This window comes from Panulirus ornatus, chromosome 1, assembly GCF_036320965.1.
Source record: "Panulirus ornatus isolate Po-2019 chromosome 1, ASM3632096v1, whole genome shotgun sequence".
Taxonomy (NCBI): Eukaryota; Metazoa; Arthropoda; class Malacostraca; order Decapoda; family Palinuridae; genus Panulirus; species Panulirus ornatus.
The window spans coordinates 28,544,564-28,676,848 of record NC_092224.1 but is presented as its reverse complement, the minus strand read 5'-3'; the positions used below and the strand labels follow the sequence as shown (position 1 = coordinate 28,676,848).

Sequence of the window (132,285 nt, the reverse complement as noted above, 5' to 3'; positions counted from 1 at the left end):
TTAATATGTCTTTTATTAAAGACTTAGTACACAAGAAGAGTGTATTTTACTGTATATTTTTTTTTTTTTTTTTGCTGTATTTGATAAGATTTAATGTCTGTCTGTCATGATTTAAAAAGTGCCATTTCATGTTACTCAACTGTAGTTTTCAATCTCTTTATAGTAAAGTGATCCGCTTGGGAGACTGGGACCTGTCGACGGAGGAAGACTGTGAGGAGACGCCGCAAGGTTTTAAGATCTGTGCTCCTCCCATCCAGGACTTCACCCACGAAGAGATCATACGCCACCCTCAATATAATACTCGAGCGCAGATCTCTGATGACATCGCTCTCATTAGGCTCAGCCGTCCCATCGTCTACACAGGAAGTAAGTGAATTGAACTAGCTTTTTATTTTCTTAAAATTCAAGAAATGACTATTTAATGTATAAAAGAATTACTGTATTCATCCCTCTGTCAGTAAAGAGTGACTTATTTAATGCAGATAATTCATCTTTCACAAGACTTTAAGCTTCGTAGAATTTCTAATGCTAATGCACCTAGCATAACCAGCCACTTTCCTCGACAAATACTGTACTATGCTCCATCTCCTTCAACATCTCTACCACGCCTTTACTTGTTACCATTCACATCTCTTTCTCTCGTCTCCAACTGAGTTCTTTTCATTCATTGATTTATTTATGGATATTCTGGAGATGAGTTCCATTTATATATTTTCGTTCTACAAAACAAGAACACGCAACTCGCGTATTTGAAACTTTTCTACACTTGTGTGCTTACTGCCTCATGAAACATGTTGCGTGTGCTTATAATAAAGACGAAGTATTGCATAACGTACAAATTGTTTAACTTTTTAAACTGTCAAATTCTCGGGTTGCATATGCGTGTAGCCTCATTAACGGCTGGAGTGGAATAAATCGTGTTTTCCTCGGCTTTCAAGCAGTACCATCTTGATTCTTTGAGAATGAGGTATAACTATGGCGCCTCCATGTATCTTAGTCCTTATCGAGCTTGCCATTCCGGGTGTTAGCGAGATGGTAGGCTGTGAACATCCCAATGCCTTTTACGTGACACAAAATTATTTTTCCTTTTTCTATGTTTAAGACAAAAGTCCACATCAAGGCCGGGCCTTAATTGATATATATATATATATATATATATATATATATATATATATATATATATATATATATATATATATATATATATATAAGAAAAGACAAGGGAAAGTATTAACGAACTTCTGATGCTACTTTTGAACCCGATAGAATGCTGTTTTGAACCATTGTCTTTGCAAATGACTCATTTATTCCTTTTCATCTCGGTCCAGTTCGTACTGTTCTCTATTTTGATATACTTAGTAAACTAATTTAATTTTTTTCACTCCTGTCTTTAATTATAAGTTTATAATCTATCAAATACTGAAAATCACCCTGATCATTCCAACTGCCACCTTGACTCGGAAGAGAGTCGAATGCTTCTATATAAAGAATGAACAAAATATGGATTTTCCTTTACCTTATCTTAGAGTTTCAAGACTTCGGCTTGCCCTTTTATTTCCATAAAGTTTGTCAAGCTTTCGTATATCCCTTCCTGTGACCAATTTACGTCACTTGACAATCAACAACGCACAGCAAATATTGACACAACCGCTGGAGTTTTAAGCTTAGTTCTACAGTGCTCTCGTCTTATTTGCAGGTTGGATCCAGCCGATATGTCTCCCACCTCAAGGTCTGGACGTAAAGAAAGTATCAGGCCAGCGGGAACCTCTGGTGTCTGGCTGGGGGTTCACGGAGAACGGGACGTACAGCAATAGGAAGCTCGATGTTTCCCTGCCTTTTGTTGACACACAGATATGTAACGCCACCTATAGAGGAGAGGTGGTTCCTGAACAGGTAAATTGCCTAGACATTGTATAATTGTTATTTCAAAAGAGACTTTTCAGAGCAATTTTATATATACAAAAGAAGGAACAGAGAAGGGGGCCAGGTGAGGATATTCCCTCAAAGGCCCAGTCCTCTGTTCTTAACGCTACTTCGCTAACGCGGGAAATAGCGAATAGTATGAAATATATATATATATATATATATATATATATATATATATATATATATATATATATATATATATATATATATATATATTTTCATTAAGTACAATTTTATTTTAATTTAGTACGTTTCATTATTGTTTTTATTGGTTCACATTTTTTGCTGTCACATCACATCTTTACGAAATGAATATTAGTAACTCGTAAAAAAAAAAAAGGAAAAAAATGGAATGCTTTAATCATCAGGACATTTTAAAGAGTCTGCGTTTGATGTGTTTTTGCGGACTAACCTCTCATTCACAACATCGTATGCAGTGTTGTTAAAGCGTTCTAACCTCGAACACCCTTTATTTTTTTATGTGTGTGTAAGCGAACCTCGTAATATTTCATATAGGCATTAACCTTATCCTTACCCTCAGCGCTGCTTGGCTGGTCTCTTACTTTACTCTCTTTGTTTCCAGATCTGTTTGGGAGGCCGTGCCGGCCAGGACTCCTGTAGAGGTGACTCCGGCGGTCCCCTGGTGGTGGCAGGTCCCTTGGGCCCTCCCTACCTTCTCATTGGTGTGGTCTCCTATGGTCCTGTAAACTGTGGCCAGCAGGATTATCCTGGCATTTACACCTCCGTTAGTCACTACAAGGACTGGATCTTAAGTAATATAAGACCATAATAACAGCAGATAGGCTGTTCATGAATGTATGGTAATTAGAGAATCAGGAAATTGTGAGTGTGTCGACTTGAGGATGATTATTAATGTCCCAGATTTGATCATACTTTACAGTACAAAAAGGTTGTCCTGACGAATCGATCATTACCATAATAAAAAAAATAAAGTTTTTACCAGTCGCGGGCATAGATGACCAGTATTGATAAAAATACAGTGAAACTTCCTTTGTATACATTCCAGGTTTCTTTTAAGATTGTTTTTGCTTTTTTTTGGTTTGTTTTGGAAGACAATTATATCAGTTAAACTTTCCAATAGGCTGAGCGAATGGTGTTGCAACTATATCTGACATTTCATTTTTACCTGACCGCACTTGTCAGCGTTATTTCAGTTGCTTCTCCTCTACGACGGCTGCAAGGTTTGAGTCCGGTATTTTATAGACCTGATTCCCAGGATAAAAACCTGCAATGTATGTTGCACACGGTGAAGTTTCAAGGTGTGACTGTACCTAGTGTTTATGTGCAAAGATGCATCTTAAAAGTCTGAAACTTTTCGTCACTGGAGTTGCTATTTCGTGTCGCATTTTGCTCACAGACTTGCTTGGAATCGTCTTGTTCAGAATGATTCCGCGGCGGGGCGTTCACGTTGCTACGATATAGTTCGGAGTTTGCCATACACAACAGTTCCCATTTTTGTGACCAATCTCCCATCGCACGTGACGTGTATTATATACCTAATGCCGTACAGTTGGATAGCATGGGTGCTGTTGCAAGTGATTGAACCAAGGTCTCACAGGGTATTAGCCTAGTTGGTATAAGCTAACGGGGACGCAGAGCACTTTTATTTATAAACTGATATGGTTTGATTTTTTTTTTCGGCCGACTATCAGTTTAGGTCAGTATTATATATAATGGACCATAATGCAAACTAGATCTTCATTGTCTTGATAGTACCTGCGTTCTTTGCAAACAGTTGGTCGTAAGTAGTCTTGTTCTATGATTTGCAGGTGTATGAAGTTCAACCTTATAGATTAACTATAATTTGTCTCGTTCAGAAATGAAGATCGTTTCACACAGTATAGAATCGCTAACATAAGAGATTGAAAAGCGTGTTTAAACAAACACGATTGGTTGTTGCTGTAGATATATATATATATATATATATATATATATATATATATATATATATATATATATATATATATATATATATATATATCAGCGAATAGAAGGCATATGTCGTGCATTAGGACTGGCATAAGGGTTATGCGACTATTGTCCTACAAGTATTTATATTCTTGGCAGAAAAGTCATGAAGGAACTGTCAGTATTTGTCCACATAATATACATTTTAGAATTACTTCACGGTGACCCTGATATCCGTCTTTTGCCATTTGTGTACGTAAAGTATATCAACATATTTCAAAATGATTTAAACAAAATTTAACGAGTATATAATTTTGCTACGACATCGATTAACAGCATCAGATAGCAGAATTCTTCTCCAAAATTAAGATATAAATATAAAAATCATATCTTTGTATAAGATCTTAGGGAGTTTTGTAAAGAGTTTGAAATGTCACTCAGTAATGAGAATTTAGTATATATTTTCGTACAAAGATTCCCTCGAGTAATTACCAGCTTAGAATATTTTGATTAGTGTTCATTAAATGTGTTCATATAACAGATAGTTGAATTTGATTAAGACAAATATATACTATGTTGATGTAAACAGACCTAACAGCATTCATTTTCCTGCAGCTCATTCCACTGTGACCTGAAATATGTATCTTTTGTATTTATTAAATCCTGATAGAATGTTCTAGGGTTCTTTATAATAAAAATAAGTTTTACTTGAATTTTTTTGTTTCATAATCCTTGATGACACTATAGTGAGTAATGATTAAAAGAATTGTTGACAAATTTTCGGCGGTAAACTAGGTACTGCCAATTACGGTGGACGCTAGAGAGAAAAGTGACCCAAGTAGGAATATATAGTTGGGAGGAGACACCACACGAGGCACAGGATATCAACACCAACATACATTCCACTGAAACGTGCCTCGATCGTATAACTTCCTACGGTATGTGTTTACCAACAAAATAAGTAATGATAATAAGCGTGCCAGCGAACGAGATTTAGGACAAAAAGATAAAGGACACCAGATACTTTTTCTAATGAGAGAGAAGTGATTAGATCGGCTACTGTGAAAATAAAGCACTATGTAGAACATTGGCTTCAAGTAGTGGTATTATCAATAGTTCGAATCTTAGGAATTCTACATTAAACTCATTGCCCGGCCGAACAATCAATACTGCAGCTAAGAGGTAGTGAATGTGGTCTTGGAATTATCAACTCCAGCAAAAAAGAAATGAAAATATATCAGTTGGTGTTTGTTCTTTGACGTTGACAGCTTTTATGACCCTGACGGGTGATAAGCCTTAAACCCAACCAATTAACCAATGAAGTTATACCCTTAATTTGCAGAATAAACTCTGAATGAAGAAGAAAAAGAAGAAAAAGTGATCGGTCTTGGAGAGAAGATAGATTAAACAATGAAGTGTTTGTAGTAATTTTGTTGTGGCGGTAGAATGTTTTATGATCATATTGAATAACATGGTTAGGTCGGTCCAGTTAATGTTATGGTTACGGTCAGCCCATTGACTTTTTTCTTTTAAGGTGAAGGCTCCAGTCACGGACAAAAATCCACATCAAGGCTGGGGCCTAACTGAAACACAGAAATGTCAGAGGGTAAAAAAGAAGACAGAGGAAAATATTTCAGAATTTTGCGAGAACTGAAAAACCTGTCATTTAAAAAGTGCCAGGTCACGGTTATTGGGAAAGACATGAGAGGTGTAGAAAGTTTCAAAGCCTCGAAGTGTAGGGAAAGAAGCAGTTAACAAAACGGCCCACCCTTGAGTTGCCGACGGCCACACAGTAATCATGTGGCGCAGCAGCTTACCGTGTATTGTGTGGTCTGGCTAGCGGTGGAGGCATACAAGCAGCCAGTTTTTGGGAACAAAAACCAAAGTAATACCTATAGAAGAGGGAAATTTGGTTATGAAATCAGCGAGAGAGTAGAGTGTGAGGTACAAGGTCTCTATGGATATAGGAGTTGAGGAAGGATTCAAAAACTGGAAATGGTAGATGACAAAGGAACAAGTCGATAGTTACAGTAAGAAGGGTCACCCGTCTTAGGGATGAGATGAACCAACGCATCCTTCCAAGAAAAAGGGAAAGTTTTAAGTTTTAAACAGAAACTGAATGGACGAAGAAGCACAAGAGCAGGTTTAGAGGCACACACTCAGGACGTGGGGATGGTAAGTATACCCAGTATCATGGTTGGAGTAGGCCACGTATCATAGTTGGGGTCGATCCAATACCTGGTTGGAACCAGCCCATTAACCTGGTAAAAGTCGATCCAGTATCGTGGATGGGGTCGACCTGGTATGAAGACTGGGGTTAGCCCCATGCTATGGTGGGGAGATCTGTCCAATATCATGCATGGTTGGGGTTGGACTAACATCAAAGTTATATGGTCGATCCTATGTCACGGTTGAGGCCGGCGTAATAGATGTACAAGAAGACTGTTTCGTTATTTCCAGTGGAAAATAAAAGTGTCCAATAGACCTGTAAGTATGGGAAATTCTGTTCAGATAGAAAAATTAAACTGAGATTCTATTGTAAAGGAAAAACTAGACAGATGGGGAATGAGACACTAGACACTTAAAGTCCTGCCAAGGTCCCTGGTTTATTGAAGGTCAGACTCATAGTTACTAAGCCAGGGTTTGCTGGTCTAGACTAGCACTTGCTCCAGCCCACTCATGACTACCCATGTCAGTATTTACCATATCCCCTCCTATGCCTGCCCATGCCAATGCTTGCCCCCACCCTACCCATGCTTGCCCATGCCAGCACATACCCCTCATCCCATCAATACTTGCCCATGTTACAGATTATTCCCACGCAATCTCCCTTACCAAAGCCCAGTCTTCCTTCCCTTACTCCCTGTGACATACCATCATCCCTCCTGTCCCTTTCAGGTTACTTGCCGTTCTATCCAGCCCGTGATGTCCCGTCCCTCCATAACCACCCCCCCCCCCCAAAGAAAAAAAAATCTTGTCCCACCCATCAGCTTTGCCGCAGCCGCAGGTGACGTTGACAGTGTTCTGCGCGTCACAGCGTCTGGTGCCGGCGTCTCTGACGCACGTGATCACTCCTGCTAGTTGAGACTGGTCCCTGTCTCTTATCGTATGGTTCACCCCCGCCACCTCCCCACTTCCCACACACATACACACACTCCGGAAAGAAAGAAAAAGCGCTCGATGAGCGTCTGTATCCACGTCACATCCGCCCGGTGATTACGTCACAGCGTCAACTGTTTACCCTCACCCAATGATTTACGTAGTCAAACGTCAAACCTTCAGTATTTCCTGCAGTCAAGCGTTTCACTACTAAGGGTGACCTTCTCTGAGCAGATGTGGACTGTCTCACATATGAACGATCCGCGGGAACTTTGCGATGGAGGGTTTCTTGCTATAGAATTTTGTATCCTCATTTTTTTGTTCTACTTTCGTTAACGATGACTACCCATTGATGATTATAATGATTATAGTTATGATCAATATCAAAAGAACACGGATTTAGTCAAGCAACAGTTCTTACGAAGACCTCCAGATCTAAATACATCTTTATGATTTATTTTTCTCGAGCATAATCTACGCTTGTTCATATAGGCTGGAGGCAAGACACTTTACCACCAATAAAGTCTTTTAAACACACTGCATTGTCGATTCTTAAAAACTTGGTGAAGAGCAGTTGACATGCACAATCATCATGGACCCTCATTACACCACCAAAAGGCCTTCATCTCACTGAACCTGTCCACCCTCTCCGACCTACACTGGTATCTCATAATGCAGCAGCAGTTTAGCAGTGACATGCTGAAACAGCCCCACTACAGACACCTCCTCCTTCTCGACGCCCCTCCAACACGGACTGCCGTTCGACACCGCAGACGACATGTTCCAATTAGGGCTCGTGCAGATATATATAAGAACAGTCCTTTACCTACCATCGTGAACGTCAGAAACAGTGCGCAGCCATGCAAATGAACTGCTCAGTTGATTGTTAATTAGGCTATGTGTCATGTCAACTACTGTATCACTGTAGCTACTCACCACTAAATGTTCATCCATGTGCATAATGTATAAATCATATTATTTACTCTGTAGATATCCCCGTAAGCCTACCACCCCATCTATCTAAATGTACCTCACCTGTGCTGTTATTTTTTAACGAGTGGAAATTTCCTGCTCACCCTAAAATTCTAAGCTCTTGTATGATTAAGTTAACTAATAACTATCATGACCTTCCACTTCTGTAATATCTGTAATACCTCAACTGTGTGTTTTCAGCCGAATCCAATAGACCGTTATCAATTCATTGAAATTGCATCTTCCCTTTACCTTCAAGAACAGCATCATCATGCAACCTCGACACCACTGTTCTTTGATGTGAACCTTAAGGATAAGGTCAAAGGCCATTTTCTTTGCGGATTCATGAAATAATTTAGAATATAGATCATAAGCATCAGCCTTAACACAATGCTTTTGATGTGTATCTTTGTGACCACTATCAGCAGCCTAGCCCTGGTTTAGTAAAAATGTGTTTGCACGTAACCAACGTATGGCCTCGGGAACACAGTGAGGCTAGGCTACTGATTGCTAGAGAAAAAAATATACATATTTTCTGCTATGGAAGGAGTTATAACAAGTGGTTCAGCACCTGTGAGAGAAATGTACCTGAGTTTTTCATGTTTGTCCCTCAAAATCAGGCCATTGAGTGTGATGTATATACTCTACATACCCTGATTCATACCATAAATAACGTAACATTTGAGTAGACGTAGACACTAAAGCAATCCAACCTCTTCTACTCTAAATCAGTGTTAATGTTAGTTTAGGATACCTATGGATGTTAGCTAGAGTTAGTTTAGGAACTTAGTTCGGTTATTGATCAAAAAAAATTCTAAAGGTTTAGTTGCAAAAGAAATTAGGAAGAGGATCAGATTTGGTCTGTTAGGTTCGATTTAACTAGATCTAAGCCAATCATGCCTATTGTCTCTACAGTAATTATATCGGTTCTAACCTCACTTATTCACACCAACTATATAGCTCTCCCCACTTTGTCACTGGGATTGCGATCGGTGACATATCTTTTTACGAGTATTTTTGTTTTTGAGATAATTGAATAACCATAATATCCATAAAGGGTACTGTAATTATCATATTGGCGGCTTGTATCCTCTTAGACCACTATAGGTTGATAGTGTAGTTTAATTATAGAATACAGGTATTGGGTTAATGATATGGCGGAGGTGAAAGAAGCGTGAATACCAAAATCAAAAGAGCGAAAGAGGTGACTAATTTCAACACTAACATAACTGTTCATACTGTATCCTCTTCACTGTCGGGACTTACGAATAGAAACATTTCTTTTTTGTTTTTCATTTTCTCTATAGTGTATTAGTTGGAACAAATTGAGTTAATGAAGGTATGAGCAAGTAAGTGTTAGTGATTTGGTATCAGATATCCAATACTCTCGCTGTTCTCTGAGTGAGCAACACTTTACATTGCATTGGTTACGAGGTAATGAAACAAAATCAAACCATACCCAATTAGGATTCCCACTTTTATTTTTTTTCTTTTACGTAAAACATCGTTGATGTATGCGAATGAAAAGAGCCCCATATTGGAGTTGTAAGTAGCGAATTATGAGCAAGATTATTTAGCGGAAGGTATTTCAGTAAGATGGAAAGAGGTTGGGTTTAACCTTGCTTTCTCGCACAGGTGTTATCTGGGTAACTGTACTGGGAATGACTTATTTTATACAGGCCAGTGACTGCACTATCATCATAATGATGCAGAGTTCACACACCTTAGTATGGGTCGCACCAAGCTAAACAACACTGCTTCATTCACTGAATCACCAGTTCCGAATTAAACTTAACCAATCCTCACAGTCTGTTATACATGCGGAACCACCAGACGTAATTACTACATCGTCTGGCTACCCCTGATGCCAGCAGATCCAGAAGTAAAACCATTTATATGATCTATTTCGGAACCAGCTTCTGCAGAGCCTTTATAAGTGTGCATCGATAGATGTATCGAATCCAGATCCACCAGCTTTTACACCCTGCTTCATTATGAGCTTCAGTTTTCATTATACCTGAGGCTTCATGAACTTGATCCGTCTGGTACGAGCACTGGCGTAAGAGTCTCTCAGCCCCATTATCTTCACCCTGAGTTTTAGAACCGTGTATGGCTCCTGCTCATACTATAGATAAATGTGAAGTAGCGTTTACAGGAGACAGATTATGACGTACTCGTTTTATTTGATGATGAGGATACTTGGCTATGGGAGAGTGTTCGTTTTGACAACGATAACCCTCGAAGCAACTTAGCAACAGAACAAACAAATTAAAGAAGCAAAAGTAATGTGAAATTATGTTCACTATATCATCCATTCCAATCCTCATCCCAGGGTCATGACGGATGGCAACTGACAAAGCAAGCACTAGAACCTGCATAGGAAAAAGTAGACGATGCTCTTCCCAGCGTCGTCGTTGAAAGGAAGAATACCGGCAGCTAAACCTATGTGGGCTTAGACCGACAGATATGGCATCACACACATGGTACGGAACCGAGAGAAAAGCGTGATAAACAGGGAGCCATCCCTACCACCAGATACCATACATCATCATACCCGCCACCCACCCACGATACCACACATAACAATCAACATAACGAGCCTACGCCCATACCCCTCGTGGTTGGACGTATACCCTAAACCAGCAATGCTATAAGACCTCCAGCTGACCCTAATGTGAAATACATGAAGAGAGAGAGAGAGAGAGAGAGAGAGAGAGAGAGAGAGAGAGAGAGAGATCAACGCTCTGGAGCAAAAACATATTGATCCAAACATCACTCTGGCAAGGAACACCATCTATCGGTAGGTAATTGAAGTTGAGCTCATGTAATTTCGCTCTATGGAACCAGAGGGCAGACTGGATCGAGCTGCTCGAACACGCTCGTTCCGGCAGTACCGAACCCAGGCGTGTCAAGGCCCAGTAAGGCAACTACTCTTGGCGACTGTGCATCATCTGTTTTGAATCGCAGCCCACCTTTGTCTCTCTGGATGTCATATTACATTTTCAGAATCCTCTGAGAGTCTACTTCAGCCGCGTAAAGCAGGTGTGTATCTAGTTTGCATCATTAGTAACTGAAGAGTATGTGTTGATTGGCTCGACCGTTGAGTTGTTTACATACCAGTCTCCCCATCGACCTTCGTGTGGCCTGTGCTCCTCACAAGAGACTTCATCACCTTATCATCGCATTTACAACTTCTAAGAGTACATGAACGCGACAAAATAAAGGTCTGGGGAAGACACATGAGTGTATGAAAACGTCAAAAGTTAATTTCTTTATTTTCAAACTCATGGAAACCAAAGCTACATTGCCAGCTCGGTTGTAACCAGTAAATTTGTCCCTTATATTTTTCCTCGGTGATATATATATATATATATATATATATATATATATATATATATATATATATATATATATGTGTGTGTGTGTGTGTGTGTGTGTGTGTGTTACGGTCCATCATCTATTATCATCATTTCATTTTCAATTTATTGGGGAGAATAAATACATGCATGCCCCCCATATATTACAAAGCATATCTTCATGCCTTATATGATAAGATATTCTAGATGTATTTAGATAAAAGTCTTGTGCTTTGGTATCGCAGAAATCTTCATTTCCACTCATAACACGGAATACCCCATGCCACCCAATTATACCCTCAACTGTAACATTACGCACAGTCTCTTACAATAGAATTACTGACATATTCACTCAGCTGCTCCCAAAACCTGTCTCTCATGTTCTTTCTTCTCATAGCCAGGTGCATAAGCACTAATAATCACCTATCTCTCGCCACCCACTTTCATTTTCACCCATATCATTATAGAACTTACTTGTTTACATTCTTTCACACACTTCCATAACTCCTGCCTCAGGAGCAGTGCTACTCCTTCCTTAGCTGTTGTCCTCTCACCAACCCCTGACTTTACTTCTTAGACGTTTTCAGACCATTCTTTCCCTTAACGTTGAGCTTTGTTTCACTCAGAGCCAGAACATTAAGGTTTCTTTCTTCGAACATACTACATATCTCTCTTCTCGTTTTGGTTACATCCTCACACATACAGACACCCCCAGCCTGAGCTTTCGAGGAGGATGCTCACTCCCCGCCTAGCTCCTTCTGTTCCTTCTTTTTGAAAGTGAAATATAAGAAGGGGGAAGGGGTTGCGGTCTCCCCGCCCCCTTTGATCGCCCTCTACGACACGTCCGGGAATATTTGGGTAGAATTCTTCTCCACCCCCCACCCAGGTATATATATATATATATATATATATATATATATATATATATATTATATATATATATATATATATATATATATATATATATATATATATATATAAGTTCTCCAAGGGTAACTTCAAAACTTGATCCGCTTGTTATACACCGCAGTGTTGGTTCACTTTCCCTCTTCTATAGGTATTACTTTGGATTTTGCTCCCGAGAGCTGGCTGCTTGTGTGCCCCCACCATTAGCTAGACCACGCACTACTCCGCAACTTGCTGTGTCATATGATTACTGTGTGGCCGTTGGTAACTCGAAGAATGGGTTTTTTTGATGACTTTTCGTACACCTCGAAGCTTTGAAACTCTCTATCTTCTCATGTCTTTCCCAATAACTATGACCTGGCATATCTTAAAAGACAGGTTTTCCACTTCCTTCAAAATTCGTAAATACTTTCCCTTGTCTTATCCTTTTTCATTAACCTCTTTATTTTTCAATTATGGCCCGGCCTTGACATGGACATTTGTCCGTGACTGGAGCCTCTAACGTGAAATATTGATAATCAGATTAGGTACAATTGAAACCGAGTGGAATTAGTGACAATTTTGAGTAATTGCAAACGAAATCTGTTAGTAAATATTACCACAATAACATCATAAAACGATCAAAAACGCCTTCATAAACACTTGACTCAGGTTGGTTTAAGTCCAGTATACTCGTAGGCAAAGCGTGAAACAGGATCTCTGAACATGGATAAAGTTTGAAGTAATTATAGGTAATCAGTTACATTTATATCAGTCTATGTCATCGTAATATCACATGGTTGTCACCAGGTAACTGAAATTATACTTGTAATTAAAACTTCGGAAGTGTAATTGTAAATGAAATTGTAAATTGGGAATAACTCGAAAGGATTATAAACCACGCGTCTCCCGCAGGTCGTGGAGGACAAATACGACGGGCGGGAGCCCACAAGCCTGGAGATCCTGCCACTCTTCTGTGAACTTTCAAAATCGGAAACGGATGAAGGAATCGGGTAATATTTCTGTTCGAAGATGGAGTCATCTGGTCCTGTCGCTACCTCGCGAATGCAAGTACAGGTAAGCATGCGGGGGGGAGGGGGTTGTCATTTCATGTGTGGTGGGGTGGCGACGAGAATGAATGAAGGCAGCAAGTATGAATTATGTACATGTGTATATATTTATATGTCTGTGTATGTATATATATGTATACGTTGAAATGTATAGGTATGTATATGTGCATGTGGGGACGCGTATGTATGTACATGTGTACATATGTGGGTGGGTTGGGCCATTCTTTCGTCTGTTTCCTTGCGCTACCTCGCTAACGCGGGAGACATCGACAAAGTATAATGAAATAAAAAAAATGAAATATATATGTATATATATAAATATATATATATATATATATATATATATATATATATATATATATATATATATATATATATATATATGATGTAAACTATTTACGGCTATACCCTGAGAATCGATCCCCGACCATCCGTGTGGCAGCCAGGTAGCCTTACCCCAGGCCACAATGAGCTTAAGATATATGAAATATGACGAAACACTAAAGTCTTCGTTTCATAAAACTTTAAGTTTCCATTCAGATGTCACCCTAGAGACGCAACCCCCCCGACACACACACACACACACACACCGTCTGCTCTAATAGCCTAGGAAGTACTGTGGTCCGCTCAGCCTCCCAGACCGCTAATCTAGCTTCCTTGGCTCGAACGAACCCGTGTCTGAAATGCAAAATGGGAAGCCTGTGGGGCCCCCAACAGATGAATACGATCCTAGCGTCATCTCTGCACCCAGGGCTTGGGAGAACGTCGCAAGTAGTTGATGTCAACTCTCTTCCCCGTAGGACCATAGAGAGGCCAGGTGGGGTAAACTTGTACACAGAAAACACGGACTAGCCCGCTGGCCAGCATGAGAAAGGTCCGCCCACAAACTGTAGTTAGGAAGTCTCACTCGGGATACTCCATAACGCCTGGCCGTCGAGCATAGCGTGTTGGATCAGCCCTTCTCCTCGCCGACTCTGTGTTTACTCTGCATACCAATGTATCTGCGGCCGAGAAGCGGCTGACGACTGTGGCCGTCATGTACCAAGTTAACAGGGCGTTCTGCTGTGCGGTGTCGGGAGGCCGGTCAGAGAGAGAGAGAGAGAGAGAGAGAGAGAGAGAGAGAGAGAGAGAGATTTCATGGTCTTGTTCTTGGCAATTGTTCTGAGGAAATAGTACCCTAGTTCTTCATGCCCGATAGAGGTGGCAGGCGGCCTAACGGTGTATCATCACATGCCTATTAACCGTGTAATTGCTTCTGGGAGAAGAATAAATGAGATCAATAATAAAAAAAAAAAAAAAGACAAGAGGCACTAGTTAAAGCTGTTGCTTGGGAAGTGTAAATATAGCATTCCGGGAGACTGAATCATACAAGTGCACTCAAAGCTGACATCACCCCTCGCCTGGGACATCTACCAGTAATAGAGTAAAGGTGGCATCTTCTGAACTGAGTGGTTATGAAGGTAGGAAGACCGGGGTTGGACATGGCACAGTCGAAAAAAAATAGATGACTGCCGAGACCACAGGTGTACGTCTGGTGTAGGTTTGACTCGAGTGTTTGGCTGATTCAGAGGATACATGATTTTCGGTGCCCTATTTACATACTCCCGGCAGACTTGGGGTGTGTATGTGCTATTACTGTTGCTTGTTGGTTTGGGATACGAAGTTAGCTAGGCAAAGCAAAGAATTGTTCTGTACACAATATCCTTCGAAAGACAGCTGGAGCTTTCCTTCCATAGTGCTTTGAGGATCCGTGGAAAGCGAATGTGTTCCATACCAGCGCCTCGGTAGAGGTTTTGGATATGTTTATAATTTGTGTCTCAGTAAACTTCTAACCAACCTTGACAACCTCCACTTGACCTATGAACTCCCCATAACTTCCCCACCACCTCCTCTTATTCACACATAAATCGTTCTTCCTCGTCAGCTCTTGAACAAAACTTTTACCCCCCCCCCCCCTTCGGATGGTGTGTGTGTGTGTGTGTGTGTGTGTGTGTGTGTGCGCGTGTGTGTGTGTGTGTGGGGCGGGGGAGGGGGGGTGGCAGTGTGCCACGTAAGGTGGGAACCACCGCTCAAGACCCTTCCCTGGACCCGTTAAACTCTCATCTTTACTCCTTGAAGCTCGTGATCTACCTGCGAGAGGAGGCTTCAGATCCTCTTTTAAAACGTAACAGCAGCGCCTCACTTTCATGACCTACCGCCAAGACAAGGCTTCCAATACCTTTCTGAAACCCCAACAGCAGTGCTCCACTCTCGTCATCTAACCTCCGATACGAAGCTTCAGATCCTGTAATCGTAAACTTCCAATACCTATCTTCTGACGTTACCATCACCCGACCCTCTCTGCTGGCTCCTGATCTGCCTCACGTACCACCAGGAAAACTTAGGGTCGTCCACCAGGCAGGCTGAGCCCTCGGGAAACCTACCCCAAGTCCTGGGGAAGGTGGTGTTTGTTAGCGTGAGAAATGTATATACGAACGTTTAGTTCTACGCCCGGGACGTCCCCGAGGAAGACCGTTTCCACATATCTTACATAACCTGTCGCAACACCAAGGATGGAAATGAGTACAAACGCATTTAAAAGCTTAACATATATATCAGTAAGCACCAGTGCGCCACGTTTAAGTAATCACACAACTTATTCAGGTTTCTCGCGCATCATCATCGATGTTTTGGGTACATTAACGTCATTTATGTCAATGAAATGAGCGTTACACTACTGATGTATGGTTGTGTTCGTGCCATCCTGTAACCATTAAGTTGGGTTCTCACTGTCAGCTGCCCGAGTCATGCTGCGTCCTCATCCGTTCAGATACCGCTTGAGCTCCGCCATATGTTTCATTTTCCTCAACACTTGACGTCACCGGACGAGTTGTCGCCGCCTGTTTTCTTAGGAATCCTTCCCAACCACACCGTCACATACGTCTGTACATGTATAATCTAGACACGTATTGTAAACCTCAGCTTAAATGCCTCAGGTGGTGGCACTGTGTACTGTGGATCCGTTTTCATCCTCGCCTGGAAGCCGTACCCGGTTACAAATGTTAAACTCTGCCGTGGTTTATCATCCTGCCTCAATATGTTAATGTGCATATTTTCTTTTTTCTTTTCGGTCGTAGATTTTGAGTCGTCTGATAATACTTATGTTTATTTGGGCTCATCAACGCCGTCACCTTCGTTATATCCACCAACCGTATACCCTTTAACAACATAAACGCTTTCTGTCAAAAGGGTAGTCATATCTGATCGGTAACATTAGGTTGTGCTGACTTTGGATGGTACAACTGGCGAACATAAAGCTGTAACTACTACTGTAATATTTCTTTTGTGCCACGGAAGGATATGCTTGTCTTGCCGATAGCCAGACATCCATGGCATTTAGGTCAGATGTATCTAATCGTGGGGTGACATTTGCTGATCTCTGTTCATGCGTGGTCTGTATAGGCCCACGAACACCAGTTGAATGGAAGGGTTATTTGGTGCGATATGTGCTTCTCATCTGTGTAAAGTCTTGCCCGAGAAAATGTACAATGTTGGCAGAGTTCATTGTTTTGTTGAAAGTTTTGGTGCGTCTGAATAGCACACGCATGTCTTCGCTGAGTTAGGTTACATACATTTCATGTGACGTCACTAGTAACACGAAATAAAACGTCTTGCAACTCAACCCGTTTAAAACTTCCTAGATTTTTTTCTATCATCAATTTCTTTCTGTTTCATTGAACGACCTATATCTGAACGAGATGACTAAAGTGATATCTTGCTAATGACACTAACAGTTACACAACTACCAAAAAGACTTACCAGTCTCAAATGTTATTTACCGACAGCGAAAGATAAAAGTCTGTTCCCGTGGCAGTTGGCAAGCCTTGCTGCAATGGTTCGAATAATCATGTGGCTGATGCCAAACAATTGTATCAAATATTTTTTCATATCAAAGAAGAAAATATAACTGTTCAGATCTAGTTAAGGATTGTAGGCAACTATACAGAAATAGGAAATTTCAGATATTCTTTTTCATCTCGGGAAATTCAGTGACATTTGTGTGGAAGCATTGCCCAGATACCAACAGTTCGTATTACGGCGTATTTATGCGAGGAAGCGTGTACCGGAATGCTGGCCTCTCACGAAATCTTTCCATCAGTTGCTAGGAATACTTTCGTCTTTCATTGTAGCCATCATTCAAGTTGTGAGGGAAAGCGCTCGCGGCGTAAAGGATTTGTTACATGTCTGTTCTAAAAATTCCTTCGACGTTACTGGCATGTGTTTTCCATAGGCTTGTAATAGTTCCAGTTACATGAACTTTAAATATGTTGTTGGTACAAATATGAACAACAACTTCAAGGAAGATTTTTTGCTGAGAAACTCTTTCGACTTCGTTCTGGGTCTCTTCGTTCCTTCTTCATCACTAAATGCATCGCTTGCTCCTGTCGTAAATGACAAACGAGAAACGCCTGATTGTTATTCTAGTGTTACTACGTAGAGCCATCCTGGTAGTGTTCTCTTTGTTCGTACTTGCCTAGTACAAGCCGACTGTGTTCTTAGCTTGATCCCTGCTAGAATCATGTTGTCTTCCAGTAACAATTTTCCAGTCTCATTCATTCTAGGAATAATTTCCCTCCCCACACAGTGTTCATTATTAGTCTCACAGGTTCTGATGCTTGGACAGGGGAATCACCACATCCTGCATGTTATCCTCCTGACATAAAACAATTATTCGTCTCAAAACCGTTTTTTTTTTTCTTTTTATCGTGTCTGCATCTACTTCTGCTGTGCTCCTCTTACTGCTGCATGGCATAACGAAATTAGAATTACCACTACGACTGCCACGGTGTTATACATACTGACTTCATCCAAAGGTGTAGTGATTGAATAGATATCGAGGGAGATTAAAGAGAAGGAAGAGAAGTGATCAGACAAAAAAAAAAAGAAAAAGAAAAAAGAGAAATGAGAGATGTAGATAAACTGTGGGAGAGTAGGACAGAAAGAGACTTATCACGGTTGTTTGATGATTTCGGAGGGAGTGGCAAACAGGCCGCTTAGTAGTACGTCAGGCGGACGTACAACATGTTCCTCTAGGAAGATGGAACAGGTTTTGTAACCCTGAATTGTACCAAATACCGCATTGTTAGTTTTCGTTCGAAGCACGTAAATGTATTGCAACACTAAACTCTGGCGTGATTAGTCAACTGTATGCATTTGGTAGCGCTTTAATGGCACGAACAATAGTAAAATGTCCTTTTAGGATTGTGTAATGTAAACTGTTTCAAGCAAGAAAATCATATTCAGGGGCAATTCATTGTAAGCAGAATGAGCAAAAACGAGACAAAAGGTGATGAATCGAGTGACCATCTTGATATTCATAGAGCTGCTCTACTAGAGCACTTGGAATGGCCACCAGTGTATTTCCCGTCGACTGAATTCCTCATCAACCCAAAAGCGTTGTAGGTTTGATTTATTCATATGAGCCCCGCAACAGTGGCCAACCTCCCTATGTTGTGAGGCTGAGGTTACAAGTGAATTGGGCCTGCATATAGTTTCTCTCTCTCTCTCTCTCTCTCTCTCTCTCTCTCTCTCTCTCTCTACATATATATATATATATATATATATATATATATATATATATATATATATATATATATACGAATATAGTGCATATGAGCACGCACTTCCATATAATACAAACCTCCGACAGCCAGGACCGAACTCGTGGCATATCCTAGCTGTGTGGCACTTCCACCTGCCACTCAGGCAGGCGTTAATGAGAAGGCCTTGATTAGGGCCTCAGCTGCCCGTGCCGTTTCAACTAACGTGAAAAAAAAAGAAAATATAAGGAACGATTCGCTAATTAGAGTGATTGACAGCATGCTGCAGATGCGTTTAAGAACAGGTTTGATAGATATTTCGCTGCATGCAAGATTACGACTTCACATTATTTGCGGCCTCTTAGTCACAATTTGAATTAACTGTATGCCTTCTAACGTTTACAACACTAATCTGCAAGTTTCTGAAATCTTCCACTACCACAAACAGCCTCGAAATGACCCAACGGTATATGTTGCTGTTCGAATTCCTTTGAATTCTTTGTACTGTTTACAAAGTGCATGACAATAGGTAAAGTTCGAGAGACTTGACCCCACGAGTGTTAACCTCCCTCCCTATTCAGTACATGCAGGTAATTATAACGAATACGGTGTCTTTGGTAATGTTACGTTGATATTGTGGTGGTAACGCTGTGCTGTTGTGGTGACAACGTTGTGCTGCTGTTGTGGTGGTAACGTTTTACTATTGCTGTGGTGGTAATGAAGTAACATTGAGTTTGCGTTGAGGTCGCAGTATTGTGGATATGTTGTAGCGATAATTTTATGGTACTCTTGCGGCAGTAATGTAATGTAGTGGTTATGTTGTAGCAAAGCTGTAGTAATGCTATGTTGATGTTTAACTTAGAAAAGCGAAGGCTGACGGGATCTGATGCAATTATTCAAAATGATCAAAGGCTTTGATAATCTTGATCTATCAAGTTTCTTTACATTGGAGGCTTCAGTCACGGACAAAAGTCCACATTAAGGCCTTGAGTCCCAACGGCCACACAATAATCATGTGACGCAGCAGCTTGCTGAGTATTGTGTGGTCTAGCTAGTGGTGGGGGCACACAAGCAGCCAGCTGTCGGAAGCAAAAACCAAAGTAATGCCTATAGAAGAAGGAAAGTAAACCACCATTGCGGTGTAGGGCAAGAGGGTCAAGTTTTTAAGTTAGCCTGGGAGAATTCTGACCACTTTCGACTCATCTGTGTTAAGTAACGATGCACAAGTAGAATCACTCCAGATGTGAAAGCTGTACTCCATACAAGAACGGATCAATCCTTTGTATAAACGGATCAACTATTTGGAAGAAATTTCAGCATCGAAACAGGACACCCAGTTTCTCAAAGGCAGACTTAGGTATTTCGTCTGCCTTGATTCATTTGATTTTACTCGCAGTAATGGATATAAACTCGAGGGCAAACGTTATAACTCGAATGAGGCAAAATACTTTATTCTCAACAGGATTGTAAACATATGAAACGATTTGCCAGTTAAGAGTGGATGAAAGCAGAACTATAGATACTTTTAAGAATAGGCTTGATAACAATTTCGCCTCAAGTCCACGACTTGCATTACTTGCACCTCCCTTGTTTGAGAATATGCAGGATATTCTCCTCGAATTATCTGTAAACCTTCTAACTTTACCACGTTAATCTGTGAGTTTCTGATATTTTCTACTGCCACAAACGACGTCGAAAGGACCTGTTGCTGTTTGAATTCCTTTATGGCGACAGCGCGGTGTTAGTTTCATGTTGTAGTTATGCTGTGCTAATATTGTAGTTATGTAAAAATGTGTTAATGTTATGGTAATGTAATATGTTGTGAAATGTTGCAGTAATGTTGTGGTGGCCATGTTGTGCTACAGTTGTGGTAACGTAACGATACTGTGGTAATGTTTTAATGTGATAATGTAAAGATCGAGCTGTGGTAAAATGTTAGATATCATTGTGGTATTCTAAGCATGCTGTGGTGGTGCTGAAGTAATATCGTGTTAAGTGGGGCACAGTGGCCATATGATCACGGGAGGGAAGTCATGCTGACTTTGTAATCAGGATATGTTGCTGCTGCGGTAAGCTGGGATGCGGTCTGTGACCGTGGTGTCCCTCAAGGTTCTGACCTGTCTCCTGCACATTTTCTCATTTCTATCAACGATTTCCTTTCTTCTACAAATCACCATATGCACTCACACTCTGACGACTCAACACTGCATTCCTCCACATCCTTCAATTCCGCTCCTTCTTTCACTCGCTCTGCATCTCGTCTCGACATAATTTCCTCAATAAACTCAAGACGTGGACAGGATATCTCAAAGGGGTATACGATATTTTGGTTAAGTTTGATGCCTCCAGGACCCATTTCTGCTCATTTTCTTTATCGTAAATTCCTCACAAACTTCCTCTCTCCTTCGACGGTTCTGTAATCCACCTCTTGACTCAATGAATATATTTGGTATGCATATTTGGAAACACCACGTTACGGATATAGCTAAGTCCTTGTGTGGAGTATTGCTCTCACATCTGGGGTGGTTCTAGCTCTGCATCCTAACTTGATAGAGTTGAGTCGAAAGCTGTTCTACTTATAAACTGTCCCAGGCTAACTTGACCCTCTTCTTAGGTATTACTTTGGTTTTTTGCTAACGAGAGCTAGCTGCTTGTGTGTCCCCACCAGTAACTAAACCACACGATACTTGGCAAGCTGCTACATCATTTGATTACTGTGGGGCCATCAGCAAATCAAATGTGGGCCGTTTTGATAAGTATTTCTTTCCCAACACTTCGAAGGTCTGGAACTCTCTACCTTCTCATGTCTTTCCCAATAACTATGACCTGGCACATTTCAAAAGACAGGTTTTTCACTATCCTCAAAATTCGTTGATACTTTTCCTTGTCTCTTCTTTTTTATCTTTCATTAACCCCCTCTTCATTTCAATTACGGCCCAGCCTTGCTGTGGACTTTTGTCCTTGATTGGAGCCTCCATCGTAAAAAAAAAGCACGGGGGCACATGAGTAGGCAGCACCGTTGCGGCATTGCTCTTCTGTCTCCGGCTGGGAAGGAACCTTCGCCTCCCGCTCCCCTGCCTTTCTGCAGTGGGTGACCAATTCGCTGCCGCCTGAGAGTTCCGCGTCGTCGCTTCTCGCCATCGGTATACTACCTGGGAAAACTCTCTTTAAGCAGGATCATCTGCTGGAGAATCAGCTCTTTGTCCGTAATGCCAAGGCAAGAGCTTCGTTATCTCGTGGGTACCAAGGCTCGTGGTAGCGTCACGAAGTAGTACATTGGAGGACGTGGGAAAGCTAGAAAACAGGGTGCCCGTTGGTCTATTTCAGGGTTGTATGTTTTGAACTTAGTCCTTATATACATACTTGAATGAGGTAAAGCTAGAAGATTTCATGGAATTCAACTTGATTAATAACAAGGAGAGTGACCATTAGTTCGTTACACAGGGAGACACCCACTCCACGTGACAATTTTCTTGAGGATGTTGATCAAGGACAGATGCTTATACCAGTCCTTGGGAGAGGTAAGAGACCGTAGCGCTAATGGTGTTCAAAGCATATACCGTGGTATTTGCAAAACCGTTATGGTCACTTCTGCTTGACGTCCCCCGAAGTATGCTAAATCAGGAAGTGGAAATTTTAACCAGTAGATAAAGCTTTTAGCGTATGCACTTGTTGAAAGATGCTAAACAGACCTTCAAATACTGCTCTAGATATTCATATCAATTATATATGTGTGGTGTATGTGGTTGAATCATGGACTCAGCATGGTTGCCTTCAAACGAAACAGCCTTTACTTCCTCAATCTCTTGCTGGGTGGTACTGGAAGCGTCCATTCGCCACCAGAGCTCAGCCTTTACTGCCAGAGTCTTGTATTCATAAACCAAGGCAATAAGCACTAGCATCTTGACTTTTCTAAATATATGACCCTTGCTTGTAAACATGTGTTAATCCCAGATACATTGGATGAATCCACGGCACCGTTACGATGAAGAAGGCGCCGAATAACAATATGTGTCGGAAGCTGCATTTGACAAAAACAGTTCTTGCATTGGTTAAGCAGCAGTCTTTGTAGGGGCTGTATGGTATACAAGTCCCGTGCTCTTATTATACGTACAGTATTTCCATCCCTGTATCATCCTACTTTTATGAACATGTTTATCCGTTACTTGTTATGACAGTGTGGTGATGATGGCGTGTTTACAGTGGCGTGACAGTGACGCCAAATAAGTCCGCACACCAGTTAAGTGTCAAGTGACTCCCTGACAGAAAAAAGAAAAAAAAAAGAATCATGATGCTGGAGGAGGGATTGTCTCACTAGAGAGAGAGAGAGAGAGAGAGAGAGAGAGAGAGAGAACGTTGTGAGGTGCTGAAGATTCCGTTATGAACCATGCACTACAACAGTCTTTTTTGTGTCTTAGTTACCAGTTGTCGTCTATATAGTCCACAACATCTTGCGTGACACACGTGACATTACTGCGGTGCTGTTCAGGCACATATTCGCTGCCCAACAGCTCGCGTCTTCGGTAATAATAATAATTCAGAGCATTCGCAAATGCATCAATATTTCAGCTATGTTCATGGCTCCACTTCGGGCGTGAAGTCCATACCGTATAAGCTATGACATGTTGCTGTGCCTCTTTGATAATGTCGTACTCTTAGTCTGTGCTTCACTGTGTTATTTTTCCCCTCATCTTCAGCCCATGGTGTCCATTTCATTCTTTTTTCTCTCCTATTCCTCGTACCGTCAATAGTTTTAGCGCACCCTGAAATTTATCAGTTTTACCTCTTTTTTTTTTTTTTCTTCTTTTTTTACCTTAATGTGATTATGAACGTGAGGGTCTCTACACCTTCAGCCCATCTTCAGTCTTTAGATGGATGCTTTTCATTTCAAATCTGTCGAAATGAGTCCTTAAATAAATAATCTAGAAAATGGGGTTAGGCTGCCCGCGTTATGTCAGTGTGTTTGATACCACGATCTGACTTGGGTCATGGAGAGCAGTATATAATTTCACGAAGGTCACATTAGTTACCTACTGTAGGTGGAATTTACATAGGCTGAAGAGCGACACGAGTGGTATGAAATATTTCGTGTGTGTGTGTGTGTGTGTGTAGTCCCAGCGAGACACGTCGCTACGTCACGAACGAAACTGTACAGCGTCATGTCCTCATGACTTTCCCTCCAAACAAAGACTTACGTCATATTTCGCACCCAACCCCCTCACCCCAGCCTCACTCGTATTTCAAACCCATCCAGACAGGCCGGATGGGCTGAACTTGTCCCCATTATCATGACGCTGGCCCGGGGCGCTACTGTCTCAACCCTATCATTATCGAACTGAGTTTTCCTGATTATATAGTGTATTTTTCTTTAATATGGTAACTGTGACAGTACGGCCGAATGAATGCCCTTCTCATGGCAAATTCATATATGGTACTGACCTACAGGTACAAAAAAATTTTATTGACACCCCCCCCCCCCCCGCCCTTTCAGGTGAGGATGAACAACAGGGTTGACTGTGGGCCAACCGCCGCGGCCAGGGTTTGAAACCGGACTGGCCCGTGCGTTAATTCATAACTAGCAGTGATAACATTACAGTATAGAAACCAGATTGTTGTTAACCTTCCATTGTAGCGGGATAATTGAGAATCGTTGGAGCAGGACAACTGAGATGCATTGTAGTAGGGCATAGGGCAACTGAGATGCGTTTTAACAGGACAACATGAGAGTCGAGAAATTGTTGTATTTGTTTTTAGCAGAACAGTTGAGGAGGAAAATATTGAGTAATCCTTGACACATGTCAACGATACTTAGAATATATAATCATAGATATTTCGAGATATACAAATACTAGAAATTATCAACGATATTTCCAGGAATCATATTTGCTCCTCGGACGATCCTAACCTAAATTGCAATAATTTTGCGTGTTTTTGTCTTTACTAGCTTCAGTATATGTATATGCAATCTATTCACATGAATACAAAATCTACGTATTTCCCAAAATCGTTAGTTACCCCCTCAAAAAATTAAAGTTGTGGTTTAAAGGATGAAACAAACTGGAAAGTTGTAAAAGATCCCAAGCGTAAGAAGTATTTGCTTCCTGACGAAACGTTGCGTCAAATAGCTCATCTTGTCACACAGTAGCCTTGTCATGTAAGGAGTCATGTCTCGCACGCAATCATAACACATAGGTATGCATGTCACACAATAATCTAAATACAAAGGTAATTATGCCACACAGTAACCTCACCATCCGGATAATTGTGTCACGCAGTAACCTTGTAACACATGTAACTGTCACAAAAGAAATTACGTCACACACGTCAGCAAAAACAATTTAATTCAACTATACAAAATTAAGCAGCCACAATATTTAGAAGAGCGTGGTAAGCATGGAAACATCCATCAACATATTCTGTATATACATATAATACATGTACATTTTCAGTAATACTTTTTGTGAATAACTAAACCTGGAGCCAGCAGTTGAACATTGTAACTAGTATTCCAGTAACGTTGGCAAAGAACTTGACGAAAGGTAATGGCAAGCTGAATGATAATCTTAGAGCTTTTCCTTCAACACAAAGAGATAAATGGGTTATTTGTTTCTCGTCAGTGGTGTGAGACTCGGTAATACCAGGCGTGGTATAGGGGCGTGAGACTCAGAAGTACCAGGCGTGTTATAAAGGCGTGAGGCTCAGTAGTACCAGGCGTATTATAGAGGCGTGATACTCAGTAGTACCCGGTGTGGTATAGGGGCGTGAGACTTGGTAGTAGCAGGCGTGGTATAGAGGCGTGAGACTCAGTAGTACCAGGCATGGTATAAGGCGTGAGAGACAGTAGTACCAGGCGTGGTATAGTGGCAAGATTCAGTAGTACCAGGCGGGGTATACCGGTTTACTTATGAACAAAATCGTTATTGATCATGATACATGATACGGGTTTAGAGAGAAGGAAGGGTGATAGAATCGGCTATAATTTCTTGTCATTGATGTTTTCAGCGTGTGTGAGAGTAGTCGGTACACCAGGGGCACATTTTTACATCTCTCTCTAAAGCGTTTGACGCAGAGGATCGAAAACACTCACTATCTTGGCTAACCTTGAGTCACTGTAACGTCAGACACAGGCCATAAATAATGGTTCACATTTTATCTGGACAGCAGGAAGCACTATGTTCAGAACGCTGACGATACGTGAAATCTCCAGCTTGTTTCCTTCGGTGTTCCTGAAGAATTTTTAAGGCTCATGTTCCCTTTGTATACTGAAATCGATCAATCTGTTAAGGTTTCTAACCTTGGTTGGCATGATAGTAGAAATGTGAAGAGGTTAATATCAACGGAATGTTAATGAGACAAACAATTTTGTTGACTTTTTTTTGTCAAGTATTGTTCCTCCTGAATGGAAAGTCATAGGCAACCTTTTTCAATGTATAAAGGAAAATGGACGCCAATACATTAAACGAAATCATAAACCCCAGATTAACTCGAATTGAAAAGCAATTTTTTTTTTTTTTTAGCAGCAAGGAATTGTGAATTTCTGTTTGGATCGAAATAAGCAGAATTTCCTCTTTCACTACATAAAGGTACAATACCTGTGGTACTTAAATTCTAGTCATGATCAAATCATCTCTAACGAATGATTGCTATATACAATAAGTTACAGTCTCTTTTTTATCACTTTTGTCGCGTTCAGCATCATTCAAATTCACACTTCGGTTCCAGAAGCTAGGGTCCAATTCTTCAATTCTACAAAGTTCTGGTGAACCAGGGTTAGCATACATCTGCCGACATTACAGTAATACTCAAACCTCGTTATAACTAATGAAAATGACCTAAGAGAATGTAAGTTCTCGATCATGATCTTTCACGATATAACTGGTTTCTTTTCATGCATCAACTAAATTCAAAAATACATGTATCAACTGTAAATACCGAGCTTCTGGTGTAGAATGCACAACGTCGGGCTAGGATACTGGTCATCTTATGGCTATATAACTCAGAAAAGCCTCTCAGTTAGGTCATAGAAACACTCGGGTTATCATGGTTGCGGTGGTAGTGTCAGCGTACGACAGGATGTATGGGATATGGAGAAAGTCTTGAGCCTTATGCTCGTCCTGTCAGATAAAACGAAATAGAATTATCAAGTGTTCAAGTGTAGATTGGGATCTATGACTTTGTCTTTAGTGGATGACCGTGGACGAATTTGGACGTCATCCCAGGCACATTAATGATGCATAATTAAAGCGTTGTTCACGCCAAAATGTATTAGCGAAAGTGTGTGTGATATATATATATATATATATATATATATATATATATATATATATATATATATATATATATATGCGTATGAAATTATATCATAGAGCCAAAACGTGATATTTTGCAGAACTAGGTTCACAGTATCACAAGGGCAGTGGAAGATGCTTAAGCACGGTCATATTGTGTCGTCGCTGACACACATGATGATGAGTCTTCTAGGACACTCGAACGCTACAGACGCTCAAGATCAAAAGCCTTCCCGTCTCGTATGGTCCAATGGGACTGCCTTTTAGAGACGTAATTATGAAAAAAAAAAAAAAGCAAAACATACTGTCGAGGAACAATGTAAGTACAGTCATGAAGAAACTTATCGTAGCATTGTCAGAGAAGTGTGGACTTCAGGTATAACGTAAAGTGCAAAGAACATCCAAGCTGTCGCTGATAATGATGATACATTTGTCTTGCTGGTGCACTGCAGTGGCACGCATCTCCCTGAAAAAAGAATAAATCCAAGGGCACTGTTCTACATCCCTGCTCCTGCAAAGGAGCTTGGCGACAATGGCAAAGATCCGAGTGCGTCTCACGCCTTCGCTGGTTGTTGACTCACCCACCAACCGCTGCTTCTTCGGAGAAGACAGTGTCTGCTCTCAAGATCATGACTATAAACAATCAAGATTGCGCTGGAAAACAGAGGTGCAGACAAAGAAAGAGTCACCGCTGCCGGCCATCGGTCGTTCAGCGTGATATACGGAGTCCACAAAACAGTGACATGAATAAACTACGGCATCTAATTTTTCAGCAAGGAGGAAGACAGCCCGAAGATCTGGCTGTTGCCACCGACCGAACTAGTTTCTTTTCCGTGACCGTTATGACACAGCCAAAGCATACCTTATTCATCGTCATATTGGTTGAAAAGAAAATAGTTTATGAGATGAAGAATAGATTGATCAATGAGAAAGCCACTTAAGTGTATGTAAAACTGACGCTTAAAGGTGGACAAATTGTAAGAATATGGAAAAATGACGGAAACACTCTTTGAGGAAAGAAGGTACACAAACTTTGGAAAGCAGCGGCCGAACACGTGACGCAAATCCAAGCCCAGCAGGCGGAACACACATACACAGATTACGAGAGCAGGAAACACACGGAAAAGGGCACATCGTTCATCGAGAAATAATGAGACGGAGGGCTTTTGATTCCACTCTGGCTAATAGAAAGATGGAGAAAGAGTCACCCGAAAATCGTTAAAGCAACTGTATAAAATCTCCTGCACTTGGGAAGCAGATTTTGTGGTTAACATTATAGTGGAGGATATGGTTATGTCTAAGTTTATATTTTTGCAGGAATAAATTACGGTGTTATGAAACTGACCAGAGGGTATGCAGTGACGTGTAGGAAGAGATGTTGGCGGTTTTACATTATTGAATTTAACCAGGTTTTACTGCTTCCTTAGCTCAAGATATCGCACAGAGAATAAAAACAAGAAAAAAAAAGCATGTTCGGTATGAGAAACATTAATAGAGTGAGGAGAGAGAAGTCAGTTAAAGTGTTTAAAGCAGAATCGTCAACGCGTGACAGACTAGCTTTGCAAGTTGGAGAGAGAATATCATTCACGGAGAGAAGAAAGAGAATAGGTGATAGGACAGAACCCTGGGGGACACCAATGTTGTTGGTATAAGAGGATGAAGTCGCTCCATCAGCGACTACTGCGGTAAACCGATTAGTGGAAGCCATGCATCAGCGAGCAGGGAGAAGCAGGGAGCCAAAGGAAGGAAGCTTGACAAGTAAAAGACATTATGACACACCCTGTGAAATGTTTTATAGCCACGCCAAAGCTGTTCATCAACATCCCTGAGGAAGGATGACCAGAGATCACCAATTGAACTTGCACCACGAAAGCCTTACTGGTGTTTAGAAAGAAGGGAATAGAATTCGAATCGTTTGAGAAGGTGAGAGCTAAAGAGGGGTTCAAAGATTGCGGAGGTAACAGAAGTGAGATTGATGGGGCAGTGAAATACTTGTAGAAGTACAACTGCATTCACATTAGTCCCCAAATCTGGTGTCATATTAGGGTGTAGAACTAAGGTGTGGAACCAAAGGGTGATGTTGAACGAACTTGCAGGTCTCATCAGAAACACCATGAAAGCAGCTCTAACTTTCTGTTACCAAACACCTTTGTTAAATGAACATAAGCACGTTTCTACGATAGTTTCAGAATGTATAAATATTACCTGGTTTTCAGTATCACTTTGAACTGCTACTGAACGTTATCTAGTTGAGATTTTTTTTTCTTTAAGATGTTATGAAATATTTTCTAGGTTCAGGCCCATTTAGATACTTTTTATATATTCCAGAGAATATTTTCTGTAAGTTGAATTCCGAAAAAGGTTAGACCTTTTGTTGGAGAGAGAGAGAGAGAGAGAGAGAGAGAGAGAGAGAGAGAGAGAGAGAGAGAGAGAGAGAGAGAGAGAGAGAGAGAGATTCTTGCTTAATAAAACATTTAAATCTCACTTTCAACCAATGGTAGTGGTCGTGACATGAGATGTTTGTTATGGGAGTTTAAATCGTCACGATTCACGGGTCAGGTAGAACACACACACTGACGGTCACGGTGCTAGCTAGGATGTGTTGTGTGTTGTTGATGGCGCTGTGTGGAAACGCAAATGTTATTATAGTTGGCGAGGTGAGGAACTAGGAATTTTTGTGTTGACTGCGGTGGTGGTGGTGGGGATCGGGTGTAAGCTGTTGTTGGTGTCGGGTTGATGGTGATGCGAGTTGGTGAGGCTGTTGTGGGTGGTCTTGCTGTGAGGGGGGTTGGGGTTGTGTTTTTGACGATGGTCTTGTAATTTTTGGTGCATTCACTTATTCCATTCATACATTTAACTTTGTTGGTGGGCTTTCTGTAAACGTCGGTGACGAAAGATCCTGATGTGGCACTCACCATTACATCCTAGAAAGCAGTCTTACCATTATTATTCAGTTCTACTGTAAATCTTAAGCCTGAAGTTTCTTGGAGTCACTTACGGAGGTTTTGGGGAATCATATGTAGTTGCCCTTGATATACCCTGAGTTTTTGACCGAAAGTGGCATCGGGGTCTCATCTCTAAGCTCCCCTCTTTCGGCGTTCCTCCCTAATGTCTAGCTTTCTCTCCGGCCTATTCATCTCTGTGGTTGTTGGTAGATCAGCTTTTCCCACTTTCTCTTACAACAGCCATGCCCCTCAAGGTTCTGTCTGTCCTGTATCCTACACTTTTTCTCTTCCAACGATTTTTCTTCTACAAATAACCAGATGCACTCATACACTGACGACCCACCTCTGCATTCCTCCATAGCCTTCATTTCTGCTCCTCTCACGCGATCATCATGTCTCAACACAACTGCATATAAACTGAAGACTTGGATAGGATATCTCAGTAGGGTAGGCGAAATCTGGTTTAGTTAAATGTCTTCAAGACCCAGTTTTTACCCATCTCTCTATCGAAAAATTTTCAAGACTTTCCTCTTCTTAGGCGGTTCTTCAATTTCATCTCTGAACCTAATGAGCAGACTTGGTATTACAATAACATTTACTCTTGTCTTGAAAACCCCACATTACGGAAGTAGTTAAGTCTGCCAGTGAGAAACTGGAAGTCCTGTTTAGATGTCGATTTTTTTTCTGCTCTGAACATTTGCTCCTAGTGCAGTTCTGCTCTCACATCTCGGGTGGGTCTAGAGATGTGTGTGAGTGGGTCTAGCTCTGCATCCTTAATCGACAAAGTTTGGTTGAAAGACTGTCTGACATAACAGCTCTCCCAGGCTAACTTCAATACTTCATCCACTTGCCCTACGCCACAATGTTGGTTCACTTAACCTTTTCTCAGGTATTACTTTGATTTTTGTTCCCGTAAGCATGCCAGACTACGCAATACTCGGCAAGCTCCTGCGTCATATTTTTGTATGGCCGTTGGCATCTCCAGGGTGAGTCGCTTCGATACACATTTCTTTCCCTACTCCTCGAAGCTTTGGAACCCTTTACCCCTCTTATATTTTTCCCAGTATCTATGAACTGGCACATTTTATATGGCCGGGTTTTCACTTCCTCCATAATTCGCAAATACTTTCACTTGTCTTCATTTCCCCTTCATTGACCTCTGTGCTTTAAACATAAGGTCCTGTATTAATGTAGACTTTTGTAAACAAAGCCTCTCCACACCAGCACTACCACCAGCCTCCCCAAACCAGCACCACCCCAGCTTCTGCATGTAGAAAACCAGGGCCAGGGCCATCACCAGCCTCCCCAGAGCAACACCAACAGCCACCCGACCAACCTCACCTCATCTGCACCACCACGATCCTCTCTCTCCTCACCGGCCCCAGCTTCCACAAAACAGCACCACCACCTACTTTCTTGAAACAGCACAATCACCAAACTCCCCTAAACAGCACCATAACCAGCCTCCTAACACCAGCAACGCCATCAACCTCCCAAAACCAGCACCACCAGTTTCAATATGGTCCCAAGCATTCGATTTGCTGACTGATAAGGAACTGATGATTTATGCTGATAATCGTCCTGATGCTCCCAGAAAAAAAAAAAAAATCCAAATTTTCACCGTACGACCGTAGTTTTTGGTATCGTCACTTCCCCTTTCATTCCACGCAAAAGTTGTTTGTTGTGAAACACCAATTTACATGATTATAGTTGTGCGTTTTGCACACTCTGACAACAAGCTGTTCATGTAATGTGTCATACATCAGATCTCAATCCAAAAGAAATTGTTTGAAAGTTGTTCTATTTATGAGTTTACCCAAAAGTTCTCATGTCAGATGGAGACCTGATCTTTCAGTGGGAGTTCAAAATGATCACACACACCTTAGAGTTGCTCCATACAGCTGACACTATTCACAGTGAACTTGCTATCCATCTGGTGTTTCAGATGTGGCCTATTTAAGAGATCTATTGTTCTAATTCAGCAGCAAACTCTGCTAGTTTCCTTTTACACACACACACACACACACACACACACACAGAGAGAACAAGGTGTTCATAACTAAATGGATATGGTTCATACATTAGTACATCATCAAATCACCCACTGCAAGTTGTAATTTATGGTTTAACAATGCCAAATTTTAATCACCGATGATTATTGCTCCATAATTCTATTAGCTACATTTGATTTGGTGCTCCACCATTAACAAACGCTACAAGATTCTGTATTGGGTGGGAATCATCAGAATGATGTTTCATGAGACATTTAAGAACTTACAAAGTGACTGTTATCCGATTTCTGCAATCAGATCTAAAGACTTGAATCATGGATCATCATTTACTTACACATATCAGGTAGATTACCAGAGCAGTTTTCCCTCCTTTTCATTATTCTGAATATGCTTGCATGTTTTCAGGTAGATTTTTCAATTCGTCTATTTTGAACAAAGTGAGGGAATAGTTCAAATTTACTGTACAAGTTGATATAGGCAGAATTAGGCCTGAGGTCTTAAAACAACTTTTGTCATTCACTAAACACAGCAAGATATGTAAAGCTGGTTCTCTTTACCTTTGTTCCCCATTATATGTCACAGGGATCACAAACAACACTGCTGCTAAATGGGGAAGATTGCGATCTGCATTCACCACAGTCTCAGTTAATCAGTTCCATTCATCCACCAGTCTCACATTGTAAAAGTATTTCTACATCCTTATTTACAAGTTTCTCATTCAATTTCATTTTATTTCCTGTTCCATCCCTGCATCCACAGAACTGTCCACTTTGTCTGATCTCTTTAAAATATTTAAAAATTGTAATCTTGTCAACCTTTATTCCTTTCTCTTCCATGGTGGGTGAATCTAATGCCTCCAGCCTTTTCCTGCAGCTTAGGTTCTCAGGATCTTCCCTATGAGCTCTTAGTTCTTCTATAGGTGCAGTAAGAGAGTTTTAGGACATCGACGACTATAATGCCTCAGAAATACAATTGGGTGATAATACCTTACCCACATACTTTGACCAATGTTAGCTGAGACGCCAGACCCTGTATGCAGATAGCATAAGACTGAGAATATGAAAAGGCCAGAACCTCCCACATTTAGATTATGTTTGGTACATGTGGAAAACTTGATATCATGTTATACTTAGGATATTAGGCATACTTTCATCAAACTTAGATGTGAATAATTCATAGTACACATAAAACTGTACCTAGTATTGTCATTACTATAATTTGCACTGAAACAGCAGTTACAATCTGAAAACCATGGCAAAACCGGCAAAATAATAATTATATTTTTTTACCTGAAATTTGTAATTTTTCAATGAATATCCTTCTTCTTATATAGGTAACTATATTATGCACTGCAATACATAATGAATATCCCTCACTTCTTACATAGGTAACTATGTTATGTACTGCAATGTAATATTCAAATCTAAGAAATTTGATGTTATTTTTTTTTTGACTTGGGTCAATTTGTAGATCAGTTATTCATATTGTTTTTGGATTTTTTTGTGAATAATTTCTTTTTTAACCAGAATGAATTTAATGGAATTTCGGAGCCACATCTAGAATTCATATCTCCTTTTGACAATGAAAAAAAAAGGAAAAGGTTACATTGTTTTTTTGGGGGGAAGGGGGATGATTGACATGTAGTAACCATGATTTTTTTTATTGGTGGGGGGATGATTGACATTGGTAACCAACATGAAATTTAATCAACCATCAATCAACCTAAAATTGAGAATTTTTGTAGATTATAGTTTACAGTGATTAAACAAAAGGATGATTGACACTTGTTGGTAACCATTTTTTTTTTTTTTGGGTGGGGTGGATGGTTGACATTGGTAACCAACATGAAATTTAATCAACCATCAGTCAATCTAGAATTGAGAATTTTTGTAGAATATAGTTTACAGTGATTAAACAAAAGGATGTAATTGAGCTTTGCCTGCAAGAAGTTACATCTAAAGTAAAAAGCTATCTTTGGGAAGGTTGTATCATTGGAAGTACAGTCTCGTCAAATGTAGACAACAAAGGAGTCTACATTTCCTTGCTACTGTAAGTAGTGCAGCTTGGGCTACAGGAACCTTTAGAAAGGTTTTAGGTAATGCCAGGACTCTTTCGCAGATATTGGTTCTCAGGTAATTATAAGTAAAACAAATTCAACAAAAATATGAAAGATTTTTACCAAATTAGTGTTGGAGAAAGTGAGATTTATTGCCCCTACATTAGTCTGTTATTTCATTATATAATAGTGGCTAAATGTATTTTGCCTGTAGGGCAGTTTCATCGTTAGTTAAGATGTATAAGAAAGGTGTCTGTACATTGTCTTTTAAAAATTAACATGAATATACTCAATGTAAGCAATGTCTGTTTGTATCCTTGTGCATTGGTCTGCCTGTCTCATGTATATTTTTACCTTTTTGTGTGGTATGGGTTGGATGTGTATATGTGGATGGTCCCACTCTCTTGGAATCTGCTGAGTATCCTGTCATAATTTGCAAACTTTTGCATGCTGTTGGCATTTGCGGTTTCATTGCCTAACTTATTCTGTTTAATACTATAAAGTTTCTCTGACGTCTAAAAAGTTTTATGTTTTGCTTTTGCTGTGCTTGCAGATATTTCAAGCAGCTACAAAGACCTTCATATATGGACAGAGATCAACAACAAAGTTACAGTTGCTTAGTTTTCCAAAATGCTGGGACAAATCTTTCCTCCTGTCTGGTCTCCTTGCATAATAGAAAGAACACGTAAAGTTTTTATTGTGGAATCATGCCTTCAAAAAAAATTATGGTATACTGGCCACCAGTCTGCTTTAATTTTTTTTGGGGGGAAGGGTTTTTTGACTTTTGGATAATACATATACTGTTCAATGCTTTACCAAGTTGGAAGTAAATGGAAATCAAGCGCTACCTTAACACCCGTGGGAATGAGTGGAATTCCGAGTTGTCTAGTGCAGAGTTAGAAGACCATACTTAAATTTCAACTATCCATTTTTCTCTTGCATTCTTTTATACAAAAATTGTTTCTCATTTTTCATTATTATTCAGTGTAAGTTCTATGTATTTTTGGTGGTTTATTACAGACATTAAGCATTATAAGCCTCTGGTCTCTAACAAGCTAATCAACTCAACACTTGGGTAATTCAGCTAATTTTGGTCACTTCATCACTTTAACCAAGAAAAATATGCAAATATGTGATATTCATTCGAGCTATGAAAGGGAGACTTTTTTTAACGTTGAGGCTTCTGTCATGGACTAAACTTCGGATCAAAGGTTAACCTTAACTGAAAGAGACGGAGGTTAATGAAAGGGAAAAAGAAGAGACAAGGGAAAGTATTTACAAATTTTTTGAAAGGTGAAAAACCTGTTTTCAAAATTCTGCCAGGTCACAGTTATTGGGAAAGGTATGAAACGGTAGAGAGTTCTAAATATTTGAGGTGGAGGGAAAGAGACAAGTTATCAAAGTGGTCCAACCTTGGGTTGCCCACAGCCACGCAGCAATCACGTGACATAGCAGCTTACTGAGTATTGCATGGTCAAACTAGAGGTAGGGGCACACAACCAGTCAGCTCTTAGGCACAAAAACCAAGGTAATACCTAGAGAAGAGGTATAATGAACCAATGTTGTGATGTGGGGCAAGTTTTGAAGTTAGCTTGGGAGAGGTTAGAAGTCAGACTGTTTTTGACTCGACTGCATCAGGTAATGATGCAGAGCTAAACCACCTCATGTTTGAGAGCAGTAACCCATACAAAGATGCATCATTCTTTGTGTTAAACAAAACCACTCAGAAGAAATTTCACCATCTAAACAGGCTTCCCAATTCCTTAAAGGAAGCCTTAGCTATTTCCATAATGTGTGGTTTCCAAGATAAAGTGGATGTTACAAATATCAGGTATTGCATGGTTTAATCATCCTACTCTTAGGCACAAAAACCAAAAAGTAATGCCTAGAGAAGAGGTAAAGTGAACCGATGTTGTAGTATAGGGCAAGTTTTGAAGTTAGCTTGGGAGTTTATAAGTCAGACTGTTTTCGACAACTCCGTCAAGTAAGGATACAGAGCTAAACCACCTCAGGTTTGAGAGCAGTACCCCATACAAAGATGCATCATCCTTTGTATAAACAAAACCACTCAGAAGAAATTTCACCTTCTAAACAGGCTTCCCAATTCCTTGAAGGAAGACTTAGCTATTTCCACAATGCGGGGTTTCCAAGATAAAGTGGATGTTACGATAATATCAGGTATGTTCACTGAGTCAAGAGGTGAAATTACGGAACTGTTCACGGAGAGTATTGTTGTGAGGAATTTTCAATAGAGATATGGAGAAACTGGGTCTTGGAGCCATTACACTTAACCAGATTTGTTAATACCATTAAAATATCCTGTCGAAGTCTGAGTTTGTTAAGGAAGTCGTCAAGACGAGATGCAGATTGAGTAAGAGAAGAAAGTGCACAATTGAGGGATGTGAAGAAATGCAATATTGAGTCAACAGTGTTTAAGTACATTTGGCTTTTTGTGGGAAAGGAAATGTCTGATAAAAAGGAGAAAAAGTGTAGAGACAGAACAGAAACCTTGAGGGACACTGCTGTTGATGGAGAAAGGAAATAGATTGACTGAGAAAGCTAGATATGATGGAGCAAAGCCAAGAGAGGGGAGCTTAGAGATAAGATCCTGATGCCAACCCTGTCAAAAACTTTGGATATATCAAGAACAGCAACATAGGATTCCCCCAAATTTCTCAGGGATGATGATCCAACATAAGTAAGATAGGTTAGAATATCGTCAGTGGATCTTGCTTTATGGAAGGAAGCCATTACTGGTAATCAGAAAGAAAAGTGTGAAATTCAAGAATTCTGGGGATATGGGAGTTGAGGTGGGATTCAAAGACTTTGGAAATGGTAGATTTCAAAGCATAAGGATGATATAGGGTTTGAAATGGTCACCCTTCTTGGGATAGGATCTACCAATGCATGCTTTCAAGAAGATGGGGAAGTTCTGGATTTTAAATAAATGGGACATGAGCAAACACAGGTGCAACATCAGAGGCACACTCTTCCAATGCACGCTTTCAAGAAGATGGGGAAGTTCTGGATTTTAAATAAATGGGACATGAGCAAACACAGGTGCAACATCAGAGGCACACTCTTCCAATAAACAGGGATGGAAACCATCAAGACCATAAGCCTTGCTTGTGCTAGGGAGAAAAGCCCTTTTTAGGCAGGTTAAAAAGGGGCACAGGATTAGTAAGAGGAGCATCAGGAGGTGAAGGAATATTAATCATCCAAAGTAAAGTTTGAGGAGAAAAGGAAAGAAAACTATAGTACCATCAAAATGGAAAAGTGAAGGGAAGGTAGGGCAGCAGTTGTTAGTGATGCCCTTAGCTAAAGACCAGAAAAATATATCAGTGGATGACAAGGAGAGCTTCTAGCACTTCCTTTAAATAAAAGAATGCTTTGCCTCATGGATAACATACTTGAAACTTTTATGATTACATGGCAGAATCAAGCATGAGCTGAGAAATTTAATAAGGGCAAGAACCATTACTACATATTTTCATTTGATGATGATGGCTGCAAACCTTTGCATCAAATCTTTGATGATTTTGTCAAGTTAAAGGTTACCAGTGATATTTATTGTTCTCTGGGTCTGTAAAAAAAAAAACTATATAGTATTGGGTCCTGGATAGGCTCCCTTTGAAATATGTTGAACAGTTTACCTTAAACGTCATATGGCAAAGAATATCAGGAATAATAAAGATAATTTTATTATACAAAAAATTTTCTTGATCATATCAACATATTTAATAAAAACTAAATTTCTTCATTGGTGACACCAAGATCTCCTTTCTATACAGATTCTATGACTATTAAAAAAGTTTTTCTGGGAGGGTACAGAATGTAAAAAAAATAACTAATTTTCATTCAGCCAAAATAAGTTATTAAGGCTTAAACATAAAACCAATGTAACCATGTGTTTCAATGGTTTCTTAAAGATTAATGCTTTTGCCATGGTCCAGTTACCTGTAGAATTGATAAAGGGTGTGAAATCAGCGTTTGATTTTCTATTAAGAAAGCACTTTTTCCATACCAATTATCCTACAGAGTACTGGACAAGAATATATCAAATACCAATTAATGATTTTATGTGGTAAACATGCAACAATTTCAATACCACTTTACTACTTATGAAATACCTTATTCAGATATATTACATTTTCATACGGTGTGCCACAAGCATCCAAGAACCTCTGCTTTAAAAATTTAGCTTTAATATCCATGCAACATGTAATTCTTGCTTTGCAAGACTGGCATGATATTTACAAAGCTGATAAACTCTGCTATATTTGTCCCATATATTCATATTTGAATATTATACAGGTGAAATGCAATGAAATTATAGCCTATAAATTTATATACACAAGATGAGTTATGACAAATGTCTGACTTGTAAATGACAAGTTCATGATGTTTTACATATATATATATATATATATATATATATATATATATATATATATATATATATATATATATATATATATATATAAAGTGATATGCCTCTGAAACAACACTGAGAGAAAAGAAAAAGACAAAAATCACAGCACAGTTCATTACCCCTCTCATTATTCCAACACTTAATTTATACATTACTACTGTCGATACAAATATTGTGACTTAAAAACAAAAATTGTAAGCAGTGGAGGCAATGAGTGAGTAGCCTAGACACTGGTGAAGATTTGGATCCAAACCCTATTACACATGACTTTCTAGTACAGGATAAAGAGGATTCAATGCTGATTCCTGTACACTGAGGCGACGGTGTAGGTTTTCTTTATCATCTACATCACAAGGAAGTACCAAATGCTGAGGTCTAGAAAGGTCTGGTGAAGATGTTCGAATACGCTCATGGACTAACCATGCTTCTAATGATCTATCAGTATTTAAATGTTCATCTGCCACTAAAGGCTGTAGTCTTTCCCAAGCGGAGAGATGTGTAGAGCGTGGAGTGTTCCTGGATACCTCACCACTTTGCAGCCATGCCCACTTGGCAAGGTCCTTGGTGCCACCCACAGTGTGCCGTCTCTTAATAGGTCCACGGTACCCTGTTCGCCGCATACTAGATTTGTTTGCCTTGCTGCTATTGCTATTTACATTAGTGCTATAATGGTTATTGGAAGGTTTCATGGGACTAGTACTGGACTGACTGCCTGTATTTTGCTCAAACTTCTCCTTCAGTTCTTTGACATTATGCCGTCTGCTTCTAACATCAGAGGTGCGTCTAGTAGATCCCACAGAGTTATCCTTCACTTCCGACTTCCTTGATGGATCTCGTGACCTTTCTGTTCCATCCTGTGTGTCTGATCTCTTCATTTCCTTTGGTTTTTTCTCAGTGAGACTTTCCTGAGTGTCAGTGCGTTTTAGTTCACGAGCCCTTTTTTCAGTTTTTTCTTTTAGATTGTTCTCAGTTTTCTCAGATTTTGTTAGAGAATCTGACCTTTTAACCTTTGTTTCTCTTGTTCCATCTTCATTCAAAATTTTATCCTCTAAGAATGTCATGGCTTGACTGGCAGCCTCTTCCTGTAAATATAAGATATGTGTTGTGTCAGTATCTTGTCAAAGATAAAATTACTGTAAACAATTTGCACCATGAATTTGCAAAATTTCTGTAAAAAATGCTATGGTAAGCTTAAGGTAAAATGGCACCTGAGACATGGTAGTGGTGAGAGCAGTGCTGGCTGCAGTGGAGGTTGTGCTAGTATTGGCAGAAGAGTTGCGGGGATTAGTGCGGCGGCGATGCAGGGAAGGATCACGGTACAGACGGCACTCTGAATTCCCTCTGGTGGTACAGTCATGTAGCTGACCTGCCTTAGGGGAGGGGTCAAGGTTGGTGAGGGAGTCATCAGCCACTGCAGTCACCAGACCCAGAGGAGACTCCTGGAGGCTCCGCATCTTCTCCTCAAATGTGGCAGTGATGGCACTCAGCAAATCACTGCCTGTAATTCACAAATTTCCCATACAGTATTTGTTATCTAATAAAGTATAATGTTTTATTGAAATTCATTACACTAAATCATCAGTCTGTTTTACATTTCATGGAAGGGTGAATGACTCCACTCTTATGTATCACGATGTCAGTACACACTCAAAATTAATCAGTATGTTTTCAGCATTCATTACTTTGTGGTTAAGACACTAGCTTCACAAAACAAAGATAAAAGTAAAACACCCATTAACTATACTCTACAAGGCTAGATATCACAAATATTCAGACAAAACAAAATATCAGTAATAATTCAATATCAAGGTTACACACAAATGCCAAATATGACTAAAACATTACTGCTACCACAGCACATTTAAACAGCAAGAGTGAAGCGGCTCTACTTCTACTCTCACCTTCCTTGACTAAACTTTAGCATACTGAATATTAGTGAAGAGGCCCTTGGCTGCCCCCATGATCGAGGACTTCGCAACATGTGGTGGCTTTTCAACCACTACTGTTGAAAGTTCACATGGGGCTGTAAAGGCGATTTGAACAAAAAAGGATCTGAGTTTCTTATACCTACAATAATCACCAGATTTTTAACTGGTCCAAATTTCCTTTGAGCTATAAAAAGGACAGATGAAAAAAAAGTTCTCTAAACATAGAGGAAAAATGGCTCAGTTAAATGTACCTAATTTTCTACATGGGAGCATGAGCAATAAGGCAATAAATACTTTAAATTCACACCAAAATGGATATAGCAGTTAAGATTGCTACAACTTAAAAGCGAACTATGGTTTGAAAGCATCAAATGCAGTACTTTAATATTAATATAAATTCAGACCTCTTGTGCTTCTTTCATTTCCTGAACAAATTTTCAACAGAAAGATGGAGGCACTTAAGAAAGATAGGAACATGAAGCAGACCTGAATGGCAGCAGTTGGCGAAAAGAGAGAGAGAAAGAAAACATTACCTAATTAATATTTCATATATGATATTTTTCTACAAAATATTTCATGAACATGTAATATTTTTTCCTACAGCAAAATAAACTCACATTATAAATTTCAAAATACAAAACCAATATAATACCATAATAAACTGGGAACTCAAATCAAAAAGGAAAAATGAGGTTCATTAGCACTGAGAGAAATTTTTCTGAGACTTAACAGAGCAAGCAATGAAAAATTAGTTTACATCCACTGTTCAGCACACTATTACAATAAAATACCGAATGGAAAATTTCTTATAAAATCAAGAATAGAGGCCCCCATCATTAAAGATCAAATTATTGGCAGTTTAAGTAACGAATTGTTAGCCCAATTCAAGCCCTTACTCTCCAGTAAGTGACAGGAAAATTTTTTCCAGTGATGGGTGGGATCACTGAGATGGCATGCATGTCCACAACTTGCATTATCTTGATTCTGCAGACTCTCAAAAATACTAATATAATGAATCTCCTGGATTAGTGATACAACATAAATCATGGATAATATGACATTCCTAACAGGACATAGTATACTTGCAACTTGTGTTCTCTTTTTTATGCTGTGTAAGATATATCAAGTTTGCGCAAGGCAAAGTTTAAAGGTGGGAAATTTGCAAATTGAAATAGATGCTTATGAAAGAGGTGTGGGAATATTAATGAAGGATGAGTGGTTCAATAACTTAGATTAATTAAAATGTGATTTTTTTTTCTTTTTTAAAGGCACTAGTTAGACACCTGTCTTTTAGTTAACTATAGTGTTATCACTATCGCCACCTGATAGAAACTGGTGAGAAACCTGTTATGCAGATTTTGTGAAAATATTCATGTTATCCTATCACCTACCCTTTACTTCTCTATAGATTCACTCTTATCCTGACTCTTTCTTATCATAACTCACTCTCCCTCCCCTCCTCACAGTGATACTTGTTCTTGCATTGAGCACATTTCCTCTCTTTATCTGGACCTGTGAAGCATCACAGAATGGTAACCTGTTTACGTATAAGTGTAAAAGAACGCATTTTCTAAGTACGCTCTATCTTTAACTCTCACTTATTTCCAACTATTTGATTCTGAAATGCCATAATTCAACCCTGAATAACATAAGTAAGGTAGCACCTTTAACAGACAAGAAGAAATGGTCTCATTCATTCACATATGTTTTCAAGCTGCATATTCATGCACTGAAACCACAGACCCCTGACCACTACCAGGCCAAACACATCAATCAAACAAATAAACAAACAAACATCATAGAATCACTCAACATCATTTGATATCAGAGAACAAATCCTAACTTTAAATAACACAATGCCCAACATAATATCTAAAAGGCAAATTACAAATCTGCATTCCTTCAAGAAAATGAACCACATGACAGAAACCAATTCTGGGTTATGTTATGGAAGAGCCACACTTACCATACTAATCCAGACCCAACTCATGAAGCATTTCTGACCCCTTCCAAAGACATTTCTTCTCCCAAAGAACACACAAACATACTTATGAGACACTACTCAAAAGGAGCCAATAACAAACCACACATGCAAACAAGATAGTCATTAAAACCTACACAAATTTCAAACACACTTACTGACCCAAAGAAAGCAATTAAAGCCTTACAGGACTTTCCTTCAACTGGCCTTGACAACATATCAAATTTTCACATAAAACACTCTGACGCAATTATAATCTAAGCACTTATTTACACCTTCAGATACTCCTTGCTAACATTATACCAGCCATAAGGCCCTCCTTAACATCCAATTCCTGCTCCTCCTACTGCCTTACATCACTTTTTCTTCAGTGCCCAATCTCTGTGTAAAACTGTCTCATTCTTTCAAGCGCATATCCAGGATTTGGTTGCGGAGGGTTATGAACTCTCAAGGGGTAGAGCTTGAAGTATGAACTGCTAAGACTATGATGAAAAGCTTAAAACATGAGTGATATGTACAAAAACTCAGATCTTTGAGAGCAGAGCAGTTTTGAGTTATTCAGATGTTGAATTCAATTACTAACATTATCAAATTCTCAAAAATTAATACACCTATTGCACAAAAATAAGTTTATTATCAGACAGGTGACAGTTTGAGTGGAAATAGTTATGGTTTGTGATAACATAAAATAACTGACAGCAATTATCAAGTAAGTTTTGCTTGATAAGACAAATTAATATGGTTTTGCAGACAGTGTTTCCTTATAATAAATCCATGTCATTGTTTTGGGAAGTTTGCGTAACTGACAAGGATAATTCACAAGTTATTAGTGCAAATTGCTGAAACTGACAGCTTGGTAACTACAAATGCTCAACACTTACAGAGTGAAACAAAAATCCAACTTGGCACTAAAATCTTTGCAACAGCATTAAATCCCTCCCTCCCAAATCACATGATAACTAACCACCAACTCCCAAGTAGAAATAAAAAGCTTATTCCTGCCTTACACTTCAATAACTTGTACTCACAGAATCCTCCAACCTAAGCAAACATAACTGATAAAACAGACACTGAAATGACCCAACATGCACTAAACAACTGCCCTCCCAACAAAAGGTTAAGCACCACCTAATTAGACACATCCATCTGAAACCACACTTCCCAGAAAAACATGAGTTACACTTTCCCATTTATGTTCTAGATATTGTCCATCCCTTCACTTCTACAAACACTGACTCAACACAACCCAGGACCATTCATGCCCCCAGTGCAACAACCACAATGATGCTGAGCACTTATTGCTCAGTTTCCCTAAACTCTTACCACACACACATCACAACACTTTATGACCTATAGTCCCACCAGATGAATGTAGCTAGTTTCCTGAGAGTTATGGGAGTCCTTATGTACTGGCCATTTCCCATGTCAGTGAGGTGCATCAAGAACAGATGACTGAGCCTCAGAGGGAAAAACCCTTACTTGGTTCCTTGCTCTGTTCTTTCTTTTGGAAAATTATACAGGAAGGGCAGATTTTCAGCCACCTGCTGCCGCCCCTCTTTGACATGCAGGGAAGGGAGTGGGGTGCTGGAAATCGTCCTCTCCTGTTTTTAATTTTCCAAAAGAGGAAACAAAGAAGGGCCAAGTGAGGATGTTTCCTCTGAGACTCATTCATTTGCTCTTAGAGCTACCTCGCTGATGCAGGAGGTGGCGAATATGCATGAATTTTTTTATCTATGATTATTCTATTATACGAAGGGTATTTGATTACCAGTAATTGAAGTCATTTCCTTACTAGGGGCAATCATAGCTGAGTGGTTAGCATTCCTACTACTATGCAAAAGGTCCGGAATCAAATCCTTGCTGTTGGAGGGCATTATGAGTTCTATGAAAAGTGTGCGTTCATATGCGCTATACATGTATTTGTGTTCATATACCTCCATGTATGACACTAAATTCTGTAAAATGCTAACTACTGGTAATGTGAGCCTGATGGGATTTGACCAGTCTAGACTCCATTGCTCATGGATGCAAGACAAAGGGTATTCAATTACTATTAATCAAATAGTCATTCCCTATTAGGGGCAGTCATATCCATGCAGTCAGCCTTCCCAGCTACCATGCAAAAGTTTCGAGTTTGAATCCTTGCTGTTGGAGGGCAGTATGTGTTCTATGAAAAGTGTACATTCATATGTGCTATATTTGTCTTTCTGTACCACCACATATGATGGTATGTTCTATGAAATTGCTGACTACTGGTAATGTGATCCAGATGTGATTTGACTGGTTTAGACCCCGTTGCTCATGGATGTGAGACAAAGGGTATTTGATTACTGGTAATCAAATATTCATTTCCCTATCATTGTCAAGTGGTCAGTTAGCATTCTCAGATACCATGCAAAAGGTGCTATCCTTTGCACACCTTTAACTGTCCTGGATGTTCAGGCCCGGATCACTTAAATTATTTGTCACTCCATCCTTCCACCTTCAATTTGGTCTCACACTTTTTCATGTTCCCTCCATTTCTGACAGGTATATCATCATTGTCAACCTTTCCTTACTCATTCTCTCCATATGTCCAAACCATTTCAACATACCCTCTTCTGCTCTCTTACACACATACTTCTTATTACCACACATCTCTCTTACCCTTTCATTATGTATTCAATCAAACCACCTCACACCACATATTGTCCTCAAACATTTCATTCCCAACACATCCACCCTCCTCAACACAACCCTGTCTATAGCCCATGCCTTGCAACTGTATAATGTTGTTGGAATTACTATTCTTCAAACATATCCATTTTTTGCTCTTCAAGATGATGTTCTCTCTTTCCACACATTCTTCATTGCTCCCAAAACCTTCACCTTCCTCCCCCACCCTATGACTTACTTCCACTTCCATAGTTCCATTCACTGCTAAGTCCACTCCCAGATATCTAAAACACTTCACTTCCTCCAATTTTTGTCTGTTCAAACTTACATCCTAGCTAAAATTTGTCCCTCAACCCTGCTGAACCTACTAATCTTGCTTCTGAATGCAGAATAAGTGAAGAGGAATGGGGTTACAGGAAAGGTAGGGGATTTGTGGATCAGATTTTTGTAGTAAAGATGACCGTGAAAAAGTGTTCAGAAAAGGTAAGAAGTTTTATGCAGATTTTATGGATCTGGAGACATTATGTGACAGAGTCAGATGGAATGCTTTGTGGGATGTGTTAAGGATATATGGTATGAGGGAAAACTGTTGGATGGTGTAAAAGCCTTCTATAGATGAGCAAATGCATGTATAAGAGTGGATGGAGAGCTGAGCAAAAGTTTTGGGATACATATAGGTGTGGCTAATGGCAAGCCTGTTTGCAGATGATACTCTGTTGTTTGCAGAGAATGAAGAGGAGTTTCAGAAGGTTGTAAATGTGTTTTATGATGTATGTAAGAAGAAGAGATTGAAGGTAAATGCATGTAAAATTAAGGTAATGGTGTTTGAAAGGAAACGGAGAAAAAGACGAGAACAAATGGGAACATCGGTGAAGGGGGCAAGTGGTAAGGTAATGCACGTGGTGATGAATGTGTATGATGACAAAGTGGCAGATATAGAGTGTTTTGGTAGAGTTGGTGTGCGAAGTGAGAGGGTCAGGGAGAATGGTTTGGTTAAGAGAGAGGAGATAGTGAAAGCTTTGCGGGAGATATAATCCAGCAAGGCTGCGAGTTTATACAGTATTGCAGTGAAATTTATTAATAAAAAAGGGGGTGACTGTGTTGTTGATTGGCTGGTGAGGATATTCATTGTATGTATGGATCATGGTGAAGTGCCTGGGGATTGGCAGAATGCATGAATAGTGCCTTTGTACAAAGGCAAAGGGGATAAAGGTGAGTGTTCAAACTACAGAGGCATAAGTTTGTTGAGTATTCCTGGGAAATTATATGGGAGGGTAATGATTGAGAGGATGAAGGCATGTACAGAGCATCAGACTGGGCAAGAGCAGTGTGGTTTCAGAAGTGGTAGAGGATGTGTGGATCAGGTGTTTGCTTTGAAGAATGTATGTGAGAAATACTTAGAAAAACAGATGGATTTGTATGCAGCATTTATGGATCTGGAGAATGCATATGATAGAGTTGATAGAGATGCTCTGTGGAAGGTATTAACAGTATATGGTGTGGGAGGTAAGTTGCTAGAAGCAGTGAAAAGTTTTTATTGAGGATGTAAGGCATGTGTATGAGTAGGAAGAGTGTTTAGTGATTGGTTCCCAGTGAATGTCGGTTTGTGGCAGGGGTGCATCATTTCTCCATGGTTGTTTAATTCATTTATGGATGGGATTGTTAGGGAGGTAAATGCATGAGTTTTGGAGAGAGGGGCAAGTATGCAGTCTGTTGTGGATGAGAGGGCTTGGGAAGTGAGTCAGTTGTTGTTCGCTGATGATACAGTGCTGTTGGCTGATTAGGGCGAAAAACTGCAGAAGTTGGTGACTGAGTTTGGTAGAGTGTGAAAGAAGAGAGCTGAGAGTGAATGTGAATAAGAGAAAGGTTATTAGATTCAGCAGGGTTGAGGGACAAGTAAATTGGGAGGTAAATTTGAATGGAGAAAAACTGGAGGTAGTGAAGTGTTTTAGATATCTGGGAGTGGATTTAGAAGCAGATGGAACCATGGAAGTGGAAGTGAGTCACAGGGTGGGGGAGGGGGCGAAGGTCTTAAGAGCGTTGAAGAATGTGTGGAAGGCGAGAATGTTATCTCGGAGAGCAAAAATGAATATGTTTGAAGGAATAGTGGTTCCAACAATGTTGTGTGGTTGCAAGGCGTGGGCTATAGATAGGGTTGTGCGGAGGAGGGTGTTTGTGCTGGAAATGAGATGTTTCAGGACAATATGTGGTGTGAGGTGGTTTGATCAAGTAAGTAATGAAAGGGTAAGAGAGATATGTGGTAATAAAAAGAGTGTGGTTGAGAGAGCACAAGAGCGTGTATTGAAATGGTTTGGTCACAATGAGAGAATGAGTGAGGAAAGATTGACAAAGAGGATATATGAGTCAGAGGTGGAGGGAACGAGGAGAAGTGGGAGATCAAATTGGAGGTGGAAGGATGGGGTAAAAAAGATTTTAAGCGATTGGGGTCTGAACATACAGGAGGGTGAAAGGCGTGCAAGGAATAGAGTGAATTGGAACGATGTGGTATACCGGGGTTGACATGCTGTCAGTGGATTGAAGCAGGGCATGTGAGCGTCTAAGGTAAACCACGGAAAGTATTGTAGGGCCTGGATGTGGAAAGGGAGCTGTGGTTTCGGTGCATTACACATGACAACTAGACTGAGTGTGAACGAGTGTGGCCTTTTGTCTTTTCCTACTGCTGCCTCATGGGGGAGGGGGGGATGCTATTTCATGTGTGGCGGGGTGGCGACGGGAATGGATAAAGGCAGCAAGTATGAATATTTACATGTGTATATATGTATGTGTATGTATATATATGTATACGTTGAAATGTATAGGTATGTATATGTGTGTGTGTAGGCGTGTATGTCTATACATGTGTATGTGGGTGGGTAGGGCCATTCTTTTGTCTGTTTCCTTGCGCTTCCTCACTAATGCAGGAGACAGCGACAAGGTGTGTGAACTGGGCCCTGCCAGCATAACGTTACACTGCAAATGAACTGACACTTTTGTGAGGCTGTATCATTGAAATTTCAGTCTCGTCAAAGAGCATCTCACTCCAAAGGAATCTTCATTTCCTGACTGCTGGAAAAATGCAACCTTGAGCTGAGGGAACCTTTAGAAGGGGGTTCTGAGTAATGCCAGAACTCTCTCATGAAAACTGATCCTGGGGTAATTACTAATTGATAAAAAATTCCAATCTTGTAGAGATTATAGGAAAAGATTAAGAATGCCAAGCCTGGTCATGGATAGGGAGCTGCTGTTTTGGTGCTTTACACATGAAAGCTACAGGATGTATATGAACAAATGCATTCTTTCTACATCTGTCCCTAATAAATTTAAGAGCAATACCATCCACTCTGGCTGACTTGCCACATTTCTTACATAAGGCTTTCACCACTTCTCTTCACCAAACCACTCTCCATGACTCTCACTTCACACCAAAACTACTAAACACGTATTCTGCCAGTGTTTAGGCACTTCAACATGATCCATTATAGATTGAAAATCATAACTAACCATTCAACAAGTCATCACCCCCTCCAAGAGAGTGACCTGCAATACCATCCACTTCATCTGCCCTGGCTTAATTCATCCTATGTATGGTTTTCACCATCTTTTCTTTTCACCAAACCACTTGCCATGACTACCCACTTCACATACCACCCCGACCCAAACATCCTACATGTGCCACCATCAAACACATGCAGCAATCTTTTAAAGTACCTAGTACATCTCTTCATTTCATCACTGCTTGTTACCATTTCTTCATTTGCTCCCTTTGCTGTTTTTATTTCTTCTCTTGTTTTTCTTCCTATAAACCTCCTTGCAAAACCTCACATTCTCCCTGAAGTTTGCTGACACTCACTCATGTCCATTGGTCAGGTCCAAAGTTCACAAAATATTGTGATGCTGTATGCACAACTATGTGCAGAAGGTGCGAGTGCTACCTTGCTAACATGGGAAACGGCAAACTAAGTGTGAAAAAATAAATGTATGAATAGAGGTGTTAAAGGACTCTGCAAACTTGGGCTTCAAGAGTCTTTAGAAAGAGGTCCTGTGTAACACCATGAGTCTTTTACAGAAACTGGTCCTCAGGAAATCACAAATAAAATAAAAAATGAAATTAATAAAGGTCCATGTATTTACCTTACCTTAACTTCCAGCCTCAACAGTACCTTCTATCCTTAAGAGTACTTTTACAGCATTCAGGAAGCTGGCCACATCTAAAGGTCATAAAGTGTTGTGATACTATGTGTGTGCCTCAGTACAAAAACTGTAAGACACTTTTGAAGTAAATGCTCAGTGCCTTCTCTATACAAGTTGGATCATGGGCATGAAGGGTTTTGAGATATGCTGAAAGGTGTTGTAGTGACGGGTGATGTCCAGAGAATAGATGGCAAAGTGTGACTCGTGTTTATCTTGGGTGTCTGCCTCTGATGGGTGCATGTCTGATGGAGTTGAGTTTGAGTTGTGTGTGTGTGTTTAACTGATAATTTCAGCGTGTATGTATATGGGAGTTATAATTTTCAGGATGGGGATCTATGATTGGAGGTAGCTGAATCGTGAGAACTGTGGTAACTTTTGTATTTCTATTTGAGGGTTGGTGGTTAGTTTTGGAGTCGTTTAGGTGGGAGGATTTTTGTGCTATTGTACATTCTTCAACGCCCCCAGAACCTTCACCCCCTCCCCCACCCTGTGACTCACTTCCATTTCCATGGTTCCATCTGCTGCTAAATCCAATCCAAGATATCTGGAACACTTCACTTCCTCCAGTTTTTCTCCATTCAAACTTACCTCTCAATTTACTTGTCCTTCAACCCCACTGAAACTGATAACCTTGCTCTTATTCACATTTACTCTCAGCTCTCTTCTTTCACACACTTTACCAAACTCAGTCACCAGCTTCTGCAGTGTCTCACCTGAATCAGCTGTATCATCAGAGAACAACAACTGACTCACTTCCTAAGCCCTCTCATCCACAACAGATTGCATACTTGCCCCTCTCTCCAAAACTCTTGCATCTACCTCCCTAACAACCCCATCCATAAACAAATTAAACAACCATGGAGAAATCACGCACCCCTGCAGTAAACCAACATTCACTGGGGACCAGTCACTTTCCTCTCTTCCTACTTGTACACATGCATTACATCCTTGATAAAAACTTTTCACTGCTTCTAGCAACTTACCTCCCACCCCATATACTCTTAATACCTTCCACAGAACATCTCTATCAACTCTATCATATGTATTCTCCAGATCTATAAATGCTACATACAAATCCATCTGTTTTTCTGAGTATTTCTCACATACATTCTTCAAAGCATACAGCTGATCCACACATCCTCCACCACTTCTGAAACCACACTGCTCTTCCCCCAATCTGATGCTCTGTACATGCCTTCACCCTCTCAATCAATACCCTCCCATATAATTTCCCAGGAATACTCAACAAACTTATTACCTTTGTAATTTGAGCACTCATCTTTATCCCCTTTGCCCTTATACAATGGCACTATGCATGCATTCTACCAATCCTCAGGCGCTTCACCATGAGTCATACATACATTGAAAATTCTCACCAACCAGTCAACAACACAATCACCCCCTTTTTTTGATAAATTCCACTGCAATACCATCCAAACCCGCCGCCTTGCCGACTTTCATCTTCCGCAAAGCTTTCACTACTTCTCTGTTCACCAAACCATTCTCCCTGACCCTCTCACTTCACACACCACCTCGACCAAAACACCCTATATCTGCCACTCTTATCATCAAACGCATTCAACAAACCTTCAAAATATTCACTTCATCTCCTCACTTCACCACTACTTGTTATTACCTCCCAATTAGCCCACTTCACTGATGTTCCTATTTGTTCTAAATAATTTCTGTAACACTCCTAAGATCTTTTTCTAAAAACAAAGAGTTCTGGAATTATCCAGGACCTCTTCTCAAAGGCTCCTCCAGCCAAGGATGCACTACTGCCAGGTGAGGGAAATGTGGATTCTTCTGTAGCAAGAAGTTCTTTGACAAGACTGTACTCCCAAAGACACAGCCTTGCCAAAGGTGACTTTTCACTCATGGTGTAACATCGTGCAGGCAGAGTCCAATAACACCTATATACATATGATTCCTAGGAAAAAGGCCAAAGACAAAACCCTTCCAACAAAATAAGGTTTATGTGAGAATATACTGTCGTGATACTTTATATTTGAAATGTCTTACCCATAAAAACAGATCTGTTGAATGTTATGAAACACTCACCATCATCATGTGTTACATGAGGGGCATCTCGAAGAGAATCTAATGAACCACATCGCGGCATTCCAACCTCTGGACCATTAGAAATCTGTAGAGAATTGCATTTGTATCAAACTGATAAACATAAGTGGTCTAGTCTAGTTTATGAAGGACCTGAGTACTTATTACAATGGTTATCAGTGAAACAGCCTAATATTTTCTGGAGTACTTGAAAATCTATAAAAAGAAAACAGAAACTGGCCACCAGTGACAAAACTTCACTGCAACTCATCAGTGCCTTTAATATCGCTGACATTGTATTTGATAATGTATCAGTTTTGGCAAAGACAGTAAATAGAGCCACATGTATACAAATAAACAAAAGCATTGATACCTCTCATAATGTAATAAACATGCATTTCCAGCAACACATTTTGTAATACCTCATATATCTTTTTTTCATACTTGATCAGCATTTCCTGCAGAAGAAAGGTCATGTCCGCTCACATCCATTCTCTAGCTGTCATGTGTAATGCACTGAAACCTTTCCATGGTTTACTCTGGACACTTCACATGCCTTGGTTCAGTCCACTGCCAGCACATCGACCCCAGTATACCACGTCATTCCATTTCTCCCTATCCCATGCATACCTTTATATATTCATCAGTTATTTTCATCAACTCCATTCCTAGTAACTTGATATTCTCAACTTGAGGCATATGTGCCAAAAGGAATATTGGTTCCCATACTAATAATGATTCAATCACATCCTGATACAAATGATTCCTCTAGTATAATCTAAGTACCTCTAACACTAAATAGCTTACCCACTGCAATGCATACATTCTGCAATCTACCTTTCTGGTATCTACCACTGGATAACAGTTTATTTTCTTCCAAACTATCATCTACCATGTATCATCAATAACCATACAATATTATCAGACTCGTCCATACTTCTTTCATGTGATTTATTCACACCACACATGCCTTCTTGTAATCATGATTTACTAAAGTCCAATCTCCTCATTCCAGTTGTATTACAAAATTATCCTTTTCTACAGCTCTTATTTCAAAGATTTTTTTACCTCTACCTTCTTGCCCCAGAATGTTCCCTAGGGGTTTCACAGAGCTCAGGAAGCTGGCTACATCCAATGGTCTGGATTACAGGTCTCAAGAGATGAGGTACTGTGTGTATGTCTTTGTGAGGTGACCATAGGGACATGAGAAAAAGTATTCAGCATCTTTAATGTGGAAGGTGCATCTTGGACCTGTGGGGTCATGTGATGTGTTATAAATGCTGTTTGAAATGATAAACAGATGAGTAGTGTCCAGAGTGCAGATGAGAAAGTGTAACTCATACCAAAGGGCCCAGTTCAGCATCAGGATTACATTCCTAGAGAACTGTCACTCTATTGATTCATTATATGAGCGATCTAAACAATTTACATTCCTTACCAAAAGGTTTTCTTGCCTAACTCTTGTGTATGTAATTACCAAAAAAAACTTAAATTACCATCAATATACCACATTCTTTATCACATCATGTCTTAAATTTCTGTATGCTGTCTGCATTAACAATTAGTCACTGTATTCCATTCATCCACCATTCTTATACTATAAAAGTACTTCTGTATATCTTTTTTAACAAGTTTCTCACTTAATTTCAAGGTATGTATACTGGTTACTCTATCCCAACATCTCTCAAGGAACTGTTCACTGTCTATGCTATCATCAATCTGTTTTAAAACCTTAAAGGTTGTGATCAGGTCATCCCTCTCTCTTCTCTGCCATGGTAGGAGAATTTAAGGCTTCTAGCCATTCCCTATAACTAACCTCTCTTAATTCGGGTATCATATTTGTTGCCCAGATAAGCATCTTCTGCGTTAGTTCTTTGTGCTTCTTTAAGTGCACAGAACTAACCTGAGAAGCATATTCTAGTTTTGGCCGAATATAGGATGTGAAAAGCTTGCTTAATATTTCTTCATCCATATATTTGATTGCTATCTTATTATTTGCCTGGAGACATTCCGTCTATTTTAACTGTTCTCCTGAAGTAGAACTCTAACAACAGGGTAGGGATGATTAGGTAGGACTCCATACCTTTGGCAGATCAACACATAGATCAAGATGAGTAACGGTTCAAGAACAGATCCCTGCAGCATTCCACTGATAACCTCCATCCATTTCGAGAAGGCTCTTCCAATATGCATCCTTTGCTCTCTCTCAGTACTATAATCTGTCAATCATAGGTGTCTTCCCCTTATTCCAGTACAGTGATCTAGTTTCTTAATCCTCCTCCAATGTAGTACAGTGTCAAATGCTTTCTAGGAGTCTTCATACAAACAATTCACCCATCCTTCCCTTTTGTCTAATAAGAGCTCAATCTCTAATAAAACTCTAAGTGGTTTTTTATTGATGACCTTTTCCTAAATTCATGCTGTCTATCAATTTAAGGAATGTCTCCTCTGTAGAAAGTCTAGCATTTTCTTTCTGGTTATCTTTTCTACTGTCTTATATTTGTCAGGGAGTATAGTGTGTAGTTCAGCACCCCTTCCTGGACTCCTTTTCCAGTCCCTTGGGATTTTGCCTTTCTCTAAGAGGTACCCATGTTCCTACTCCTCAACTGTAAATCCCACAGAATGATTCACCACAATATGTTGGTTTCTGGCAATTGAACTCCATTTCCAATTTCTTACAACAGAAACTACTGAGTTTTGTGCAGTTACCACAATTATATTTCCTCTTTGTCTAGCCTCATCCGCTCTTTTAGCATCCTTATTTAGCTCATAATTACTTAAGCATTACATGATAACTTTTCCAGTTGGTAATCTTTTTTATATATATAACTGTCAGTCATTTCCTGGGTTTGTGCCAGAAATAGATGAAGAAAGGTTGCATTCACTCACATCTATTCTCAAGTTTCATGTGCAATGCATCAAAACCACAGCTTCATATCATTGATCAGGTCGCAAAGACCTATCATGGTTTCCCCTTGCCACTTCATATGTCCTGGTTCAGTCCATTGACAACACATCACCCCTCGTATGACACATTGTTGCAATTCACTCTATCCCATGCACACCTTTCATCTTCTGCATGTTCTGGCCATGACTGCTCAAGACATTTTTCACTCCATCCTTTAACTCATATTTGCCATCAGTGCTATGTCATCAGCAGACAACAACTGTTCACTTTTGAGATTGAAGTCAGGTACCATCTTTGCTGCTTTCCTCTGGACCTTCTCTACTAGCTGTTGTGCTTCCCTTAGAAGCACTGACAAAAATTTTTTTGAGGCATTTTCTAATTTAGGCCTTATGTAAGATATAGAAAGCTTGCTACATATATCTTAATCCATATTGTTGAAAGCTGTATATTTGTCTTCTCAACTATTCTCCTAATGTGGAAATGTGGCATCTCCAATTTTTTGTCTTTTAACTGTATTCTTTGCTTTTCTCCATCTCTTCCTTTGATTCATATGATGAATACCCCCAATGAATTCCACCTTGTGTTTAATTTTCTTAGCTTGCTTAAGTACCTTCCAGCAAGAAGAATCCAAGTTAAACATAACCGTAGCTGATCACCCATACATGTTTTGATTATATCTACCAACTCTTCTCATTCCTATATTTCCAAAATTGCATCTGGGAATTCTATAGCCAACAGTAATCTTTAATAGTCATTTCCTTTGTCTTTATCCTCTTTTCTTTTTCTGGTGTATGATCTTCCAAACCAAAAATGATCTGATTTACATGTTAACCTCCTACTTTACCAGACTTTCCGATTTTGTTGCAATCCACTTGTCAAAAAATTCTTCAGTTATGTGTCAACCTCTGTCTGGCTTTCTCTAAAATCTCTCATTCAGCGAACAAGAATTGCTCCTGTATGCTTTGTACATTTCTAAAATTTTCCTCAACCATACCACAAACATTGTATATTATTCTCTATACAGCTTACCTTCATATCATGTTTACCTGTTTGTATGAACCTAGATCTATGTACCTCTACATCAATCTTTGTGCTCTGTATCTTTTGACAATGTGCCAAAAATGCTCCTTCTGCACCTCTTTGCCCACTACTGTCAACAAATTCTGTATGTGTTTTAGTCCTTTCCTTAAACTGAACAGCTGCACCTCGATGACCACATGTGACAATAAATTTTAAATGTATTTTAGTCCTTTTCTCTAACTGAGCAGCCTCTACAACATCTAAATGTGTGTGTGTGTGTGTGTGTGTGTGTGTGTGTGTGTGTGTGTGTGTGTGTGTGTGTGCACTTTACATTCGTTTTTTTTAAGGATAGTGTTGCTTTGTAGCTAATGGCAAAAAATTAATAAATAATCTGATATAAAAATTACTGCTTGTGATTTTTCTTGATAAAACAATATTACAAAATGATCAAAATCATTTCAGAAGTATCATATGCTATTAAATAACTTGGTAAATGCAACAAAAAGCAAAGGGCATGATGTATATAACATATATGATCTAAAAGGATAATGGCTGCAATTCACTGGCAAAGAAATCCTTAAAGCATTACAGTTGCTCTTACAAGTTGAAAATTATCAAAATATATGAATGCCCTAAACATGGGAGTGCAAAACAGCACCTCTACCTGATCCCTGCTGGTTCTGGCTCTCTTCAAAGTGCCATTATTCACGACCTTCTGAGTATCAAAGGTGGAAGGGGAGACAGAGGTGATGAGCTGTTGAGTCACATTTTCGGCAGAGGATCCTCGGCGAAGGGGGCGAGGGGAGTGGTACAGACGACTTGGTAGGATATGGTGAAGAAGAGAATCTTTATGGCGCCCCAGGTGAGGTGTACTAGGGTGGGAGGTTACTGTGGTGCTTGGAACAGTTAACTGAGATTGTGAGGAGGGGTGAGCACTGTGAGGTGGGGGACGGGGGCTCTCAGGGTAAATGGTTGTTTGGCCAATCTTGCGAGTAGGGGTTAGTTCAGTGGCAGCCCCAGTCAAAGAAGGGAAAAGGGAGGGAGATGAGGAAGAAGAGGTCAAACCAAACAGGAAGCCAGGGCCTTTACTTGGCTTTTTCTTTTTTGTGTTAGAAGGTGATGACTGTTGAGATGCAGTGCAATGTTTTGTGGCACCTTTAGTGGATTCAACTGGGCAAATTTCTTCTACTGGCCTTACGGCTGCATCTTCAGTATCACCTGGATTATTTGTGTGAGATGAGCGAGTTAAACTGCCATAACCTGAGCTGCCAGAGGATGAAGTTGAGCCTAAAGTGCTGTGAGGTGAAATGGCATTATAATCAAGCCAAGGGAGTGAGTTCTGCTGCATCATGCCATGCTTAGCTTCATTAGTAGCATCACATGCCATCCTAATGGAAGGATCATTGACTACCTTAATAACAGGAGGTTGTGGGTTGTTGTTAGGTACCTGGGTAGTGGCATTAGTGGTGGGTGTAAGTGAGGTGTTAGAGAGAGGATGGTGAGAGAGGGCTGCAGAGATGAGAGCAGCCTGGGAGCTAGTGCTGGAGCCTTGGGAAGCCAAAGATCCTCGCTCCCCACCCATACTCTCACTTAAACCTTGCAGACGCCACGAGTAGTCTGAAATTTTGCGAACAACCTCTGAAACAAATGGAGCAAGAAGTATAAAGACTGTGCACAATTCCTTTACAAATAATATATCAATCTAATTTAACAGTGTACTCACAACTTAAAATTTGAAAGTTTATAATACTAAATCTACCTCTACTGTTGCAAGAAACATCCCACAAACATTTTCAAACATTAACTTGTTTGGTCACTTCAGTGGCATGATTTATTTATTATTTGTTCTTTGTTGGAATGTTAAGTGGCATCATAAATGCACACTGAATACATGTTACCCTGTCAGTGAGTAGATTATGTAACAATGTCATGAAACATCAAGAATTATTGATCAACAAAACAAACAAAGTCCCCCCAAATTAGTCTTCTCTCAGAGAAATTGCTACTAATGGAATTTGCACCTTTTTATTCACCTATAGCAAGGTAAACTCCATATCATCCCCTCTATGCATTCTTATTATAAAACTGACATTTTACACCTTCTCCATAAATATATCCCGCTCATCCGCACTCTCACTTTTTCTATCCTTTCATGCCCTCTTAGTCTCTTTTTCCCTTTCACCTTATTCATATATTCTTTCAGTTTCTTCCTCATATTCATTCTTTTCTGTTAAGCAAAACAAAGCTTAACACTTCATCCTTCACCTACACAATTGTCCATTCCTCTCTTTCATACCTAATCTCTCATTCTAGCCCCTCCTCCCATTCAGCATCCCATTCCTATATACTGTAACTTCATTATTTTTTCATTATAATCTATTTCATGTGTAGTGCCAGGAACAACAAAAGAGTGTCCTTATTATTTGGTTTATCCTGACCACTTCATATTCTCTGGTTCAGCCCTTGTATTCCACAGTGCACTGGTGTCCTCTATCCCATCCATACCTTTCACCTTCCTGCATGTTCATATCCTGTTAACTTTTAAGCCTCTTTAATTCCATCCATCAATCTCCTCCTGCTCCTTGCTCTGTCTAGTTCTGACACATATATCTTGGTCAGTCTCTCTCAACTCATTGTCTCCATATGTCCAAACCATTTCAGCATACCCTCTTCAGCTCTCTTAATCATATTCAGCTTACTACCACACCACTCTTGTAATGTCATTCCTTACATGATTGACCCTCCTCTTAGCAAATATTGACCTAAACCATTTCATTTCAAATGAATCCACCCTTTTCTATTCTTTTATATTTAAGGCCTAAGACTTGCCCTGTATACAGTCAGGTCAATCATATCACATAAGAAGTACCCACATTAGTCTTCATGCCCTCCTCAATGCACCTACGATGTTTGCTCCCTCACCAACCTATTCGTTCAGTTCATCTCCCACTGTTGTGTCTACTACTATATTCACTCCAAAGTATCTAAAACACTCAAACTTCCTTAACTTACTTCTATTTAAATTCAATCAAATCAACCTGTCTTTCTCCCCTGCTAAATCTCATAATCTTACTTTTATTTACAGTAACTCCTTCTACACACTTTTCCAATATCAGATACCAGCTTCTGTAAATTCTCACTCATGTCTACCACCAGAGCTGCATCATTTGCAAAGTGCAACTGACTCACCTCCCACTCAAACACTTTGTTGACATGCCCCTCTCCCCCAGGTCCATGCATTTACCTTCCTTACTGTTCCATCCATAAACAAATTAACAACCATGGTGACATTGCATAACCTTGACAAAGACCTACCGGCACCTGGGGCCCCTTACCTTCCTTTCTTAAGTCACACACACCCACCTTACTCTTTCAATAAAAAACTCCTCACTGCTTCTAGCAGCTTTCCTCTCACACCATATATTTGCAGCACATTCCACATACCATGGCTATCACCCATACAAAATATATGCATTTTCCAGATCCATAAATGCCACAAACAAATCACTCTCTCTCTCTTTCAAAGTACTCGCACAAATTCTTTAAGTCAAAGCACATAAGCCACACATCCTTTCTCACTGCTAAAGCCACATTGCTCATCCGCAATCTGGTGCTTTGTGTATGCCACCACCCTCACAATCACCACTGTCCCTTACAACTTACCAGGTAGACTCAACAAATTTATACCTCATTAATTCGATCATTCACTTTTGTTCCCTTTGTCTTCAGATAATGGCACTAAACAGGCACTCTACCATTCTCAGGCTCTTTATCTTCAGCCATGTATAATATGAAAATCCTAATTTTAACTAATCAACAATAGTGTTACCCACTTTCTTGAAAAATTCAACTGTAATCCCATCCCATCCACTCCAACTGCTTAGACATACTTCATCTTGTACAAGACTTTCATAACTTCCCTTTTCACCAAACAATCCACAACTGCAATTCTTTTAGCTAATGCTTTCAACATACCATCTCCTCTTTACCTCTTCTTTGCTTGTTACTACTTCCCCATTTGCTTCAATTTATAGCATAATGTCTTAACACAGCATGCCCATGTTTCACTCTACATCAAGGCAAGTAATGTTATACTTTTCAACAAACATTACCACACCTGGAATTTCACATCTTTATTTTTTACAACCTTGAAGATGCCAGTGATTTGCCTACTTTCCAAAGCCCTCTTTGATCTCAGCATCCACTCCTGAGAACACTCCCTATTTGTCTAAATTACAAGGCCTGTTTCAATCTCTTGCCATTTATGCAAATTTCTTACGATCCCTCTGGATACTGTCATCACCTAGCCTTTTCAGTATTCTCTTCTACTTTCTAATCAAACTCATATCTACCGAATTCCATCAAAAAGTCCTGAATGTTCTCTACTATCTTGATTACAAACACAGTAAAAAGTGAATGCAACAGCACCACTTTATTCTCCTTTCTGTTGCTTCCTGATAAGTTTACTCATAAAATCTAACATGCAGAATCACTACACAGTAACTGGGACAGAAAAGCTCTATCATATGAGTGTTAACCCCAAACACTCATGATGTCCTTCCTTCATCCTATAAGATTTCATAGCCTTTATCTAGAAACATACAATAACTGGGACAGAACAGATTTATCACACTAATGTAAGCCCTAACTACTCATGAATTCCTTCCTTCAATCCTTAATATATCTTGGCCATCTCTGTTTCTAGAAACCCATCACTATCTCCAATAGCTTCCCATACTGCATTGCTATTTAACAAAACCCACAATTTCCATGAAATTTATCAAAAATATTATTCAAATACATTCACATTTACAGGGTAATCACTGATATGGTAAACAATCAACTAATGGGGTCATGAACTCTTCATAAATTCACATCATTTGATTATTCAGACCTTATAAGCAAATTCATTTTACATGTAATTCTTTTAATCACATCTGTAATAAACACTTTGCACTCTGCCTATAAAAAAAGGTCGATATCTCCTGAAGTATCATTCTTTGCCTTTAAACAAAGTCACAATCGCTACATTCACCTAGCTCTTTGACATAGTAAGCAAGGTCCCTTTGATACATTGCAGAAAAATAATTTTGAGCAAAGCAATTTCCCTCCCTCATTACTGTCCCAGTTGTCTGATCCTGCAAAGAAAAATGATCTTCAGAGGAAAACTAAAGCAAGTGATTCCATGAGCACAATGAAAATTTTGTTTTGCCTTCAGTGCATGGTGTTCAAAGTGGTCACTATACCTCATCCATGGTATATTTATATTTACAATAAGTTTAAGTACTAGAATAACTAATTCTCAAACACATTTGTAGAGTACAAAATCATGCTATGTTACAAGGATATCATTTGTTCTATTACACTCCCATGGTGTAGTGGTTAGCATTTGAATCCCGGTTATGGCAGGCAGTCCACAGTCAACCCAGCTGTTCATCCAGCCCTAGGGTTGGTCGATAAGATGGGTACCTGGCTCAGGCTTGGGTATATATATATATTATCCCTGGGGATAGGGGAGAAAGAATACTTCCCACGTATTCCCTGCATGTCGTAGAAGGCAATTAAAAGGGGAGGGAGTGGGGGGCTAGAAATCCTCCCCTCTCGTTTTTAATTTTCCAAAAGAAGGAACAGAGAAGGGGGCCAAGTGAGGATTTCTCTCAAAGGCTCAGTCCTCTGTTCTTGACACTACTTTGCTGATGCGGGAAGTAGCGAATAGCATGAAAAATATATATATATATCCCTGGGGATAGGAGAGAAAGAATACTTCCCACGTATTCCCTGCGTGTCGTAGAAGGCGACTAAAAGGGAAGGGAGCGGGGGGCTGGAAATCCTCCCCTCTCATTTCTTTTTAATTTTCCAAAAGAAGGAACAGCGAAGGGGGCCAGGTGAGGATATTCCCTCAAAGGCCCAGTCCTCTGTTCTTAACGCTACCTCGCTAATGCGGGAAATGGCGAATAGTATGAAAGAAAGAAAAAGATTATATATATATATATATATATATATATATATACTTTTTTCTTTCAAACTATTCGCCATTTCTCGCGTTAGCAAGGTAGCGTTAAGAACAGAGGACTGGGCCTCTGAGGGAATATATATATGGAGAAAAACTGGAGGAAGTAAAGTGTTTTAGATATCTGGGAGTGGATCTGGCAGTGGATGGAACCATGGAAGCGGAAGTGGATCATAGGGTGGGGGAGGGGGCGAAAATTCTGGGAGCCTTGAAGAATGTGTGGAAGTCGAGAACATTATCTCGGAAAGCAAAAATGGGTATGTTTGAAGGAATAGTGGTTCCAACAATGTTGTATGATTGCGAGGCGTGGGCTATGGATAGAGTTGTGCGCAGGAGGATGGATGTGCTGGAAATGAGATGTTTGAGGACAATGTGTGGTGTGAGGTGGATTGATCGAGTAAGTAACGTAAGGGTAAGAGAGATGTGTGGAAATAAAAAGAGTGTGGTTGAGAGAGCAGAAGAGGGTGTTTTGAAATGGTTTGGGCACATGGAGAGAATGAGTGAGGAAAGATTGACCAAGAGGATATATGTGTCGGAGGTGGAGGGAACGAGGAGAAGTGGGAGACCAAATTGGTGGTGTAAAGATGGAGTGAAAAAGATTTTGTGTGATCAGGGCCAGAACATGCAGGAGGGTGAAAGGAGGGCAAGGAATAGAGTGAATTGGATCGATGTGGTATACCGGGGTTGACGTGCTGTCAGTGGATTGAATCAGGGCATGTGAAGCGTCTGGGGTAAACCATGGAAAGCTGTGTAGATATGTATATTTGCGTGTGTGGACATATGTATATACATGTGTATGGGGGTGGGTTGGGCCATTTCTTTCGTCTGTTTCCTTGCGCTACCTCACAAACGTGGGAGACAGCGACAAAGCGAAAAAAAAAAAAAAAAAAAAAAAAAAAAAGATACAGTTGATAGAGATGCTCTGTGGAAGGTATTAAGAATATATGGTGTGGGAGGCAAGTTGTTAGAAGCAGTGAAAAGTTTTTATCGAGGATGTAAGGCATGTGTACGTGTAGGAAGAGAGGAAAGTAATTGGTTCTCAGTGAATGTAGGTTTGCGGCAGGGGTGTGTGATGTCTCCATGGCTGTTTAATTTGTTTATGGATGGGGTTGTTAGGGAGGTGAATGCAAGAGTTTTGGAAAGAGGGGCAAGTATGAAGTCTGTTGTGGATGAGAGAGCTTGGGAAGTGAGTCAGTTGTTGTTCGCTGATGATACAGAGCTGGTGGCTGATTCATGTGAGAAACTGCAGAAGCTGGTGACTGAGTTTGGTAAAGTGTGTGAAAGAAGAAAGTTAAGAGTAAATGTGAATAAGAGCAAGGTTATTAGGTACAGTAGGGTTGAGGGTCAAGTCAATTGGGAGGTAAGTTTGAATGGAGCAAAACTGGAGGAAGTAAAGTAATTTAGATATCTGGGAGTGGATCTGGCAGTGGATGGAACCATGGAAGCAGAAGTGGATCATAGGGTGGGGGAGGGGGCGAAAATCCTGGGAGCCTTGAAGAATGTGTGGAAGTTGAGAACATTATCTCGGAGAGCAAAAATAGGTATGTTTGAAGGAATAGTGGTTCCAACAATGTTGTATGGTTGCGAGGTGTGGGCTATGGATAGAGTTGAGCGCAGGAGGATGGATGTGCTGGAAATGAGATGTTTGAGGACAATGTGTGGTGTGAGGTGGTTTGATCGAATAAGTAACGTAAGGGTAAGAGAGATGTGTGGAAACAAAAAGAGCGTGGTTGAGAGAGCAGAAGAGGGTGTTTTGAAATGGTTTGGGCACATGGAGAGAATGAGTGAGGAAAGATTGACCAAGAGGATATATGTGTCGGAGGTGGAGGGAACGAGAAGTGGGAGACCAAATTGGAGGTGGAAAGATGGAGTGAAAAAGATTTTGTGTGATCGGGGCCTGAACATGCAGGAGGGTGAAAGGAGGGCAAGGAATAGAGTGAACTGGATCGATGTGGTATACCGGGGTTGACGTGCTGTCAGTGGATTGAATCAGGGCATGTGAAGCGTCTGGGGTAAACCATGGAAAGCTGTGTAGGTATGTATATTTGCGTGTGTGGACGTATGTATATACATTTGTACGGGGGTGGGTTGGGCCATTTCTTTCGTCTGTTTCCTTGCGCTACCTCGCAAACGCGGGAGAGTGGCAAAAAAAAAAAAAAAAATATATATATATATATATATATATATATATATATATATATATATATATATATATATATATATATATATATATATATATATTTATATATACTGTGCCAGGGACAGATGAAAAAAGGCCACATATTCTCACTCCCATTATCTAGCTCTCATGCACAATACACTGAAAGCACAACTTCCTACTCACAACCAGGCCCTACAGATCTTTTCGTGGTTTCCCTAGATGCTTTATACGCACTGCTTCAGTCCACTGACAGCACTTCACCTCCTGTATACAACATCACTCTAATTCATTCTATCCAGCACACACCTTTGCTATTTGGTCTCCGTCTTCTCCTTGTCCCCTCCACTACTCCTTTGTCAGCCTCATCTCACCTTTTCTCTCCATAAGTCCAAACCATTTTAGTATAACCTCTTCAGCTTTCTCAACCATACTCTTTTTATAACATATCTCTCTCTTGCCTTATTATTAATGATAATAATAAGTTGCTTAATCAACCCTCCTTACTCTGCATATTATCTTTAAACACTTGATTAACAACACTGCCATCATCCTCTGTACATTCTCATCGATGGCTCCTGCCTCAAATCCATGCAAAATCGTTGCATACCCATTTTTGCCCTCTCCTTCTATACATTTCTTAATGCTCTCAGAGACTTCATCCCTCGCCCATCCCATGACTCATCTCTTACTTCAATGGTTCCATTTGCTGCCATGTCCACTCCTAAATATCTAAACTGCTTCACTTCCTCCAAATTATCTCCAATCATACTCACATCCAACTAATATGTCTCTCCACACTGCTCAACCTAGTGACCTTGCTTTTATTTACATTTAATTTCAACTTTTCCATTTCACACACACTCCCAAACTCATATATTAAACTTTGTAGTTTCTCACTCGGGTCTGACAACAGTATTGTGTCCTCAGCAAACAACAACTGACTCGCTTCTGTCTCCCTCATCTCCTACAGACTGCATACCTGTTCCCCCCCTACCTCTCCTAGACCTTTGCATTTACACACACATTAAAAGAAATCCCATCTTGTAAACAAAAAAATTATTTTCCTTTGTAAACTGAGAGACTGACATGCAAAAATACAAACACACACGCAAAAAGTAATATAACTACCTTTGCATTGGCCCAGTGGAGTGTAGAGTATGCAGAAGGAGGGGGTGTGACTGACATGCTGGGCACCTCGAGATAAGACAGGAGGACATGGAGGTTTTATCTATTTCTTTCTCTTGAACTCGATACCACACTCTACTGTTATTTCTTACACAGTCACAATAATGGTAGTGCCTAGCATAAATATAAATTTCACTTTTTCATTCTAGTATGCTGCTTTCATGCCAGCACTATAGTGCTAGGAAGAGACAAAGAAAAGGCCCCATTCTCTCATGCTATGCATACTAAAAATAAGCGGGAAGAGAGGGTGTGGGTAGAATTTTTAAGCAATTCTTCCTCACCTTGAGAGAAGAGAGATAGATGTGGAGGTTCTGTTTACATATATTACACAATTTTTATTTTTCATAGAAGCACAGTATTGGTGATAAATAATATAAAAATATACTACATACACTAAATGATACACTACAAGCTACTCTATAAAAGTAATACTTTAGTCAAAATGAATAATATTCTAGCTCTTTATCATAATTCATTAAGTACTAAAGTTCTCTAGTACCCCTGGACTGCATCCCTGAAAACAGGACCAGCTGTTATGTACTCTGTTCCATATAACTAGACAGGTCGAATGCAAGGATGGTAGGAACGCAGGTTTGGTCCCATGTTGGCCTCCCTCCTTACTCCCCTTAAAATTGCTTTTCATTTGTTTCTTTACATTTCACCTGTTATTCTTCTTCACCTTCCTTATCAGATGATATATATGATGGTAAGTATTCTTCCTCATCACTAAGATCAGCCAAAAATATATGTATTTTACAAGGGGATATGCACTTCCAATGGTGACAGTAAGGGTTCAGAGGATAGCAAAATGTTTCCCAATGTCTTCCTGGCAACAGAAGAAATAAGTCAGCTAGGCATTTAAACAGAAGTAGAAAAAGTTAAAGCAGCATATGATACTGGCTACCAGACTTTAAGGAAATATGTGAAACTCAAGACACACACACAGTGCTCACCATGTTCTATGGGCTTGCAGGTGATGGTGTGGAGACTATAAGAGGTAGGTTTTAAGCTATCTATCTATATCTCTAATGTCTGTTCCCTCCTGGAACTCACCCAAGGGGTCATGGGAAACAAGTCTCCATAACAAGTGAACTCTGGTGTCACTTCTTAGCCTTTAATGCCTAACCTATCAGGCCACTGGCAGAGGGCAACTCTAGTGCAGTGTTTCCAGGGGCTTCTAACTTTATTCCTAAAGCCCTCTTTTACTTAATGTGTCTACCCAATATTCGTGCCTAATGTTCAAACCTACTACTACCTAATGCTCCCACCTAATGTTCCTATCAACTACTTGTACCTAATGCTCCTCCCTAAATGTTCCTACATACTATATCTATTGATCCTACCATTTTCCCAAAAGGAAGGGCTAGCACACAGTGCTCCCTGCAGGAAAATCTACTGTTACAAAGAATAAGTTGTGTGAGTTGAGCATTGTCAAGTGTTATGTGTGACAAAGAGAGATCGTATGCTTGTAGACAGAATGCCAGCAGTCCACATGTGGGTGAGGAAGAAAGAAAAGACAGTTACCTGTGTCAGAGGAGTGCAACTTGACAACCACTGAAGTGCTGGCTCACTACACAGCTGTCTACCCCTATAAATACTCAGGTGGGGAGTACCAGTAATATACCTCCCTTGTTGGTGGCTGCCTACAAACTACTACCTACCTAGGTTTCATGCTATTCTTAAAATGATGAATCAGGTTCTGCTCAAAGAGATGGGGTTATCATCAGCTTATTTGGATGGACAGTGTTGATGGTTAGATGATGATGAACTTCAGGGTGAAAAGTAGAGTTATGCTCTTCTACTGTTCCTTATCCCTCATCTGCACAGCTTTGCATGACACAATATGAGTTAAGGTTGAGGCCTAAACAACTTTTTTGCCTTAATCTGAGTAGCTTCATATGATAGAAAGATGAAGTTGATACCTGTATAGCCTGTTGTATGTAACAATGTCTACATGATGAAAACAGACATCTCTTGTTTTACTGGGTACTACACACTAGTTTCTTCTGCTATATCTTAGCAGCAGCACTACAAGCTTTACTAACATTTTTCATCACATGGAGAAGATGCACTGATAATTAAGAGATGTGATTAAACAGGAAAACTTTTGAACAATATCTACACCCTAACAATAGGAGAGGGAATGTGAGCAACCAGTAGGTTCTAGCCTTTATTAGACTAAGGGAGGTTTGAATAAGTGCTTGTCAACTTAAGAAGCTATCCATTTAAGTAAAGAGAAAACTGGATATTTCAAAATCTCACTGATTTACATATGCAAACTTGTATATGCACATCAAAGATTCGAGGTTACAGTTTTCATGATAGTTGCAGTGCAACTATATGTGCAGTTTGTAAATGGTCCAATCCAAAGGAATTTCTGTTGTCGATCATCTCTAAAAATTTCAAATTCCAAAAGTGATCACGGCTGCATGTAGCGCACGTAATATTGTAAGGTTTTAGCAATCCATAAATATCTTTAACTCCGTGTGTCTTCCACTTTATATCCTGGTGGGATAATCAATACCTCTTCCATACCAAAATCTGTGCATTTCTCAACATTCTTCCAAAGTTAGGCTGGCACCTTGTACTCTTGCATCTTGATACTCTCATCTACAAGGGGGAAATGTTGCACCCAATGAATCCAGTCATAATTCTGACCAGACTTGGCACACATGCGCAGTACGATTCAAAACAAACAGACATGCAGAATGGGGTCTTAGAAGATGTTAATAGGCATATGTCATGATTTAACACGAGCACCATGAAAACTAAAGAAATTAGATATGTCTGTAGGCAAGAAATGTGAGTTGCACGTAGATCTGGGCACCAGTTCAGGGCACTGGTGACATTTGGCAACCCCAGTCAGCCAATCAAAGGACTGCATTCATTAGATGACACCAACTGTCTATCTAAAGTGTGATGGGACCAGTTTGTTCCAAATTTAGAGTGCAAACATTCCTGCATAGCAATATAATCAGGTGGACTGACAAAATACTAAGAAATAAACAAGTGCCTTTAGTTTATTTAGATACCTCTCAAAGAAAACTCATTTTCATAAATAGCAAGACATAATGGCAGTGTGTGTGATGAAAGTATCTTGATAAATGGTTTTTGCCACCAAAAATCAAAGTAACTACTAAATTAGCTGTGCTTTTGTTTTTTCATCATTCCTCTAATATTATGTGTGGACAGGAAAACGTGTTTAAGTACTCTACCGGCATTTTATAGCTTTTGTTTTTTTCAGCTGACTGTTCACAAAAAGTTTGGCATAAACAAATATCATGCATGAATTTGTGTAAAATAAAATTAAGCTAATGACAAACATGCAGTGTAAATCATGCAAGTCATTTATAATTACTAATTTGTTAATCCAATGGATAAAATACCTCAGAGAAGCAGATATTTTCCAAATGTTCAATGTAGTCAGTTCACTAGGAAGGCTCTGTCACAGAATATATCATATGTACTTTGTTAGTATAAGTTAGTTCACTACTATATCAATCAGCTAGAAAGCTAATAAAAAACAAAACCAAAATCCTTCATACTTAAATGAAATATTCTTTACTGCAACAAATGTTACAAAAGGTTTTGCTGATGGTATGCATTGTTTTCTCACTTTATAATAAAACACAAATGACAATGGTGAAACCAAAACTGCAAATAAAAGCCATGTATAAACAATTAGTTCAGAGAGCAAACTATTTTACACAAATAAACATGAAAATAATAAAATAACATGCATAACCAATCAACAAATAATCACAGTTTCATAGTCCAGATGCATTAAAAGATCTAGCTTTTGAACATTACGCATATCAATTATTCATTAATAAGGTGCCCCTTACACAGAAGAAAGTTAATGCCAATACAAACAAAACAGTTAGCTATTATTACAACTACATTTGAGAAGATCTTCTCATGAGAACTTTTATCTTGTGAATTCCAAAGTGCCATGCATAATGGTAAAACTATGAATGCTCTTTGTCTTGACTTTAATTTTCCCTAGTCTCACAATGTTTACATTCCTTAAGACTGATTTGCAATGAGGATTAAAGAGGAAGTATCTATCTATCTATTCATTTATTTATTTATTTTGCTTTGTCGTTGTCTCCTGCATTAGTGAGGTAGCGCAAGGAAACAGACGAAAGAATGGCCCATCCCACCCACATACACATGTATATACATACACATCCACACACGCAAATATACATACCTATACATCTCAACGTATACATATATATACATACACACACAGACATATACATATATACACATGTACATAATTCATACTGTCTGCCTTTATTCATTCCCATCGCCACCTCGCATACAACAAAGGCCCCATTCATTCACACTCAGTCTCTAGCTGTCATGTAATAATGCACCGAAACCACAGCTCCCTTTCCACACCCAGGCCCCACAGAACTTTCAATGGTTTACCCCAGACGCTTCACATGCCCTGGTTCAATCTATTGACAGCACGTCGACCCTGGTATACCACATTGTTCCAATTCACTCTATTCTTTGCACGCCTTTCACCCTCCTGCATGTTCAGGCCCCGATCACTCAAAATCTTTTTCACTCCATCTTTCCACCTCCAATTTGGTCTCCCACTTCTCCTCGTTCCCTCCACCTCTGACACATACATCCTCTTGGTCAATCTTTCTGCACTCATTCTCTCCATGTGGCCAAACCATTTCAAAACACCCTCTTCTGCTCTCTCAACCACACTCTTTTTATTACCACATATCTCTCTTACCCTATTATTACTTGCTCGACCAAACCACCTCACACCACATATTGTCCTCAAACATCTCATTTCCAGCACATCCACCCTCCTCCGCACAACTCTATCCACAGCCCATGCCTCGCAACCATACAACATTGTTGGAACCACTATTCCTTCAAACATACCCATTTTTGCTTTCCGAGATAATGTTCTCGACTTCCACACATTCTTCAAGGCTCCCAGAATTTTTGCCCCCTCCCCCACCCTATGATTCACTTCCGCTTCCATGGTTCCATCCGCTGCCAAATCCACTCCCAGATATCTAAAACACTTCACTTCCTCCAGTTTTTCTCCATTCAAACTTACCTCCCAATTGACTTGACCCTCAACCTTACTGTACCTAATAACCTTGCTCTTATTCACATTTACTCTCAACTTTCTTCTTTCACACACTTTACCAAACTCAGTCACCAGCTTCTGCAGTTTCTCACATGAATCAGCCACCAGCGCTGTATCATCAGCAAACAACAACTGACTCACATCCCAGGCTCTCTCATCCACAACAGACTTCATACTTGCCCCTCTTTCCAAAACTCTTGCATTCACCTCCCTAACAACCCCATCCATAAACAAATTTAACAACCATGGAGACATCACACACCCCTGCCGCAAACCTACATTCACTGAGAACCAATCACTTTCCTCTCTTCCTACACGTACACATGCCTTACATCCTCGATAAAAACTTTTCACTGCTTCTAACAACTTGCCTCCAACACCATATATTCTTAATACCTTCCACAGAGCATCTCTATCAACTCTATCATATGCCTTCTCCAGATCCATAAATGCTACATACAAATCCATTTGCTTTTCTAAGTATTTCTCACATACATTCCTCAAAGCAAACACCTGATCCACACATCCTCTACCACTTCTGAAACCACACTGCTCTTTCCCAATCTGATGCTCTGTACATGCCTTCACCCTCTCAATCAATACCCTCCCATATAATTTACCAGGAATACTCAACAAACTTATACCTCTGTAATTTGAGCACTCGCCTTTGTCCCCTTTGCCTCTGTACAAAGGCACTATGCAAGCATTCTGCCAATCCTCAGGCACCTCATCATGAATCATACATACATTAAATAACCTTACCAACCAGTCAACAACACAGTCAACCCCTTTTTTTTTATAAATTCCACTGCAATACCATCCAAACCTGCTGCCTTGCCGGCTATCATCTTCCGCAAAGCTTTTACTACCTCTTCTCTGTTTACCAAATCATTTTCCCTAACCCTCTCATTTTGCACACCACCTCGACCAAAACACCCTATATCTGCCACTCTATCATCAAACACATTCAACAAAACTTCAAAATACTCACTCCACCTCCTTCTCACATCACCACTACTTGTTATCACCTCCCCATTATCCCCCTTCACTGAAGTTCCCATTTGTTCCCTTGTCTTACGCACTTTATTTACCTCCTTCCAAAACATCTTTTTATTCTCCCTAAAATTTAATGATACTCTCTCATCCCAGCTCTCATTAGCCCTCTTTTTCACCTCTTGCACCTTTCTCTTGACCTCCTGCCTCTTTCTTTTATACGTCTCCCACTCATTTGCATTATTTTCCTGCAAAAATCATCCAAATGCCTCTCTCTTCTCTTTCACTAGTAATCTTACTTCTTCATCCCACCACTCACTACCTTTTCTAATCTGCCCACCTCCCACGCTTCTCATGCCACAAGCATCTTTTGCGCAAGCCATCGATGTATTCATTCTGTTTCTTCATGAATCGTGACCAAACCTGAGCTTCTTCTAATTATGAGCTAATATAAGTAGCAAACAGTTTACAGAACACCTTTTTACTCATGTTTTTACATTCAACGATAATGTTTACGTCCATAACCAGTATACTGAACATTCTCCTCTTGTGATGTTCTGGCAGTAGGTTGGTTATGTGTTGACCCACAAGACCCTATCACACAGATTCTTGTTTCTAATCAATTAGTCCTTTTTTACTATTCTTAATGTTAGCTAGTGTAATCCTGGCCCCCCTTATTTCTCTCACGACTTTAGCATTATTTACCGATATATTCAAGTTTGAACTAGTCCTTTTGGTAAATCATTTACATTGCTCAAAAATAGTTGAGACCTAAGACTTAATCTTGCAACATGTTACTAGTTACCCCAATCCCTTGAAATAATTCATCTGTTCCCTTCAACTTAAATATTCATGATTCACAAAAAAAAAAACACTGCTTAAGCTTCCCTGATCATCCAGCTTCTTTATCAATATCTTCAAATGCCTTCCAAGAAAACACAGTCCATTCAACCAGTTTTTTTTGTCTAAAACAGAGCTCAGTGCCTGCAAAGTCTGAAATATTTGTAATCCAAAATCTCTTTAGTCAGAACACATGTTGCCTTTCAGTTGAACAGATTCTGATCTATAAATAATCAATATATTTTCTAATCGTTTTTCCCAGCATTTTACTGACCACACTTATCAGAGATACTATTCAGTAGTTCATTTAAGTTGCTTTATCACCTGTCTTAAAAAATCAGGCAGGATATTTGACCTTCACTTCATCAATACAATGCCTTCCTCCAATGATTTCTTTAATAGCATTCTAATAGATCTGTGAACTTCTGCATACTCCTTGGGCACATATTTAGATGTTTAACTAAATTCTTTATATTTATAGGGATCCAAGTCCTTCAGTAACCTTGTATCTTTTTTAGCAACATCAATACTTTATAGGTCCTCTTCCCCATCCCATCTCATTAGTGTTGGGGCTACAATGTCCTCTCACATGAATACACTTTCTGTTCACTTTCTTACATTTCATCTTTTCAAAACTCTTAGAATCCTTCTTCCTGATTTGCTGTTCTTTAAGTGAAAGTTTATTTCTAACAAATCTATATTAAGTTTGAATATGGTAATGCCTTATTCACAACTTTCTTTTTCATGTCTCTGCTCCTTCCTTATTCTACTTATTATTCACTCTCTTATACCTTCAAATGATGGCTGGCTGTTGTCCTGCCTATACCTCTTCCACAATACCTCCCTATGTTCTTTCTTTTTGTCATCTTTCATTAAACCATGTCATTCATTTTCTAACTTCTACTCAATGCTAATAGTATCCATGTATCAATCCCTTCATATATTTCACATAACCTTACATAACTATATTGTATATTCTAGCTGTGATATTCCATTTTTTTTTCAATTAATGTACCAAAAGGAAATAATCTCCTCTACACAGTTACCATAACTGTCTCCTCTAGGTCTAGCTTCTTCAGATCCTCTTTTAAAGCTCTCACCAACCATGAAGTCACATTTCAGCACAAAACAGTCACCTCTCTGTGCAGGGTATCATGTCTGATATTTTCTATTTCCATACTATTATACACGTTATCATACAGATATGATCTGATATTGATGGCATATCAGCCACTTTGGCTTCTGTGTGCTCAGTGATGTTCATACAAGAAATTTTCCAATTCACATTCAATGAATATGTATCCAAGAGAATCAAAGTATTTCCTATCAATTTCTTGGTTTTCAAAATCTCCCATAATTGATACTTTTCCTTTTTTTGAGAAGTGTAAGTCATGCTGCCTCGTACTTCATCTTGACTGTGCCTTCATTTTCTACAAACGAGTTATCTGGTTCACAGTACTCTTTGGAGGACTGTAAATTATAAACACTATTATGCAAGACTGTATTGTTGTGTACTGTTTATTGGAACCAACCATGATTATATTTTGAAACTTGAAGTTATCCCTTAAATCCCCTTTATGCAAGACTGTATCATTATGTCCTGTTTATTGGGACCAACCATGACTATATATTGAAACATGAAGTTATCCCTTAAATCCCCTATCTTCTTTGTCTTCTATTTCCTTTCATACCATCAAGTATCCCTAGGGAAAGATTTCATCTAATTTCATCTAAGTTTTATGTCAAATCCCAAACCAATTTTTTTTTCAAGTGCTCTACCTCCAGCTCTATTTCAAATATGGTGCTCCAAATTCATCAGCATTCATGTAACAATTTTCATATCTGCTCTTACCTTAGCAGAGTAAGAATAGACACCCCACTGAATTCTTCAAATGGTCAGCATGTTTCTTAGCCTGGGTTATGATCTCTATACTTAATGTAAACTTACTTTTTTCTTTTAGTTACATTTTCCCATTCCTTCTATTTCTTTTTTCAATATAATTGTATTTGCTATATCTTTAGCTTCAAGTGATTCCCATTTCTGAATTTCTTCCTTCATTATCCTTTCTTTTACTGGAATGAAATCTTCATCCAAAAATCATAAACAGTCTGCATCTATCTAGCTCAACTGTCACCTAGGTCATATTGCAGAAGTAATTTAACCACTTCCACATATCTGGTCCTTTCTAAAATCAGTAGTTTCAACTTCATGCATCAGTTCTGAATATCCTGCACCTTAGTAAGCCTGTCATCACACATTCCATACATTTCTCACTTAATTTTTACACTATGAGAGTATATGGTAATCTCTATAACTTGTTAAGTTTCTGTGACCCTCAGTTTCATCATAATAACCCCAGGTCACGGTCTGTTGAGGCTGGTCCTGAGTTCCCCTGACCTTGAAAGTGTGTGTAAACACCCATCTTTAATCATCTACTTGTACAGTACCTATTTACACTCATGAGGCTCCATCTCTTGAACCTTTCTCTACAATTGTAAAAGCTCTTAAACTTCTGTATACAGTCCAAATTCACCACAGTCTTGTTCAATTCATTCCATTTATCCAACAATCATATATTTTTTAACTGGTTTCTTACTTAATTTTATGACTGTTCTAACCCTGCATCTTTTGAAATGCTGTTCAGTGTCTACATCAGCAAATTGGTTTTAAAACTTAAAGGTCATGGTCAGGTCACCCTTCTATTCTCTATTCTATGGCAGGAAAATTTAAGGCCTCAAGCCTCTCCTTTTAACTTAACTCTCTTAATTCTGCAACCATCTTTGTTTCCCTCCTCTTGAACTTTTCTACATCTTTGTGCTTCTTTAAGTGCAGTGGCCAAGCTTGTGAAGCATATTCTACTTTTGGCCTTGTACAGGAAATAAGAAGCTAGCTAAATACTTCCATATCCTTAAACCTGAAAGCCATTCTAATATTGCCAGCAAACTGTGTGTCTCCTTCACTGTTCTAATGTGGGACTCTGATGACAGGTTAGATGAGATGTCAACTCTCAAGTCCCTGTCACAAAATCCTGTAAAAACCACCCATTTGCAATGTATGGCGTGTGTGTGCGTGTGTGTGTGCGCGTATGTGTACTTATACGACCCCATGTCTTGAACTTTCTTCACTATCATGCATTTTGTACATTTTTGTCTGGTGTCTACATTTATCATGTCTTCATTTACTTTGTTCCATACATCCACCACTATTATTCTATAAAAGTACTTGTTTACATAATCTTTAACAAGACTAGCTCAATTTCATGTTATGTCCTCAGAATGTTCTTTCACACCATCTCTCAAAATGCTGTTCAATTTCTATTCAATGTGTTTTAACCCCTTGGATGAGACACTCCACTCTAGCTTCATAACAATGTCAACTTCATGTAGTCTACTGCCATCTAAATGTGTATTCTGGTACTCCAGCCATTTCTCATTTTGTGAGTCATGCAATGAACACCAGAATGACAAACAATCTGCAGTCAGCAGTAACCCATGCAGTCATGGCACAGGTAGACTTCAAAGTTTACGTATCTTTCCTCTGCATTTTCACTACAAATTAGGTAAAAGAAAATAAGAAGTGGCATGCCTTTAACACTGACAGATGTCTCTATAATTCTTAAAATTCTATCTGAAAAGTTTTCTCCCATTCTTTCCCAGTCACCGTGAGTTGGAAGAGGAAGAGAGTGCTGAAAAATGAGGTGACTTGAGCAGGATGTGATGTTGATGGCCTTGGATTCACAGATGATGCTTCATATTATCACTATGGAGCACTCTAGTTATTATCTTAATTGTAGTTTTTACTTTTGTAAGTTGGATTAAAATGTATTGAAAGGATGTTTTATTCATACAAGTGGAGAGAGCATATGAGCCTGGGGTGGTAAAGTGCATCATTTCCATGATAAAGAAAAATATTTTTCATAGTCTATCATGCTTTCCAAGATAATTAATTGCCAGATTTAGAAACCTCATTATTTTTGTTAAAAGATTAAGAAATTCATGACAGTACTTTTATATTTTGATGTCAAAATTGCATTAATATGTAATGCCCAATGGTATCATGTGCATCCACGAAGTTAAAACTTAAAGGTTATGATAACGTCACCCCACTCTCTTCTTTCAATGAGGCAAAATTAAGTCTCTAGCCTTTCTCCTTAATTCAGCTCTTTTAATTCTGTTGCCCTCCTCTACCAGCTCTCTGCTTTTCTTTATGTGTGGTGTGATTACCATTTGCATTTTACAGAGAGGGAGTTTTACCCTCATATTGCTCCATCTTTACCTTCTGTAATGTACTATGTATATACGCACACACACCCTAGCCTATGCCAGGTACCTATTCTATCAACCAGCCCCTAAGACTTAAATTTATGTATGCTATCTGCTTAATCATGTCCTCAGTCATTCATCTACCACTCTTATACTATAAAAGTACACTATACACATCTTTTCAACAAGTTTCTTGCTTAATTTCAAGTTATATCCTCTCATTTTTCTATCCCTACATCTCTGAAAGAACACATCATTGATCTATTTTAAAAAATCAAAGCTTGTGATCAGGTCACACCTCACTCTTCTCTTCCAAAGTTGCCAAATCTAAAGCCTTTAGCCTTTCCCTGTAACTCAGTTCTCCTAATTTTGGTATCATCTTTGTCAACATCCTCTGAACCTTCCCTATTAGCTGTTTGCGTGTGTGTAACTATCTATTTGCACTATATATATAGGGAGTGAGTTTTAAACTTGTGAGGCCTAATCTCTTACATATTCTCTATCATAAAACCTTTTAGATTTCTGCATGCATTTGCTCATTTACTTTTTTCCATTCACCAACACTCTTACCTAATAAATTTCCTCATCTTTCTCAACTTTTTTGCGTATTTCATGTACTCTGGTTTTTCTCACTTTACATCTCGCAAAAAAATGTTAATTCTACATCATCAATTTGTTTTAAAAACTCTAATATTACGATTGTGTCACCCCTCACTCTTTTCTCTTTCAAGGTGGGCAAATCTACGGCCTGTAGCCTTTCCATGTAACATAGCTTTCTTAATTCTAGTACCATCTTTGTTGCTCTTCTGTGGACCTTCTCTATGACCTTTTTATGCTTTAGGTGATATGACCAAACTTTGGCCTTTTATGTGTGAGTTAAATACTAGGATATGCATCAGTCATCAGTTTGCTCACATGAAAATTAAGTGTATAAAAGAAAAATCAAATTAATATATAGAGAGGCAGTATGCACATGATACATCCCATGGAATTTCAAAGCTAATGACAACAAAAATAAAAACGTCAAGCAACATTCATCACCACATACTGAAACAACTAAAGGATTTGTCAAGGTAATGTTCGTTGGAATGTCGATTGAAAACAGCTAGCATGGGGATAAATAAATTCCAGAGGGGTTTTTTCATGTCTTTCAAAAACATGTTATACATAAGTACATAAGCATGATAAATGCAGAGTCCTTTGGTATTTTTTGAGCAGTTCTTTAAGATACATTCACATATGAGAAGCAAATAGATATCTATGTAAAAGAGTTTTAACCAAGCAGCAAACATACACAGATTTACATACTAAGTGCCATAGGTTCCTATCTCACCTGTAGGATTGTCAGCCATTTGGTCCAAAATATCTTCAGATTCCATGTCTTGTTTGGCTCGCTGCCATAGTTCTTCTAGTCGTTGCCTCTCTGCATCCCTCCTTTCTGTCTCCCGCCGATGTCTGGTCAGGTCCCGATGGAGCATGGCACGTGTCTCCATCTCAAACCGTCGAATTCTTTCTTGAGTGCTAGCACTTAAGCCAGCATATGAACGAATAGCTACTTCATCTCCAAAGAGTGAGGATGTTTCTGGGGTTAACTGACTAGATTGTTGGCTGGTGGTAGGAGTAGTGATGGTTTCTGTATTGGTGGATAATGTTAATGATGCAGTACAAGTGGTGATTTCATCCTTCTTAACACTAAATGAATGGTCATCATCTCCAGGCATGCCCAATTTTGTTTGTTCACTAACACTAGTCCTTTCACAATTAGGGCTTTGTGACATGTTAGATACACCAGAAAGATGACTTTGAACACTCATAAGGCTCATGTTAGATATTTTGCGTTCACTCATAGGCTTAGGGTCCGGTAACTCTACCATGCTTTCAATATGTTTTGCAAGCAGACGCTGTTTTCTCAACTCTGCTTCTTTGTCAATATCATGCTCTTCAAACCCACCATCTTTGTCACTGCATCTACCTTCATCCGGCTTGTCTTCCACAGGTTTTTTGTACTTTACTTTATGAACTTTCCTATTAGCTGCAGAGATGATGGAAGAGACAATGTCTTTCTTTATGTCTCCCTTGATGTTACCTAAAGGGAAAAATAAAAGTTTCAAATTTCATAACATTATCTGGATATGATTAACAACCTTACTTGCCAATATAGGTACATAACAGAGTACGAAATTACACTTGAACTTATTCATAAATAATAGCTTAACTAGGGAACTGGGATAGTGGGTAACAATCATGTAAATAAGTAACTTCACCGTTTGTCTTCATAACTTCAGTTTGTCTTCCTATTTACAGATTCTTTGTACAAGGAATACTTAGATTGGCTTTCATAGAATTTCATATCAGTACATGGTAGAAGTAAAGCACTGCACAATTGGAAAGGCCCAAAAATTTCACTACCTGGTGGTATTATAGCCAAAGGAGATGTACAACATTAATCATATCTTTTTTTATTTTAAGAATAGATCTATTAGGTGGAGAAATGATTTGGATTTAGTGATCACTTAAGAATATCTCCCAGCTGTAAATGAATATAAATTTTCTTTCTTCAAATTCATGACAAAATCATCTTTTCACCTAACAGAAAAGTGCATTACATATGCCAACAAAAGAATGGTTGCGAGCAAATGACACCTTTTCTTCATCTGTTCCTGGTACTACCATGCCAACAGGGAAGCTGTGAACAAGTTTCTTACAAAAAGAAACTGAAAATGCTGAATACAAAGAAACAGAGAGTAAGGCAAACACCAATGAACAGACACCTGGATCAATTCAAGGCTGATTGTGACAAGAAAGAAATCAGAAATATAGATTCACATTGTAAGAGTAATAAAGCCAACACTTGAGTCAGAAAGAAATATTGATATCGAGGCACACAAATATTTTTGGTCAAGGACATGAAAGGATGTATTTGTCAAGTTCACTCCTAAATGTATCTATGGCATTACTTTCAACTAATCTTCTTTGTAAATCATTCCACGTGTTCAACCTGCTTCTCTTTTTTACAGAACCACTCCCCGTGCCTCTCTCACTTCACATAACTCTAAGATCCAAATATACTACTTCTGCCATCATATCATCTAACATATTTAACAGGTCCTCAAAGTACTTACTTCATCTCTTTACTTCTTCCTTGCCTTTTATCACTTCCCCATCTACTCCCTTCACTGATGCTCCCATTTGTTCTCTATTTACCTAACAAAACAGTTTTTCATTGTTTCTAAAGTTTCCCGAGTCTCATCCCAACTCTCATTTGCCATCTTTTCTAGGACCTGCATCTTCCTCTTGTACATCTCTTATTTGATCACACCCCTTATCTAAAGGTATTTATTTATCTGAAGGTAATACCCATAAACCTCCCTTTTCTTTTTACCTAACACCTTAACTTCCTTATCCCGTCAACCTTACTCACATGCCACATGTGCATATGTAAGCTCTACTTCCGTAAACACCTTTGTTATGTTTGCACTAACCTCTTGCCATTCTTCACTCAGTCTCTCCTGGTATTTCCTCGTGCAAGATTCTTTTCCAAGTTCACTCGCCTTCACTACCCTATTTCCACTAATATTTCCTGAAGTATTTAACATACAATAAGCAATAATATCAAATAACTGGTCCTAAAATGGATCCCTACTGCAGATCACTTGTTATGCCTAACATTCGGACTGACTGCTAATCACTACTCTGTTAATGTCCAGTCATCCAGTTTTTGTGTAACATCATCTATAAGGAAAACACTATACACTGGTATCAGCTGCTATACTTTTACCAAGATTTTTAATCATAACAAATGCAACCTAATAAGTCTGCCAGACAGGATTGATTTCATTAAAAACCACTTTGCTTTATGAGGCTATCATCCACATATTTCACAACCTTGATTAAAATAATAGCCTCCTTAACTTTCCCTGCAACAGACATCATCATAAATATCAAACTCGTACCTTCAACTTTCTGGATATTATGAAGAAGAAGAGCCTGGCTTGAAGGCGTATCAGTTTCTGAAGGTGGCATGGACTCACAAACAGGATTCTGCATAATTGATTGATTAAAAACTGGTGGACTTGGTTCCTCTCCATCATCTTCATTAAAGAACCATGCAGCCTGTAAAAGAATTTGCCTCATATCAATTTATATACTCTGATAATTTAGATGTTTTCAATGAAAGAATATGAGAGAAAATGAAGTATTTTGTACCAAAGCAGAATAAATTTAGTTCATCTCAAAGTCTGGTTAATACAGATGACCTGTTACTCACTTGTTTCATACAAGCATGATAAAGAACATGGAAAGTAAATTCTATAAAACAAGGAGAGACTTTCAACCCTTAAACTGTGAAACTGATCTTCAGCAAGCATCCCTGGTGCGAAAAATAGAAGAAAAAAAAAATTCCTTACAAAATATATGTATATCATCAACTAGTATAGAAAAACCTAAAAAGATGTATACTTTCCTTTACATCAGTGTGGTAGGGTTTATGAATAAACTAAGTCCAGGTGGAGACACAAGTGGCCACTGAAATAATTTTTTTCCAGATGTGATTACCCGTACAGTACATAATTCTTTTGATCACAAAACCCCAAGACCTGTTTTATGGGGCTCCTAAAGCTTTTAGGCTACATTGCAATCAGCAGTGGTGAGACACTAGACTCTTTTGGAGTGAGAAGTTTCTTAATGATACTGTACTCCTTATTATCCATATGATGATAAAACCTTGCTGAAAGTGACATTTCACTCACAGCTTAACCACATGCAGGCAGAGTCCAATAATGCATATGGTGTGTGTTATGTGTGTAGGAAACCTGCCCAGCACCAAGCTTCCTTCTCCAAAGAAGGTCTTCATCCCCAAATCCTGTGCCAAGTACAACCACAAGCTTTTTTTTTTTCCTTTAAAGTTGGAGGCTCCAGTCACAGAAAAAAGTCTACATCACAGCTGGGCCTAAATTGAAAAAGAGAGAGGTTAATGAAAGGGTACAAGATTAGAAAAGGGAAAGAATCTAAGAATGCTGAAGGAAGTGAAAAAGTTGTCTTTTAAAATGTGCAAGGTCATAGTTATAGGGATAAACATGAGAGGGCATGGAGTTCCACACCTTCAAGGTATAGGGAAAGAAACAATTATCAAAATGGCCCACCCTCAAGTGGCCAATGACTATGTAGTAAACATGTGATGCAGCAGCTTGACAAGTACTATAGAAGAGGGAAGTGAACAACATTGCAGCATTGGACATGTCACATATTACCATTTGCATACATTCCATACAAGAACCAGCCAAAATTGTTTACACAACCCCTGTAGTCTCACACTACATAGACATTACTAAACATGCTAGCAAAAAGCAGCAAACAATAAGAACTCAGAAAGAAATATAATTCAAACTTCTCCCAATAAGTTGCAGACCTCACAAAACAAAGTAGCTTAGACAAAATCAAAGGACAAATCCATATGCTTAACATCATCACCACTATCTCAGTCACAGAAGGGCAAACTATAAACTGCATTCCCTACTCAACAACACTTTAACCTATATATTCTTCCTTAAACCATACCTTCACTTCCTGATCCCCATCCCCTCAAGAACTGTAAACTGGTCAAAGTCTCCAAAGATTTCTCTCACAACTCTATTATCTAGCACAGCCTTTCTCAATCTTTCATCAACTGCCACATAGTCCATCAAAGCCTTTTGCTTTTCTCATCCATCATTCCTCATCTTGCGCTGAAAAAAGATGTATGCAAGGAATAAACCCTTCTCAGCACAAACATCCACATGATAACTATCATTCTCTTTTACTTCAGGCACTCACAATTTACAAATGGTCCCTAATTTCATCACTATCCACTTTTGCATTCATCTCACCCATTATGACCACATGTCACTCATTCTCAAACCATTTATACAGTGTTTCAAATTTCACTAGGAATGCTTCATTTCATACTTGCTTCATACAGTCTTAATATTCACAGGCGCATATACACATACCCATGCATACTTCACAATTCCAACATTTCCTTTCACCCACACTATTCTTGATCCGTTCCATCAAGGCTGTGTAACACCATCCTATACTCTCAGTGATAGCAGAATGGCACATCCTTCTATCCCTTTTCCCAATAATTTTCACTCATTCCCATCCATGCCACTGCTCCTTTCATACCCTCCCATAACTTTCAATCTTCACTTCCATTTTCACTCCCCACACCCTCCTCAAGGATATGGACTTCTCCAATCCCCAGTACATCTAAGCTACAACTTTTAAACTTCCCTCCCTCCTTTTACTCAAACCAGTCACCCCATTTACATTCAGTGCCATTACCCTCAACTGCTCGTCTCTTTTACTCCTCAGCATAACTGATAGACTCAAGTGTCACTTCTCAACCATTTCTGCCTTACCCTTGACAGGCAGAGGGCAACTCTAGCGCAGCATTTCCAGAGGCAGTGAGGCTCCAAATTGTCCAAAAAACTACCAAGTCCCAGCACACGTCAGGTGTCTGTCTGCATATAAAAGGATTGCCCTGATGGAGTTGGAGTCTACCTTTAGCACACCTATCAATTTTTACATATTCCAGCAATGCATGTTCACCAAATGTATTTATGAATGAACCTTTTTTTTAACTAGGTATTCCTAAACATCAATCCTTTTTCAACACATTTCTCAATAAGCATATCCCTGGGGATACGGGAGAAAGAATACTTTCCATGTATTCCCTGCATGATGTAGAAAGCAGAAAAAAAAAAAAAAAAAAAAAAAAAAAAAAAAAAAAAAAAAAAAAAAAAAAAAAAAAAAAAAAAAAAAAAAAAAAAAAAAAAAAAAAAAAAAAAAAAAAAAAAAAAAAAAAAAAAAAAAAAAAAAAAAAAAAAAAAAAAAAAAAAAAAAAAAAAAAAAAAAAAAAAAAAAAAAAAAAAAAAAAAAAAAAAAAAAAAAAAAAAAAAAAAAAAAAAAAAAAAAAAAAAAAAAAAAAAAAAAAAAAAAAAAAAAAAAAAAAAAAAAAAAAAAAAAAAAAAAAAAAAAAAAAAAAAAAAAAAAAAAAAAAAAAAAAAAAAAAAAAAAAAAAAAAAAAAAAAAAAAAAAAAAAAAAAAAAAAAAAAAAAAAAAAAAAAAAAAAAAAAAAAAAAAAAAAAAAAAAAAAAAAAAAAAAAAAAAAAAAAAAAAAAAAAAAAAAAAAAAAAAAAAAAAAAAAAAAAAAAAAAAAAAAAAAAAAAAAAAAAAAAAAAAAAAAAAAAAAAAAAAAAAAAAAAAAAAAAAAAAAAAAAAAAAAAAAAAAAAAAAAAAAAAAAAAAAAAAAAAAAAAAAAAAAAAAAAAAAAAAAAAAAAAAAAAAAAAAAAAAAAAAAAAAAAAAAAAAAAAAAAAAAAAAAAAAAAAAAAAAAAAAAAAAAAAAAAAAAAAAAAAAAAAAAAAAAAAAAAAAAAAAAAAAAAAAAAAAAAAAAAAAAAAAAAAAAAAAAAAAAAAAAAAAAAAAAAAAAAAAAAAAAAAAAAAAAAAAAAAAAAAAAAAAAAAAAAAAAAAAAAAAAAAAAAAAAAAAAAAAAAAAAAAAAAAAAAAAAAAAAAAAAAAAAAAAAAAAAAAAAAAAAAAAAAAAAAAAAAAAAAAAAAAAAAAAAAAAAAAAAAAAAAAAAAAAAAAAAAAAAAGAAACAGAGCAAACAAGCTTGATTAATATTTTAAATGATCTTATGTTATTCTTTGCCAAAATTACTAAATATTACACCCACACAAAACATTACATACAAAGCACGTGTTTCTACACAAATATAGCAATTTTAACTAGCAGCTTATCCTGACCTGGCACCGGCCTCAAAGTTTTCCAACTAATTTTGCCCAATAAGATAAATAAAGTGTTTTTGTACTTGCTATGTATTGCCTGAACAGCAAATTACAATGAACATCTGTTACATTTATGTAGTTATAATTACCCCAGGACAAATTTCCATGAAAGAGTCCTTTGATACTTCCAGTAACAGGTAAATTAGACTCCTTTGGAGTGAGAAGTGACTTTTCACTAATGGTGTAACTTTGAGCATCGGAAGCTAGTAACACTCAACTGTTACACTCATATACATATCCATACCATATGGTGGTAAGGATGTTCTTTACTCTCTTGGTTTTATGCAGTGAGAGCATGTCAACAAATGATGTACAGCTTGGCATCACAGATCTTAACAACCAATGTAGATGTTTAGTTTGACTTCAGAGATCTCAACAAACAATGTACAACATGGCAACGGAAATCAGGAACACTTTACTTCAATTTCAGTTCCTTGCATGTTGATATATGTTACACATTCTAGCTTAATATCCTTTAAGTGTTGACAGTTACTACATTCAATAGCATACATATGTATATACAATGGCAGTCCTGTAATTCAAACCAAAGTCTTTGACTGAGGTGGACCAGTGATTCCTTGTCACATTCACATATCAGAGCAGCTGATAATGAAAAGCTTACCCATAATCAAATGAATGTGGAAAGGGAACTGTAGAGCTGATCAGCTGAATGACAATCAAAGAAGGAGCAGGTCTGCCATACAAAGCCTGGCAAACCTAAATAAATTCTTTGAAGCAAGACATTGCCTGGATACAACTTCATTCAGGCATGTCAGGATGACATTGTTATCTTGGGTAAATGTTTCTCACAAAGTGATCAGTTGCAGGGTTGTCCCAGATGCATACAGGCCTGAGAACATCTTTGCATGAAAGAACACCAATGAATCCAACCTCCTGCAGTACATCTAATCCGACTGTCAGTTGCCTCAATTGTGCAAACTCATCTGAGAGCTGATCCACTTGAATGCTTTTCCAGAGCACTTCTAAGTCCTTTTAAAGTACTCTTATTCAGCATCTATCACTGTCCATAATCACAGCAAGTACTTTACTTGTGAAGCAAAGTGTTCTTTTATTCAAAGGAAATGCAATAACCTTTCCTTATCAACTAATGATGGGTCTTTCACTAAGGACATCATTTATAACATCTGTCACTCTATTCCTTCACTTTCCTGTTCTGACAGTACTAAAGCTGTCTCTCCTGTATAAAAAGAAACTCTCTTTGGTTCACATTCCTCTTCTAACTCTGCCTTGGATGACTCTAACATTCTTTCACCCCCTGATGCTCCACTTATTATCCTATGCCCTTTCCTGTAATCTCTTTTCAAACTGTCTGAATAGCACTTCTCTCTATATATACAATCAAGAATTATGGTCCTGATGGCATCCACTCCCATGTTCTTCAGAACTTGTACATGTGCTTGCTCATCTGTCCTGTTTCTGTTTACAAACCAGAACTTTTCCTTCCTCTTGGAAGCATGCACTAGTACATCCCATCCCAAAGAAGGGAGACCCTTCTAACCCCTCTTACTATCATCCTATTGCTTTGACATCTCCCATTTTCAAAGTCTTTGAATCCCTCCTCCGCTGCCATATCCTCACACATCTTGAATCCCACATTCTTCTTGCTCATCACCTGTATGGCTTCAGTGAGACAAGATTCACTTGTGATATTCTTACCTACCTTACAGTCTTGTCATCATCCCTGAGATATTTTGGGGACTCCTATATAATTTCCCTTGATATATCCAAATCTTTTGACAGTGTGTGGCATTGGGGTCTCATCTCCAAGCTCCCCTCTTTTGGCTTCCCTCCCTTAATTTGTTCCCTCATAACTAGCTACCTCTTTGTCCAATTCATCTCCATGGTTGTTAATAGATCAGCTTCTCCCTCTTTCTTCATCAAGAATGGTATCCCTCAAGATTCTGTCCTGTCTCCTACACTTTATCTCCTTGTTATATATGATTTCCTTTCTTCCACAAATAACCAAATGAATTCCTCCACATCCTTCATTTCTGCTCCTTCTCTTACTCAATCTGTATCTCGTCTTGACACAACTTCCTCAATGAGCTTGGACAGGATATCTCAAAGTGGTCCCATGATGAAAAACCACACCACTTCAGCAATGTATCACATCTACACTAGTTCCAGGGGAACTGGGCACTGTACCTTTCCCTACAGCTTTAGCAACATTACAGATAATAAGCTAAACTGTAAAAGAAGAGGGTAAGTAAACAAAAGTGGTTCCATATGACCACACATAAAATCACTGTTTCTCAATGTCGGTACAGCTCACACAAAAACAAAACCTGTCAGAATAAATGCTAATGTCTACGTTTGATCAAGACTTACTTTCAAGAAACTAAAAAAGTGCTCAAAGAGAGTCGACTGGAGAAATTCCTGCATGATCTTAATGCTCAGTTCACATTCCAATATATGCTCATGAAACCTGAGACTGCTTTCAGGTCTCAGTGTTCTGGTGTGGTATGATTTTGTGGTACGAGAAAAATTGATCATACTGTCACACTAAAGATTTGTACTAAGGTAAAAACTTTGCATACATGGATAGATCCTTGCACCACAGGGAGACAGCATAACAGAGACTGGTCAAAAGTGATGAGTAATGAAATGAATCAACATCAAATAAACAGATTCATGAACAGATTCTATGAAATGAGAGATACTCCATTGATGACATAATCTATGCAAATTCATTAAAAAAAAAAGGCAAAAAACAGACTATACTCCATAAAATACACAAATTATGTGACTTGCTTACCATTCTCTTTAGCTCCACCATCCTTTGGCTCGGATCTTCAATCTTACTTGCCTCAATAAAGTGTGGGTACAGTTCAATAGTAAAAAGAGGGTCAGGCAATTTTTGGAAGAACAGTTTCAGCATACTAGAAATAACATTAACATCACACCACCTGTAAATAAAAAACAAATACTGTATTCTATAATCAGCAGATAATTCTGAAAGGCTAACAGTAGCCTGTAGCAAGAAATAAAAAAATTTCTTTATGAGTTATGATCATTGTTACAATAAACCCACATCTCTCTGCATGCAACTCTTCCTAAGGAAATTTGTAGTTGCATCGATTGTCTGAGTAATGACAGCTGACGAGGGTAAGATGTCAGCTATTAGTTAAGAGTAATTCTGTTGTATGTCAATTCACAGAATTGTATGAACTATAGCATAAAACCAAACTGTTTCTCCATTTTTATGGACAGTAGTTTATGTCTCAACTTCCTAACAAGCCACAGAAGGTTTATAATTCCAATACCATCATAATCTTACCTTGGATCATCACAGTCAATGGATTTAGGGTCTTTATTAATCATCTCCGTTAAGTGGGTGACAGCTGCTTTGTTACCAGGGATGCGATAAATGCCTTGTGTCTGCAAACCTCGACCCTCTACTACACCCACACACAGCGCAACGAGTAGTGGGACATACTCATAATCAAGTGACTGTAAATAAGAATACTGGTGAAAAATCAGATAAGCAGCAATAAAAACAAATAATCTTTACCACATATCTCATTTAAATCAATGGCATTTCATGCATACAAACTCATCTATGTATCTTAAAGTCTGAATCCTTAGGTTATGGAGTTAATTTCTAGCTCCATTCCTGAGGAGTGTGAACTCGCCAGTAAAATATGAAAAGAGAACCTGGTCCTACCTTACTGCTTTCTTATCAAGGCAAGACTACGAAGTTTCAACATCTGGCAATAAAATTTCCCAGAAATAACATCAAGTTGTTGGGAAAATATATATATATAATCAAGTATTCATGGTTGACACCAGCAGAATGGCATCAACTCCTTCAAGTGTAAAAGACAAAGCAAAAGACAGCCTAAATATGAGTATCACCCAGCAGGATATCAGCTTCAGGACTGAGTGTGACAGTGGCTTGGGAACATACACTGTCCCTAACCTGTTGCCATAGCTCCATATTACAAGAACAGCTTGGGGACAAAACTGTTTACAGGCAAGTATCAGAGCAGCTTTTAAGTATAAAGATAAAGAAATATTCATCAAGCTATTTACCTCCTACATAAGGCCAAAACTAAAATATGCTTTTATGTTTAGTTACTGCATCTATAGAAACACAAAAGGCTCACAGATAAAGTCCAGAAGAGGGCAACAAAGATGGTACCAAAATAAAGGGAGCCAAGCTATAGGGAAGGGCTGGAGGGGTGACCTGATCACAACCTTTCAGTTTTTAAAAGAGATCGATGAAGTGGACAGTGGACAGCAATTTGAGAGACGTAGGCATAGAGCAGCAAGAGAACATAACATGAAATTAAGTAAGAAACTTGTAAATAAGCATGTAAAGAAAAACTTAAGTAAGAAACTTGTAAATAAGCATGTAAAGAAAAACTTTTATAGTATAAGAGTGGTGGATGAATGGAAAAGACTGACTGATGACATGGTTAATGCAGACAGCATACATAAATTCAAGAGGTTGTATGATAAGAGACTGATCAAGAAATGGGGCCCTAGAGGTGTAACAATCCCTCTCTGTACAAAATAAACAGGTAATTACGGAATGCTGATGATGTAAAAATTCTTATATAAGAAGTAGAACTGAGTACTAAGCTGTACGGTCACCAGTACAACAAAGGGAAATAAAGATGAGAAAATCTAGAAACATTTCACTAGCTAAATTGATGCATTCTGTGTGTTTTCCACAGCTTCATCAATCCTATCATAATTATCAAACAACTGAGAGAAGCAAGATCTTCCTGTCCTAAAACCATGTTTTCCTGGGTTATGTACACCGTTCAGTTCCATAAATTCAGTCAGTTTCTCTCTCATGGCTCTATTGAAGATATCAATAATGAGTAATGTTAATGCAATTTGTCTATAGTTTTTTGGGACTGCTTTGCTTCCACTTTTGTGGAATGGGGTGATGTGAGTCAGTTTCAGACTCAGGAAAGATGCTAGAAACTAGACTTTTTCTCCTGAGGATATTCAGTGCATGTTAAAAGTGTTTTGCATTTCTTACTGAGGAGTGAGTTCCATGAGTTTAGCTAACTAGGTCTGAGGATCAGCGCAAGGGCATGCTGTCATAGGACCTTTTGAAATCCTCTGGTGAACTGGTGATATCTGCAACATGCAGACTTGAGGATTTACGTCTACTAAGAAGTCTGTTTAGTTATTTACCTTCAATGTGTTTTTTGGCTTGCTGAATACCAATTAATATTGAATTTTAAAATTTTCACTCATCTCCTGGCAGTCATTTGTAAAAATATTTTCTGTATGTAATGGGCAATGGAGTTTATGGTTCTGGATTTGCATTTTACATATGAGTAAAAGTATATTGGGTTATTTCTCATTTCATTAATGCCTTATTCTTCTTTTTCCCATGTATAACAATTCATTAGATAAGCTTGTTTTGTTGGGTGAAGTGTGGCTTCTCTACAAGGTCTGCAATTTTTTTTTTTTCACTTTCTGTAAAATGCTTGTCTCTCTTGTTCTATCTTAAAAGTTTTGTGCTTTCTTCTTGCTGGTATGCGTCTGTTGCATGTTTGGAGTACCAAAGTGGTCATGTCATTTACACATTCCTCCTCTTATTTTGGTACTCAACAGGGTTTCCCATTATTTCCCAACACTATTCTAAAATGTTTACATTATCATTTCTATCACTTTTTTGTATACAGAGGGCCACATTTGTTCGCATCCATCCTCTAGCTGTCATGTGTAATGTACTGAAACTGCAGCTTCCTATCCACAACTGGGCCCCACAGACCTTTCCATGGTTTAGCCCAGATGCTTCACATGCCCTGGTTCAGTCCAAGAACAGCATGTTAACCCCAGTATACCATGCTGTTCCAATTCACTCTATCCCATGCATGCCTTTTACCCTCCTGGAGGTTCTGACCCTAAATGCTCAAAATCTTTTTCACTCCATCCTTCTATCTCCAATCTGGTCTACCTGTTCTCCTGGTTCCCTCCACTTCTGAGAAATATATCCTCTTTGTCAAACATGAATTATCATTATTATCATATAACCTCAGGACACATTTTTTGAGGCTCCTTGAACTTAGAGGCAGCACTTGACATAAAAGCAAGGAAATGATGATCTCCTATCGAGAAAGATGAGCCCTCGTGACTGTACAGCGGTTTACTGTAAGGGATAATGATATCTTTTATCATATTTCTCTTATTTCTAAGTTCTATCTTTTGATAGATAAATCTATAAGCTTCAGATTCAAAATTCCATTGTAGTTTGGCTTACCCTTCTGGTAAGCAAACCAATTCCCTAATCAATCAGTCATGTTACTGCAAAATTCCAGTATTATGCAGTAAAACGGTGAAGAGGAATCTGTCAAAAAATGGAAAAATTATCATATGCAGATGATGCTCTGTAAGATACCCTGTAATACAGTTGGAGATATATATGAGCTAAAAATGTTACCTGAGGACAGTCCTCCAGACAGACTCCAATAGTTGCACCCTCAGGCAGTGGCAATGTGGGTGTGACAGCTGGTGACCCACTGTGTACCTTCTTCATAAAAGGCCGCTTCAGATGACCTCTCCAGGTTTTTGATTTTGGTGAAGAATTACTCTCTGAGGGAAAAAATACTGAAGTTCATATATAAAAACAACATATTAACTTTCTGCTACAAAAATTGATAAAAACAGGCTGGAAGTTAAATTGAAATCTTTTTTTCTTTAAAATGATTACATCTGCCTCAGGTTTATAAATCAACTTCTATGATTTTGCATCTAACATGAAAACATTCTATCAATCTAAATCTATGATGCCTGCTCCCTTAATGATTCCCTTAAGTGGGTGGCCACAGCAAAAGTTGAACCCATGTGCTGCATCTTAGTGCCTCACCCTAGCAAAGGGCACCTCCAGCATAGTGTTTTCAGAGGTTCCTACCTAATAGGTCTACCACTGAAAGATCCTCAATTAAAATCTTTTCTTTATAAAATCTATCACCTTTTTCAAAAAAGTACTGTCAACAGAACATATAATTTTCAAGGTCTCACAAAGATTTTCTAATCAAAAGCATCTTTTATCTCTTAATGAAGTAGGTAACCATTATCAACAATAGCATATCATCTAACAAACTTTCTCTTTTAAAATATGAGTTGAATCTCTTCAAAAGGTATCACAGGATCACTTCTCATCCTGAGGATCATGCAAGCAAATTCTAGACCTGTTTGTCCAGAGGTCATAAAGAAAAAATAAAAAATATTTTAAAAAGATATACAGCCATATGTGCATACATAAATCACACAGCAAGACTATTTTATAATGCAGCTCTTTCAGTGCAAAGTAAAAATGAGCAACCTCAATAAATATATACATACATGAATAAATAACAACAAATCTTAAAGATCCTGTATACTATGCTCTTGATACCAAATATTATATATGTATGGCACGAATCAATAATTATAATCAAATACACAATACTTCATTCTAACTGTGATGGTTTTCCTATTAACTATGAACTGACACTAATGATTCTATAAATATGAAAATCTTTATCATAAAAACAGAACAAACCTTCAAAGGCACTAGGGAATTACTTCTAAATATCTCATATAAAAAGAACTGAAAAGTGTTTCTCTCAGAATTTCTTTAATGAGCTGCTTGCTTGGTGGTATTTACAAAAAAAAAAAAATTGTCATAAACTTAAAAAAGTATGGAGAATACAGTGCCTGAGACCTATGTTTGATTAAAATTAAGCTCATATGGAAAAAAGAGGAATGAAAAATGAAGCTCATATGGACAAAAGAGGAGTGGAAACATAAATTTCAAGTACAGGTCTGCAGTGAGCTGCAGATGAGAAAATATATATGTATATCATATGAGCAATGTAACCAATGAGACAAGTAACAAATCACATATCAGAATTAAAATCAAACTGGTATGTGTTTGAAAGATTACTGGAATAGATGGTGAAGCTTTTGTTCATGCAAAGAGTTAGATTTTATTGTAAACAGAAGTATACAGAGAATGCAAGTGGCGTAAAGGATATCTGGAGAATGAAATCACAGAAAAACTCATCAGGAAATAAGGTAGTGAATATGGCCTTCTCAGTCATTTCACAAAAGAGAAGTTACTATAACAAGTTTCAAGAGGAAATAATGATGAAAAAGCAATGATGGATTACATATACAAGCACAAGCCTTATATGTAGGGAAGTAATCTCTATTTTCACCTTGAAAATCCTATGAAATTAAAACCAACAAAACCAAGATAGTCAAGGATTGTGCATGGAGTGAAATGTTTGGAAGTCCCTGGGTTAGTTCTAAAAATGGTACTTAACAAAGATGGTCACATTTAAATGCATAAAACCTTTTGAACAAAAATTCACCCAACTAAACAACCATACATTTTCTCTGAAACACCAACAATAATACAAAATTAGACAAATATCATAAAAGATATTCAAATATACATACCAACACCACTAGGTTTACGTGTTTTTGTTGATGGAGACTGACCAGTGGGTGAGCGTGTTCTGAGAGATGATGTTAGTTTTCGCACAGCTTTATTGCTAGGTTGTGGTGATATGTTGTTGTTGTTCATGGAGGTCTTGCTGCCTGTTTCACCTTCCTGCAGTGCAAAGAATTATACATTCATTATTATGATACCAACTGCATCTCTAACATTGGGCATGTTCAATTCAAGCGACAAATCCAAAATTCCTTATACATGAAGTGATTCTTAAGTGAAAAACACTGCTAATTCCCTTGTTATGTAAGTTAGTAATGACCGATTTTCTGACCAGTTTACTTTATTGTACTTTCTGTTTGAGACTATGAACCATATGAGTAACATTTCATTATGCACCTATGACTGCAACAGAAGGAAGGTTGTTATATTTAAATAGATATTTTTCCATACATTCCAATTTTGCCATAAGTAACACTAAGTGTGTAATGGGTCACACTTCACTGCTTCAACCATCCTTAGATGAATTCTGATTATGTCATTGTGACCAATCCTCTCAGAATGGCTAATTTTGAGATTATGACAGAAGTTACAGACCAATGATGATCTGCTATTTCTGTTGTGACTTTTGTACAGCACAGACCCACAATGTTCTCAAGGAGGAATTCTCATGAAAAGGCATATGTTGTGTCTTTAAAGGATCCCATTCAACATCCAGTTTTAATAGTTTCAGTCTGTTACCATCATATCAGCACATCTGTTGTGTGAAAAATTTCTTACCCTAGGTCTCTGAAGCACATATTCAATACTTACCATATCACACTTTCATAAGTTTGTATTCTACTAACAGCTTGTGGAAATCCTGATAGATAAAGGCAGAGGCCAAGGTTGTAGGTTCATGTTTCAATGGCATATGCTTTCATAAATGAACAAAGATAAATGAAAAGAAAACAGATCCTAAGCAGTTTGAAAGAGCTATGTTAAAAAAAATAAAAACTTGCAAGAATTATTTCTATTTCAAGAGTAATCATGGGAGGTATGAGAGTTTTACTTGACTGCCTAATCACTAGAACAAGTAAGGTATACAGTATTCATACCCTCCATTCATCCTAGAAACCCTACATGTAGGACATTACAAAATCTGCACCCCAAAAGCCAGGTTTCACACAGATGCCACAAGCGTCATTCTTCTGAGCAGCTATTCCCAATGAAGAGTGGTTTCCTTTGCTCTCGTATGGAGTACTGCTCACATATCTGAAGTGGTTCTTCCATGCCTCTATTAGCTTGATTGAAAGTGGAAGAATTTTGCCTCATTAACTCATATGCTACCACCTCTCTTCAATAATTAATTTCCATCCACTATGATGTTATTTCTATCATTCTCTTTTCTACTGCTCATTATGTGAGCTATCTGCATGCATTTCATTCCCTAAGATCTGGACCCACTTATGACTGACTACTCCTTCCCATAGTTTGTGCAGAGACGAGCCACACATGGATAAGCCATTATAATGCCAACCTCTTCCCTCACATAGAAAAGCTGTAGCATTCTTTTCCTCCTTTCATCTTTTCCACTTCTTGTTACCTTTTCAATAAGTTGGTCCATAAACACCACAGAAACTCAAATTAATCCCTATCTTTTTTCTGCTGTCATTCTACCTCATCACCTATCATTCTGTAAGGCATCATCTTGCCCATGTGATACTTTAAGAGTGACATAATAAAACAAATGAAGCAAAAATGAAAACATACAAAGGTCTGTATTTGAAATGAAACCTTATGAATGTTAAACACTGCAGTCCACGTATCTATTCCACTAATATATGTACATGTAACTTTAAACTAAAGACTACATTTCTACAGCTGTATGGTGCTACTGTAATAGTCCTGTTGAAATGAATTATATAAAATGTTAACCCTTCCACTGCCATAGTTGTATTACTTGCTGTAAATTCTGTGAGCAGGAGATTCTCAAATATTCTAAAAGAAGTATCTCTAACTTTTTTACCATGATCAACTTGAAAATCATTTTCTAAACAAAATTATATACAACTCAAGCTGGTGGAACTGTGTTTACATGTGCTACATGCCCTTTAACTTATGCTGTTCCACTGCCAGGCATACAAGGAATACCAGGCAAGCAAAGTGAGATGTGTGTCATTTCGAAAGTGCTTTTGTTCTGTACAAATATGATTACAAAAGGTTTTCATCACTAATATCTATTTTGTAAGAGTCAAAGCTTCTCAGTTTACTACATATCAAGACAGTGCAAAGCATGGAAAAGTTTAGGCTACAGCTTCAAGTAACAATGAATAGAAAGCCACAAGCTTTACTAGTTTTTTATTTTGCCTCAAGACACTTTTATTGTATGTATCCTAGCTGTAGAAGAGAAAATAAAATACAGAGGTCTCCTGCCTACCATGGTTTTACCAACAATGGTTTTGTGCATACATGTTTAGAATAATGGATACCATTTTACCAGTTATGGCATCAAGATTTGAGTATCCATGGTTTTTACAACACAATTCTTTACACGTACTGGTCGAGTGCCATGTGGCCACAAGTTACTTGCGGCCCAGCCCAGCAGACCACCATTGCTAGAGAGACAAGCACTATTGCTATGGCAAGGTAAAGATAGCCTTTTCTACAGCATAGATATCTGGTTGCTTTGTGGCATCAGTGGTAAAATACGGCCATTGTACTAATAATCTATGGTTTTGTACACTTCTCTGTACTTTCATAGAATAACTATGTTGTCTTTGGAGTATAACTTGCTTAGTTAAACCTGATGCGCTCATCACAAGCATTAAGCTATGAAACTCAAAGCTCACTTTCCCTAACTCCCCATTACCCATAGGCCCTGTACCTTGCCAACAATGGTTTTGCCAACCATGGGGTCTTTCAGGAATGTCACCACAGTGGTTGGCAAGGGATGTCTGTTCCATAATGTTATGGCAAGGGATGTCTGTTCCATAATGTTAACAAAATTGTAACAGTAAATAGGTTATTATAACTCATCTCTTTCTGGTTCTAAAAAGAAAAAAGTTCAGGAAATTAAAAGTAGAAGCTTAAGCTTACCTGTATGGCACAACTATTCTGGAGTGTAGAGAGCCAGGCCAACATCTCTGGTGAAGTGTCAGCCTGAAGCAACAGCTGTGAGCCACCTGGTGTTGCAAGACGAAGCACATTTCGTCGCTTGGTATAGTCACTTGCAACTTCTACCTCCGCACCACGAAGGGATATTTGTTCCTCCACTCCCAAGGGTGTCTGTAAAGAATAATTCACTTACATAAAGTGGAGGATGTGAAAGAGCAATGCAAACTATACTATCTGAAAATGTACATATCAAGTACCCACATTATATCACATTTGATACAAACGCATAATACTTTACATTCCATCCCTGGGAACAGGGAAGAAAGAACACTACCCTTGCTTCTCCTACATGTCGTACAAGACTAAAATGGGTGGAACAGTGGGACAGAAGGTGCTAAGTAAGGGTTGTTCATCCTCCTCAAAGACTCAGACACGGATGTCTCAATGTATACGATAAGTGGGAGACAGTATGTCTGGAAAGAGGAACATGGGTGTCCTAGTTGCGAGTGAAATTAAGTTGAAAGGGAAGGAGGAGAAAGGTTTGGGAATATCAGAGGAGCTACATTGTGGGTTAATATGAGGAGTAGTCCTGCTGGAGGAGCTGTGGATATTTCAAAAATGTATTAGTAGAATAACTCCAAACTGATGTGAGAAAATAAAAGTAGATTGTGAGACGTGAGTGATCTTCAATGTCTATGTACATGCAAGTAAAATATGCGAGGTAGCTTAGTAGGTGTAACAGCAATTTTGATACAAGGGACCAATCTAATCCTTAGTGGTAGGAGATCTGAATACAAAAGTTGGTTATGTGACAAACGAGAATATAACTGGGGGGAAAGAACCCAAGTATCCAGCGCAAATGAAAACGGTGAACAGCTGGTCAAGTTGTGTGCTAAAAAAAGATGGGTGACTGAGAATACCTGGTTTAAAAAAAACCTCATAGGTAAGTATACATTAGAATTGGATTATGTACTTTTTGATGAGTGTGCAAAGGAGAGACTACTGGATGTGAATGTGCTGAGTGGGGTAGCTGGGAGATGTACAATTACTTCTTGGTGGAGGTGTGTGTGTCAGTCTGCAGTGTCTTTAGGAAAAGACAAAATGATATGAGTGTTAGGGGGTTGGTGAAAGTGAATGAGGCTTGTGTGTAAGGATACCAAGAGACACTGGGTGAATGAAGAATGGCATAATGTGAAGGTAAATGACACTAAGAGGGTGGATGAGGTATGGAAGGTAATTTGGAAAGCACTTAATACGTATATAGGCAAAGTGAGTAGTATGTGAAATGTAAAATATTGGCATCTAAGAAAGGATCACATATGGAGAGATCAGGAAGTTAAGATGCTAGTGAAAATGAAAAGAAAGGTCCAATGCAAAAACCATGAAAAAGGCTAAGCAAGAAGCTTGTCAAAATTAATATGAAGTATAAGCAATAATATGAAGTACTGTTTTAGTGTAAAGGGTGGCTGACGATTATAAGAGACAACTGGTAAGCAGTATTACTGTAAAAGCTATCAGTATAGAAACGTCTAAATGGCTACAAAGGCTACCTGCTGGTAAAGCAAGTTTAACACTGGAGCCCCACAACCACAAAACTCTCACACAAAGCAAAGAGGTGATTGCAAAAAAGATCTTCCACAGTGCAGTGAAACAACCCATCACTTTCCAGGCCCAAGTTCGAGTCCCAAACAGGGCAGCTGGCAGCCAACCCACTTGTATATCCTTCCCTTTGGGGATGGTCAATAAAGACATACCTGACATAAGCTGAGGTGTGTGTGTGTGTGTGTGTGTGTGTGTGTGTAAATAAGGTTAAGACATGGTGTATATACAAGGTTAAGTAAAGGAGCATTACAAGATAAAATTCTATCCCTATACTGCACAATCAGTAATCACACATGCACACGTACCAAACCTGTCAACAAAGCTTCCACTCAGGAGAACTGAAAAGAATGCACATAGTCTTCACATTTATGTATATGGATGGGGATATGCTCTGAAAACAATTCCCAGCATACTTTAGGCTAATACTAGAATACTTTTAATATCTGGTCACTGCAATTAAAGGTGCACAAAAATATAACAGGGAGGTCAAAAGAAGAATAAAAAATATGGCACCACAATCAACATATACAATGTTTTAATACAGGATTTCATTGCTAGATAGAATGTATTTCATCTGATGAGTAACGTTATATCAACTCTTCAAAGTATTCTGTCATCCTGACAATCAGTTATAATTATCTGCAGTAAACACCTATCACAAGACAAAAAACAAGTTAGTTCTACATAAACTCCTTCTTGTTCCACTCCTATGTGACCAACTTTGATTCTTTTTAGTACAATACATCAAGGTTATAATGTACATGCTTACTTTGAATTTTGTTGTATCGGATATTATGAACATTAACCAGACACACCAACTATTAAGTGTGGCCTACAAACAAGTCCAAGTGTATGAAATGTAACTAAGAAAGTATCTCCCTTGTTTTCCATTTCTCAGTAAGTCCAATCTCAAGTAAAATCCCACATAGTTAGGGTCTAATACATCTGTTCCAAAGTTTTGATGTTTCTTGGGCAACCTTGTTTGGGCACAGACTAAAATACCTGCCACAGGCAGCATAAATAATTGGTAAGCTTGCGATGGACTTATGCACAAATTAAACCTTCCATTGTGAGTGCAGGATGTAAATTTACACAAATCTAACACTGTGTGTATAACATAAACTAATCATTATTGCCACACACAGAAAAAGGAGCTAAGAAGTATGCTACAGGCATATGTACCATGTTTGCCTATCAGGCACATGTAAATCTATCAGTATATTTATAATGACCCCAGGTCCAATTTCTATGAAGTCTTGGTGTTATCAACATCCTTTCTATAGGCTCCTGCAGCCTAAGAATGTACTACCTCCAGCAACAGGGAAACGTAGACTCCTTTCAAAAGAGTTCCTTGACTGTATTACTAATGATACAGCCTTATCAAAGGTGCCTTTTCACTCATGGTGTAACCTCAAGCAGACAGAGTCCTGCAATACCCACACATAAATCAAGGCAGACAAGCATGAACTATGTACTAATAGTGGCCCACTGGTAAGGCTACCACAATGAGTATTTTCATCATGTCTGCTAAAGGTGGTTCTTTAACCTGCTATAGGACACAAACATGTCTGAAAGTCACACACTTTAAGTTAAATTTGTCAAAAAATTTATCGAGGGTAGGTAGACATTCCATGTCAGTCTGTCACTGAAGTTTGTACAATAAACACTATCACAGGTATGTATTTGGAAAGAGTCATAATTCTAATTAGTTTGCTAAAAATTTATGTACTAGGAAAGTCACAATTTTAATTAGTTTGCACGAGGCTTATGTACTAAGAAAGTCATAATTCTAATTGGTTTGCTAAAGATTTATGTACTAGGAAAGTCACAATTTTAATTAGTATGCAAGAGGTTTATGTACTAAGAAAGTCATAATTCTAATTAATTTGCTAGAGGTATAAATTTGCTAGAGATATAAGTTTGTTAGAGATAAGTGAACTGTGTAAACCAGCCTCAAGCATGGATAAAAACAATCACAAGTAACTAATAAACAAATCTCTGAAAAAAGCCTCTTAAGAGGTTCACTTGATGAGGGTGTGTACACAAGGTGCACTACATACTGTAAGTATATGTCTAACACATATGTGTAATGTACGTTCTCACTCTACACAAACCAGATCCAGTCTGGCACATAAGAAGCTATTCAGTCCAGCTTAAAGCCCACCACAATCAGGGTTGCCCCTTGCCAGGTTATCAAACTTCCCTAATAGGCAAGTTATTATGTATGAATTAGCAAAGATGGATATAGGTGGTGAGCTCCTACACTAAATACTATGCTGTCTATCAAATAAAAAGTCTGCTGTGTTGTGTAAAGACTATAAAAGTGATCTTTCAAATAGAAGGTCTACTGTGTTGTTTCAAGGCTACAAAAATGAAGTTAATTTCTCCTCCTTTAAACATCTTGGTGTCTAAGTCCCATGTACTGGAGCTAGTGTGCAAAAACTAAACTGACCATGTACTGATAGACTCAGAGGCCAGAGAGTTGTTGCATGGTACAACCCATTATGGTGCAAATATCAAAATTGTTAAAATGATTACTTGGCTTACATTAAGTCTCTAACAGATTACCATGCAACAGTTTTAGTCCTCCATAACAGCAAAAGTATTAAGAGACCTGAAAAAAATGTAAAATAAAGCCTTAAGAATCAAACTTGGATGCCCATAGACCAATATCATGCGGAAAGACCTCGGTATTCCCAATATTGAGGAAAGAGTACTTGAAATTAATCTTGTGATAGGAGTGAAATTTCTGCATGGCTATTAAGATCCTCAAAATTATAATTACAAAGGAACTAACAGACTTTTTTGAAGCAAGTAGACAAGTTCAAATAAGCACAAGCAGAAACATTTTCCATCACAATGAAATGCGTAAATTACATGTATATGGAGGCTATAAGATTAAAAGATTACAAGATGTTGTAATTGCTAGAATAAGAATAGGTTATTGGTACTATTGGTGCTTTGACCTATCTGAAGATGTTAATCATGTGAATTATGAAGTTTGTGGTCAAAGATTTGGAAACAAACACTACGTCACCTAATGTGAAAAACTCGGCGACCCTTTTAGGAATAGGTTTAAAGAAACCCAGCAAGAAATATCACATTGTTAATAACAAGAAACTTGAAATTCTAAGATAATATTCACTTTTTGCATCTAGTCATTAAAGCTTATCATATGAAAGTATGGAATGTAGGTAATGAAGCTTATGTAATTAATCAACTTCATGACAACCTATGTAATATTAGCCCACTGGGGTCTCATAAAGACCCTTTGTGACCTCTGTAATCCCTTAACACTATCCTCACAGGATGAGCATGGGGTGCCCAATAAATTTGCCAGCACAAATAAATCAATCAATCCTCAATGGGTTCTGTGTGGTGAACTCGCCCTACCATCCCCATTTCTCACGCTGCCTGAGAGACCACTTACGGGTGTGCTCCAGGTGAGTCAGGACCCTACACCCAACCCGTTTGTAACACAATACCTTCTTCTTGCACAACCAAAGGTGTGTTTATTTGCATCTCTGTTTCTCATTCGCACTCATCGAAAGGCTATTAAAATATATCACATTATATAAAAGATCTGGTTGAAAACACAGGGGCTGGGATTGTGCAAGATATTCATATCAACCCTCAGCAATGAATTGTTGGTTACACCTTCTTGATACAAAAAGAAACTGATTATTACTACTTGTGATCTTAACATCAAAATAAAGACAATAATGCATGCTTACACAAAAAAGCCCTAATGTTGATGAAAAGATGGGAAAACACAAAATCGTTTTAACCAAGGTAATGATGTATACTGCTTAAAAAATCTGCCACAGTCCAAACATTACATATACACATTTATATCATACATATCTATGATTACATGGCCACCCAACACACACACACACACACACATATATATATATATATATATATATATATATATATATATATATATATATATATATATATATATATATATATATTTTTTTTTTTTTTTTTTTTTATACTTTGTCGCTGTCTCCCGCGTTTGCGAGGTAGCGCAAGGAAACAGACGAAAGAAATGGCCCAACCCCCCCCCCCCATACACATGTACATACACACGTCCACACACGCAAATATACATACCTACACAGCATTCCATGGTTTACCCGAGACGCTTCACATGCCTTGATTCAATCCACTGACAGCACGTCAACCCCTGTATACCACATGACTCCAATTCACTCTATTCCTTGCCCTCCTTTCACCCTCCTGCATGTTCAGGCCCCGATCACACAAAATCTTTTTCACTCCATCTTTCCACCTCCAATTTGGTCTCCCTCTTCTCCTCGTTCCCTCCACCTCCGACACATATATCCTCTTGGTCAATCTCTCCTCACTCATTCTCTCCATGTGCCCAAACCATTTCAAAACACCCTCTTCTGCTCTCTCAACCACGCTCTTTTTATTTCCACACATCTCTCTTACCCTTACGTTACTTACTCGATCAAACCACCTCACACCACACATTGTCCTCAAACATCTCATTTCCAGCACATCCATCCTCCTGCGCACATCTCTATCCATAGCCCACGCCTCGCAACCATACAACATTGTTGGAACCACTATTCCCTCAAACATACCCATTTTTGCTTTCCGAGATAATGTTCTCGACTTCCACACATTTTTCAAGGCTCCCAAAATTTTCGCCCCCTCCCCCACCCTATGATCCACTTCCGCTTCCATGGTTCCATCCGCTGACAGATCCACTCCCAGATATCTAAAACACTTCACTTCCTCCAGTTTTTCTCCATTCAAACTCACCTCCCAATTGACTTGACCCTCACCCCTACTGTACCTAATAACCTTGCTCTTATTCACATTTACTCTCAACTTTCTTCTTCCACACACTTTACCAAACTCAGTCACCAGCTTCTGCAGTTTCTCACATGAATCAGCCACCAGCGCTGTATCATCAGCGAACAACAACTGACTCACTTCCCAAGCTCTCTCATCCTCAACAGACTTCATACTTGCCCCTCTTTCCAGGGCTCTTGCATTTACCTCCCTTACAACCCCATCCATAAACAAATTAAACAACCATGGAGACATCACACACCCCTGCCGCAAACCTACATTCACTGAGAACCAATCACTTTCCTCTCTTCCTACACGTACACATGCCTTACATCCTCGATAAAAACTTTTCACTGCTTCTAACAACTTGCCTCCCACACCATATATTCTTAATACCTTCCACAGAGCATCTCTATCAACTCTATCATATGCCTTCTCCAGATCCATAAATGCTACATACAAATCCATTTGCTTTTCTAAGTATTTCTCACATACATTCTTCAAAGCAAACACCTGATCCACACATCCTCTACCACTTCTGAAACCGCACTGCTCTTCCCCAATCTGATGCTCCGTACATGCCTTCACCCTCTCAATCAATACCCTCCCATATAATTTACCAGGAATACTCAACAAACTTATACCTCTGTAATTTGAGCACTCACTCTTATCCCCTTTGCCTTTGTACAATGGCACTATGCACGCATTCCGCCAATCCTCAGGCACCTCACCATGAGTCATACATACATTAAATAACCTTACCAACCAGTCAACAATACAGTCACCCCCTTTTTTTTATAAATTCCACTGCAATACCATCCAAACCTGCTGCCTTGCCGGCTTTCATCTTCCGCAAAGCTTTTACTACCTCTTCTCTGTTTACCAAATCATTTTCCCTAACCCTCTCACTTTGCACACCACCTCGACCAAAACACCCTATATCTGCCACTCTGTCATCAGACACATTCAACAAACCTTCAAAATACTCATTCCATCTCCTTCTCACATCACCGCTACTTGTTATCACCTCCCCATTTGCGCCCTTCACTGAAGTTCCCATTTGCTCCCTTGTCTTACGCACCCTATTTACCTCCTTCCAGAACATCTTTTTATTCTCCCTAAAATTTACTGATAGTCTCTCACCCCAACTCTCATTTGCCCTTTTTTTCACCTCTTGCACCTTTCTCTTGACCTCCTGTCTCTTTCTTTTATACTTCTCCCACTCAATTGCATTTTTTCCCTGCAAAAATCGTCCAAATGCCTCTCTCTTCTCTTTCACTAATACTCTTACTTCTTCATCCCACCACTCTTTTAAACTATTCGCCATTTCCCGCGTTAGCGAGGTAGCGTTAAGAATAGAGGACTGGGCCTTTTTTGGAATATCCTCACCTGGCCCACTCTGTTCCGCAAGGAAACAGACGAAAGAAATGGCCCAACCCACCCCCATGCACATGTATATACATACACGTCCACACACGCAAATATACATATCTACATATATATATATATATATATATATATATATATATATATATATATATATATATATATATATATTGTCTTGGACAATCGCATGTTTACCAAATGGCGTCCTAGCTTCGTCTCTTCGGTGTATATCAACTGACTGTTATATTTCTCTCTTGTGTCTCCCCTGATGATGTGATTATTACACGAAAACGCACTTGGGAACTTATCGTGTTTCATTTTCCCCGTGGACTCATAGGAATATCTTGATCATGCGCAAAATTGTGATCCTTTCCAATATATATATATATATATATATATATATATATATATATATATATATATAAACACCACTAATTCTCCCCATGCTGCTCTCCAATAAGGAACTAGGAACTGATGACCTTTGGAGCGAGAAGATCGTAAATCATAATTCTTTCTCGCTCACAATGTAACCGATAAAGAGGGAACAGAGAAGGGGCCAAAAGTGAGGATTTTCCCCCCTAAGGCTGAGACATAATGTTCTTGATAGGTTCCCAGGAGCACTTTCGTGTAATTATCACACTATCAGGGGATATACAAGAAAGAAATATGTCAGTTGATAAACAACGAAGAGACGTAACTAGGACGCCATTTGGTATACCGGACTCTACCTGTGATTAAAACGCGAGTGAAATCATCTTCGACATAGCAATATCAACGTCAGTTGACGAAATCAAGTAGCCTCATCGAGACTTCTCACTCACTAAAGGAGTACAACCATTTTCTGCTACTAAGTATAAAGGTGTAGGAGACCCTAAAAGAAGGCCTGGTTATATACATAACGTATACTCTTTTACACAACAAGGTTATGAAGCTTTTCATAAATTTGTTACCTAAAGTACTGACAAATATTCAATCTGCGAGGAAGCGAGAACTTACCCAGGACCCATATGAAGAGAGGCTCCAAAAGCGTGGGATGCGCCCATTGGCAGCGACAGCTGCAATAGGAACACACGCTACCTTCATCTTGGTATTAGGTGGTACGCAAGGCAAGAAGCTGCTCAAGTGAGACAGTAGCCATAGTGTGGGAGTGATGTGCTGGCTCTGCATAGAGCGTCCGGTGAAGACGGGTTAGTTTAAGTGGCTCATATCACGTACGTTGATGAAAGGCAGTGCGGCAGGCTTATACTGTGGCTTGGCGTTCACATTGTGGTGTGGGCAACTATATAAGCACTTCGAAAGTAAAGAACAGGTAATCTGAAGAGCAATCACCTTCATGATACATAAATCAAAAGACGAAGAGCTACGGGACCGCAAAAACACACACAAACGTGAGAGCCAATTGGGAGCACATTTTAAGGTTCGATGTCAGCGTGTACAATACGCACAGGTGTCTACTCATGGGGAGGGCAGAGAACACCACAGTATCTTTGCATTAAGCAGTATCCTGTCTGTACCTTACCGCCATCTCACAAACAAATACACACACCCACTTGACAACCTTACCCAACACACCCACACAGTCTAGTATGTGAACCAAAACCTAAGTATCCAATCAATTTCTTTTATTTAATCACATTATTTCAACCACTGGATTTTCCAGAAATTTATTTCTTTTACACATATACCAATCCATTTCAGCTCTGTAAAACAATTTTGTTCTTAGGTACTTCTAAGTATTTTCATGTAATGCATTCTTCATCACTGCTTCTTATATGAGATTTTCATCAACAAAGTCTCCCACTGTATTTCAGAGACAATCTTCATTCACCTACGTAGCAAGAGATTCAGTTAAACAGTAGTGTACAAGAAAAAATGCAAATGTAATCTTTTTATTCCCATCAGTTACTAAGATTCTACATACAAGCGAACCTTACAGCAAAATTCCTTCAAAACTGTCAAAATATCATCGTCACATAACGTTGCGAAGTTACGTAAGTTACAACCTTGTAATTCTCCCCATCAACAGGGCCGGAAGGCACTGGGACCCCTGCCTTGTAAAAAACATGTATTATAAACACAAACTGTTTCAAGTAACGTCTGATTAATTTTCCTTATCAATATGTAGCAGCTCATGCCACAAGAAGAAATGGCATCAGGAAAATTAGTTAAGAAATCAATAATGAAACAATAAAAATGTTTACATCAAGCAATAATAATAGCTACTTCACATTTTTGCTACAACCCTCTCCGATATATATATATATATATATATATATATATATATATATATATATATATATATATACAAACGAGCTGTATCAACTATCTAACCTTCAGGCCCTTGGCGTGGCCGGTATGGGACTAAATAATCATCCTTCTACGAAGTTAGTCACCAACCATCCAGACCTGAACCCGACTCGCTTTCACTTAACGCAGGAACAGTGGTCCCATATCCATATCAACCCAAACTAGTTTCTCTCCGAAATATGTTACAGCTGAAGTAACTAATTTTATGAGAACAAAAATCAGCTTAGGCTCAGAATCTAACCTTGCCATTATAGATACACCTTAAAAGCTTAATGCGTCTCCACTAACTGCTATGAAATGTTTAGTTCGCTAGAGTAACATAGTATCCTTCATGTCCCTCAGAGGTACAATGTGGCAATGTAAGTGTATCGGATGAAGCCAGTGAAGCGAAGAGAAGGCCAGGCAGCGGTGCCCTGCTAGCGCTTGTCTCGAGAACCGCCCACCCAAACACGGGCATGCCATTCTCTGCAACCCGTAAAGACCTTATACACTATACTATCTTCACGCCTCGCTTTTCAAATATGTTCCTTTCAGTATTCAAGGAAAGAAAAATACAGTCATCGCATGATTTTGGTGAAGTACATTTCGAAGCATGACCAATGAATGCAGATTGCAGAGGAGACAAGCGAGGGACAGGAAGTGCTGCCATGATGATATCAAGCTCTTCGTTAAGATCAGCTTTTGTGCCCTCAGTAAGTTCTTCCTGTCAAGGAAGACGACAATTCCGGGGTAGTACTGCCTCCCAGACAGGACCTCATCCCAACTTAAAACCACACCCACGTGTCTCTTTTAACCTGCCTAGCCCAGGGTCGAACCGGTCTTGCAATGTCTATTATCTCTTTCTCATATATGTTCAGACCACCCATTCCAAGCTAGTTTCGTTACCAAGGGCGTTAGGGCTACCGAACTACTCCCTTCCAGCAGTGGAAAAATGTGGAAATACTTCTGAAAAAATTCTTTTCAAACCGCCATTATGAAACCTGAAGAATAACTTATCAGGACCTAAAAATCACTCCTAGGCCTTTCCTTGAAAGGAAGCACAAAAATACAATACAAATACGTCTAAGCATTTAATACAGACTTCATTGAAGTTTCATAGTTATACCAAATATCTTTTGATACTTTCATTGTACATAAATTAATTACGTGTTGCTTGTTTTGAGGAAAAAGCTATTGTGTGTCAGCCATCCAGGTTCATACTTGTCATCAAGATGTGTCTGGCCTACTCCACTACCCTACCTGTGATTCTCCACAGCATCCTGTTCCATTCTCCCTTCCGCATTACGATCTCAACGATACTGCCCTTTTCAAGAATACAAGAATTTTACTTTATCATTCTCCGTCATCTTTCATAATGACGGTTTCAAGAAAAATATATAAAAAAAAATTATACCCCCCCCAAAAAAAAAACTAAACAACTATGGTCACGGAAGCCTGAGACCTGTTTGACAACACATAATACCAGTTTATGAATCAGAGCTGTAAAACTTTTGTGCGAAACTGAAGCAGTAATCTGGAATCGTGAGTTTGTCCCCAGTGGAAGATGCAAGGATTCATCTAAGTATCAAATAATAAAAGTACAATACCTGTCCGATGTTAACGGCGACTTCATAAAGGAAAAAGAAAAATTAGTTGCATATGCTAGCAGGCAATATCATGACAGAAAGAGAGAAACAATGGCAATAATACGTTGCCAGTTAGTTAACGTAATAATACAGCCAATGCTACAGGGAATAAGACATCTTAGAATGTCCGGCATCCTGAGAAGTATGCCCCTTAAGTTTAGGCATTGCTTAGATACTGACATATCCTATGGGATGTTAAGACCACCCCCCCTCCCCCAACACCAACGAAGAAATCTTAGCATCCGCTTAAGACTTGTAAAGCTAACCTATCTTGACTTTAATACGTGAGGTCTAATAATGCCAACCAAATATGCAAAATATATACTAAGTGAACCGCTGACGAATCCCCATCAGCTTGGAGCTATAGATAAGAGCTATAGTCAGTGACGACTCTGTCAGCAATATATTAAACATTGTTTCTTCATCATCGCATACAAGTGCACTCCGAAGGGGGCCGGTATCACCAGGATTTGATTTTTCCAGTTTTAACATAGCAGCCCAAATTTCTCTGGGATCCCCACCCCATATGTGAGGTTACTTGGAAATTCTCCGTGGTATCCTTCAGGACATCAGATAATTACTGCAGCGTATAGACAACGGCGTTAATGGTAGCTTACAAACACCAAAACTTAAGTACTAGGAGACATGGCAGATCTATAGGGTTCAAAACCTTCCCTACGATCTCACCCCCTAGAAAAAATCCTGAGTTATGCTAGGGGTAGGATGTGTGATTTAAATCTTTCTTACCTTGTCAGAATGCAAAATCCCTAGGAAGAAGTCAACATCTGTACGTATTATTGCTTGGGAATGCCATGAACATATATCTAATGAAACGCCATACTCCACGACATCAGGTTTCAGATGCTAGCGTATCTAATACTTTCTCCTCTGTAAAGGTCTGACATTATAAAAAAGTTTTGACGTAAGATATAATGAGACTGATTTAGGAAATATACCTTTGCAAACTCTTTGGAAATTACGGATGAATAAAACTATTCCTTAAACAGCTTTATCAATTAAATTCTCGTACGACTAACTCGGAAACAAGAAAATTCGCTTCTAAGGAACAGTCCGACACAATTCTTACCAAGCATAAGCGTGTTTATGCTTGGGGTTATGGGTATGTCTCGTCTTAAGAGAAATGCAATCAGTGTTAGCTGGTTTTTAAACATGTCGGCGGAAGGAACTAGTCAGTCCACGCTCAAGGTCTTCTTGGTGCCACATTCCAAAAGCATTGACAATTTGGGTATATTTACTTATCTTACCTAATCTGCATCCACTTAGTTCAGGCATGAGAAAGTTAAAACAAGTATCTATATGAAACAGCCAGCGTGAATGAATGAGGTGGTCGTATCATCAAGGCTGAGGGCTCAAGGGAGGCAGGTGGTGGCGGAGGTACTGAATGAGATGCCCGGCCACTACTTCCTACTCCACACGACAGTTGCCAACGTTCACGTTAGCATTAACTCCACGCACTATCAATGAACTTACTTGTACTGTAACGTCTACAATATAAGAGTGCGGAATATCAAGACAGCTAAAACAATCCTGAGAGACGGAGAATTAAAGAGTAGTAGGAGCGCAGAGGTTCAATAAGGTGCTACAAGGGTGGCCACTTCCGTACACCATGCACGGCCGAGCACACTACCGGATGGTTAATTGGCCAACTCAACTTTTGGCATTTAAAACTGTCATAACTCGAGAATGGATTTTCTTACAGGGTACCTAGGCGAATTTTATAATATGTCGCTTACAATCTAAAGCTAAAAAACACAACGCTCGAATAATTCGACTTTTAAATCATAACAAACTACTTTAGGAAAACTTAATTACTCCGGTAAATCTAGAGGATCATGACGGAATTCATCATTAACGAGGGCCAAGCCGGTCATGAACAAGTGCTGGCGGTGTAACTCATCTGCGCGCCGCCAGGCCCTGAGGTGCAGACGAGTGAGGTTAACGTGCTTGCAGCTTATTGATCCGCGCAGCGCCCTGCTTGTCTAGCCACCGTCTGCTCTCCCCGTCACCCATTCCATTTTTTGTCACCGAATCTACTTGGATTAAAGTGTTGACTAAAGCAGATGTAACGTTTCCTGCTATTCCCCCAAGGATAAGAGTATATTTTCGCTTTCAAACGCCTTACAACAGTATCAGCTGTCGGGTGAATAGGGTAAGGAAACATGTCCAAGGTTTCTGCTACGCTCATAAATGGTCTTGTCGCTTGTCCGGGTTGGACGAGGTAATCACTGCAGTGCATGGTGACACTCCTTCTCTCTCAGTTCATGCATAAAGATTATATCAAAACTTCCGATCCATCCTAATTACTAGTGTGATAAAAAGAATCTCACATTCTTTTTAAACCTGACGAGATGTAGTAGAGAGCTTGTCCAGCGTGGAGTTGGCTGAAATGCGAACATGCAGCAGGTGCTTGATGACTGACCACCACGACGGGGGACGGTTGGGTGCGGGGTAGGAGGGCGGAGGGATAGATACCCTTCGCCTCTATATCCACTTCCGCAATTTGTAAATATATTGGTGGTGGGAGGGTGGCGAGGCTTCGACACCCCTCCCCCCACACCATCTTGCCGCCACGCTCTCATCGATAGTTCTTTAATCTCGCGGTAAATGCCTGAAAACTTGCCTTGTACGCTATCACTTGTAACCAGCCTCACTTCCATCCACATTAAAAAAAAAAGAAGAAAAAAACGTAAGAGCTAAATTTAATGTGGTGTGGTGGCGGAAGCCACTGTTTATGCTTTAGAGGTTTGGAGAGCCAAGTCTTGCCTTCCCACGTCTCTGCTTAGCAGCATCAACCCACAATTTGTTGCTTCCTTTAGTCAGCGTTGGCGCAGAACACGAATCGGTACAAAATACACTAAAATTCCTATCGGAAGCGATTACCTGAAGTGGCAGTGAGCGGTGATGGCTGCAAGAACAGTATTCAGTGAAAATATAATGACTAGTTCATGAAAACTGACTGACTCTCTTATTCCTGTGATGACCACAGTCTGTAGGGGAGCGAGGATGGCATAGCTGGTACTACGGTAGAGGTGGGAGGCCGGTACGTTGTGTGTGGCAGTACAGGGCTGTAAATATTATTATGGGCGATGGTAGTGAGGTGATGGTGCCAGCCAGCCGACCTTCACCCACTTGCTACACTCCTACCCAATGCGTATGTTTCATCACATAGCATATATATATATATATATATATATATATATATATATATATATATATATATATATATATATATATACATATATATACTTTACAAACATAATCACCTTATGGCACCACGTATTGACACATCAAAATATCTCGGGAGAGACAACCAATAAAAACGGCTTCTTAAGGTAAGCAGAGTCCATGATCCTATCTAAACTGGACACACTGGGATGGTGTAGAAAAACAAACAACTGAGAGAAAAATACACTAGTAACATAAATGAAGGAGGAAGGATGAGTTACATAAATCTCATATTCAATTCGCTCCCATGGGGTGGATCAGATAAATGTAGTCTCTCAGTGCACTAACAAAGCCTCAACCCATGTCCAGTAAGTAACTTGAACAGAGATTTGCATACTACTGCAGAGTTTCTTTATGTTTCAATCTTACCAACACACCAAACAGACTGAAGTGAGGCTACTGCCTCTCTTAACACCTCCCCGTTTACACAAACACTTCCGTGGTGCAGCGGTTGGCGTTACTGACTGTCACACGTGCACGGGCGGCCTGTGATCAAACCCACACTGGTTCGAATCCTGAGCGTGGTAGCCGGTCCACAGTTTTTCCAGGTGCTCATCCTGGTTTAGGTTTGTGTGTGTGTGTGTGTGTGTGTGTGTGTGTGTGTGTGTGTGCGTGTACACGTAAAGGAGTAATAACACTGTACATATCCACAAAATCAAGAAGCGTGGCAACATCAATGTAAAACTCTCTCCCAATGACACAAAAATAGTAATCACAAACAGCAATCACATGCACACACGAGTGTAAAACCCCCTTCCCGTACAGGACAATAAGGTAATCAAACACACACACACACACACACACACATACGCACACCCTTGACGCTTCTACCACACGCCATCAACCGTCACTCTTGTGGCACTCCAACCTGGAACACCTCCAGCTCACGCATGGCACCAGCCCTGCTCTTCCGCCCTTCGTGTCTTCACCTTGTGCCTTAACCCCTTTAGCACGACGGCGTGACCTAACCTGAGCAAATGCGGTGCCATCCTTGAGCACAAAGGTTTGACCCTTAAGTGTCACGACGTGACCCTAGACCAGAACCTTTAAGGGTCAGGTCAAGCGTCGTCCTCAAGGGTCGAAACGTCTTGCTCAGGGGTTTTTAAGCCACACCACCCAAGATCGTCACCAACCCTTCACCTGCATTACCTCTAAATAGCCATATCATCTTACGTGTCTTACTAGTCACTGCTTCACATAACAAGTCTTCCTCTACCCTAAACAACGTAGCGGTGTCGAACCCCGACTGTTCTTACTGTTGCCCCTCCGGACCTAGGAAAGGTAGAATTTTAAACTCGTGTACCAAGACACGGGACAAGCATCCCATTGGGGCAGCCTCTTGAATATTCTAATACACTCAGATTCTATAACTCTTACGATGAACATTTGTCATGTAGAGAGCGTGGAGATGTTATCCTGGGAAGAACCGAGTTACAGGAGGTCACTAGTTAGGAGAGGAAGTCGGGATGAGCCGCTCCAACCACACCATCATCAACACTTCCGCCGCCCTCCCGACCCGCTCTCACAGGGCGAAATCCCGTTGTAGATATATACTCTCTCTCTCTCTCTCTCTCTCTCTCTCTCTCTCTCTCTCTCTCTCTCTCTCTCATGGCAAAATCCCGTCCAGTATTTCTCTCTATGATTACCTTCTTGTGCATATGGTGGGGGGGGGGCTCCCAAAGCTCCTGTCATCACATGTCTGCCATGCTGCACTTCCAAATCTTCAGGTGGTGATCACATTTACTCCATCCCTGTTGAGACCGTTCGACTTCTACAACCACATGCACTCGGATTCTGATGCCAAAGTGGTTCTACTCGTTCTCGCTAACAGTTCTCCCCGGGTTCTTGTTATGTGCTTAAGTTCTGGCGTTCTAGATTTTCAAAAACCGTCATCTTAACACTACACCATCCTACGTATGCGATTACAAGTTGTGTGTCCCGGGGAGAGAGAGAGTTTTAAACTCGTGTTGCCCCGCCTGTGAATGTGTGTGTGTGTGTGTGTGTGTGTGTGTGTGTGTGTGTGTTCGAGGAGACAAGAATTACCTCCTTCACGAACTTTTAAAAGTTATCCTGAACAACCGTACCGTACATCAAGCAACGGAGACCCCACCATGGAGCCCTCACCGGCGTCAGGGAAACAATCACACGGCTGGAACCAGCGGCAGGCAGCCGGTGTAGGGTTGCTGCTGTTCTTACAAGAAATAAAACCGCTACTTCCCCCTGAACTACATTTCGTCACGAACAAACGTAAATTTCTACACGAACACCTCCCCAACTGACTGTCCTATTACACATTAGCTACACCAATGAGGCGATAAATCTGCAACAGAAAATAAACTAGAGGTTAAGACTACCTTCTCTGGCTGGGTTACCACTTTCAAAAAAAAAAAATATCCCACAGTGTTTCTACATTATCAAAGAACAGACACCACTTGGAGGTCTAATAAAATCGCTTCAGTCACAGGTATAATACTTCAGTAACAAACATCAGACGTGTGCGGGTTTCTGATGCTGGCGACGCAAACACGACGGTCGCTTGACTGAGGCAGGGATGGCCCACGTAGGCTCTAGGGTTACGTTACGACAGCATCATCGTATCTTGCATGCGTCCTGCCTAGATACGGCGACTGAGCCGCACCTCTGCTCCGACACTCAACTGCTCACTCGAACGGTGCACTTTACTCTTCGGCACAGCCTGTACACACTCACTATCACAAGTCGGCTAAGACTCTTCCAGCGAATTCATCTACGATTCTGTTCGGTCCAACACACCGAAGGAGTAGCACAGCCGAAGCGTATATCAACACCTGTTACTTTTCATTCCACGTTACTTTTGATCGTTTATTTTTTTCTTTTCCAAAGGGCAAGACTGTGGTGTTCCAGGGATTGTAGTTTCAGCATTATGATGATGGCGAGCTGTCTTCACGTCCCCTCCTGGATATATATACAGCCCCAGCAGGCGGGCGTAGGCCGAGTCTCTATCCTGCTGGAGCCAGGACCTCAGCCTGCCGGGCGTGTCCACCAACACAATAAGACCTCTGAGCACGACGGCACGACCCGTGGGCACGAAGGTACGACCTCCCTGAGCACGAAGATACGAACGTAGGCTTTACATTTTTGTCCTAAACCCCTCACAGGTCAGATCAAAAGTCAGGCCATCATTCCAAAGGGGTCGTAACGTTCTCCTCCAGGGTCAGTGTGTCGTGCCCTCAGGGGTTAAAACTACTATGATGTAGAGCCTAGCGAGAGGCACTAACAGGAGGTCCCAGAGCGGCTCGTACTGCCCACCACGGCCGCCCTCCACTGACTGAGCCAGTCCAACCTTACCTGCCCGTCCCTCCACCAGCCCGCCTCCCACCTGCTCTAGGCACACAAACACACACACACACACACACACACACCCTGCCTGCCACAGAGTCTAGGTCATCCATACCCAGCCTGCAACATAGTCTAGGTCACACCCAAACCCTGTCTACCACATAGTCTAGGTGACACACACCCTACCTGCCACACAGTCTATAACATACACACACCTTACCTGCTACACAAACTAAGTCACATCCAAACCCTGCTCACCACACAGTCTAGGTCACAACCACACATTGCCTCCCACACAGACTAGGTCACATCCAAACCCTGCTTACCACAAAGTCTAGGTCACAACCACACCTCGCCTACCACACAGTCTAGGTCACACACACACCGTTTGCCTACCAAGGAAGTTCTGTAACGGGAGTACAAACCAGTGCTATAGAATGTTTTGTGGTATCTGCGGGGGAATATCAAAACATGGGTAGCATCGTGTGCAAATAAAGACGAAAGTTCGGAAAAAAAAAGAATACCGAGACAGACATGGCTCAACATAAAAGAATGTCACAAAGCGAAAGACCATAGAGCAGATGTAATATATGGGGAATAAAGACGACACTAACTAGTCACCATCTGACAAAGAAACGAGGGAGAGAGAGAGAGAGAGAGAGAGAGAGAGAGAGAGAGAGAGAGAGAGAGAGAGAGAGAGAGAGAGAGAGAGAGAGAGAGAGAGGCATATACTGTCTAAAAAAAAAAAAGAAAAAAAAGTGATTGGGATATGCGCTTAACTACAGACCATTCTTCCCAACAGGTGCGGTCTACAAACCACTGGAAAAGGTAACTGTAAAACAAAAAAAGAGGAACTCCTTAACTGGGGAGGGAGAAAAAAAAAAAGGTATTCAGGGAAAGGCCATGCATCACAGTTCTCTAGACCGTCAACGACAGACTCGGTTCCGTCTTCGATTAAAGGAATGGATGGGTCGACCGCGTATTTCTGGATAGCCAGGAAAGTTCCGACACCATTCCACTTTAGGGTATGATGAAGAAGGTGGCTCTATGGGTTACAAAAATACGTCGATCCCCCTCAGACCCCCTTTTACTGGAGAGAAAACCTTTGCGGAAGGGAGCAAACAACACGGGAGTTCAGAGGAGCATTCTCAAGATGGACTGGAGTCACCAGTGGCGTGCCGCGGGGTACGATCTTGGGGCCACTGCTCTTCATGATATACTTAAATTATTACACCCGATAGACTGGACTTGTATCACATGTCCGCAGATAATGCAAAGGTCACAAGAGAAGAAGAGAAATGTCGATCAACTCAAAATTGGCCTGATAAATGCATGGTGATGAAACTTAATCAGAGTAAATGCAAGTGCAAGTAATTAGGACGGGAAACAATGAGAGAATGTCTCAGCGTGAATGTTACCAAACGAATAATATAGCCATATGAATTTGTACGTGAAAGATACCTAAGGGTCGATACTGTGCTTAAACCTGTCGCTAGAAGTTCACATCAAGAGAAATGCTGGGGAGACATTGCCAGAACTTCACATCAAGAGAAATGCTGGGGAGACATCGCCAGAACTCCACATCAAGAGAAATGCTGGGGAGACAAACTGTCTACTGGCATATATTAGGATTCCATATAAGTAAACAGACAGGGAAATATCTGGTGGTAAACTATTCATAACATAAACCCAAACTGGATTATGACTCTCGAGTTTGGTCACCTCACCACCTAAAGGAGCACAAAGATTTTAATCAAGACCTCTCCAAAGAAGGGCAACAAGGATGATACCTGAATAAATAAAAGCTGAGCTGCATTGAGAGGTTGAGGTCTAAAAAGTTGCCCATCATGAAGAGAAGAGGTGGGAGGGGGGAAGGCTGTGGCGGCTTGATTACAACGTGAAAGTCTCTCAAATATCTGGAAGACGTCGTCAATGACCAACCTTTCACGTAACGCACCACTGAAGTAAGTAATCAGAAGTCTTGACAAAAAGTCAAACAAGAAGCTTGTTACAAAAAAAAAAGACAAAAACCTAAAGATGTGTTTTTAGTGCAAGGGTGGTGGATGGTTGGGAGATTAAACAATAATACTGTAAATGTTAGCAGCATAAAAATGTTCAGAAACTTACTTAATGGTAAAGAAAGTTCAAAATAAGAGAACCCGCGGGAGTAGAACTCTCCCCACTTACCGTACAAAAGTAAATAATCACAAACAGGAAATCACACAGTCTAGGACACAAACATCCAGCCTGCCACACAGTCTACGTCACATATATACTATGACTTCCAGTCTACCATATAGTTTAACTGTCTGGGATATAGTCACTCTGACAGGGCCTTTCAAACACCCAAGGACACAAGAAGAGAAAAAAAATGCTGAACAGTTTCACATATATTCAAGGACGCCCGCAATCTGACGAAGCGTTTTGAGGAGAGAGATTCTGACACATCCTGCCACAGACATGAGGAGTTCTCTTGTCTTGACACAACACTTTACACAAGGACGAGACATTTTGACACAACCTGCCATAGAGATGAAGAAACCTATTGCCTCCTGACGAACTCGACACACAAGCAAGGTAAGGCTAGGTAAGGTAAGGTCTAAGATACGTACAAGGTATGGTAAGGTCAGTGGGTACACGGGGACCGACGGAAACCAGCGTTAAGTCTGCGGGGAGAACGCGTCGGCCTCCAAATACCCCCCCCCCCCCCCTCTCTCTCTCTCTGGAGCCGCTTTCAAACAGTCTCCGGCAACACACACACACACACCAAGTATTCCCTCACGGCTCTATCAAGAACACGCCTCAGAATGGGGTAAAAAAATCTAACGCCTTGAATGCGGCGGTTCTACCTCTAAGTACGACTTTACGATCCTCGAACGCGACGTTGCGATCCTTGAATACAACGGTACGAGTGATGAGTTCCAACTGTGCGACTCTTGAGGTATGACGGGGCTGGGTTCTGACCTGACCTTAAGGGTCAAGTCAAAGGCCAGACTATCATACCAAAGCGTCGTAACTTCGTACCTCAAGGAGTATCGTATCCAAAGGTCATAGCCTCGTACCTCAGGGAGTATCGTATCCAAAGGTCGTAGCCTCGTACCTCAGGGAGTATCATATCCAAGGGCCGTAGCCTCGTCCCTCAAGGTATATCGTATCGAAGAGTCGTAGCCTTGCACCTCAAGGCTTATCGTATCCAAGAGTCGTAGCCTCGTACCTCAGGGAGTATCATATCCAAGGGCCGTAGCCTCGTCCCTCAAGGTATATCGTAACGAAGAGTCGTAGCCTTGCACCTCAAGGCTTATCGTATCCAAGAGTCGTAGCCTCGTCCCTCAAGGAGTATCGTATCCAAGGGTCGTAGCCTTGTAACTTTAAGAGTATATGTCAATTCAATTTCAGAAAGTCTATTCTCAAGAAAAAAACGGGACAACAAACACAACACGGTGAGGTGCCTGCAATACAACATTGCCATCTTTAACTGGTTTCACACATCCAAGCACCATGTAAGAATCATATGCTTCCAATATAACCAAAGCTTAGCAACGTATTAATCAGTTTAATCAGTCCAACAACATTACCTATGATATCTCAATGTCTAACGTTTACGAAATGAAAACGTACAAGTCTTCAGCTGTACCCAAAAGAAGCGTATGGAAAAGTAATCCAAATAATACTGTTGGGCGCATCGGCCACAGATGTACTGTGTCACTCTTACCTACCCATCCACGTCGTATGGACAACCAGTTGAAGTGACATGGCAAAAGTCTCGTAGCCGAAGCTTGCTATCGTTAATACCTGACACGCAATACTTTTACAAGTGACAGAAAACACTGAATGAAAGATGATTCTGGGTAAGGAAGAGCCGAAAAAGTATGTAAACATGAAGTGGAATGATATAGCTACAGAGACCAACCCACGTGACCCTTTGAAAGTCGACGAAAATTGAGTGTTCGCAGTGCCTTAATTATCCGAATATTCCCCATGACAACGGCCTACGGCTGTATCATCCGGGATTTGGTTTACAAGCTTTCTGGCACATCATTCTCTATATCAGCTTATATTAACCAAGCTTTTTTTATATATATATATTTCTGTTCTTTCTCTACATATATACGTTATACATCACTAGAGAGAGAGAGAGAGAGAGAGAGAGAGAGAGAGAGAGAGAGAGAGAGAGAGAGAGAGAGAGAGAGAGACTAACAGAAGCCAAATACCCTATCATTCGACCAGCCCCAAAGAGGGGATGATCAGCTGGGTGAACTGCGGTCAGGATTCGAACCCACGCAGGTCCAACCCCTGCTGGCCCGTCTATGAATGAGTCATCATGCCAAGGCTTTAACAAGGCCATCTAGAAATAAGCTCGTTACTGACATATGAACCAGCTCTGCAGGGTGAAGTACTGCCGAGATATCCTACATGAAATTCGAAAGAAGAAAATGAATCAATTGATACGTTTGGCAATTCCTAGTCTGAAGGTCTCTCGACATGTCTTAGGGTTTGTGTAAATAAGGATGCAGCCAACAACGAACGTTGGGTATAAAGCTGTAACTCAGCACCCTGTGTATGCCAAGATTGCCGAGTTTACACTTGCACGGCGACTGTGATCGTCTTGACAACCACTACTGATTTTTGGTTTCTGCATCAAAGCGCGGCAAAATGTACCGTGTACTTCCCCTACCCATCTTGCGGGCGGCGGTGCAAAAGTGGATACAGCTCTCACAAAAGGTCGAGAGACTAAGCCTCGATGATTGAAACGTAACATGGATCAAAGTGAGGAAACTGTTAACACGGACTGGGCAACACTGAATAAAAGTATTCTGCAGTTTACGTGTTATGTGAAGTACGACTGTGACCTTGGGGGAAGATATTCACCTCTACAATAATAATAACAACAACAACAATAATAATAATAATAATAATGATAATAATAATGATAATGGTTGTGTGTGGACGTGTATGTATATACATGTGTATGTGGGTGGGATGGGCCATTCTTTCGTCTGTTTCCTTGCGCTACCTCGCTAACGCGGGAGACAGCGACAAAGTATAATAAATAAATAAATAAATAAATAACAATAATAATAATAATAATAATAATAATAATAATAATTATAATAATAGCGATAACAATAACTGTTTGGTTTCCCCCATTCCCCGAACCTACTTTAGTAAAAACCTCGGGGACACCTGGTGGAGTCTTCGGGGTCTTCACCCCCACAACCCGGGCTGAACCCAGGCTGCTGCATTGAGTCGTCCAAGCTGTTGGAAGACGTGATGAACCACGAGACACAAGAGTCAAGTCAACTCAGGCCATTAAAACACTATCATCAGCCGTGTAAAGTGATGACCATGCTGCTGCCACCCTACCCGTGATTAATGTCGTGTTCCTAATGATGATTCTGAGAAGAACCTGTCGCCTCACACTCAGCCAGAGCAGCCAGAAGCGGACGACCCGTGTGGCTGGCTTGCCCTACCTCACCACGATACACCCTACCTTGATGTCGACTGCTGCCAGTCGCCATCAGTCATGAGTCTTCACGAGACGAGACGAGAATGTATGCCAATGCACCAAGTGTCTTCCACAGCCCGATGACTGGCTGACTGGACCTGGTGAGAGCACCACCAGAGGATCTCGCTATCTCCCTCCCTCCAGCTATAAATGTTGCCTACAGGATCATTTTCACCCGGAGTGGAAAGTGATTCTCCTCCAGGGCCGAGGTGTTGGGCAGAGAGAGAGAGAGAGAGAGAGAGAGAGAGAGAGAGAGAGAGAGAGAGAGAGAGAGAGAGAGAGAGAGAGAGAGAGAGAGAGAGAGAGTCCTCTGAGAAGCACATGCATGACGAAACAAGACTCAAGAATCAATACAACTCTTAAGAGGAGCATGCATGCATGGATGATGAAACAAACGTGAGATTCATGCAGTCCTGAGAGGAGCGTGGGTGATGAAGCGGACTCCAGAATCATGCAGCTCTGAGAAGATCGTGTGTGATGAAGCGGACTCGAGATTCATGCAGTCCTGAGAAGAGAGTGTGTGATGAAGCGGACTCGAGAATCAAGCAGCTCTGAGAAGAGCGTGTGTGATGAAGCGGACTCGAGAATCATGCAGCACATAGCATTGCACTTTTCTGACCAGAGTAAGGAAGCGACGGCGACACTGGAAGCTGTGACGACAGATGATTCAGACATTCCTCTAGTCATTCTGCTGGATCATGTTAACCTGCCTAGCGATAGCTCATGGAGCATACTGACGACGGACGGTCACAAACCAGCAGAAGATTGAGGGGAGACATGTGTCTGATCCTCACTGTGTGTGTGTGTGTGTAGCGCAGCATCACCAGCCTAAGCCCTCATACAGGGTGTGTGAATTTATCACAATCAAAAGGTAAGGTAAGGTAAAGTAGTAGTGACTCGAGCAGAAAAAAAAAAGGTAGCGGAAAAACATAAATTCCTTCACATCCTTATTTGCTCAGCCTAGATGCAAGACCTTCTCTGACTGTGTCTGTGTGAAGATGGCGAATGTGAATTTGGCTCACTACACAACAACGATTAATGACTTGTAAGTACCTAATATAACACACACACTCACACTCTCACTGTTGAAAGCAACTCATCTCGCCTCCCCACAATCTCATTACCGTGAAAAAAAGACACATGATGCTGGTCAAAGTGGCAGGACCTTCAATAACTCCTTTGCTCACGTGGTCAGTATCGTGCAGGTACGTTACTCCACACAAACTGCCCTCACTACTGGATGACGGTATTGAGAATCTCAACGCTCACCATCAGAAACAATGACGAACTTCACTGATGACAGAGGCCGTATTGAAGGTCTCATGGAGACCAGAGGTAAGTTACGTTACTGCTGTTGTGACTAGTAAGTCATGTTACTACTGTTGTGACCAGTAAGTTATGTTACTGCTGTTGTGACCAGTAAGTTATGTTACTACTGTTGTGACCAGTAAGTTATGTTACTGCTGTTGTGACCAGTAAGTTATGTTACTGCTGTTGTGACCAGTAAGTTATGTTACTGCTGTTGTGACCTGTCTTTCATGTTATTGCTGTTTAACTGGTGTGTTATGTCACAGCTGATGAGGTCAGTATGCTGTTACAGCTGACGAGACAAACGTGTTATGTTACGGCTGGTGCGACAACTACGTTATCATATTCCTGCTCGTGTGATCAGCATGTTATGTTACAGTTGGTGTGACCAGTATATAACGTTACTGCCGATGCAACCAGTATTGTGTTGTGGTGTGACCAGCATGTTTAGTTACAGCTGGTATGGCCAGTATGTTATAACTGGTGCGACCAGTATGCTGCGTTACGGTTGTTGTGTCAAGTATGTTGTAGACCGGTATATCAAGTTACAGCTGGTATGACCAATATGTTATAATAAAAGTGGAGGAACCAATACGTTACTTCACAGTTGGTATGGCAATTATGTTATATATTCTTGTTTTCCTGTGTTCACAGAGGGGTTAAAAAAATATGCAACGACACTCATATACTGAAGCGTAATGAACGTGCTTCCTTGCAGCTAACCACAGAAAAAAAAAAAAAGGTTACCACAGATAAAGAAGTTCGCCTTACAGGCATGAAATGTAGGTCAGGAGGACCTACTTTTGGTGGGATGCCGAAGCGCTCATTATGCATCTACACGTGAAGTTAAATGACCGTACATCAAAGGGTGGCCGAGAGAAAAACGGATGTAAAACTTAACCAAGGCGTGGTCGAAAACACGGCCGTGGACGCCGATGTCAGTAGAATAGTTCTCCCTCTACTTCGTAGACACGAACTTAAAATGGGACTTAAGGTGTGACTGGCCACTATCTCCCAGTGTGGGACTTGAGGTGTGACTGGCCTCCATCTCCCAACGAGAGAGCACAGTACTTTGCTTGTAAGCACTGCCTTGCTGAGTGATGTGTGTGGACTGCACACATCACTTACCAAGGCGATGGTCACAAGTATAGTTCAGGACGTAAACATTTTCATGTGAATGTGACATACGGATGCGTGAATCCATCTCATCACGACAGAGAATCGAAGGCAGTTTACCACCATGTATAAACAAATCAAAACATAACTCATTACTGCAAGCGACTGGAAATAAAGGTTCGTGATATAAATGGTTTAACAAATTATGCCTTTGGAAGAATGGTGCATGAAAATCAAAGGGGCCAATTAGTAAAATAAATTCCCTGGTGAGCATCATAGTCTCCCATGGGTGGGTTAGGTCATCCCAACAGCTCTCGAAGAAGACGTCTGCACTAGTGATAAATAATGCAGCCTAGCCAAGACTGCAACTCTTGAGGCCGAACAACTCAAAACGGCTTCGTTTGGCCAGTTTTAAGTAAAAATTGTAACATTCTATCCCCGGCTGACCAAATGTCTTAAATATGGGATCGACTGAAGATTCACTTTCCCCTCCCCCCCCCAGAAAAACTTTTTCTATTCTAGCTAGCTAAGATTAGGTTGATTTGGACTCTAACCTCACCTAGCATAGGAAAAATTGAGGAGGGACGTGCGAATCTTTAGGTTAATCCCTTCATCAACATGGGTACCTTGAGCTCCTCCGTGAGACGGACGAGTGGACGCAAGTATGCATCTTACATGTCTCCTTCCGATACCATTTCGATATACGACTTACAAAACACGTGAACATAAAAGACTCATGACTCAAGTGCGAACAAGAATTGATTATCTAGAAATGCGTAAACCATCAACGCCAGCGGAGTGCAGGGGAAGACTGGATAAACCTAACTCACACACTACTGCTGCTATTGCTACTCTGGCTTACCTCACGCACACACAGACTCCCGCACCAACCTTTCCCAGGCACGCCTTCTCTCCATTAATGTGAGCTTGCTTATACCTTTGATTGTCCTAAACCCTTGAATCGACGATACGACGCTTGGGTATGATGGCCTTTGCCTCCGACCTTACCCTTAGGGTCAGGTCACAAGCCAGACCATCATATCCAACGATCAAATTAAATATAAAACAGGCCGTACCGTCGTGCTTAGTCGTTAACCCTCAAACTTGAGCCCTAAAGATGTTAAACCAAAATTCAATTGATAGATCTTACATATTCATATCAATACACACCATAATATATATATATATATATATATATATATATATATATATATATATATATATATATATATATATATATATATATAAACGTTCTGGTTGTGATGAATTCACCGTCCAAGTGTTGCAGCTGTAGAAAGAGCGTCAGGTGTGTGTGAGGGAGGACACGCACATTCCCCGCCACCTAACCGACCGTGCCAAGACGCCCCTAACCTTCTACTGCATGGCACCCGTGGCCATGGCCATGCGCATGATACGCTCCACACCAAATATTGAGACGTAAGATATACAGCCCGGAGGAGGTGTTAACCAGTATCTTAACCCGTCTGTAACCTACAATGCACTGCTTCTTGAAAGATCTCTTTAACCATCTTACATCATGTTTGGACAGTAGGTACCGGATCTCACTGCCATATTCACAACTTTTTTTATCTTTTATGTTTGCCCGTCTGAGGCACCAAAAATACATTTTACTTCTTAATGTTGTGTTCAGAAACTTGGTTTGACTTGGCATGTGTCACAGGAAGTGTCACAAACGGCTGACACATTAGAGGTGAGGCAGGCTGTGAACTACGGAGGAATGGTGGCCTTGAGCAGCGACCACCACACAGTACAGCCCTCTCACGACCCTCATCCTCCCCAACAGCCAGACTACTGTCAGGTGGTGCCCACCTCCCAGGATGGGAGGGACGGAACACTAGGGGCAGGGCCCATCCATCAGTCTAGGAGGGACGAAGCAGCGGGGGCAGCGCTCATGCTCCAGCCTCGAAGGGATGGATCACCCATGCTTAAAGGGGCGGAAAAACCTGGGCCAGGGTTCAGCTAAAGCTCAACATGTGGGAGACGTATTATCGGAGGCAGCGACTGTGGGTGTGGCCGGGACACTGATCCTGGGCGAGGAGGAGATTACAGATGTAAGCCTAGCTCTGTCTTGGACTGCGGGCGTGGCCGACGCATAGGGGGAAGTGGGGGGACAGCTGTAAGCGGTGGTCACGCACGGCCGACTCTCTGGCTGACTCACGTCGCCCACACTCTCACTGGGTGAGTCAGGTGCCATTATGGAAAGCCTCAAGGAAAACAATACGACAACGGAAGCTGGCTAGCAACTTACGGGTAGTTTGTGGTGGGTGAGTCAAGGTCCAACCAGCGGGACGGACGCGGAGCGAAGCGGCGGAATAACCGCCACCACCCAGGTACCACTTACCTCAAAGCCTCACCACACAACCTCAAACACCCACTACACATTGTACATACACTTCATATATACCCTATACAACCTATTTCTTTCCAAACAATTTCTACACACAACTAACGCAAACAAGATCCTCTACACACCCTCCAAACTTTGGGGGATATTATCTATCATCGGGAAAGCACTGATTACTCTAATTTTGTGGAATTTGCATAACGGAACCCTGAGTTTATTCAGAGTTCTTCAGAATGTTAAAGATAACTAAAAGCTTACAAACATGTATATAGAATAATGTGTTTGTTCCTTCAAAAGATATTAAGAACTTATTCCTTTTTATAGACATATATTTTGGCTTCTTTCAAAAGCATCATTGATCTATATACATTAATACTATTGACAAAAATTTCTTAATACTATTATTCTTTTCACTTATCATATAATTCATATATGACAACGACACCACTCCTGCATTTCTGGCATTCCGTTAGTGCGCAACTGCAAGTGTCCAAATCCTGGTTAAAGCGCATGGAGGCCCCAAGGTAAACATTTTGTACGAGTCCCTCTCGATTAGGCTGGAATGGGAATGTTTAGGGTAGGAGGTAATGGTGTAATGCCCTCTTCATACACACAAAAAAATACAATTTTCAAACTTAAGTACCCTTGAACTAAAGAACAAACTACTAGGTAGGGGTTTAAATCTATCAATCCTTAACCGAAAGGGGGAGAAAATTGTTATCTTTCTAAAGATGAATCACGAAACTTTTGTTGCATTTTACAACATGCACATGAGGAGAAATTCTCACCATTTGGCAAATCCAAAATTTCTCGTTCGAAGCTGACAATAGCAAGGCTCACAAACCCATTCCCTCATGATGGTTCTCAGGGGAGTTATTCATCATCTTCAGCTTGGAACGTTACTGGTTCGAGCAACTCGAAGTGGGCACACTATTGGATGAGACATGGGGAAAGCCTTCTATGGAACTTACTGTCTACTAATAAAAAGGCCACTCTCCAAACTTGTACTGTCACTCTATCTGGTTCTTAGAAGGTCCCAGATATTCATTTGTCAAAATAAGGCTGACTTTTGTGGGAGGCACCTAAATGTGTGGGACTGGGGCAAATGTTCCAAATACCGTTCGTTCATCCGGTTCACCATATGTCATATACTGAGGCAGGTCTCCTCTCTATTAACTGCTCATATGGGTTAACAACATAGGATGAACAAAGAAGTCTTAAAATGGCAATATTCTTATGCCCCAAAGTTTGTTTTTCTTTTGAGCTTCAAAGTCTCGTTTAACTTTCCGTTCTGCCCATAAAATCATTTTCAGATACAACCCTCGAATACAGATTACTAAATATAGCTGCTTCAACCTCAGCATAGGTGGAGAACACTAGCAGAATCCTAACCTCTTTTGCTTTGACTGGATTCTTAAAATCCAATCTTCATCATTTTGAACTGCTGGATGTATCAGAGTACAATGTCAATCAGATTACTGTGAACACTTTGGGGGGATTGGTCAATCAATGTACGTGTAGCCTGAATAACATACAATCCCGCAGTAAATATGGGAGATTCTTTTGGCAGTTTGCTGCATGAGATTCTTCTTCTCTAACAGCAAAATCTAAAACCCCGCTATCCTGAGCCATCAGTATAAATCTTTATTGTCTGCATGAATAGCATCAAGCTAAAGGAATTTACTTTCAGTAAATTACAGAAGCAATGTTGCTTTAGGTCCTTGCTAATTCTGGGGTCAGGAACCTCGCTATACTCTGAGCCAACAGTATAAATCTTTATTGTCTGCATGAATAGCATTAAGCTAATGGAATTTACTTTCAGTAAAGTACAGAAGCAATGTTGCTTTACGTCTTTGATAATTCTGGGGTCAGGAACCTTCCAGGAAGGGAACCAAGCAAAACCTACTTAACTGAGTTTATGTCCAAACCACTCTCATTAATGTCATTATTTATTCTTAATATTCATTATTTATCCTTAATATCAACAGTTTTTGTGAACTGCGGGCGTTGCTCAAATACCTCAGTCCTCTTAGCAAAAACACATGTAAGTTTAGATGGTGAACGTTTAAACCTAGAGATGCTTTAAGCCAAATTCTTGGCGTTTTGAGTTCCCAAGGAACTCAAATAAATCTATACAAAGACTAATATCACGATTATGGACAACGTCGACCATTTTCTGTATGTTGCCAGTAGCCGTTGAATGTAACTGGTGACCATAATTCAGTTTCGGTCTACGGTACGGTTTTTACTAACTGCTACCTAGGAGTAGTGACTACCTTCAAAATGTCTAGCGACTGTCACTTTCAAGGTTTTAAAGATAAAGGGCCCACGTCTGGCAGATAATACCGTAATTCCAGCGTATCTTTAAAGAACGTTTTTTGGGCTGGCCTAACCTACTCTAGCAGAACCCTAACTCAAACAAAACTATACAAGAATCCTTAACGCTCTTATACTACATCATATATATATATATATATATATATATATATATATATATATATATATATATATATATATATATATATATATTCTGAAGGTGTGGTAATGGTGCTACCCGTAGTCCACGGCTCAGCAAGAGTGTGAGGTGGTAGTAGTGATGTGAAGGCGCGACACAGTGGAGGATGCATCATGAAGTAACACAGGAAGTTCGTTCGGATGTCTTTGGTCTTGGTCGGTTTTCAAGGAGCCTACGTCACCATCGCTGTCACCATGTTACATAACCCTGCCACCACGTTCAGGTACCCTCCACCTTACCCTGCCTCGATGTGAGGATACACATCACTATTATCATACTCATCCCAAGATCCAGTATTATTCCCTGGGGCTCATGCTGCTCCAAGGCTGCCCTACGCTTAACATCAGGAATAGGGTGGACTCCTTTAAAACGAGTGATTTCTTTAACGAAACTGAACCCCCAGTTTCAAGTGAAAATGATACAGCCTCGCCAAAGTACTTTAACTCGCGATGTAACCTCAAATACGGGGGTGTCCGGTAAAATGTAAGGATAAATAAAAACATTATAAGGGAACTCGACTTGTGTCTCAACAAATTTGAGGCAGTTCCTCTTCACACCAATATCCTGCCAGCATATCTACAAACTTTAAATTTCATGCACTTTCCACATCTACAATCCTAGCCGACAACTTGTTCCACTCAATAGCTCTTTCTCATACTAATGCTTTGCTCTTCTGTATTCTCATCAAATCTTAATCTATATATATATATATATATATATATATATATATATATATATATATATATATATATATATATATATATATAAAGTTCTTATTGACTGCAAATTCCAGGTATTTTATTGATATCAATCACACTACTTTACCTCGATGCCCATCTTGGGAATACAAATTTCGTAGCCTCGCCTTAGAGGAATGATGTCTAAGGCCAGGGATTATCTTTACCATCCTCTTCTGTATGTTTTCAAGGTGATTTTACTCATATATCCGTCCTACATTATGGTGCCAAGATCTTCATAATCAGAGCGTTGTCTCAATGAAGATGTATACAGCTGCAGTATCACATGTGCACTTGTATTACCAAAACTTCTAGAAACAAGGCCTAAGTGCTCTGTCTATTTATATTGGGACGTCTAAAACCGTTTCCTGCGATTTAAGTCAATATTTGTCGACACTGCAAGACCTATCATACTTTTTTTTTTTTTTTTTTTTCAAGCATCACGTTTTAATACGATATTTGACCAATTATTAACATTTTTATTGTTCAGGTGACACACTGGACCTTGTTTTCTCTCCCATTAACAAGCACTTTAGCTGTCATTTTTTTTTGCCGGTTTTCTGTTTATAAATGCAAATCTGTAAGGTCTTCTTGTAGTGCTGTACAATCTTCCCTTCAATATACTAACCTCATATTTCTATATCGCCAGCAAATAATTGTCGTTACTGTGATACTTCTGGAGACACCTGTGTACAAGCTGTTAACATGTAAAATAACAAAAGTAGCAACAGGAATGGGGAGCGCCATTAGTCACTTCCCCATTCTAATCTATACCAACCCTGTGTTTCCTAGTGTCTGCCATGCTGTGATGCAGTTTACAACCATCCCCACTAATGGCACGTATATCTCAATTCTTTACTAATCTTTCAGAAGGAACTCTATATCTTATGCCTTACTCAAAACTAATGTCATGTTTTTTTTTCAAGATCACCGACTCAAAAATATTAGCGAGAAATGACGACAAACTTTTACTGAGAGATGATTTTCCTTTGGTATATTCAAGTTTTAAAACGTGTTTTTCTTAGACATTTCGAATCTTAGCTGTTCTTACTGCCTTTAAAAACTTTCCCATTACTGACGATAACTTAACTGGAAGACATTCTTCCTGAATACTGAACTACATTTGTCATCTTCCATGATCAGTCTATGACTCCTGAACTTTGGTTAAATATATTCACTTATGGATACTTAATTTCCTTCTCGTGCTCCTTTAACAGGATGGGATAAATTTCATCAGGTCCCTGGGTCTCTATTTTGCATTAATCTCAATATCAGCTGTGGAGCATCACTACTAGTTACCTCTCCCTAGCCCTATTTCCTTCTTCGACGTCAGATATGGTACTCAGATCTTCTTTGGTAAGTACTGAAAGGATATAATCAAAACACTGCTCATTTCCTTATCATTATTTGTTTAAACGTCTGAGTTCGTTTTAAGTCGTCCATGTACCTTTTTTTTTTCTCTTACCTCTATTCAGTATATCTGAAAGAATCTCCTTAGGTTCGATTTAAATTCTGGTCATCTTTATCTTATAATCTCTTTTGACTTTTCTGATGCCTTTGTCTAGCATTTTATTCATTTTGAACATTTCATGTTACTTCTAAGCATTGATCTCTAAGACAGGCCTCTCGCACTCATCTTTTCTACAGCCACCTTTCTTCCATCCAGTAAAGCTCTTCAGTCTTATGGTCAGAGCCATTCTACTTTCATTTGAATATCATCAGTTGTGTCAATCTATTACGCTTCGTTCTTGGTTATAAGTCATAACAATCTAAATCATAATCATCCCCTTCCGTCTGACCAGGCGTCAGGTCAACTTCTGAGACCACGGTCTACTCAGGGGTCAGATGACCGTAATAAATCTTCCCTGTATCTGCAACCCTCAGGTGGCATACCAACCCTTCGAAATATACTAGTATACACTTTAATTTGTCACTATGTAAGTGCACACAACACCTTACCCTTCCATCATGGGGGAACCCTGTTCCACCCTCAGAGCATCAACGACCTAAAGAACAGACGTCCTTAAAATATTTTTTTATCACCGTATCATTTCAAACACTACTCTCATCACAGCATACCAGTTACAGAAACAATCTAAAGTTCTTGCTACAAAGAATTACCAGCCTCAGCAAAACGAAATCAGTACACCTTAATATCATCGATTCTTAATTCCAACAATATACTTTTGAAACTCCTTAATCACAACAGTACGATCCTTGGGTATAATGCTCTGGTGTCTGACCAGATTCTTAAGGGTTAGGTCAAAGGCCAGGCCATCATACTCATAGGTCGTACTGTAGCGCTCAAGGGTAAAAAATGCTTCTCCTTAGGCAAACTGCACGGGGAAAAATCGACTCTAGTACACACAAGATAATATCAAAAGCAGTCCTGAGCCACAATGATTATATATATATATATATATATATATATATATATATATATATATATATATATATATATATATATATATATATATATACGTACAGTGATACTACCCTAACCCATATTGACTACTGTATGTACATATACTGACCTTTGGATACGTGTGATGCCACTACCATGGGGCATAATGACTAGGAGTGCATACTGACCTGTTGGTTAGTACAGTGCCCAAACACTAACCCTTACTTAATGTATGTATGTATGTATGTATGTATGTATGTATGTATGTATGTATGTATGTATGTATATATACTCACCTTTGGGTAGGTGTGATGCCAATATCATGAGCCATCCTGACTACGTATATACTAACCTGTGTGTCAGTGTTGTGCCAGTACTGTATCTTGAATGCACTGACTGATGCAAGTATGTATACTGATACACTGACCTGTGGGTCGGTTTGGTGGCTGTAGCCTGAATCACTCTGACTCATGTGTGTCTCTATACTGACCTGTGGGTCAGTGTCATGCCAATGAGTCATGGCGCCGTTGTCACGTGAGGGTCCTCACTCACACATCACCAAGGCAAGCTGGATTCCGCCTACCGACACTGCACCAGCATCACCACCACTTCGTTGACACGGCTTATTCCTTCACTCGGTCCTAATTCACTGCATTAATTTCTCTTTTCAGGTGTAGTTCTAAAAAATGCAGTTCTCGTTCACTCAGTATACGTTTTTCTTTTTCTTAATTTCACTTTCTATAACGATACGTTATTGTTATTAAAGAGCCAGTAATGAGTAAGCGCCTTCATTCTGCGCATACAAAGTTCTAAATCTATAAGAAAAATAAAAAGGTTGGTCAAACTCCACTACTTGTCCGGTTCTAACTCAACTGACGGAACAGTCCAACCTCTAACATATGCCCATAACTGGTCCCCCTCCACCTATGGTACAGTAACCAAACGTATCTATGGTCCAGTCCTAAATCTGTGCTATGCCCATGCCTGGTCTTGACCCAGACCAAGCTCAGTCCAGCCAGAGAACCAGCTCCACCAGAGGCAGTCCCAACCCATGTCCTAACCATGGATCTAATACTACCACTGGTCTCACCGTAGTCCTGGTCCACCACTACCACTGACCCAACTTCCTTACTGACCCAGTCCCGTCTCTGACCCAAGTTCACCTTGGGTCCAGCCCCAACCGACACACCCGATCCCAACATATGTACATCAAGCACCGGTGCACATACAGCCCCTACAGATCCAGCACTATACAATGATCCTATCCCACATTATATTCAGGTGAACACATGGGTCAGGCTCACACACTGCCGAGAAAGATAGCTCACGAGTTATCACACCGGTGGGGCCGGATGTGGGCCGCACCACTTGACAGCCATTCCAGCCTTTGGAGTGAGACGTGGGTGAACAGATGATATTCCCTGTGACAGCACCACGCCAGGCCAGCCACCTGTGCTTGGGTCACCTTGCAAGATAACCTAGCATCAACGTTTGCGCCGCCATTGGGGTAACTCCTCCGTTCACTATGCTCCCTGGAATAAAGGCAAACGTCACCGTCTCGACGCCTATTGGTGGTTCCTCGGCATTGGCAATCAATACTGGGGTTGCCCTCCACCAACCACTTCGCTGGAGAGACGTTGGACACTGTACCGTTATCCGCGCAAGAATCTGGACAATCCTATGGATATCACCCGAGAGGTCAAATCTATCACCAATTACTGCAGCACAATGGTACTTGCTGTACACCGCGGTCACTGACACAGCTGTCAATTTACGTACACTGTCAATGACGCTCTCAAGATCTTGAACTAATGCACTATGTTCAGAGGTGGAATGTGGATACTCCAGAAGCGCGGATGGTGTAGTATATGTGAGAATATCGCAGGAGGAGCAGTCACAACAGCCGCAGCGGAGCGGTGTTTGGCGCCACCATCACCACCAAGCCTGCCAGTCTTGCTCGCCCTCACTCATGCACGGTGTTGCAAAGTCGCATTTTACGATGTAATTCTAATACCAGTTCCTCCTCATTTGTCGGCTCTCGTATAATTTTACATCATAGGTTATAATTTCAAGTGACTCTTTCATTACTAGCAATGGTTAGCGAAGGTGGTCACACACACGAAAGAAATTCGTTGTGGAGAGTGGCGGCAACGGGGAGTCATCAGAGCGCACACGCCGCATCATCTGGTGGGCAGGACTACAGGTAGGTTTGACTCACCCGCAGCCCGCCCGCCATTCTTTGAAATGATACTACCATTCACCAGGACGTTCGCCTGCTTCCTCCCCCCTAACCCTACTCCCGTCATGCTTCCTCTTACCACAACGCCGTCCCACCCAAACAACAATGATCCATGAACGATCGTATCATAATATTCGGGTTCAACTCTTTTTTGGAAATACGATATGTGCGTTCTATCATCAAAAGCAATTTAATTGGAAATCTGTTTACGAACTGTGAGAGTTTGAATACTAACAGAATGAAAAACTAAAGGCTAACGGAATGGCCTAATACCATTCATACAACAAAGTCCGCAATAATTACGGTCAATATCCACTAATCACGCAAATCTTTTATCTCGCGACCCAGCGCAGCGTACCTTGCGCCCATCAGCTGGGGATGGCTGCCGGCCATAGCTCCACGAAGAGAGAGGAGCCTTGTCACACAGTCGTGAGGCCTGTCACGCTCCCGTTACCCACATCCCTCCCTCCCTCCCTGCCTGCCTCCCTCCCTCACGCAAGAGGAGGCGGCGGCCCCGCAGGAGGCGATAGCTGAGGAGCCCGACGTTCCTGTGTGAGTCACTGC

General features: G+C 39.7%; 3 protein-coding genes and 1 long non-coding RNA gene across 11 annotated transcripts in view; 2 read left to right on the top strand and 2 right to left on the bottom strand.

Annotated features, from left to right (window-relative positions):
- LOC139766887 (phenoloxidase-activating factor 1-like) overlaps positions 1-4,568 on the top strand; it is a 15,746-nt gene extending 11,178 nt beyond the window's left edge. For both annotated transcript variants that reach the window (XM_071696018.1, XM_071695940.1), the window contains exons 6-8: positions 164-366; positions 1,697-1,893; positions 2,510-4,568. In XM_071696018.1, the coding sequence (XP_071552119.1) occupies positions 164-366; positions 1,697-1,893; positions 2,510-2,716 (607 nt within the window). In that variant the 3' untranslated portion in view covers positions 2,717-4,568. The remainder of the gene's footprint in view (positions 1-163; positions 367-1,696; positions 1,894-2,509) is intronic.
- Positions 4,569-10,809: 6,241 nt separating this feature from the next.
- On the top strand, positions 10,810-75,436 carry LOC139766852 (uncharacterized). Its single transcript, XR_011716960.1, has 3 exons — positions 10,810-10,968; positions 13,083-13,244; positions 75,262-75,436. It is a non-coding gene; the product is annotated as an uncharacterized lncRNA (long non-coding RNA).
- LOC139766698 (uncharacterized) lies at positions 37,803-80,170 on the bottom strand. 2 transcript variants are annotated; one of them, XM_071695655.1, is made up of 6 exons: positions 79,821-80,170; positions 77,201-77,953; positions 55,955-56,928; positions 51,366-51,450; positions 39,758-40,047; positions 37,803-39,631 (listed from the first exon to the last, which is right to left on the bottom strand). In XM_071695655.1, exons 1-6 carry the CDS (start codon positions 79,999-80,001, stop codon positions 38,807-38,809), a joined length of 3,108 nt encoding a protein of 1,035 aa, XP_071551756.1. In that variant the 5' UTR covers positions 80,002-80,170; the 3' UTR covers positions 37,803-38,806. The 2 variants fall into 2 exon arrangements, with proteins under 2 accessions (XP_071551756.1, XP_071551825.1); XM_071695724.1 differs by having other exon boundaries at positions 56,738-56,928; positions 79,821-80,016.
- A 6,209-nt stretch (positions 80,171-86,379) lies between these two features.
- LOC139766419 (rho GTPase-activating protein 21-A-like) overlaps positions 86,380-132,285 on the bottom strand; it is an 842,055-nt gene continuing 796,149 nt past the window's right edge. For all 6 annotated transcript variants that reach the window (XM_071695368.1, XM_071695121.1, XM_071695281.1 and 3 more), the window contains 5 exons: positions 95,200-95,388; positions 92,130-92,283; positions 90,124-90,275; positions 86,995-87,167; positions 86,380-86,623 (listed from right to left, as the gene is read on the bottom strand). In XM_071695368.1, coding sequence (XP_071551469.1) covers positions 86,395-86,623; positions 86,995-87,167; positions 90,124-90,275; positions 92,130-92,283; positions 95,200-95,388 — 897 coding nt within the window. In that variant the 3' untranslated portion in view covers positions 86,380-86,394. The remainder of the gene's footprint in view (positions 86,624-86,994; positions 87,168-90,123; positions 90,276-92,129; positions 92,284-95,199; positions 95,389-132,285) is intronic.

Coding starts and splice junctions, on each gene's coding strand:
- LOC139766698 (XM_071695655.1), bottom strand. CDS start 80,001: ATGAGGCAAATTCTTTTACAGGCTGCATGGTTCTTTAATGAAGATGAT. Junction 56,929..77,200: donor AATGGCTGACAATCCTACAG/GTGAGATAGGAA, acceptor CATTTGTTTCAG/AGGTTGTTCGCAAAATTTCA. Junction 40,048..51,365: donor TCATGTAACACATGATGATG/GTGAGTGTTTCA, acceptor TGTGAATTACAG/GCAGTGATTTGCTGAGTGCC.